The following is a 144179-nucleotide window of genomic DNA, read 5'->3' on the forward strand; positions in this document are numbered from 1 at the left end:
AAGCCCCCTCCTGAGGCCCCTGTGTAGATCTTACCCGCCACGTGCCTTCCGGGGTCAACCAGAGTGCCATGGCCGAGGGTAACCTCATCCCATGGCTGACACTCCCACACTCCCTCCTGTAGGAGTCAGCACTGCGCGCCACGTGTGGTGCTACTGCGCTATTCCAGCGCTCACCTAGCCCCCCTAGGGCTGGTACTACACCCACCTACGGGGTGTTCGCGATGATGATGCATCGCACGCCGTGCCCCCCTAGGGCTGGTACTACACCCACCTACGGGGTGTTCGCGATGACGATGCATCGCACGCCGTGCCCCCCTAGGGCTGGTACTACACCCACCTACGGGGTGTTCGCGATGACGATGCATCGCACGCCGTGCCCCCCCTAGGGCTGGTACTACACCCACCTACGGGGTGTTTGCGATGACGATGCATCGCACGCCGTGCCCCCCTAGGGCTGGTACTACACCCACCTACGGGGTGTTCGCGATGACGATGCATCGCACGCCGTGCCTCGCTAGGGCCGGCACCACACAGTGACATCCGTGATGTTACTACGCCTGTAATAAAATAAATATATGGTGTAGAAATGTTTTGCTCCTTTGCAAAATCTCATGCAAATACATTGTTAAGTCAGTTTAGGTGCATTATATAGTAACGACAATGATAATACATGTACCCTAATACACTCAAAAGTATATTATTCAAGTTATAACAAACAGGTCCTTGCAGGGTGGGCTGGTAGGAACATTGGAATTTTTTTTACACCCAACAGCACGAGATTTCACTTCGTTAAAGTATTGAAAGGGGACGGACGGACACATTAATCTATTGCAGGCTGGTACACTCAGTTTACAACTTCGTTCCTACCAGTATAACACTTCATTTATCTAAACAAGTCTCACCGAGTCTCAAGATCTCAAGAAGACATTTTATGTTTGGCCATTTCCTCATCTTGTAGGTTTGTTTGTGAGAAGAAATCTGAGTACAGGGATAAACTTTGCCTATACCAGCAGGTAACACTTAAATACCCATACATAAAAGTAAACAAAATACTGGGTGTACACTGGGTTTTAAGTTCAGCTGGGTGTCTCACATATGATGATGATGATGATTGAATTATCCACCATGTTGGATTTTGGCATACATTGCTGTATTTCAATAGTGGTAACTTTATATATTTAAAACGTATTATAAGTTAACGTAACTTTTCAATGAAATAGCATCAGAAGTTAGAACGTCCAATTGATATTTATTTTGTCTTGGAGACCCTTACATGTAAGAAAGGCATGAGGATTATCAGGGGCTTTAAATTGGAATTACAATGATTTTAAACTGTAGCAGTTTTAAATTAAAACATGAACAGGTTCAATCCAAGATGAACAACAGTACCAGGCGGCAATCCTTCCTACTTGGCATATCAAAGCCTTGCTGCTATCATCATGTTTATAATTTAGCATTAGAGCTGCAATTGACCTTTTCCAAATAAGAACAGGCATGGGTGTTCAGTAATAACGATACCTAATAATGGAGCATCCAGCCAGGGAGGAGGGTACTGTGTGATAGGTCACTCAATTCAAAATGGAAAGTCGTGACTTAATTTTCCAGTTGACGCTAGACTTAGTTTGTCATCCCCCTGGGATCAATGAAACAATCACACGAGTACCACTTGAGTGAACACTAAGTAGAGAGAGCGGCCTCTCTTAGTTGCATACACTTTCACCATTGAGCAACTTGCTTTGAACCCCCATTCACTTATTGTCAAATATTGCTTTTTGTCCGATAATAAGTTAACTTACCAATAGTAATAGGTTTTTACCCTTTTAGCTGGCACAAAAAATCTGACACCTTTATACAAGGGATCATGTTTGCAATAACCACAACACAAGCAGTCAAAAATGCAAACAAAAAGAAACAACTCTGATAATGATATTGGCACTGTCCTTGAATTTGATTGGTCCACAGCCGAGACGGCTTTTCTTATAGCCTAGTCTCCACTGGTGTTGGACCAGATGACACCATAAGGCGTACAACTCAAAAACAACGCACCATCAGGGAGTATTGAGAACTCGGGGTAAGCCTTTACATCATGAGACCTTTGCCAGTAACAAGATATAGTAATAGGTTTTTACCCTTTTGGCTGGCACAAAAACTGACACCTTTATTCAAGGCATCATGTTTGCAATGACCACAACACAAGCAGTCAAAATGCAAACAAAAAAGAGACAACTCCGATAATAATATTGGCACTGTCCTTGAATTTGATTGGTCCACAGCCGAGACGGCTTTTCTTAGAGCCTAGTCTCCACTGGTGTTGGACCAGATGACACCATAAGGCGTACAACTCAAAAACAGTGCACCATCAGAGTATTGAGAGCTCGGGGTAAGCCTTTACATCATGAGACCTCCTTTGCCAGTAACATGACATAGTAATAAGTTTTTACCCTTTTAGCTGGCACAAAAAACCTGGCATCTTTATACAATGTTTGCTGTTTCCGGTTGCCAAGAATTGAGACAATCATCCAAACGATTTTGTTTGGCCAATTTATTGCTGCAGTGTGACTAATTGTGGATATGCAAAGATTTAATACAAACACACTGCTGAGGGCCTCGCCAAACTATTGCAATCGCTCATGGTCCCGTAACTCGCTCGTGGTCCCGTAACGTACAAATCCACCGAGCACCTGTACGCGAGCTGATTTAATCACTCCATCTCTGAACATCTCTAGGATGCTTTCCAATCCTTGACCATTGGCTGCCATCCCTTCACGTGTCTTGTGCACCTTGGTGATAGCATTACTTTCTAACAAATGGTAAAAAATACCAAATATACGAATAATTTTAGTTCTTGCTTGCAGTGCAGTATACTTTTGCATCACCTTTCCCCGTGTATGTGTGTGTGCGTTGTGTCCGTGTGCATCTGCAGAGCAAGGCGACGGCGGTGGTACAGGTCTTCTTTATAGAGTGAAGGGTTAGAGTTCACAGTTATAATTAGAGGTTGGAGTTTGCCATACGGGCAAGTGTGATACAGTTACGGTTTAGGAGTTAGAGTTACGGTTGTGTATTAGGGTTTGTGTATTAAGGGTTAGTGTTCGGTATGACGGGTTAGGGTTGCCTATCAGGTGTTCGGGTTATGCTTGAGTAATAGTATTTTGATGTTTGGGTGAGGGATATTGCTCAGGTTATTCGATTGCACACAGCGTTGGTGTACGGTGCTATTTCAGGAATATTTTGATATTTTTTCCTGTATTTTCTGTTTGCACAGTCACATAATCACTTTAAGATGTTTTCTTGTTCATGTTTTTTGTTTGTTGCGGTTGCACCCGATTCAAGAGCCGAATGGCTCACAGGGCTATACCAAATAAAAGAACTATAAACTATGAACTATGATTGGTTGACCTATGAATAGAGTACCCGTTATGCTCCTGATTTCATCAGGTCTCAGAAGCTAAGCAGGGTCTAGCTTGGGGAGTGATTGGATGTCCTAGCATTGGGTGGCCACCACGTGCTATAAATGGTGTAATAGCCATTGTGAGCATTGGAGGGCAGTGTAGAAATATATTTTCTTTTGCAGTCTCCCCGACCTTCACCAACCCACACTGACCAGCGTTTTAAAGTATGGTTACATAACCCTCATCATCCATGAGGCATTGAGAGGCCTTTATCAGCCAGTGGATTAATACAAATGGGTTCTACATGAACATGGTTAAGTCTGACGATTATGTTCAATGGAATAGTGGATTGGAATAAACATGTGTGAGTGGGTCAGTGAATGAGTGAGTGAGCGGGTGCACAAGTGAGTGAGTTGGCAGTAAGCAAGTAAATGAAGGGGCTTGTAAATCAACATGCACAAGAGCGAGTGAACTGGTACTGTGAGTGGGAAATGGTAATCATTGAGAGGATGAGTGATTCGTTGAGTTGATAAATTTGATCCTTGTTCCAACCCCTCCAGGCCACCACCATCAAACAGACACAACACCGACACCATGGACAGACAACTTAAGTGGGCTGATATCTTGGAGCACTATGAGAGTAATTTACATATACCTACATAAAATAGTTTGTTAGAATCAGAATATTTATATATTCTGGAGGATTCTGATGAGCTATAAACTTACTTTTCACAAATTACTACGAAATGCAGAGGAGAACTCCCTAATAATGACATTCAGTAGAACTGGCTTGGTGGGTAAGGGATTAGACACTGATCCAGCATGGCAGAGAATGTTGATTAAGCTCTGGGTTTCAGCAACCTATAATTATACTAGGGTCTCAAGTTTATGGAATGAATGATCTCAACATGCTCACAAAAATATGACATGTAAAGTGTTAATACGATGTGATGAATATTTCTCAATAGCAGGGCCTGTAGTGTGATAAGAGGTAACTAGAGGGATCTCAGAATGAGTTCTGTGAAATCTCCATGTGCTTCGTTCTCTAATCCATTACTCATCCTTTGAATGAAATGTCTGTGCTCCGTAGCCCGGAAGTCGCAGCTCCAAACGACTACGTGGGGGGACATTATGGACAGAGTTGACCCTTTCCCGAACCAAGGTGACAACAATGGCGACCAAAAGGTGTGTATGTGATCGGTGAGGGTCAAAGACACCGTCTCTACATGATAGCACACCATGCCACCACACGATCAAACTACAACATGACTACACATCACATCAAGCCATTTCTCCACACCACCTTTCCCATCATACCACCCCAACATCTAGTCAATAACCCATCATAGAACCTCACCATGTGTCTACACCATCACATGACACCATCTCTCCATAACATTCCAACACATCACATCTAAATACCACCACATCATCTCCTGACATCACCCCATCTTGCCACCATGTCATGCCATATTCCACTTGTGCATGCACATAAATTGGCCTTTTTTTCAGGCAGTGACGCGACCTCAGTCTGTGAGCTCATTGGAAGGTGCTATTCCAGTTGCCCACTATGAGCGCTGCTTTTAGATTTTTCTAGCTTATGGGCAGCTAGATCCTTACAATGGAACATTCTCTGGCACCTATTGCCCGTGATGAATGTTGATAACAATCGCCATTAAATTATCGCAGTTGATCAAGGCCTCAATGGGGTTCATGAGGTCTGTGGGGTCGATAGGTGTCTGTGGGAATATATGAGGGTGTAACATGTATCATTAGTTTGTAGGGTTTAGGTGAATTAGGGGTTAGGGCTACATTAATTCTGTGTTCAAAAGTACTGATTGGTAAAGGTTTGTTTTAACATCGGGTGATTGTGTATATGTATGTGTGTGCTCAGCATATTTGCATGAGTCAATATGCATGTTTGCGTCCATGCATAGGTGTGTGAGTATGCATTTGTGTATGGGTGGAAATGCATGTTTGCGTGCGTGTGAGTATGATTTTGTGCATGTGTGTGCATGTCTGAATGTTCCTGTGCTTATCGTTGCGCATATGTACGAATAGAAGCAGCTCAAGTGTAGGCGCCCCAAGAACCAGAGGAGCATTCGGGAGGTGAATAACCTCGGCGAGGTGAAGCGTCTCGAGGAAGAGAAGCACCTTGCAGAGGAGAAGCACCTTGCAGAGGAGAAGCACCTTGCAGAGGAGAAGCACCTTGCAGAGGAGAAGCACCTTGCAGAGGAGAAGCACCTTGCAGAGGAGAAGCACCTTGCAGAGGAGAAGCACCTTGCAGAGGAGAAGCAGCTTGCAGAGGAGAAGCGGCTTGCAGAGGAGCGGCTCGAGGAAGTGAAGCGCTTAGTGGAAAAGTGCCTCAAAGATGTGAACCACCTCATGGAGAAGCGCCTCGATCAGTTAAAGCATTTCATGGAAGTGAAACGTCTCGAGGAGGAGAAGCGCATCACCAAATTGAAGCACCACTGCCTCTGGACCACGGCCACCAGCACCACCACCAGCACCACCACCAGCACCGCCACCAGCACCACCACCAGCACCACCGCCAGCACCACCGCCAGCACCACCGCCAGCACCACCGCCAGCACCACCGCCAGCACCACCACCAGCACCACCACCAGCTGCGTGTGTCCTGTGTGTATTTATTTTTATTATTATTGTTTACGCAGGATAAGCATCACTGAGTCTCAAGACCTTTTTTCAGCAGGGTCCTGCCAAGTTTTGTTAGTAATCGGGAACAAAATGACTGTTTTGATTTAAAGCTTTCGTGACTGCAGTAATTCATATTCTTAGTTCTTTCCGTAAAGTCACGTTGAAGGGAAACAACAAAAAATAATAAAATATATATAAAACAATAAAAAAATCGTCTCCCCCCTCCTCTTTTCAGAACATAGATGGACTAGTCCTAAATAAACTGCCAAATCGCTGCGCGTGGCGCTAACGGTTTTTTTTATAAATAAATAAATGCACCGTTTAAAAATACATTTATGCAAACCAACACACCTGAAGACGACCGTTTGTGTTATGGTCGAAACGTCGTGAGAATTTTTATTGTTTTATATATATTTTATTATTTTGTTGTTGTTTCCCTTCAACGTGACTTTACCGAAAGGACTAAGAATATAAAAATGACTGTTGTTTGCGATCCCAATTGAGTGATTTGCATTGCTTATGTGGGTTCAGTTATGGGGAGAAAGCTGCAGAGCCCACCCAGAACTAGGGGGAGAGAACAAACTCCGCACAGAGAAAGTGGCCCAAGTTGGGAATCGAACCCAGATCCCTCTAGTTATGAGGCAAAGATGTTCCAGCTCTGCCACCCGCACAAACACACAGACAATGCAAACCCCACATGTACATTCGGCGATAGAAATGTTCTCCATAATTGGTTTCTGGGTGAGACCACGTAACAATGCGGTCATACATTCACCATGTAACCCTACATCCACTATATTGTTGCCAGACTAATGCCCGCTTCCTGGCCAACTACCAAGTGTATTTTTACTGCACAAGGATAGCTGCCATTGGGAGGAGGGGGGTGCCCCCTTTCAAATGCATTGAGACGAGAAATGCAAGATGTGAGTGGCTCATCACGTGTAAAGCGCTCTGAGATGACATCAAAGTCAAAGGGGGCAACTTAGTCGACCACGAATCACCATAGATATTTTTTCCACAATCGTGCATGAGTGAAGCGGGCCAGCGATAGCGGGTTCATCACTCACTGCTTACAGTTCAGCTCTGGTGTCCTGCCCTGGGTATTACTGCTGCTGCGTAAACCACAAAGACACGCACACCCTCTCCTTCGTAGCAGACGTTAAAAATCTCCCCTGATGTCATTGGAAATGAGTATGCCATTGTGTGCCAGGGATCAATTATAATACACATATACAAATGTCACTGCAAGTTATTCGATTGGATTTACACAGCAATGCCAGCCACTACTGTGAAACTACAACAGTCTGTGTTAGATTCAGCAGCACCTTTCTTCGTGCTAGCCTTGCATTGAGAGAATGACAGCTGCAATGCCAAGCGTACTCACTGATTGTGATGTTTTGTGTGGTTATTAAATTCGAATTAATCCGCCACACAGTCCACCTACAGATTGTAAGGAGACGACTGCGATGTCTGCCGTAGCAGGAAGGTTGAACGGTGTCATGCGCGTCTCTTCACAAAGCGGAGCCAGCGCAGCAATCCTCGCAGGCCGTTGAAGAGGAGAGAGAGGTTGTGGAGAAGAAGATGAAAGAGGAAGTGAAGGAGGAGGTGAAAGAGGAAATGGAGAAGGTGGAGAGGGAGTTGGAGAAGACATGAGGAGATAGCGGTGGAGGACGAAGAGGACGACAAGGAGATGGAGGAGAAGATGGCTGTGGAGGAGGAAAAGGAGAAGATGGTGGTGGTGTTGGTGGAAGAGATGGTGATGCAGGAGGTCGAAAAGACGGAGAAAGAGAAGACGGAGGAGACAGAGGAGGCGACGGGGAAGGAGACAGAGGATGAGACAGAGGAGGAGACAGAGTGGCAGGAGGCGGTGGTAGTGCAGGAACGAAAGGGCCTGGCTCGTGTGGCGAACGCGATCCGTGCGCTCTTCCGCAGCATGATGCTGTTTGGTTGCGGCCGGTCGACCGCACAGTTGGGGTGATGGAGGTGCCACTGGGACCGCAGCCGGGGAAGGAAACTGAGCAGCAGATGCCAGGACTGCACTGGACACTGACTGCTGCCAACAGACTAACTCTGTTAAGAGTTAGGATCAATCCAATGCATTATGTAATAATTATCATTGTTGTTTTTATTATAAACTTTATGACATGAACCTATGAGGAAACAATGTAACTTTGCATTGCTTGTGAGCGCTGCCTGGTGTTGAGCCTTTTCAAAAATTGATATTAACAATAATATTTGCATATTCTTAGTTGCAAACCAACACACCTGAAGATGACCGTTTGAGTTATGGTCGAAACGTCGTCAGAATTTTTTATTGTTTTATATATATTTTATTATTTTGTTGTTTCTCTTCAACGTGACTTTACCGAAAAAACTAAGAATATGAATTACTGCAGTCACGAAAGCTTTAAATAAAAAAAATATTTGCATTATATATTTTTTTTTTAACAAACAAAAAAAATAATCAATAAAACTCGTAAGCCAGGCACACGAAAAACCAGATGTCGATCATAAACAGACCATTAAAAAATAAAGAAATAATAAAACTCTCGAGGCGAGGATGTTAGCAGCTATCTGCGAAGATCTCCAGATGAACAAGAGTTTGATGTGCCCTAAGGGAGGTCACGCAGAGGGAAGCCCTCCGCAAGCCAGAAACGAGGACACCCACGGGTTAAACCATATATATTTTTTCCTTTGTCATTAAAACAACGGTTCAAATTTAAAATGCAATAACAAGAATAAGCTAAAGTTAGCGGTCCTCGCGCTCACTCCAATCAAGACCAGGCCACCAGATACATCAGTGAATTATTATCCAATAATTCGCTTTCTTTGGTTCTTTCGGTAAAGTCACGTAGAATGAGAATAAAATAATAAATTGATAAAATAAAATAACACAATAATATTCTCACGACGTTTCGGCCACAACACAAGCGGCCTTCATCAGGTGAAGGGATGAGACTGTCTGGTAGGACAGCGCTGGAGTGAAAGAGCCACGTTCAGATCACGGCCTTTAAGCTGTGTGAGAGGAACAAAGCGCCTTGACAAAGGAATTAGCATATAATTTAGCATTGAAATGGCTGAATGATTAGCTTGTGTTATTTTATCAATTTATTATTTTCTCATTCTACGTGACTTTACCGAAAGAACCAAAGAAGATGAATCATTGCAGTCACGAAAGCTTTAAATCGAAATTTAACCGCCTCTACGGGGAGGGATTCCACACATCCTTAAGATCATTCAACAGACTCCGGGATAAGAAGGCTCAACTAATCGAGTCTCTTACCTTTCTGAAGAGATGCCGCGACTCTAAGCTGTCTCTCTCCCTCTCCTCTGTTCCGACCATGGATGAACTCGTCCGTCTGAACGGGGCCCGTAGCTATCCGTGGTGCTAAAGTTGAGGGTAAGAATCCACCCATTTTTTCGCCATATAGCATTGTGATATATAACGACTTATTGTTGGTAGCTTAGCTGATTGGAGAATATAGAGTTTATTGATAACATTAAGGTAATTTATATTTTAGTTTTTTATTGGTTCACTATATAGTACTGTGAATAGCTCAGATGTGTAGGCCTTGACTTCAACATAGTCATTTCTGTGACCAGTCACTAGCTAATCACTCAGTTATTTCAATGCTAAATTTGCCTAGTTATTTCAATGCTAAATTCTCCTGTTTGATTTGTACTAAGTGCCTCGGTGAATGTGTATGCTCTGACTTTAACGTAGCTATTTCTGTGAGCAGTTACAAGCTAATCACTCAGCTATTTCAATGCTAAATTCTATGCTAATTCCATTGTCAAGGGGTGCCTCTGCGGATGTGTATGCTTTAACTTAGCTATTTCAATGCTAAATTCTATGCTAATTCCTTTAACAAGGGGTGCCTCTGCGGATGTGTATGCTTTAACTTTTAACATAGCTATTTCTGTGACCAGTCACAAACTAATCATTCAGCCATTTCAATGCTAAATTATATGCTAATTCCTTTGTCAAGGCGCTTTGTTCCTCTCACACAGTTTAAAGGCCGTGATCTGAACGTGGCTCTTTCACTCCAGCGCTGTCCTACCAGACAGTCTCGTCCCTTCACCTGATGAAGGCCGCTTGTGTTGTGGCCGAAACGTCGTGAGAATATTACTGTGTTATTTTATTTGATCAATTTATTATTTTATTCTCATTCTACGTGACTTTACCGAAAGAACCAAAGAAGATGAATCATTGCAGTCACGAAAGCTTTAAATCGAAATTAATTCGCTATCAAATGATTTTCACCTTTAATACTTTTACTGTTAAAACAAAGCTTGGAGACAAAATACCGAGTCACATCAAAGGTTATCGAGAAGGAATGAGGCGAACAGGCAAACTTACGAAAGAGTTTAAACAATATCCCAAGCAACCCCGACCACCTTTGTCTCTCTCACAGCGCGGAGAAGCAGGAATTACACCTTATCACAAGGGGCCATCTGGAAAAGCCAGCCGGGTTTGATGAGGAGACACACCCCACCCCACACACGGCAACCAGGCAAACAAAGTTTTAAAGAAAATTGCAATATAACATTAATAATAACGTGTTAACCTTAAACGATATTCCATTATAGAACCTTACAGAACCAAGGGATATGGATTCCAACAATCTGGAAACGGACCTCTTAAACTCAGGATGAAAATTATTTTTCTTTCTAATAACTCCATCATATCAATGCGAACCTCGGTAACCCGAGAGGGGTGTCGGGAGGACGTAGTTACAAACACGAGTCTTGGCGAACATGGGACCAAATTGTATTTGAGAAATATAAAGTTGAAAGTATAAAGAGATAGGTACTCCCGACCACCTTTGTCTCTCCCGAAGAGCGCGAGAGAGGAATTTCACGCCAGGGCAAACAGATCGTTATCGCAGGAGCCATCTGTACACACACGAACTCACACACACAGACCCCGCCCCCCCCCCCCCCCCCTTTTCCACTGCGCAGAGAGAATTGTCTTTGAATATAACGGTCAGCCGCATTTTCAAAAGTCAGTGAAGTGAAGCAGCGAGTCAAGACAGATCAGCGAGTCAAGACGTCCACAGGACGAGCAGTCGCATGGAGCGGCTGGCTCCGAGCCTCGCTGAGTAGCGAGGATCGCCGAGTCGCGATGTATCAACAAAAGTGAGTCATACAGCAGTGGAGGAAACCTGCTGTCAGCGAACCAGCACGGGCGCGTTCGCGCATCTTCAAGGAGAAAGAGCGTGGCCAGCAACGCCAAGCAAGAGCGTGCAGCAGCTCAGCCAGCAGTAGAGAGAAACTGCTATCAGCGAACCAGCACGGGCGCGTTCGCGCATCTTCAAGGAGAGGGAGCGCGCGCCACCAGCGTGCCATCAGCACCAGCATCAGCACCAGCGCGTGCCAACAGCGCGCCACCAGCGTGCCACCAGCACCAGCGCGTGCCAACAGCGTGCCACCAGCGTGCTACAGCGCACAACTTCGCGTCACCAGGGCTGAGAGGGAAGCGGCCCCGCACTCAACACCCATCGGCGCGACGACGGCGAGCGTCGTGCTGACTCTTCCAGCCAGCAGTGGACAGAAACTGGCAGTCGTTCGTATGCCCCTCCCCCACACTCCCTCCTCACTCCCCCACCGCTACACAACGAACAAACATTTTTTTTGACAATGAAATCAACCTAGGCTTTTGCTCAACGCAAGAAATCAACAACCCTCCCATTAAACATACAAGACTCATGATAACTGCGTCAACTATTAGCTGATAACGAAAACATCGCCACCCATTGAGTTACGTTGATGAGGCAATCAGAATTATTTCAGTCGAACGCTTTAATTGCATAATCGTTGATGAATCAATGAACGAACATCGCCGTGGTACTGTGCTGACGATTTCAAGCATAATAATTTCGCATATCAGAATGTGTTAAGGATTGGATACGAATCAAAGACCGAGTGCCGTGTTGTGTAATCATTCAAGAATACGAGTTTGCATATTATAAGGTTAAGGTTTTGATAGAATAGTTCGCTTGTTTTTAATCCCTCTCTCAACAACCGATCGATTGCGTTACGCGTCGGGGATTAACCACAGGTGCCGCTATCGGGGTGAAACAACGCAATCGTGATGGTATCATGTTAACGCTGTGTTGAAATTCCAACATCCCGAGATTGAGTTTTCATATTATCCAAAAATTAAAGTTAGCTAGAAAATAAAATTGATCAAAGCAGAAGGTTTGTGTGTGATTCTTCCTGAAATTCTGCGTAATATTGTTCTGCGTATGAGATCTGAATCCTGGGGACCTATCATAAGCACACTATCACCACACATAATCCATAACACACATAATTCATAATGTTCAATCGAGAGTAATCGTATCCTTATCGATAATACGGAATTAAAGAGCAGAGTCGAATCGACTCTCTCTCATTCACGCTCACAACGCCTGCATCACTGCATACGATTAATTGCGTCATTCCAATTCATAACACAATCCTCGTCACCGAGGCTCGACCTGATAATCCATAACGACCTGCATTATCATAACCACGCCCACTCGCATAAATTAATACAATTATTTCTCGAATCAGCATAATTTATGGGCATAATTACACTGATTAACATAATTTCGGATAAATTATGCAAATTTCATTTAAGGACGTGCTCACCCAGCCATGGATAGAACTAAATAATGAAGCAATTCTGCTGGAGCTATTCTTTTGTTGGCGGCAGGCTATCTATCTGTAATACCCAATTCTGACGTGGCATTGTGTATGCCACTCACCCCTTCATGTGCCATGCCGGCCTGTTAAGGCTATATGGGGATCTTTGTGTTTGTGGAGAGAGTGAAGAGTTTTCCATACCTGGGCAGTGTGCTCATGACCAGCTCCGGTTTGACAACAGAGGTCTCATTCCGAATCAGTCAAGCGGCATTAACTTTTCATCAGTTGCGTAAAGCTACCTGGTCTGTCATTCCACATGAAGCTTCGGGTCTTCTCGGCCACAGTCATGCCCTCCCTTCTCTACGCTTGCAAAATGTAAACCCCCCGAATGGTAAATCTTCCCTGGTTAGAAACATTTAGGCTGGCCTGCCTAAGATCCATCCTGGGTTTAACCAGGCTGGATTGTGTGAGGAGCTCACAGATCTTTGAAAGATCTGGACAAAATCCCATCGGTGAGCTCCTCTGGCAGGCAAGGTTGCATTAGTTGGGTCATGTAGCCCACATGCCTAAACAGCTTTTGTTCGGCCAGATAGAGGGGGCTAAACGAGCACGGCACGAGCTAGAGAAGAGATGGAGTGATGTGGTACAAGAGGATGTGGAGCTGAGTGGACTGGTACCAGTGGTGTCTAGATCGGCCTAATTGGAGGAGGCTCGTGAATGCTGCTGCTGGGCAGTTGGGTGGCTGAAGCACAGCAAGTTGGCACAGTACGGGGCACAGGTGGTGCATCGGCCATTCATTTCAGTCAGTGGACCCCTGGCACCTGGGTCTGCCCCATAACCTCCTACCAGCGGGCCTTCGACACTTCACGTGGCCTCAACATGCACATAGCCTGGCACAAGCGACGTGGTGAGGTCACTGCCACTTAGTGGCGAATGGCGGTTGTTGTGTCGACCTGTATGGGTGGTCTGTGTAATGTAAAGGAAGGGTTGTTGGCGGCCGCAAAGTCCTAAACTTTTTAATGAAAAACAAATGGAACAGGTTCCCTCTTGTGAACAGCACTTACTCCAACACAGCATCGAGAAAAAACGCGCACCACGGTAACTCCCGGGTCGGCCGCAGCGAGATTCTAAACGGCAAACCCCTCTGTGCCGTCACGAGCGCCGCCACCACCGGCCTGTCCCCCCTCCCCCGAACGCCAACGACGACACCCGGCAACCTACCCGCCGGAAAAAAATTCACGGTGCTCAAGCGGTAAATGTCGTGGGTTTACTCTCCAGCACGCAAAGCGGCGGGGTCGAAAGCGGTCGCTCATCGGCCACGGTTTATAGCAGCAGCTGTCAGAGTCAGGATCGAACCCACGACCTCCTGTAGACCAGGCGAGGTAGTTAACATCTCATAGCCACTGTGGTGATGATGATGATGAGAGAGTGAGAGAGACGCAAGCTCCAAATATACGGCAGCAGCTGTCAGAATTGGGATCGCACCTACAACCTCCTGTAGGGCTGCACGGATTCCTCCAGTACAGACAAAAGTTTCTGATGGATGTGAAAGTGACGTAACCCTGTGAGCCCCACCCGGCACGGCCAATGGGAGACGTTTGTCACTTGAACGGAGTGCGGTCGTTTAGTTACTGCCGCTGGTGGTGATCACCAAGCGGGACGTCAAACTCCACTGTCAACGTTGTGGGTTTGCTCTCCCAGAACACAATTGGTGTGCGCTAAAGTAGTAACGAATTGAAACTATTAAACTCAACAAATTTATTTTTCATTTTACCAGGCGAGGACCCACCGACCTACGCAGCTATTTTCACAAGCGAACCGGCCGTCACAAACGATGGCTCAATGACGCGGCGTTGTCGTCGTGCGTGAAAATCTCCAGCGAGCGGCTCTCCGAACACAACTGACGGGGGCGATGAGCCACGCGCTCGCACGCGTGGACCCCGTGACGCTTGTGCACGACGCGGTTTTTTTGCATTTGTTTGTCGCTGTAACGTTTTTACCCCGGTGCCCTCGACCACAAGTCTGTGGGAAAAGAGCTTCACAGCTTGTCGGATTCCTACCTCCAGCGTAAATAAATATTTCCGATTCGGATTCCGTTTGCGCTCAGAGGAGGCAATCGACTGGCGGTAACGACGAGAGGCTCCTGCCAAGCGCCACAGGGAGTAGGCAGATGACCTGCGGGCAGCGTTAAGACCACAGGAATCTGATGCGCGGTGAGGCCAGTGGGCGAGGTCCTTTCTGCGTCGTTTTTTTTCCCCACGAGTTTTTTTTTTGGGGAACCCCTTGCGACCGCATTGGAGGGCGGGGAGGCGGGCGCGAAGGGAAGGACTCTCGCGTTGTTACCGGGGGGAGGTCACTTCCTGGCTCCGGTCACCGCGGCTTTGGCGGGGAAGGGGAAGCGGAGGAAGCCGTCGGAGTGCGGCGACCTGCCCGGGGGGCTGCCGTTGAAAAACAACGGCCTCGGCGCAAACTCCGCCTCCTCGGGGCGGCAACGCGGAGGCGTTTTCATCATCCAGCTCCACGCGTTTCCCTCCGCGCCTTGCGACGTTCGCGGGGTCGACGTCGCTGCTACCAGGGGGGGGGGGGGGGTGGGGGAAAAAATTACATTACGTACAAAACGTCACCGTATGAACCTATCCCCATTTTCCCTGCTTGGTCGGTTCCTAACAAAGTTCAAACATATCATTATCAGAGTTGTTTCTTTTCGTTTGCATTTTTGACTGCTTGTGTTGTGGTTATTGCAAACATGATCCCATGTATAAAGGTGTCAGTTTTTGTTGTGCCAGCCAAAAGGGTAAAAACCTATTCCTATATCTTGTTACTGGGCAAAGGAGGTCTCATAATGTAAAGGCTTACCCCGTGCCCTCAATACTCCCTGATGGTGCGCTGTTTTTGAGTTGTACGCCTTTTGGCGTCTTCTGGTCCAACACCAGTGGAGACTAGGCTCTAAGAAAAGCCATCTCGGGTGTGGACCAATCAAATTCAAGGACAGTGCATATTATTATCAGAGTTGTCTCTTTTGTTTGCATTTTGACTGCTTGTGTTGTGGTTATTGCAAACATGATGCCTTGAATAAAGGTGTCAGTTTTTGTGCCAGCTAAAAGGGTAAAAACCTATTACTAAAGTTCAAACGGCCCTACCGAATCTCACTATGAATGGCGAGGACGCCGCGCCGTTCGGAGCCTCCTCATCCTCAGCGCGTCTCCCCTCGTCGATAGCGGAGGATCGCAGGCGGAGGCGATCGTACGAGACCTGCAGTTTCTTCTGCTCCCGGTCCCTCTCCAGCAGTTTCTCGGCAGCCTCGTTGTACCTCTTCTTGAACTTGGCCAGCTCGCTCTTGGCAAGCGAGAACTGCCGCTTCAGAGTGGCAACCTCCGTGACCTTGTTCTGGATCTCCTGCTTGAAGCGGTCCTCAGACTGCACCCTGAGCCTCTTTGATTTCGCGGCCAAGTGTTCCTGATACAGTCTCTCCTGGTGCACCTGCGAGATGGAAAATTTGATTAAACGTATTTTTAATCGGTTAAAGAGCCATACGCGTAAGGGGACTTACATGTAGAAGAATAACTCGGTTAGCGAAGCCTCTGGGAATGACGAAGCTCCAAAAAAAAATCGAAAGAATGAAAAACAAATATTCATAATTTTCAATTTAAAGCTTTCGTGACTGCAGGGATTCATGTTCTGGGTTCTTTCGGTAAAGTCACCACGTAGAATTGAGATAAAAAAATAACAGAATTTATTCTGTAATAAAAATTTAAATAATAATAACATAATAAATTCTGTTATTATTTTTATTATTTTATCTCCATTCTACGTGACTTTACCGAAAGAACCCAGCAGGAGAAAAATATTCATAAATCACGCAAATTAATTCAAGAGTGACATCTTAAACGCTGTACATGTTCTAAGTAGTGCCACCGATAATAGACGGACTAAATATTAACTGCGTCATTCCAATGGTGCTCGCTAAATAAAGAAGTGGCTCCAAGTCTTTTTGTCTCCGAGTTAGTCACTACTTATGTTTGGAGTTTGCACGTTCTCCCAGTGGCCGTGTGGATTTTCTCCAGGTCCTCTGGTTTTTCCCTCCCAATGTTTAGAAACGACATCTAACGCGTTTTAGAGTATTTGACTGCTGTAAATTTCCACGTGATGATAACAGCCGCTTGGGTTTGGCTATCATTCGTGATGGCCAGGTCGCTTCTGCAAAAAAAAGAGGTTATGTAGCTCAGTGGGACTTTATCCGCTAAAATATAAAACATTTCAGTTTGTTACTTTTTAAAAATAATTTTTATTTTTAAAAAGTCACCGATCCGTCGCCGATACCTGAAAGATCCAGAATGAAAGCGCCCGCGAACATATCTCCTGGATGACGTCCGGCCCTAGGCCCGCCAGCACCATGGACTTGTGCTCCTCGGGGGGGTTCAAGCAGACCCGCACCACGTCCAGGATGCCGCGCGGCAAGGCGCCGCACGCCGGGCAGGCGGCCGCCCCCATCTTGAACTCGCGTTCGCCGTCCTCGTCGCAAAAGAGGTGCGAGCAGGAGGTGACCCAGGCGAAGTCGCCAACAATGCGCCGGCACTTCCTCAAGTTGCACAGCAGAATTTCTTCGTGCGCCGACATTTCCTCCCCGCCTGACCACTGGCCCCGGGGGGGCCGCCAGTTCTTCTGTTCCCAGTCGCCGCCGTTCTGGTTGAGGGAAACGAATCGCGGGTGAAACACGTTTTCGCATGGAGCGCGCGAAATGCGTTCGCGTTTTTTTTTTTGCGAGCTCCTGCCGTTTACTGACCGGCTGAGAGCTCCAGAGAGAGCGCCGGGGTGCGTGCTCGTTCGTTAAGGGCGGCGAGAGATCTTGGTCAGCGTAATGACGGAAGCAAGTGAGGTAAAGTACAATGGCGAAGCAAACAGAAATCAGTTGGGAGAGCGACGGTTTTAGAGGCTAAATTGCTGAGCAGGGGGAGTGTTCTGACCTGCGGTTTGGTGAGTGGGTGGATGAGTTTGTGGGTGAGTGAGCGAACTTGTAAGTGGCTGATGGGCTGGGTGTATGCACGTTGAACTTATTTCACACCGTACAGAGCGAACCGTGCTAATCGGAGGTACGGGTAGAGGACAAGAAACTAAACACAAAGACCAGTGCAAAAGAAATTAGTTTTCAATCTAGATGATTTTAAAATGCACAGTTTCAGTGGATTCCTAATAGCGGAAGGAAAATGGTTCCAGACGGACGCAGAAGCGCATCTGAAAGTGCGCAACGCTTGCCCAAAAACCTCTGCGAGGGTGAGTGTGTTGTGACCTGCAGGGTGGTGGGGTGAGTGGATGGGTTTCTGGGTGAGTGAACTTGTCAGTGGCTGACTGGTTCAGTGAGTGTCTTGTTGTGCCTGCAGTTTGGTGAGTGGGTGGGTGAGTTAGTGGGTGAGTGAGCCTGTGAGTGGCCGACCGGCTTTAGAGTGCTGTCGTGACCTGCAATGTGGTGAGTGGGTAAGTGGATGCGTGCGTGGGTGAGTGAGTGAACTTGTCAGTGGCTGGTTGGCTCAGTGAGTGTCTTGTTGTGCTTGCAGTTTGGTGAGTGGGTGCAAGTGAATTAGTGGGTGAGTGAGCCTGTCAGTGGCTGGCTGGCTTAGCGTGCTGTCGTAACCTTCAATGTGATGAGTGGGTGGTTGGATGAGTGAGTTAGTGGGTGAGGGAGCTTGCCAGTGGCTGACTAGCTGCGCGAATGTGCTGCTGTGACCTGCAGTGTGGTGGGTGAGTGAGTTAATGGGTGAGTGAGCTTGTCAGTGGCTGACTGGCTGTGTTGAGTCCTCACCACTTGAGATTGGGACGAATTGGGGAGGCTTTCGTTCCAGAAGTCGATTGACAATGGCAGAGGATAATGACTGCATGCCACACTCAATGTGCCGTCTGTATTCATCCGTATTGTTAATGTATGAATACGCCTGTTGCTCAGGAAAGCCCCACTGAGTCTCAACTCTTCTTCAGGAGGGGTCCTGCCAAGTTTGCACAAGAGGGGGCGATGTTGCTGTGATCCCCCCACTGAGTCATTTCCAGGTAATCTGTTAGCTTTGAGATGTGGTTCTGGCAAGTACCAGTTCCACTGTGTTTGTGGGTTTAGCTATGGGAGGGAAACTCGGAGGAAACCAATGGAGATCACACACATGCCACTCTGTAGTACAGAGAGTGATCACACAAACCATTGCCGGACAGCTGGGATCACTCCGTGTACAGTGCTGTACAGTATCTAAATGTGTAGGGGCCATCCCTTTTGTGCGTACGCAAAAATCTGTCAAAACCTGACCCCGTACGCACGCGGACTTTTTAAACACCCCCCCCACCTGCCTACGTACATTCGCCTGACGCATCACCCCCCCACCCCCTAGAATCCTGTAGAACGGCCGATATGTAATCCATGCAGAAACGATCAATTATTAATATTAACGTGTTTAAGCAAACAGATAGTCCACCGCCGGCTGCATTATTATCGCGGCTTCAACCCCCCCCCCCCCCCATTTCCTATGCGTACATTGTGAGTAGACCCCACCATATGCAAGCGTACGCATTTTGGGTATCCCCCTCCATGACAACGAACTAAATGGATGGCCCCGTATCGGGAAAAATCGGAGGACCCTGAGACAAATCCACGCAATCAACATGGGGAGAGAGACGCAGACTCCAAATATACAGCAGCAGGAGCAAGCGTGGTCAGGGCCTGGGCGCGAACCGACGATCTCCTGTAGGCCAGGCGAGGATGTTAACATCTAGTCACCGTGATGATAACAGGCGAGGTAGGTAACATCTCCTAGTCACCGTGATGATAACAGGTGAGGTAGTTAACATCTCCTAGTCACCTTGATGACAACAGGCGAGGTAGTTAACATCTCCTAGTCACCGTGATGATAACAGGCGAGGTAGTTAACATCTCCTAGTCACCGTGATGACAACAGGCAAGGTAGATAACATCTCCTAGTCACCATGATGATAACAGGCGAGGTAGTTAACATCTCCTAGTCACCGTGATGACAACAGGCGAGGTAGTTAACATCTCCTAGTCACCTTGATGACAACAGGCGAGGTAGTTAACATCTCCTAGTCACCGTGATGATAACAGGCGAGGTAGTTAACATCTCCTAGTCACCGTGATGACAGGCGAGGTAGTTAACATCTCCTAGTCACCTTGATGACAACAGGTGAGGTAGTTAACATCTCCTAGTTACCGTGATGATAACAGGCGAGGTAGTTAACATCTCCTAGTCACCGTGATTATGACAGGTGAGGTAGTTAACATCTCCTAGTCACCGTGATGATGACAGGCGAGGTAGTTAACATCTCTTAGTCACCGTGATTATGACAGGCGAGGTAGTTAACATCTCCTAGTCACCGTGATGACAGGCGAGGTAGTTAACATCTCCTAGTCACCGTGATGATAACAGGTGTGGTAGTTAACATATCTTAGTCACCGTGATGATAACGGGCGAGGTAGTTAACATCTCCAAGTCACCGTGATGACAACAGGCGAGGTAGTTAACATCTCCTAGTCACCGTGATGACAGGCGAGGTAGTTAACATCTCCTAGTCACCTTGATGACAACAGGTGAGGTAGTTAACATCTCCTAGTCACCGTGATTATGACAGGCGAGGTAGTTAACATCTCCTAGTCACCGTGATGACAGGCGAGGTAGTTAACATCTCCTAGTCACCGTGATTATGACAGGTGAGGTAGTTAACATCTCCTAGTCACCGTGATTATGACAGGCGAGGTAGTTAACATCTCCTAGTCACCGTGATGACAGGCGAGGTAGTTAACATCTCCTCGTCACCGTGATGATAACAGGTGTGGTAGTTAACATATCTTAGTCACCGTGATGATAACGGGCGAGGTAGTTAACATCTCCAAGTCACCGTGATGACAACAGGCGAGGTAGTTAACATCTCCTAGTCACCGTGATGATGACAGGCGAGGTAGTTAACATCTCCTAGTCACTGTGATGATGACAGGCGAGGTAATTAACATCTCCTAGTCACCGTGATGATGACAGGCGAGGTAGTTAACATCTCCTAGTCACCGTGATGATGACAGGCGAGGTAGTTAACATCTCCTAGTCACCGTGATGATAACAAGCGAGGTAGTTAACATCTCCTAGCACATTCCAAACCCTGCACAGCAATCGAATCGCTGGGGATGGGAGGGGGGGGTGTAAAACGTCGTATTTCCAAGCAAAGTAAAATGTTGTGGACCCCATGAGGCTGATGAAAGTTTCGCCCTCACGAAAGCGACGCTGGGTCGTGGCTCACAGGGCGATACCAAATAAAAAATAAAATAAATGAATTAAATCCATCGCCTCACAACTTTTTGAGGGTTTCCCGCGCTTTTTTTATTGTTTGTGTTTAGTGAGACACCACGTCTGAGGGTAACCCTCAGACGTGGTGTCTCATCACTACTATGAGGCGACTTTTACTGGTAGGAAGATTGTAAACTGAGTGTACCAGCCTGCAATAGATTAATGTGTCCGTCCGTCCCCTTTCAATACTCTAACGAAGTGAAATCTCGTGTGACTGTCATCCTTTATTTAACCACGTGAGTGACGTCATTGAGAGTCACTCTCTTGTCACTGTCATCCTTTGTTTAACCACATGAGTGACGTCATTGAGAGTCACTCTCTTGTCACTGACATCCTTTATACTGGTAGTAGCGAAGATTGTAAACTGAGTGTACCAGCCTGCAATAGATTAATGTGTCCGTCCGTCCGTCCCCTTTCAATACTTTAACGAAGTGAAATCTCGTGCTGTTGGGGTGTAAAATCAGCAATAGACAGCGCAGAGACTTGACAAAATTCCAATGTTCCTACCAGCCCACCCTGCAGGGACCTGTTAACCCCTCCCCCCCAGCGTGTAATATTGTTTTTGTAGTTTATAAACACTCGGATTCCCGCACTTTTTATCGCTTGTTTCGTGACCTTCAAGGGGTGAGAAAAAAAATTAAGAACAAAAAACCCCCCTCAGACGTAGCAACTCCAAAGTCTTAAAAAAAAAGACGTGTAAAATTGTATTTATAATCAAACTACTCGGCAACGTAAAATAACAGCCCTCTGCTTGATATGAACCCCGAAGTGTTTAATGTGAGATATAGAAAAAAATATATAGTTTTGTGTTGTTTTTACCTCACAGCAATCCACACGCTCGGTGACGTCACCCTGCAGCTGCGCTCGTGACGTCACGGTGGGGGGGGATGAGGCACGCGTGACGTCATGGTGCGGGAGAGTGGTTGAGGGCAACCGTGTGACGTCACGGACCCCCCCCGCACCCCTCCCCTTCCGCGTGACGTCACCCCTCGCGCTCGTGACCTGAACAAGGCAGTTGTTTCGATTTAAAGCTTTCGTGACTGCAAGGATTGATCTTCTTTGGTTCTTTCGGTAAAGTCACCACCACGTAGAATGAGAATAAAATAATACATTTATAAAATAACACAATAAAATACTCACGACGTTTCGGCCACAACACAAGCGGCCTTCATCAGGTGAAGGGACAAGACTGTCTGGAGGACAGCGCTGGAGCGAACACAGCCAAGCTCAGACCGCGACCTTTAAGCTGTGTGAGAAGAAACAGAGCGCCTTGACAAAGGAATTAGCATAGAATTTAGCATTGAAATAGCTGAGTGATTAGCTAAATTCAATGCTAATTCCTTTGTCAAGGGGTGCCTCTGCGGATGTGTATGCTTTAACTTTAACATAGCCATTTCTGTGACCAGTCACAAGCTAATCACTCAGCTATTTAAATGCTAAATTATATGCTAATTTCTTTGTCAAGGCGCTTTGTTTCTTCTCACACAGCTTAAAGGTCGTGATCTGAGCGTGGCTGTGTTTGCTCCAGCGCTGTCCTCCAGACAGTCTCGTCCCTTCACCTGATGAAGGCCGCTTGTGTTGTGGCCGAAACGTCGTGAGAAATTTATTGTGTTATTTTATTTTATCAAGCCTGTGTGTGTGAGAGATTGTCAGTCTGTGTGAGTGTGAGATTGTCAGACTGTGTGTGTGTGAGATTGTCTGCCTGTGTGTGTGAGATTGTCAGTCTGTGTGAGTGTGAGATTGTCAGCCTGTGTGTGTGAGAGATTGTCAGTCTATGTGTGTGAGAGATTGTCAGTCTGTGTGTGTGAGAGATTGTCAGTCTGTGTGAGGGTGAGATTGTCAGTCTGTGTGTGTGTGAGATTGTCAGCCTGTGTGTGTGGGTGAGATTGTCTGCCTGTGTGTGTGTTTGAGATTGTCAGTGTGTGTGTGTGTGAGATTATCTGTCTGTGTGTGTGAGATTGTCAGTCTGTGTGTGTGTGTTAGATTGTCAGCCTGTGTGTGGGTGAGATTGTCTGCCTGTGTGTGTGTGTGTGAGATTGTCAGTGTGTGTGAGATTGTCTGCCTGTGTGTGTGTGAGATTGTCAGTCTGTGTGTGTGTGTGAGATTGTCAGCATGTGTGTGTGTGAGATTGTCAGTGTGTGTGTGAGATTGTCAGTCTGTGTGTGTGAGATTGTCTGCCTGTGTGTGTGAGATTATCAGTCTGTGTGTGTGAGATTGTCTGCCTGTGTGTGTGAGATTGTCAGTCTGTGTGTGTGAGATTATCAGTCTGTGTGTGTGAGATTGTCTGCCTGTGTGTGTGAGATTGTCTGCCTGTGTGTGTGAGATTGTCTGCCTGTGTGTGTGGGTGAGATTGTCTGCCTGTGTGTGTGTTTGAGATTGTCAGTGTGTGTGTGTGTGAGATTGTCAGTCTGTGTGAGTTTGTCAGTCTGTGTGTGTGTGTGAGATTGTCAGCCTGTGTGTGTGGGTGAGATTGTCTGCCTGTGTGTGTGTTTGAGATTGTCAGTGTGTGTGTGTGTGAGATTGTCAGTGTGTGTGTGTGAGATTGTCTGCCTGTGTGTGTGAGATTGTCAGTCTGTGTGTTTGTGTGAGATTGTCTGCCTGTGTGTGTGTGAGGTTGTCAGTGTGTGTGTGTGAGATTGTCTGCCTGTGTGTGTGTGAGGTTGTCTGCCTATGTGTGTGTGAGAGATTGTCAGTGTGTGTGAGATTGTCAGCCTGTGTGAGTGTGAGATTGTCAGCCTGTGTGTGGGTGAGATTGTCTGCCTGTGTGTGTGTGAGATTGTCAGTCTGTGTGTGTGTGTGAGATTGTCAGCATGTGTGTGTGTGTGAGATTGTCAGTGTGTGTGTGAGATTGTCAGTCTGTGTGTGTGAGATTGTCTGCCTGTGTGTGTGAGATTATCAGTCTGTGTGTGTGAGATTGTCTGCCTGTGTGTGTGAGATTGTCAGTCTGTGTGTGTGAGATTATCAGTCTGTGTGTGTGAGATTGTCTGCCTGTGTGTGTGAGATTGTCTGCCTGTGTGTGTGAGATTGTCTGCCTGTGTGTGTGGGTGAGATTGTCTGCCTGTGTGTGTGTTTGAGATTGTCAGTGTGTGTGTGTGTGTGAGATTGTCAGTCTGTGTGAGTTTGTCAGTCTGTGTGTGTGTGTGAGATTGTCAGCCTGTGTGTGTGGGTGAGATTGTCTGCCTGTGTGTGTGTGTGAGATTGTCAGTGTGTGTGTGTGAGATTGTCTGCCTGTGTGTGTGAGATTGTCAGTCTGTGTGTTTGTGTGAGATTGTCTGCCTGTGTGTGTGTGAGGTTGTCAGTGTGTGTGTGTGAGATTGTCTGCCTGTGTGTGTGTGAGGTTGTCTGCCTATGTGTGTGTGAGAGATTGTCAGTGTGTGTGAGATTGTCAGCCTGTGTGAGTGTGAGATTGTCAGCCTGTGTGTGTGTGTGAGAGATTGTCAGTCTGTGTGTGTGTGAGATTGTCAGTGTGTGTGTGTGTGATTGTCTGCCTGTGTGTGTGTGAGATTGTCAGTGTGTGTGAGTGTGAGGTTGTCAGTGTGTGAGTGTGAGGTTGTCAGTATGTGAGTGTGAGGTTGTCAGTGTGTGAGTGTGAGATTGTCAGTGTGTGTGAGTGTGAGGTTGTCAGTGTGTGAGTGTGAGGTTGTCACTGTGTGTGAGGTTGTCACAGTGTGTGTGTGAGGTTGTCACAGTGTGTGTGAGTGTGAGGTTGTCACAGTGTGTGTGAGTGTGAGGTTGTCAGTATGTGAGTGTGTGAGGTTGTCACAGTGTGTGTGTGTGAGGTTGTCACTGACCCTGGTGAATCTTCGTCGTTATCAAGGCCGCAGGCTTCACCTCCCTCACGACTCTCAAAATGGCGGCGAGCGAGGAGGGGGAGGAGCCAGAAAACTTCGCGTCACGTGGGAGGGGAGAAACTGAAACCTGATTGGCTCCAAGGCGGAGAGATTTTTATTTTTTTTACGGGAAAACTTTATTCTTTTTAACCGTACGATGAATTTACAAAACTCACCATCAACAATAAACACTCGCGTTGGCATTGGCGCGGTCTGAATAAATAAACACAAATTTTTATTGGTTATGTAAATATTTACAAAACGCGGTAATATCAGAAATCTTATCTTGAGTTACAAAAAAATGACCCAAATAATATTCTGTAGTTAAGATTCTTTCCCGACTCGATCCATCAGAATCGATCTGCGGCTTAATCCTCAAATCGATTCTCTCCATTCTTTCAATGCATTAACAAACGATTCTTAGATTCTATCGTCGATTCCAGCACACCTTTAGCTGAACAGTGTCTGAATCTGATCTCCCGTTGATGCCCCCACACCTGAAGATGACTGCTTTGTGTTGAGACTGGCACGTCGAGGTTTTTTATTCATTATTTTTAATTTATTAATTTTGAAACCCCCCGTTGACTTTACCGAAAGACTCAAAGAAAATGAATTCCTGCAGTCACGACAGCTTTTAAGTCAAGATTCAAACAAACCTCTATCATGGTTATATTTGGTTGTCAGATGGCTTCTCACATTTAGTTGGCACGCGTCAAACGAGAAATTGACAAGAATGCAGCAGGGACGTGGCCAGACTCCACCGAGAGACTTGCAAGACATCCATTCTGGTCAGCACCCACGGTGGCTAGGAGATGTTGACGACCTCGCCCGGTCTACAAGGAGGTCGTGGGTTCGATCCACGACCCTGACACTGCCTGCTGTTGCTACTGCTGCTGTATATTTGGAGTTTGCGTGTTCCTCTCTCTGAGCGATATCACGGTACGCGAGCACTGGCCACCATCGAAAATCGCCACGTATGCCCGTACACGCCGCACAGTACTGTACACAGTTGCACGGGTGCGCGATCGCAACGCAGTCACACTGGTATGTGAGCGCTACGCGCTATTGTAAACAATCGTGCGGGTACGTAAACACCACACACTTCGTCCCGAGGTGAACAGCCGCGCATACACGTAGACACCCAGCACACTCTGCCCTCCACTTCACGCTCCCAAAAGACCACACAACACAGTTTAATCCCCCCACTAGCGAATTTGATTTACCTGAGCAACTCGTTTAACTACGCGTGTGTGTGTACGTCAGTGGCTGCCAGCCTACCCTCCCGGGGATTCTAGGCTGAACCTACTGTCTATCGCTCCGCTCTCTACTCCCGATTAACTGACTCCGGACTCACTTCTCTTACACACGCTTACTTCCCTTAAGCTGCGCTGAACGTTGTAGAAGGAGATGGTAGGTCGGCCTCGTCGAGAGTGGAGCCTGGCTGCGTTGGAGTTTGTCACACGGACGTCCCGAACGGCTGACTCTGTTGCTCCGTAGACCGCGAAGATTTTGAAGAACTCACCTTGCTACCTGAATCCCCCTTCCTTTATCCCACCTACAACAAAGGAATTCCGCCGTTTCGCTCCCTTGGCCTCCCGTCCAATCAGGGGCTCGGATTTTCCCGCCCTTTCGATACCCGGATCCCAGCTCGGGTGACGTCGCCGCAGTGATCTCTCCGACGTCCGCTCTCTGTTCTCCCGCTACCAGTCCACTGACCCGTGCTTGTGCGTGTGTGGCTCCACTCGCGGTGGCTCGATGGCCCTTGCCGTGACCATGCAACTTTAATATTAGGTCGCGGCGCCGCAGTGCATGTCAGCTACAGGGGGAAGATCGCCCAATTTCCCGGCCGAAGGAAACCATGAAGTTCGATCCCATTAGGGACTTCTGGAAAAAAACCTATCGGCCGGGTGACCTCTCCTCTCGGCTCTACGTGGGGCGTGTGTGCGTTCGTGTGGGGGGGGGGGAAAGGGGGGGGGGTGGCGAGGGTGCGCCGCGTCGGCATCCCCCGGTGGCGGCTTCACGGCGGCGGGCACGGCCTCGGCAGAGCGGCTCTGCTGCGGCGGCCTCACGACTGTGCAGTGGGCAAAACGCGGACGTCTGAGAAGGCACCGGCCCCGGGAGAGTGGCGGGAAATCCGAGGCATCGGTGACGGTGTCGCGCTGGTGGGTACGGCTCCGCTGTGGCGGCACCACAGCTATACCAAATAAATGAAACTATGAAATGAAAACTATGCACTATAGACTCAGCACCAGATCTTATTTATTCACGATGTACTTACAAAAAAAATCCGCAGACTACCTACTGGATCTCCTCTCTTGTTTCAAAGAACAAATTTGACCTCAGGTCTTCGCTCAGCTACCAGCTTCACATTCCCTATTGCCGTACAAAAACCGGAGGAAGGGCCTTTGCTATTGATGCCCCCAGGGTCTGGAATGCTATTGCCAATAAACTGCAACTTGAATCACTACCTATGAGATCTTCACTCAAAACTGCTCTAGAGGAGTTGTACAACCCTAGCTGCCACTGCTATTCAGTGGCCTAAAATATGGCTCTAGATTTTGGTGTTATAATTTATTTACGTAGTTTATTGTAAAAAATTCGGTCACAGTCCCTATGATCACTGTTACATTGCATTGTAAAAAATTCGGTCACAGTCCCTATGATCACTGTTACATTGCATTTATGGCTTTTATTTTGGTGATTTCGAAAACGTTTTTTTGTTTTGGCCATTTTTTTGTTTATTGTAGTACGGAGTTAGACTGATGACCTTAATCTTAGTTGTCTTGTGGTTGTTGTTATTGTTTGACTTGCATCCCACTGGGATTTTTGCACACAGCGTTGGTGTATGGTGCTATTTCAGGAATATTTTGATTGTTTTTTCCTGAATTTTCTGTTTGCACAGTCACATAATCACTTTAAGATGTTTTCTTGTTCATGTTTTTGTTTGTTGAGGTTGCACCCAATTCAAGAGCCGAATGGCTCACAGGGCTATACCAAATAAATAAACTATGAACTACACCATAGACTCAACACTGCACCATAGACTCAGCACTGCACCATAGACTCAGCACTGCACCATAGACTCAACACTGCATCATAGACTCAACACTGCACCATAGACTCAGCACTGCACCATAGACTCAGCACTGCACCATAGACTCAACACTGCATCATAGACTCAACACTGCACCATAGACTCAACACTGCCACCCATAGACTCAACACTGCACCATAGACTCAACACTGCACCATAGACTCAACACTGCCACCCATAGACTCAACACTGCACCTACAAATCATCTGAAAATCACGGACTGGACGTTGGAGGGCATTATTTACCTCACAAGTGGAGAGACCTCGCACTCCGGGCCGATCGTCGTCAACTTATCAACTTATCAACACAACTCCATGGCCACCGCCTTCACCCCCGGCCCCCCTAAAATGGCGGCGGGCGAGGGGGAGGTGCCGAAAAGTTTTGGCGGGAAAAAAAACTTCGCGTCACGTGGGAGGGGAGACACCCAACCAGTGTGAGTCCAAGGCAGAGGCGACTTTGAGGAAATATTTTAAAGTACCGAATTGCAGAAAAAAACTCAACAATAAAACTCCCGTTGGCATTCGCGGAGATGTAAATTTAAAAAAAAATGCTTTATTGTTGAAGTACATTAAATAAACGCGGAAATATCAGAAGTAAATTTCAATACAAAATTTACTCAAACGTGATTCCGTAGTTTCGAATCCTTCCCGACTCCAGAATCGATCAAACGGCTTGATCACCAAATCGATTCTCTCCAGTCTGGGTATCCAATAACAAACGATTTATCGATTCGAGCATCGATTTTCAACACCCCCTTTGATTTACAGCGGTTGAATCGTGTTGAGCTATGATTAAGAATCGAATCGGCTACAACGTGGTCTGCGTGGCTGAGCCAATAGAAGCGCACGCTGCTGGAAGGCGCCGTCTAATCGGAGGAGGCGATGGTGGCTCCAGGTGCACCTAGCATGGCACCAGCTCTGCTGCTTGGACCAATTGGTGAGCTTCAAGATGCTCCCCCTTACTCGGTCTCGTCGCGACTGCGGCTCTAGGTGCACTGAGCCTGGCACCAGCTCCACTGCTACATCACTACAGTAGCTGCACTGCGCCTGGCACCAGCTCCACTGCTACATCACTACAGTAGCTGCACTGCGCCTGGCACCAGCTCCACTGCTACATCGCTACAGTAGCTGCACTGCGCCTGGCACCAGCTCCACTGCTACATTACTACAGTAGCTGCACTGCGCCTGGCACCAGCTCCTCTGGTACATTACTACAGTAGCTGCACTGCGCCTGGCACCAGCTCCACTGCTACATCACTACAGCCAATCAGCAAGGGTTGTCACGTCAACAGAACGTGCCAATTCGTGACTAGTACAGCACACCGATGTGGTGTGGCTTTGCTCTCCAACAAACCGGTGTGCTGTACTAGTACACTACACTATACACTACACCAAGGCTGTAATCTTCCTCTATATACAGTATATAAAAGGGAATTTTTTTTATTGTGTCTGTTCAAAATGTTTAGCGTACTTCCCGACATGCACCAAACTTTAAATTTGCCATGTGGGTACTTTCCAGACTGTACACCATGCAAATAATGCATATATTTTGCACGGTGAGCTGTCATGTGACAGATGTGACCCTATGCGGAAGCATAACACAGTATGTCTGCTGATGTCCCCCCACACCCTCCGCGGGTAAAGTGAAATACAAATGTGTTGCAGGTCTAAGGCGTTCTTCGCGCAGCATTGCTTTATTATTTGAGTCGTTTACTGCCGTACGCACCCTGAAAGTTGCGTGTGTCTGCTGCAAGCGTGTGTGTGTATACCTATGGACGTGTGTGGGGGGAGCGGTAGTGTAGCGGTTAGCACTACGAACCCGGCGACCCGAGTTCGATTCCCGCTCACGGCCAACCCCGTTGACGATTATTTGAACCGGTCCTGGGCCTCTTCTAGGTCGACTCAGCCTCAAACGAGTAACTGTTGTGGTGTGAACATCGCCACTGGGGAGACAAAGACGGCCGGGCGTGGTGAATCCAAGTCCCAGGCGAAGCTGGGTAGTACAGTTAGTTATAATATATTGGGGGGCACACATCCCCCCCCGATATTCAAATGTGCTCAAAATGTCCCCCCCAATATATTGCTATAAAAAATGTTTTAAAAGTAATAATTGCTATGCAATTTGCTAAATCTTGGCCACAACATCTGGACTTGTCTTCATATAAATCAATGCATAGATTTCTGTTTATATGATTGTGGTTATGGTTGTACTTTATTAATCCCTAATCTCAAACATTACATACAATGAAGCAAGAAATGGTAAAAAAGTAAAAACAGAGCAATGTAATAAACTATTAGACATTATTGTAAATAAAAAGTCTATCCCATGGGTTGGTGAATTTTTTATATTTTAGGCAGAAAATGGCAGGAAATAATTTTTCAAATTTAGATATTTTTCTGGGGGGCGGGGGGGAGGGACCCCCAGACCCCCTGGAAGATCTGGTCCCCCCCAATGTTGACTCCATGGCTACGGCCTTGCACTACACTATACACTACACGATACCTTACCTATAAAAGTAATTTTTTGTCTGTGCATCTGCGTGTCTGTCTGCGTGGGTACCTTGTGACGTTTTTCACTTACAAACTGTGGGGTTTACGCATCGAAAAATTACACAGATACCACGCCGTATGCCTTGGGACAAAAAATCGCTCATCGTATTTCACGTCTGTCAAGTTTAAAGTAGTTAAGTGAACAATTTATTTTGTTTTATAAGCACGGCGTGGTGCCAGTGCACGCATCTGCGCATGTGCGAGAAAGTCGGCTCCGCGGTGGTGATTACCCCTAGCAACGCACACACGCCATCGGGTTGGCGGAATTCTCGTTCGTGTTAAAAATGCAACAAAAATACCCAACGCTGAGGTCAATTCTTCAGTGTGATGTCTTCTCCCCAATTGTGCACTTACTACTATAGGGTCGGTAGATACTACTGTTATAGTCCTTGGAAAATATTATTGTTGAGCGGGCAGGGGGATGGTGGGGGGGGGGGGTAGCAGCCCAGCCCCAACCTGCAAAGGTGCCACGTCGGCCGGCTGGGCAATCTAGGAGAAACCGGGGACACTGCACCAGGACTGGGCCTCACCACTACACTCTGTGAAATTAGTACTATTATAGAGTCGATATATACTATTGTAGTGGATATAAAACATGCGGAGACTTCTCTCTTCTGGAGGCAGCACGTAACAATAACACAAAGGGGTACGGCCCCTTCCGATAATTATGGAGAGATTCCTCCGGCTAGCCTACCTAACATTGGCTATGCTCTAGCACTGCCTCACCTACAAACAATAATGAGGGTACCCCCATGGGTTCTCCCTTATCACCAGTGATAGCCAATGTTTTCATGGAGAAATTTGAATCGGACGCCATCCAGACTTCCACTCTCAGACCTTCCCTGTGGAAGAGATATGTGGATGACACTTTCGTCATTTGGCCACATGGCCTCCCAGCTTTGAACCTTTTCCTACACCACATCAATTCCAGACATCCCGCCATCAAATTCACCATGGAAGTGGAGAAAGATGGCAAGCTACCATTCTTGGATGTTCTGTTTGAGAGGAGACCTGATGGCTCACTGGGGCATTCTGTCTACAGGAAACCCACCCACACAGATTCCTACTTGAAACCTGAATCCCACCACCACCCAGCTCAAAAGAATTCTCTCATCAAAACGTTATACCACAGGGCACATTGCATTTCGGACCAACACCACCTGACCAGTGAATTAAAACATGTACACCTGGCCCTCAAGAGAAACGGATACTCTGACCGTACCATCCGCCAAGCTGTTTCTCCCTCCATACAGAAACAACCACTTGATACTCCGGTCAAAACCATCACAAAACCATCACACATCACACTACCATATAAATCCTTGCTGTGGTTGTCACACCTGATGATGATTGCTTGTGTTGCAATCTTAACGTCGTGATTTATTTCTATTTTTTTTCACCTACATGACTTTACAGAAATAACCAAAGAGTATGGCTCTTGAGTCTTTAGGTGAATGACGCCTGCCGGACCCGTTCAGCGGACTGTCTTTTATACCGGATTCTGCCTCACCCGCCCCTGGCTACTCCTCCCTTCTGGAACCGTCTTCCTGGGGGTCTGGGGGTTTGTACTTGTGGTCCCGAGCTGCCTTAGGATTACCTTAGCCCAACGGCCTGACTCATCACCCTTAGACTCCCTTCTGCTCCCTGTTGACTCGAGGCCGTTATTACACGCTACAAGTAGTGGCAATCACGTACAGCGCTCAACGATGCCGCTACATTATAGCAGCCAAGCCCCAGCCTGCCAAGGCGCCAACTACACTATTATAGAGTCGGTATATACGACTATAAAGAGATACTACTGTAGAGTAGGTAGATACTACTGCAGAATTTTTAGTTACTTCTACTATAGAGCGGGCAGTGGGGGGGGGGGGGGGGTATAGCAACCCAGCCGCAGCCTGCTAAGGCACCACCTCGGCCAGCTGGGCAATCTAGGCAAGGCCGGGGGCTCTCCACGGGACTAGGCCTCACAACGACACTTTGTATACTTACTAGATACTATTATAGAGTCGGTAGATACGATTATAGAGTCAGTAGATACTACTGTAGAGTCGGTAGATACTACTGTAAAGTCGGGAGATACTACTGCAGAGTCGGTAGATGCTACTGTAGAGTCAGTAGATACTGCTATCGAGTGTGCAGATACTATACTCTTTGGGTCTTTTGGTAAAGTCACGTAGATAGAAAAATAATAAAAACCACGACGTTTCGATCGCAACACGCGCAAACGTCTTCAGGTGAAAAAAATACAGCAGGCGAGCAGGAGAAATATAGCGGGAGAGCTGCTGCAATAGGTTATATAGGTTTGAGATGGGTGCAACTCAAGGGTAAGTGGGCAGGGCTAGAGATGGAATTTGCATGTAAATGTAAGATCGGAGAGCCTGATATACCTCACGACTACGGTGCTAAAGAGGCGCCCATTGTATTGCAGAAGATTAGCATGTCAATCTGTTAATGTAACCCCACGAATAGGGTACTGAAGAGGCGGCTATTGTATTACTAGAAATTATAGATTAGCATGTCAATGTGAGATGGCTCCCCCAGTAGCGGCTGTGTTAATGAGAAGATTGGCAAGTCAGTGTCAGAGAACCGGGCACAAAAGCCACCTCGTGCCCTGTTCTCTAACATGCCAATCTTCTCATTAGATATTGCTATAGAGTCAGCAGTTACTGCTATAGTCAGTTGATACTACTTTAGAGTCAATAGATACGACTATAGATTCAGTAGATTCTACTATAGTCATTAGAAACTACTGTAGAGTTAGTATATACTATAGAGTTGGTTGATACTACTATAGTCAGCAGATACTATTGAGTCAGTAGAAACTACTGTCGTCAGTAGGTACCACTACGGTCAGTAAAGACTGCTATAGTCAGTATATACTACTATACAGTCAGTAGATACTACTATGGTCAGTGGATACTACTATAGAGTCAGTAGATACTCATTGGTTTTTTCGGTAAAGTCACGTATGTAGAAATACAATAAAATTATATTAAAACAAAAAATCACGACGTTTCGATCACAACGCAAGCGATCTTCATCAGGTGTCAAGAACAAATCACGGCGGTAAATACAACAAAAAGATGAGAGACGAGAATTCAAAAAACCTGAAAAAACATTATGTGAAGCACATCCAGTCAGGCCAACAACACAGTTAGACACTTCCTGGCAGACCACGAATTTCAGAAGAGTGTTAAATTTCGTGTTCAACCTTTGGATTGCACATACCAGCATAGATAGAATGAAAAATACGAGGTACACGGTCAGTATAAATACATATACAAGTCCAGCAAGAGGTAAGGAGGGAGGAAAGACGGACAGGGAGGCAGAGAGAGAGGGGGGATGAACAAAAGCTTAAATAGGAAATACGATTGGAGGGGGGGGAGGGGCCAGAGTGAGAGCGGCAGCTCAAACACGCACATCTTACACATACAAAACGGCAGCTCAAAAAAGGACCACCTCTTGTAAATACAAAACGGCAGCTCAAAAAATGACCACCTCTTGTAAATACAAAACGGCAGCTCAAAAAAGGGCACATCTTACACAATTACAATGGTAACTTCCGCGTAGAAGTGTGATAAAGTATTAAAGCTTTCGTGACTGCATAAAATTACTCATTGTTTTTTTCGGTAAAGTCACGTATGTAGAAATACAATAAAATTATATTAAAACAAAAAACAATCACGACGTTTCGATCACAACGCAAGCGATCTTCATCAGGTGTCAAGAACAAATCACGGAGGTAAATACAACAAAAAGATGAGAGACGAGAATTCAACAAACCTGAAAAAACATGTGAAGCACATCCAGTCAGGCCAACAACACAGACACTTCCTGGCGGACCACGAATTTCAGAAGTGTTCAATTTCGTGTTCAACCTTTGGATTGCACATACCAACATAGATTGAATGAAAAATACGAGGTACACGTTCAGTAGAAATACATATACAAGTCCACCAAGAGGTAAGGAGGGAGGAAAGACGGACAGGGAGGAAGAGAGAGGGGGGGGGGGGCAGAGGGATGAACAGAAGCTTAAATAGGAAATATGGTTGGAGGGGGGGAGGGGCCAGAGCGAGAGCGGCAGCTCAAACACGCACCTCTTACACATACAAAACGGCAGCTCAAAAAAGGACCACCTCTTGTAAATACAAAACGGCAGCTCAAAAAATGACCACCTCTTGTAAATACAAAACGGCAGCTCAAAAAAGGCACATCTTATACATAATTACAACGGTAACTTCCCCGTAGAAGTGTGATAAAGTATTAAAGCTTTCGTGACTGCATAAAATTACTCATTGGTTTTTTCGGTAAAGTCATGTATGAGTAATTTTATGCAGTCACGAAAGCTTTAATACTTCAGTAGATACTACTATAGAGTAGATACTACTGTAGCATTAGTAGTTACTACTATAGTCAGTGAATACTCCTACCGTCAGTAGTTACTACTATTGAGTCAGTAGATATCACTGTTGAGTTAGTAGATCCTCCTACAGTCAGTAAATACCTCTACAGTCAATATATACTATAGATTCAGTAGATACTACTATAATCATTAGATACTACTGTACAGTCACTATTTACTACCATAGAGTTGGTTGATAGTACTATTGAGACAGATACTACTGTAAAGGTAGTAGATACTACTACGGTCAGTAAATACTTCTACAGTCAGTAGATACTATAATACAGTCAGTTGATGCTACTGCAGAGTCAGTAGATACTACTATAGTCTGTGGATACTACTATAGAGTCATTTGATACTCCTGCAGAGTCAGTAGATACTACTATAGTCGGTAGATACTACCGTAGATTCGGTAGATACTACTATAGAGTCAGTAGATAATACTACAGTCAGTAGATGCCACTACAGTCAGTATATACTGCTGCAGAGTCAGTAGATACTGCTTTAGAGTCAGTAGATACTGCCTTAGAGTTAGTAGTTACTACTATAGAGTCATTTACTACTGGAGAGCCAGATACTGCTGTAATGGTTCGACAGAGGCGCGCACACTCGTGTGGAGGCAACACTTATTTATTTAACACAACTGCAACACAACTGCAACACACCCTACACATGAGGTGGTGACCACCGCCTACTCTCGCTAACACTCGGGTTCTACTTGGCGTGGCCAAGGCAGGAGGGCTTCTGCTTGGCCACGATGACTGGAGGATTCTTCCTTCAGATTCTTCATGAGACGTCTTCATCCCAGGCACGAACAGCTCAGCTCTCTGTGCTGAGCCGGCTTATAAGCCCCCCTGGCGTGGCTGGCCACACCCTAGCCACGCCCTCCTCGAACCCACAAGAAGGCTCCACTCCCCGACCACGTGACCCTCAGGGTCCCCCAGGGCCCCTGGCCCCCACCTGGATCTGGTCACGTGTCCAGCCGGGGTCACTCAGAGTGCCACTACTACACACCGCACCAGGTACTCATTTGAGGCTGAATCGACCTAGGGGAGGCCCAGGACTGGTTCAGATCATCCTCACTGGTGTTGGCTATGAGCGGGAATCGTACCGGGGTCGCCGGGTGCATAGCGCAGCGTGCTAACCACAACACTACCACTCCCCCATGCACGACACTATACACTACACTATATGCCACACTATACACTGCTATGCACTACACTATACACTACACTATACATGCCAATATACACTCCGCTACAATACACTACACTACTATAAACTACACTATACACTACACTATAAACTATACACTACACCATACACTCCACACTAGTGCTGTACTTTGTAATGAATTAGCACGTTCTGTTCACGTGGCACTAAACCTTACTAAATGGCTGTGTCGGGTGGTGGCGGGTTTAACGACGGCGCAACATTTATATATTTACGCCATCTAACCCAAACAAACAAACCTCTATTATGGATCTGTTTGGTTGTCTACGTTCATTGTCGTTGTTTTTCTTTGCTTTCCCCCTGCCAGATGGCTTCTGACATTCAATTGGCGTTAGTCAAGCAAGAAATAGATGAGAATGCAGGGCTTGGGACGTGGCTAGATTTCATGGAGAGACTGCAAGACATTGATGCTGGTGAGCACGGTGGCACCACGGTGGATAGCAGACGTTGACTACCTCGCCTGGTATACAGGAGGTCGTGGGTTCGATCCCGACCCTGACACTGCCTGCTGTATATTTGGAGTTTGCGTGTACCTCTCTCATCAGCATCACGGTGGCTAGGAGATGTTGACTACCTCGCCTGGTATACAGGAGGTCGTGGGTTCGATCCCGACACACACACACCTCTCTGTGCCTGTGTGTCTCTCTCTCTGTGTGTCTCTGTGTCATCTCTCTCTGCTTGTCTGTCTATGTGTCTCTGGTTCTGTGTTTTATCTCTCTCTTAAATTTGGCAGTCTTTGGAAGAACGTGATCAACCAGGTAGGGTGTTGACTGTTATGTTGGCCGACTATCTGTGTTGTATTGCATTATATTTCTAAGTTTACTAGGTTTGTTTTCTCTTTCATTTGTACCTGATGATTATTGCTTGTGTTGCAATCGAAACGTCGCATGGTATTATTTAATTAATTATTTCCTCTTTATACGTGACTTTACCGAAAGAACCAAAGAGTACATTTTGATTTAAAGCTTTCGTGACTGCAGGGATTCATCTTCTTGGTTCTTTCGGTGACTTTACCGAAAGAACCAAAGAGTAATTCCTGCAGTCACAAAAGCGCCAAATCAAGTTTGTTCAATATCAATTACTGCAATAAATAAATAATCCATTAAAAATAACTGTGTTCTTTAATTACCTTTGATGATGATGATGACGATTTGAAGACGATGGAGGTGGTGGTGGTGATGGCTGGGCCATGTAGGCCACCTGTCCAGCCACCGCATGCCTAAACAGCTTGTTCGGGGGCTAAACGGGCACGGCATAAGCTAGAGAAGAGATGGAGTGATGTGGTACAGGAGGACGTGGAGCTGAGTGGACTTGCCGTTGGGGGAATTGGCACGCATCTAGTAACTTGCAAATTTGCAAAACTCAACGAATCCAGCGTTGGTGCGTAGTGTGGGTTTACTGTAATCAAACCTTTAGTTTAACACCTAGCCGGCTTTCGCAACCGACATCATCCATAATTTATATAGTTTTGTTAATTGGATTGCGTAAATATAAATGTGTCGTTAAACCTGCCACCACCCGACATAGCAAATCAGGAAGCACCAGTGTATAGTGTACTAATGGGAAGTACCCGGCATTGCCTGGGGGGGAAATATATTTTGAAACTTGTCTTCTCTTAAAAACATAACATACACAAATACTAAGCTGTTGTGGAAGCCCGGTGTTCCATTTGTCTGTCCATTTGTCCGTCAACAAAATTATTAGAGGCTTGCAGAAGTCCTGAATCAAAAAGTAACAAAGTGGGGGGTAAATAGTTGATCTAAAAGGTTTCCAAAAATTGTCGACCCCCCTAAAATAATGTTTTTACCCACCATAGGCAAATATACCTACACACCCTATATACAATAAAGTGAGTAGTATCTATTGACTCTATAGTAGCATCTATTGACTCTATAGTTGTATCTCGAAACTCTTTAGTAGTATCTATTGACTGTACAGTAGTATCTACTGAGTATAGTAGCATCTACTGACTGTATTGTAGTATCTATTGACTGTAGTAGTATCTACTGACTGTAATAGTATCAACTGACCGTAATAGTATTTACTGACTCTAGAGTCGTATATACCAACTCTATAGGAGTAGAAACTTGATTTGGATCTTTCATGACTGCAGGAATTACTCTTTGGTTCTTTCGGTAAATTCACATAGAAAGAAAAATAAATTAAATAATAGCATAGTATCTACTGATTATGGTAACTACTAACTATAGTATTATCTGCTGACTCTACAGTAGTATCTGCTGACTCTATAGCAGTATATGCAAACTCTATAGACGTATCTACTGACTCTGCAGCAGTATATTTTGACTGTAGTGGTATCTACTGACTGTAGTATGTCTACTGACTCTATAGTAGTATCTAATAACTGTACAGTAGTATATACTGACTATAGTAGTATCTACTAACTCTATAGGCGTATCTACCGACTTGATAGCAGTAGAAACTGACTATACTAGTATCTACTGACTGTAGTAGTATCTTCTGACTCTGTAATATAATCCATCGACTCTATAGCAGTATCTGCTATCACTACAGTAGTATATACTGACTATAGTAGTATCTAACTCTATAGTAGTATCTACCGACTCTATAGCAGTATATACCAACTCTATATTAGTATCTACCGACTCTATAGTAGTATCTACCGACTCAATAATCGTATATACCGACTCTATAAAAGTATATATCGACTCTAGCAGTATCTACTAACTATACAAAGTGCCGTGGTGAGGCCTAGTCCCGTGGAGAGCTGCCGGCCTCGCCTAGATTGCCCAGCCGGCCAAGGTGGCACCTTTGCAGGCTGGGGCTGGGCTGCTACCCCTCCCCCACCATCCCCCCCGCCCGCTCTACAGTAGTTGTATCTAAGGACTATAGTAGTAAGTGCACACATTGAGGTGCACTTACTACTGTGTTGGGTGGTGGCGGGTTTAACGACGTGATCTAACCCGAACCTTAAGCCCAAACCTTAAGCCCAACGCTGACGGGAAGCCACGTACGGGCACAATGCGCCCAGACAACGCTCCCACCACACCGCTCACTCTGCCCGTCCGTACCTTTGCAGGAGACAAGAAGACTGCGAGCGCCCCCGGCGACAAGCGGCACGCGTGCGGGCAGTGCGGCAAGTGCTTCACGGGCGAGACGTCGTACGTGTGCCTTGAGTGCGGCAAGGGCTTCGCGCAGGCCTGCAACTTGAACTTGCAAGTGAGGACGCACACGGGCGAGAGGCCGTACGTGTGCATGGAGTGCGGGAAGAGTTTTCCCAGGTGCTCCAACATGAAGCAGCACGCCAGGACGCACACGGGCGAGAAGCCGTACGTGTGTGATGAGTGCGGGCAGGGGTTCACGCAGGCGCACAGCTTGCACACGCACGCAAGTGCGCACATGAGCGAGAGGCCGTACGTGTGCGCCGTGTGCGGCAAGAGGTTTGCTTTTCGTCGCCACCTTCTGCGGCATTCGGTGACTCACAGGGAGGGGCCAGCCGTATGAGGAGTCTAGGGAGGGGGTCTTTTTTCCGAACACCGTTTTGTGGTGCACGCTGGGATGCACGTACGCGGCCGTGAGCGGCCGTGGGCTCGGGGGGCGTCGGGAATTATATCAAGAAAAAACTCTCCGTGTGCACGGAGACTACGATGGGGAGTATCTCGAGGAGTCTTAAGGAAATGAGACGTTTCGAAATACACCGCGAAAGTGCAGTGTATTCTACACTATACACTACACTACTATAGACTACACTACTATACACTACACTATACACTCCTATACACTACACTACTATACACTACTTTACACTACACTATACACGACACTATAGACTACACTATACACTACACCACACACTGCTATACACTATTAGTATATAAATTATACTAGTGACTAATTGGCACGTTGTTTACGTGACAAACCTTACTGGCTGTGTCGGGTGGTGGAGGGTTACAACACATTTATACTTAATGCGATCTAACCCAAAATACTTTATGATTAATAAACACGCTGTCCTGACATTCACTGCAATCAATCTAATTCTAAGGAAACATTTCCCAACACAGCTGTAGGTGTGGGTGATGATGGCACTGCATCGACACTGCTCTTCAAGGTCCCCGTAGTTTGTTCGCGTAAGACTTTACCTTTAACACCGCCAGAGCTAAAACATCGAATGGCATTAAGTCGGGCGAACGGGCGGACTTTCCGCTATATCAGAAACCGGGGATTTTAACCTGAAACAAGTGCCAATTGATATATTCACAAACTAAAACTCGTAAGTCTAATGTATTTAGAGATAAAATGTATGTCAGCATCACGAATAACAATTAAACTATTCAACTATAATACGGGTTTTTTGGGTTAGATTTATACATGATCTAACCCTTAAAAAACCTGTATTGTGGATGATATTGGTCACGAAAGCCTACGTGTTAAACTAAACTATTAAACTTCTTTGTATATTCATGTCGGACACCCTGTATATCTTATACCCCCCCACACACACACGCATGTTCCTATTGAGTTGTTTTGTTCACATTAACATTGAGTCAGGATAATAATTTCTTACTGGTCAAGCTCGTAAGTGAGCAAGCTTTGGTTTCCCGCGCTTTAAAAACGATGCCTGTTATGAATAAAAAGCCTTTATTACCCTCTCCGGCAGTAATACTGGAGGTGTTGAGATATTCACACACCCAACAGACACACACCTCGTGCAGGGCATCATGGAGCGTCCACGTTATAACTACGTGTGTCACGCTTGCGGCAAAAAAACGTGGAAACAAAGATGCTTTGAAAACAATGTGCGGCGTTGTCCTTAGACAGCTGATTATCCGACACCCAGACACGGCAATCCTTCATTGCCCTGTCTCTGCACCGGTGTTAGGAGACCAGAAAACAACACCTTTACAAGGGCGAGCAGTCCAAGGGCAATGCAAATATCAGATCGTTAACATGGCTCGGGCTGAGCAGTCATATAATGTAATAATAGGGTTTTTCCCCTTTTTTTCTGGCAACAAAACTGAAACCTTTTTGCAAGGATTCATGTCTGCATTAACCACAATACCTGCAGTCAAAATGCAAACAAAAAACATACTATGATAATATATGCATTGTCCTTGAAACTGATTGGTCCACACCAAGGGACGGCTTTCTTTTGAGCCTTTTGATGTCATCTGGTCGAGCACCAATTGGGTCGAGGCTCAAAAGAAAGCCGTCCCTTGGTGTGGACCAATCAGTTTCAAGGACAATGCATCATATTATCATAGTATGTGTTTTGTTTGCATTTTGACTGCAAGTATTGTGGTTAATGCAGACATGAATCCTTGCAAAAACGTTTCAGTTTTGTTGCCAGAAAATAAGGGGAAAAACCCTATTATTACATTTTGGTACTGGCAAAGGAGGTCTAATGATACAGTCATATAATGTTGAACACGTAGGCTTTCGCGACCGATACCCATGAGGCTTTTTTGGGTTCGATCGCGTAAATATAAATGGGTCGTTAAACCCACCAATAATAGGTGGTGCATTTTCTGAGATTAACCAAATCTCATTGAAGCGTTAATGCCTACATCAACCCCCCTCTGGTCTTCGCATCGGATAGGCCCACAATAACACCATCACTCACCCAGGTTTAAAACCTCCTCAGTGTGCCGGGAAAGGTCCTAGCAAGGATTATTCAACATCGCCTTGCCAGGCACGCTGAGGAGAGGTTTGCGGAGCCCCAATGTAGTTTCAGGAAAGGGCGGTCCTGCACAGATGCCATATTTTCTATCCGTCTGCTACAGCAGAGGTGTAGGGAATTCAAAGAAGACCTACATCTCTGCTTTATTGACCTGGTCAAGGCCTATGATACCATCAGTAGGCCTGGGCTCTGGGTTGTTCTTTGTGCTTTCGAATTCCCTGGCCCTCTGCTCACGATCATTAAGGACCTTCATGATGGTGAGCGTGCCTGTTCAGTGTTGTATATGGGGGTGTTATGAAAATTGATGAAAATAATGAAAATTTAATGAAATTTGCGTAATTTATCCGAAATTATGTTAATTCGTGTAATTATGTGCATCAATTATGCTGATTCGAGAGATAATCGTATTACTTTATGCGAGTGGGTGTGGTTATAATGCAGGTCGTTATGATAATTAGGTCCAGCCTCCGTGACGAGGATTGTGTTATGAATTGGAATAACGCAATTAATCGCATGCAGTTCCGTAGGTGTTGTGAGCATGAATGAGAGAGTCGGTTCGACTCTGCTATTTAATTCCGTATTATCGATAAGGATACGATTACTCTCGATTGAACATTATGAATTATGTGTTATGGATTATGTGCAGTGATAGGTCCCCTCAAGGTTCATAATCTCATTCGCAGAACAATTTTATGCAGAATTTCAGGAAGAATCACACACAACTTTTATGCTTTAATCAATTATATTTTCTAGCTAAACTTTAATTTTTTAATAATATGAGAACTCTCAAATATCGGGATTTCAACACAGCATTAACATGGTACACATCACGATTGCGTTGTTTCACTTCGATAACGGCACCTGTGGTTAATTCCCGACGCGTAACACAATCAATCGGTTGTTGAGAGAGAGATTAAAACATGCAAACTATTCTATCAAAACCTTAACCGTATAATATGTAAATTCGTGTTTAAACATTGCCCACACAGTACCACATCCATTCATCGACCTTCAAGTCAATTCTTATCACATTGTTAACAGTAGGACGATTGGTTATTAAGCAACTCAATGACAGCAGTATTTTTCGTTATGAATTGATTTTTAATGCACCACCTTGGAGTGGCAATCCTTCTTGATTATCCCGATATGCGTATCGTATGTCTTCTTTATCACTGGTTCAAATCTTTGCGTAAATGCCGAGGTTAGCATCTCTTGTGTCCAAAATGTGTTTCCTGTGTGTTGCGGCGCGGGAGTGAGGGGGAGAGTGTGGGGGAGGGGGGGGCATACGAACGGCTTTGTCACAGTTTCTGTCCACCGCTGGCTGGATGAGTCAGCACGACGCTCGCCGTCGTCGCACGATGATGGGTGTCGAGTGCGGGCCCGCTGCCATCTCAGCGCTGGTGCTGATGGCGCGCGCTCTCTCTCCTTGAAGATGCGCGAACGCGCCCGTGCTGGTTCGCTGACAGCCGTTCTCTCCACTGCTGGATGAGCTGCACCGGCGCGCGCTCTTTCTGTGGAGCTGCTGACACTTTGTTGGCGGCTGGCCAAGCTTTTTCTTCTGTTGAGTGAGTTGAGTCGCACTGCGTGTTTTTCAGCAACGCGCGCGACGTTTCGCCCCCAGGTGCTGAGGTCTTCTTCAGGAAATGTACGTGAAACATTTTCAGCACAAACTCAACGATACAGCGAAAACCTACACAGCGGTGTCAATTCCGAGGTCTTTTAAACAGCCTCCTGCCCTTTGGGAAATATGATCTATCTACTTTGCTGGCTACATCCGACGATTTGACAAATGAAGGGACAACCTTAATTGTCGCTTTTTTGCCTATTTTACAAGCAAAACATCGAATACGGCAAATGACACTGGCGTGCACAATGGCCCGCCCTTGTAAATTTATGTTACAAAGACTTTAATGCCAGTTGCAAATTTCCTAAAGAAATTACTGGGTGGTTTGTAAAATTGATCGGTCAACTCCACGCAAAACTGTTCCGGTGGTGAGCAAACTGACTGTTCAACCTGACCACAGAGCTATGTTAACCTGAGGAGGCTGCCCTTACTCGGTGCTTAATTTAGGCCTAGTTTTACCGAGTTTTTTTTATTCCAGTGGGTGCAGAACATTGATGCGGCTGGCTCCTACTCCGTGGATCCCGCCATACAACTCCTCCATTGCTTGAATGTTTTGGGTTTAGCAGAAATGCCTTTTGCCCAGCCATGCGAAGGCACGGTAATGAGAATTAATGAGGATTGAGACAGGGCCTGCGTTCATGTGTGCTGGGACTGCTAACCTGTGCAATATCCTGGGGGAATCCCAGTGTTATGACAGCCCGTGAATTATGGCGTGTCCTATAATGCGACCTGACGTTTGTATGGCCAGGACATATTAAATGCCTTGAAAACAGCTGATTCACAGATGCATTCTGCAGCGGTGCGCCAGTGATCGTGATTCTTATCTAAAAGTAAAAAAAAACGTAATCAAACCTCAACATATTTGTCATTAACATTGCTTTTGAAATAAAAAGTATATAATTGGTGATGTTTTTGGGCAATGTCCATTCTTTATAATACGTAAACAGAGAGGCCACACAGAGAGAGAGTGAATCAGGGTTGGAGACTACACTTGACACCATCGGGCCGAATGAGAATCAAATTTTAAAAAATCGTAAAACAATGTGGGAAGACTGTCATCCAACAGTCGATTGACAAAGGGGTGTACATTATTTTTTCATTAATAATGTATCGGCTTCACCGTGTCTCTTATTGATGACTGGTTTATTGTTTGTGGCCTCTGATTATATGACACAGTCCATACCAACCATTACGCTTAATTGTAAATCGTGTTTGCGTAGAAAGGAGGTTGCCTTTAGCAGAAAATCAGTCTCTTTCTCGAAGTAGATGTGGCATTTTCTTGTTATAACACTTAGATAAAAACTAAAATCTCCATCTCAATAAGATGAAAATTAAGATTATAGTCATTTACATTCAAAATGTGAACAAGGTGTCCACTATTGATATATAACGATGGAGAACCATTAATGATGTGAAATGCGAAAAAAAATGCTTGAATATTTTTTACAACACTGACCTTTCACCGTGCGATGATAAAGTCAATCCGTGATTAACAGAAAAAGTGGTGGTGGTGGCAGCAGGTTGTTTCATTGGGACATTGCTTTGCATTTGCCCAAGCACCGGATCGGCTACTAACTTGACATCTTGGGTTTGACTCTGACTGGCCAGATGAGATTAAAGTAAGTTGCCAAGGCTCGCGAGTTTGTTATTTCAGTTCTGTTACCAATGACTACAAAATCTAATTATGAAAAAAATATCTTATCCATTTTAGTCTAAATGCAACCCATCGAGCTGCCCATTTCTGCCCATGATTAGAAGATCAAGGACTTAACAAACTGTGAATGTAGTGAGGTGCAAACAATATCACTGATGACTGCCCCAATACAACAATTGTATTCTGGTGGAACAAGCAGACTCCACACAGCTACCACCTCGGATGGAATGCCATGGCTTACAACGCTAAACATACATTTGTTGTCCTGTTGCTTTATTCTAACGCGAAATGAAAGAAGAATCCTGTGTATGTGAACAGAGTCCATGTGAACCACTTGCTCATCTGCAAAGTGTCAAATTGCTGTCAGACAGATCCCTCAAATGTGTCAACGGATGTTTGTGTCACTTATGGACAATATTATGACATGAAATTTGATTTTAATGATGCAAGGCTGCAATAAACAAATACTGATTTGATACTTTTATGAAAATTAGGAAATTTATATTTTTTTACAAATGGCAAAAATTTAAAGGACAATGTACCAATTTACATTAAAAAAAAACTACAATTAATAAAAAGTCTGCCAGGGTAGCATTAACCCCCCCTCCCTCTCGTCATTGCACCTGATTGGCTCACAAGTGATGACATCACATCTATCCCCACCTCTATTTAAGACCGAAACAGGAGGAGGATTCCACCAACAACTCTCTGTTGTCACGTAAACAAAACGTGCCAATTAGTTACTGGTTCAGCACACCCAGTGTGTTGGAGAGTAAATCCGCAACGACGTTTACAAATTTGAGTACCGTGACGTTTCATCGGTAATTATATCAGCATCATAAGGCAACGGTCAGAGTTGTGGAGAAATCCTCCCGCCTCGGTCTTAAATAAAGGGGATAAATCTGATGGAGTCACTTGCGAGCCAATCACGTGCGAAGGTCATAAGGGGGGCGTGGTGGAGGGTTAATGCGTGCATATAAATTACAATGGGTATCCATTACCGATTGAGTTATTCATAGGGTAATCAACACACATTATCTACAATACAGGTTTTTTAACTTAGATAAAATTGGCACGTTCTGTTTACGTGACAAACCTTATAATTGGCCGTATCGGGTGGCGGCCGGTTTAACGACACCACATTTATATTTACGCGAACTAACCCAAACAACAAAAACACCTGTGCTATGGATGATATTGGTCATGAAAGCCTCCAACGCGTTAAACTAACGCACATCATGCCACGCACACCACGCCTGTATGACTAAACGAGCCCCTTCGTGCCGGGAGACGGCGGATGACCACCGCACCGGTACGGACCGTGTGCGCGCAAGATGATGTGTGTGTGCGTGGGTCGATGTGGACCGCGACAGGGGAGGAGGCCACGGAGGAGGGTGAGATTGCCAGGGTGGCGAGGGATTACTATGCTGGGCTTTTTAGCGAGGGCGTGGTAGATAACGAGGCTGTGCGGGATCTACTGGAAGGAGGCCCCGCTCTGGAGGTCTCGGATAGCGAGCGTCTAGACAGCCCCGTCGCTCTGACCGAGCTCACCAACGCAGAGAATGGCCTTGCGACTGGCAGGGCCCCGGGGTTGGATGGTTTGCCGGTAGAGTTTTATAAAGTCTTCTGGAATGAGATTGCCCCCCACCTGCTCGAGATGCTGGAAGAGAGCCTGCGAGAGGGAGAATTCCCGCTGAGCTGTAGGAGGGCCGTGATCACGCTGCTGCCCAAGAAGGGGGACTTGAGGCGCATTGAGAACTGGCGGCCCATCTCCCTTTTGTGCGTAGACTACAAGATCTTCGCCAAGGTCGCGGCGAATTGGCTCAAAGCGGTTGTGGGGAAACTGGTTGGCCCTGAACAGACGTATTGCATCCCTGGCCGGTGCATTTACGACAACATCAGCACGGTCAGGGATGTAATATCTCTCGCTGATTTTCATGGCAAGGAATCAGGCCTCCTCTTTATGGACTTAGAAAAGGCCTTTGATAGAGTTGACCGCACGTACCTGGGGAAGCTGCTCACCTCTCTGGGTTTCGGACAATTTTTTTGCGCATATGTGAAGCTCCTGTATGAGGGCACGTATAGTCTGGTAAAGACAAATCAGTGGCTCGGTCCCCCCTTCCCTGTGACGAGAGGGATCAGGCAGGGGTGCCCGCTCTCAGGGCTCCTCTACGCCCTGAGCGTTGAGCCGCTGGTGCGCAGGCTGAAGGAAGTTTTGCCTGGGCTCGAGGTTCCAGGCCCGGGGAACGTCGCTATAAAGGTGTCGGCCTATGCAGATGACGTGTGCGTGGTGGTCAGCGACGCACGAGACCTCTCAACGCTCTGCAGGGCTGTGGCGACATTCGAACGAGCGTCCGGCGCCAAAGTCAACTGGGAGAAAAGCGAGGCCCTCTGCCTGGGAGCGCGGGGCGTCGTGCGCTCTGTGCTCCTCCCAGGGGGAGTCACGTGGCAGGACGAGGGTGTGCGGTACCTGGGGGTTCACCTGGGCAGACCGCGGGCAGTTGAACGAAACTGGACTGAGTTGAAAGAAGCATTTGAGGCCAAGCTGTCGGCATGGACGAAGCTGACCCCACTACTGTCCTTCAGGGGGCGGGTGCTGGTGGGAAACAACCTGGCGGCGTCTGTTTTATGGCACCGGGCTAAAGTCCTTCAGCCCCCTGACTGGTTGCTCCGGGGGACGGGCCGCTCGCTCGTCCACTTCATCTGGTGCGGTAAGCACTGGATGAAGCCGGGCGTGCTGCCCGAGTACCATCGGAGCTTACTGGACGCGTGCCGGAGTCTTGCGTGGGACAGGGCGAAGCCGCGGGATGGCCTCGCATAGTTCCTGCGGGAGCCTCTGTTCTTTAATCGACTTTTTGCAGGGATTAGGGAGGAGAAGACGCTCGCCCTCTGCTTCACCGGGGCGGGGGTGCGGAGGGTGGGCGACCTCGTGAAGTGCCGCGACCGCCGCCCGGCGTGGAAAACCGCGGCGGAGGTGAGCGGTGCCGCGGGACTCCGCACCGTGCTCGCGGGGGAGAAGTTGCTGCGGGAGGCGCTCAAAGTAATGCGGGGGCTGTGCTTAGCGCTGGATGCGCCGGAAGACCGTGGCACCGAGGGACCCCCCACCCCGACCCCCCCCACCCACCCCCCCCACCCACCTCTACCCCCCCCACCCTCCCCCCCCCGCCCTTCCCGGGGCTCCTCCTCTCCTGCGCGCAGCCCCCCAGGCGCTGCGATGCCGGAAAGCTGCTGCGGCTCGATCAATGCAAGGACGTGGCCCTCGAGAGCACTCGAAGAAGGTGCTCTATGAATGCTGTGTGAAAGCGCTCCACTGCACGGAGCTGGCGGATGCGCCGGACATCAAATGGAGGGCTCATTTCCCCCCCATGACCGAGGCCCACCCCCAGTGGGAGTGTTTTTACAAGTCCCCCGTAACGAAGCGCTGCGGAGACCTCCAATGGAGGCTCGCGCACTGGACGCTGCCCTCTGCCACGTGGCTCAGCAAGGTCACCCCCGGGGCGTCGGACCTGTGTGAGTTCTGCGGCGCGGTCGAGGACCTGGCTCACCAATATCTGAAATGCCCACGGCTCGGCCCGCTGTTTCAGCTCCTGGGAACGTTTTTTGTGAAACTGGGGGTCCCCTTCTACAGGAGCCGTTTTGTCTGCGGGGTGCCTTACCTGACAAGCAGGCGGCACCACTTGGCGAGCTTTGCCATCGCGCAGGCGAAAATGGCTATCTACAAGACACGCAAAAAGAAATTGCAGGGTGTCGCCGACGGCAGCTGCTCCGCGGTGGCGGTGCTGCGTGGACTTCTTAAAGCGCGCATTCGGTTGGAGTATGAATATCACGACGCCTCCGCCGAGGGCGCGCTGGCCGGCTTCCTCGAGCGGTGGGGGGCTGGCCAGGCCCTGTGTACCGTCACGGACGGCACGCTGACTTTTACTTTTTGAACGCTCCTGGTGCCCGCCCGCACGTCGTGCGAGCCGAGGCTCCTTCTAGCGGCGTGGGGCGAGCGTGGACTTGCGAGGCATTTTTTTTGAGGATTTTGTTTTTTTTATTTTCTGTTGCGTACGCGGGGATGAGCGGAGGTTCCGGTGCAACTCTCGCCTCATCCGCGCTATGAAGCCTGTGCTTGTGTGCACCAGTTGTGCCATCGGTCGTGCGCGCGTTGACGCGCTTGACCGGTGTCGTTGTCATTTTTGCTGTTTTTAGCTGGGATTACCCCCCCCCCCCCCCCCCCCATAAGCCTGGCGCGGATGACGCCCGGTCGCGCGCGTCGTTTGAGAAGGGGTTTTTTTCCCGTGTACGGGATGCTGTAGGTGACGGCGTGTGTGCCGCCGCCCAGTGTCGTTTTTTTGTTTTTTTTCCCATCACCGTTGCTGCCTGGACTATGGTCCGATGCACTGTGGCTCCACTGCAATAGCAGGTGGAAGCCTGAATAAAGGCAGTCAAAAGTCAAGTCTCTCTCCACTCTCTCTCTCCACTCTCTCTCTCCACTCTCTCTCTCTCCACTCTCTCTCTCCACTCTCTCTCCACTCTCTCTCTCTCCACTCTCTCTCCACTCTCTCTCCACTCTCTCTCTCCACTCTCTCTCCACTCTCTCTCTCTCCACTCTCTCTCCACTCTCTCCACTCTCTCTCCACTCTCTCTCTCCACACTCTCTCTCCACTCTCTCTCTCCACTCTCTCTCCACTCTCTCTCCACTCTCTCTCTCCACTCTCTCTCCACTCTCTCTCTCCACACTCTCTCTCCACTCTCTCTCCACTCTCTCTCTCTCCACTCTCTCGGCCGAGTCTGTGCCACTTGTGGTTCTGAGTGTCACACGCTTGGGATCCTTCTTGCCCTCCTCTGCGGTTCTGTGTGTGACCGACGACGTGTGTGGAGAGCTGAAGGGTAGCGGTTAGCGCTACGCTGCACCACGATCCTGGCGACCCAAGTTCGATTCCCACTCACGTCCAACACCGGTGACGATTATCTGAACCGGTCCAGGGCCTCCCCTAGGTCCACTCCGCCTCAAATGAGTACCTGGTGCGGTGTGTAAACATCGCCACTAGGGAGACAAAGGCGGCTGGGCGTGGTGTTGGCCACCCACCCCCTTCGTGTACCGTGCCGGCCTTATAGGAGCTCGCTAACAGCACTTGCCCCTACAGTCTGTTAAGGCTACACTGAGGGATCTTTGTCTGTGCGCGGCACGGTGAGTGTGTGCAGCGAGTGTCTCTGCTGGGCGTATCAGAAGGCAACGAAAATAAGGACAACTTGGCAGTCACACAGACACAGTGACACACATGCAGAGACACAGACACACACGCAGAGACACAGACACACACGCAGAGACATAGACACACACGCAGAGACAGACACACAGACACACACGCAGAGACACATAGACACACACAGAGACACATAGACACAGAGACACATAGACACACACGTAGAGACATAGACACACACGCAACCACAGACACACATGCAGAGACAGACACACACAGAGACACATAGACACACACGCAGAGACAGACACACGCAGAGACATACACACACGCAGAGACAGACACACATGCAGAGACACAGACACACCGATACAGACACACACACACACACACGCCGAGACAGACAACAACAACCGCCATTGGCCACTAAGTGGCTTTGACGTCACCACGACGCTTGTGCCAGGCAATGTGCACCCTGAGGCCACGTGAAGTGTCGAACGCCCGCTGGCAGGAGGTCACGGGGCAGACCCAGGTGCCACAGGTCGACTGACTGAGATGACTGAGATGATTGGCTGATGCACCACCTGTGCCCCCTACTGTGGCAACCTGCTGTGCTTTAGCCACCCGGCGCTCCGCTCGTTGTTGTGAGCGTCGCTCCTCCGCCCTCCGTTGTTGAGTAGTGGTCTAGACACACAGACATCACACACAGACATCACACACACACACACAAGACACACACACAGACATCACACACACATTACACACACAGACATCGCACACACACACACAAGACACACACACAGACAACACACACACACAAGACACACACAAGACACACACAGATATCACACACAGACATCACACACAGACATCACACACACACAAGACACACAGACATCACACACAGACATCACACACAAGACACACACAGACATCACACACACACACACAAGACACACGCAGACATCACACACACACACAAGATACACACAGACATCACACACACACACAAGACACACAGACATCACACACAGACATCACACACACACACCACACAAGACACACACAGACATCACACACAGACATCACACACACAGACATCACAAACACACAAGACACACACAGACATCACACAGACATCACACACACACAAGACACACACAGACATCACACACACACACAGACATCACACACACAAGACACCACACACAAGACACACACACAGACATCACACACACACAGACATCACACACACAGACATCACACACACACACAAGACACCACACACAAGACACACAGACATCACACACACACAGACATCACACACACACAAGACACACACACAGACATCACACACACACACAGACATCACACACACACACACAGACATCACACACACACAAGACACCACACACAAGACACACACACAGACATCACACACACACAGACATCACACACACACAAGACACCACACACAAGACACACACACACATCACACACACACAGACATCACACACACACACATCACACACACAAGACACACACACAGACATCACACACACACACACAGACATCACACACACACACAAGACACACACACAGACATCACACACACAAGACACACTTGACACACACACAGACATCACACACAGACATCACACAGACACACAAGACACACACAGACATCACACACACACACATGACACACACACAGACATCACACACATCACACACACAAGACACACACACAGACATCACACACACACACATGACACACACACAGACATCACACACACATGACACACACACAGACATCACACACACACAAGACACACACAGACATCACACACACACAAGACACACACAGACATCACACACACACAACGACCCCCCGTACAGACTGTAGGGGGAGACCGCCTTTGTCTCCCCCAGTGGTGATGTTTACTACACACCACTACACCAGGTACTCATTTGAGGCTGAGTCGACCTAGGGGAGGCCCAGGACCGGTTCAGAGAATCGTCGCCGGCGGTGGCTGTGGGAGGGAATAGAACTCAGACCGCCCGGTTCGTAGCACGGCGTAGCGCTAACCACTACACTACCGCTCCCCACATACACACACAGACACACACACACATCACACACAGAGACACACATCACACACAGACACACACAGAGACACACACACAAAGACACAACACACATCACACACAGAGACACACACATCACACACAGAGAGACACACAGAGACACACACACATCACACATACAGACACAACAACAACCGCCATTCGCCACTAAGTGGCGGTGACGTCACCACGACGCTTGTGCCAGGCTATGTGCACCGTGAGGCCACGTGAAGTGTCGAACGCCCGCTGGCAGGAGGTCACTGGGCAGACCCAGGTGCCACGGGTCGACTGACTGAGATGACTGGCTGATGCACCACCTGTGCCCCCTACTGTGCCAACCTGCTGTGCTTTAGCCACCCGGCGCTCCGCTCGTTGTTGTGAGCGTCACTCCTCCGCCCTCCGTTGTTGTTGGAGGGCGCCTGCCTCCAACTGCCCAGTAGCATCCTTCACGAGCCTCCTCCACAGAGGCCGATCTTGACACCGCTGGTACCAGTCATCGGCAAGTCCACTCAGCTCCACGTCCTCCTGTACCACATCACTCCATCTCTTCTCTAGCCCGTGCCGCGCCCGCTTAGCCCCCTCAATCCGGCCAAACAAAAGCTGTTTCGGCATGCGGTGGCTGGGCATGCGGGCTACATGACCCAGCCATCGCAGCCTTGCCTGCCGGAGGAGCTCACCGATGGGACCCTGCCCAGATCTTTCAAGGATTTGTGAGCTCCTCACACAATCCAGTCTGGTTAAACCCAGGATGGATCGTAGGCAGGCCAGCCTAAATGTTTCTAACCGGCGAAGATGTTCCATTAGGGGGGTCCACGTTTCGCAAGCGTAGAGAAGGGAGGGAATGACCATGGCCGAGAAGACCTGAAGCTTAGTGCGGAGCGACAGACCAGGTAGCTTCCACACAGCGTTACGCAACCGATGAAAAGATATTGCCGCTCGACTGATTCGGAGTGAGACCTCTGCTGTTAAACTGGAGCCAGTCATAAGCACACTGCCCAGGTATGGGAAACTCTCCATCTCTCCACAACTGCCCCATCACCGATCGGGAGTTGTGGGGGTGGAGTGTCCGATGGTACAAAATACCCAGGCAGGTGCTTAGTTTTGGTGGGGCTGATGGTAAGGCCCCACCTCTTAGTGGCACGCTACAGTCTCAGCAGCAGCGTCTCCAACTCCTCCTCTGACTGAGCAGCTATTACCAAATCATCAGCATACATAACGTGGTTGAGCAATAGGGAGCCATCCCTTGACCGCACCCGGGCATCGATCAGCCTCCCATTATATCTGTACCATATGGAGATTCCCCCGGTACAGCTATTGAAGGCTTCACGAACTACGTGGTCAAAATAGATGTTAAATAATGTGGGAGCCAGAGGACATCCCTGTCGCACCCCAAGGTGTACAGGGAATGGTTCTGACTCCCGGCCACGTAGTTTTACCCGGGCCCGCTCACCATCATGAAGGTCCTTAATGATCGTGAGCAGAGGGTAAGGTACTCCAAAAGCACGAAGAACGACCCAGAGCCCAGGCCTACTGATGGTATCATAGGCCTTGACCAGGTCAATAAAGCAGAGATGTAGGTCTTGTTGGAATTCCCTACATCTCTGCTGTAGCAGACGGGCAGAAAATATGGCATCTGTGCAGGACCGCCCTATCCTGAAACCGCATTGGGGCTCCGCAAGCCTCTCCTCAGCGTGCCTGGCAAGGCGATGCTGAATAATCCTTGCCAGGACCTTTCCCGGCACACTGAGGAGTGAGATGCCCCTGTAGTTGTTACAGTCTGTGCAGTCCCCCTTCTTAAAAAGGGGGACCACCAGGGCATCCTTCCAATCCTGCGGAACCCGTCCAGTGGTCCAGACTGTTGTTATGATGTCATATAGGGCAGTCTGTGCACAAACGCCACCCTCCCTCAGCATTTCGCTTGGGAGATAATCTCTGCCCGCTGCCTTTCCTGGTCTCAGACTCCGGATCGCCTTCAGTACTTCCTCAACAGATGGCACCTCAGCCAGCCACTCACAGGGGGTGACTTCTTCCAATATTTGAGGCACTGCAGCCTCAGCAGGGTCATCCTCACTTTGTGCCACGGTGTTTTCCTGGCTGTGGGATTTTCCCTCCCCCAGGACCTCACAGAAATGCTCAGCAAATCTGCAAAGCTGTTCCTGGGGTCGGAGATTGGATCACCGTTTTTTCCCCTAATGATGGTAATAGGTGTGGCGCTGCAGGTTACTTTTTTGATGGAGTTAAATAGAGATTTGTGATCACGGGCCACTGAGGCAGACTCCATCTCCTCAGCAACCCGCGACCACCACCCATCCTTGCAGCGCCTCACGGCTCTCCGAACCTCCGAGCGAAGGCTGCGGTAAGCCTCCTCATTCTCTGACGTGGGATTCTGTAGCCGATGGCAGTGGGCCTGCCGCGTACCCAAAGCAGCCATTGCAGCTGCATGAGTCACAGTCCTAAACCTCGCCCATTTACCCTCGACATCAGGAGGAGTCGGGGATGATGCCAATCCCAGCCGCAAGCGATGATGAAATTCTCGCTTGCAACTTTCATCAGATAACTGAGACCAGGCCACTTTAGGTCGGAATGGGGTCCTGGGCATACACCCACCATCGGAGTGGAAGAATGGCAGGCGCATCTTACAGATGACTAGTCGATGGTCAGAGGGCAGATCAGCTCCACGGTAGGTCCTGGTGTCAAGGACATGGGCTCGCATCCGCTGGTTCGTCACTATGTAGTCCAGCAGATGTTCTTGCTTGGACCCGGCATGCATCCATGATGTTGTGTGGATGCGCCGATGCCGGAACAGCGTGTTGGTAATTACAAGCCCATGGGCTGCACAAAAATCTAGCAGCCTCCTACCGTTGTTATTGAGCTGATCTGGCCCATGCCCTCCAATCACTCCAGACCAGGTGCCAGTATCATGACCAACTCGGGCATTGAAGTCACCCAACATGATGACTCTATCCCGAGGGGCCACTTCAGCCAGCACCTGTGACAGGCGGTCATAGAAGGCATCTGACTCATCGGCTTTGCCTGCATCCCTCCATGGATGTTCATCTTCGGTGGGGGCATAAGTAACCACGACCACCATTCCTCGCCTCCGGTTGATGGGAAGGCGAGCCCAAAGTAGCCTGGGGCTTACAGCTTCCCACACCTCACCGCCACGCTCCCACGCCCCCTTCATTCTTTTGTTCAAAAGAAGAGCCACTCCCTGTTGTTTGGCAGTCTGCTGCCCCGAGTAGAGGACTGTCCACCCCTCATGGTGGCAGGAGCCAGAGCCGGTCCACCGGACCTCCTGAATGCCGCATAGATCCAGGCTGTACCGGTCCAGGTCCCGACAGAGGAGTGGCAGCCTCTCCTCCGCAGTGAGCGTTCGAACATTCCACGTGGCCACTCGTAGTGGCTTTTCGTTGTTTCTGGAGTTGCCCCGAGGGTAGGTATTCAATCTCCTGGCTCCGCCAATTGGGGTTTGGCCAGGAGACGTCATAGACGCCTGGCCCCCCGGGGCCTCCGGTACAAGCTTATTAGTTACATATTTCAGTTTAACTCGTGGTTTCGTGGTAATTAATTGAAGGTGGAGGGGTTACCAGCCCCTCGCACCCGTCCAGAGCCCCGTTTAGCCCCTGTGGTGGACACATATGCCATGAGGGGAGGAGCCAATCAAAATTGGATCTCCCCCCACAGCACTGTCCACGACAGAGTTGCCCGTCCGGCACCGCGAGGAGGTAGGGGGTTGTTTTGCCGGACACTGACACACACACACTCAGACAGACACTGACACACACACACACTGACAAAGCAAAAAACAAAGATCCCCCGTATAGCCTTAGCAGACTGTAGCGGCAAGTGCTGTTAGCGAGCACCTACACACACTGACACACACACTGACACACACCATGATACATACACTTACTGGAGGAGGTGGAGCGTGGTCAACACATCTACGCCTGAAACATTTTAGAAAGAAGCGGAGAATACGGAACAACCCACCTGTTGTCCATTTCGATTTCCGCGTTGCCTCTAATCTTCAGTCTTGCTGTGTATCCACCGTCTGCTGGAGCTCACCTTCTATAGCGAGGATATCAATCATCTCCAGTTTGTGTGTCTTTAATAAATTGTCTCGGATATTTCTTGCTGCCCTCTATGTCCTTCATACATGCTGCTGCATTGACATTAAGGTTTCCGCATGGCCCATGAATCATTTTTGCGGTCACTACTGCAAACAGATTTTGGGTCTTCCTCTGGATTTGGAAACTCGGCAGATATAACATCGATTTGGATTGGATGATATTTTTTTCTTTCAGCCAGATTAAAATATGAGCGTGGGGAAGTCATCTACATCATTAGACCTCCTTTGCCGGTACCAAAATATAATAATAGGGGTTTTTCCCCTTTTTTCTGGCAACAAAACTGAAACCTTTTTACAAGGATTCATGTCGCTGCATTAACCACAATACCTGCAGTCAAAATGCAAACAAAACACACGCACTATGATAATATATGATGCATTGTCCTTGAAACCGATTGGTCCACACCAAGGGACGGCTTTCTTTAGAGCCTCGACTCAATTGGTCCTCGAGCAGAGGACGCCAAAAGGTTTCAGTTTTGTTGCCAGACAAAAAGGGGAAGCCCCTATGATGTGGAAGTCCTCGTTTCTGCCACTCAGTTGAGTACATCCAGCATCTTGATTCTCCAAAAAACACGACTCTCAGTGAATGCTCTCGATGAATTTAACTTGCTTTTGTCTGAACACCCTGGCTGTGAAGTCGTATCGACGGCTGGGTGTCTGGCCGAATGAAAGTTTTTATTATTTTTGTTTTATCTCAGGCCAAGTTGGATTACATGTAAAGGTAATAAATAAGTCGGGGACATCCATACGCTCAAACGTATGACATGACACCTTGAGCATATTCGTGCATGCGTCTAGGGCAGTGGTTCTTAACCTTGTTGGAGGTACCGAACCCCACCAGTTTCATATGCGCATTCACCGAACCCCTCTTTAGTGAAAAATAAAATGTGATTTTTTTCAAATTCAAGACATAGATATGTTTTTTACTGGTACACAAAATGAGCCGTGCATGAACATTACCTTGTTCAAAGAATAAAACCAACACAATGCATAAACTCACAACAAATTACATACCTGGAAATCAATGTGACTTCTGCTGTTGCCTTTGAGAGATCAGTTCAGATATGCGTGGCTTCACCTTGGCAAGTGCCACTCTCATGTCATTTTCACAGCAAAGTCTGTTCCTTTTCTTCGTTTTTATGTCCAGCATCCTCGAAAAGGATTGCTCACAAAGATATGTTGTAACAAATGGTATAACAAAAATCCAGGGCTTTCTTAGCAATAACTGGATACTTGTTCATTTGTCGACACCAAAACGTTGAGAGCGTTGTTGTTCTGAAGAGTTGCTGTTGAACCTGGCTCTGCTGAATTTCAATGATTTCGTCGAGGAATTCATCATTGACATCTGCTGTTTCAACAGCAAACGTGAACGGCTGTCTCACCCATGCTGGATATGACTCTCTTGTAGGGAAATATCTGTCGAGAGACTTTGCAAGCTCATCTAAGTGCGTGGCAATTGTTTGCTTCAGTTCCGTGGATACAGAAATATCTCCGATTCCAGACACATCTTCGATCTTACTTGCACAGTCGTCCAGAAGCGGGAAGTTTGCGAAGTTATTGTTCTCTGTTCGTCGTTTCCATAACGGTAGCTTTTTTTGAAAAGCCTTCAGGTGTTCTTCCGCTTCCATGATATTGACTCCACCACCCTGCATCTGCTGATTGAGATGATTGAGAGCTGCGAATATATCAGCCATGTACGCTAAAATGAGAATGAACTCAGGGTTTTTGAAGCAATCTGTATGGCAGTGTTGGTGCTCTTGCAAAAACAGGGCTAATTCCACACGCATGGCAAAAACACGATTCAGCACCTGTCCCCGGGATAACCACCGAATATTAGAATGGAGCAGAAGTACCTCAAATTCAGAGCCCATTTCTTTACACAGCTCACTGAAGATGCGGTGCCTCAGAGCACTTTTTCGCACATAGTTCACACATTCCACCACAGTTTTTAATACTTCTGCCATTTTTGGAGGTAAGGTTTTTGTTGCCAACGCATGCCTGTGCAGAATACAATGCGTCACAATGATGTGTGGTGCATCGGCCTTTACTAGCGCACCAAAACCAGACTTTCTTCCCAGCATGACTGGAGCTCCGTCCGTACAAACTGCAGAAACCATATCCCATGAAAGATTGTTGTCTCTGAAGAAGTCATCCACAAGCTTCTTCACATCGGCTGCCTTCGTTGTTGTTGTAAGAGACTTACAAAATAAAAACTCTTCTTTTATCATGTCGTCTTTCACATAGCGTACAAAAACAGCAAGCTGGCTTAGATCAGAAACGTCTGTGGTTTCGTCGAGTTGAAGGCTGAATTTTGCCGGGCTTGAAATCAGATCCGCGACTACTTGAGCCAAGATGTCTTTACTCATGTCTTCTATTCTGTCACTGACGGTGTCATTTGAAAGGGGAATTTGGGATAATTTACCTTCGGCCGCTGTTCCGAGTATCAGATTCGCCATCTTTAATGCAGCTGGTTTCACAAGTGTTTCACCAATGGTGTGTGGCTTGCCCTGCTTTGCGATCAGGTAAGCAACTTCGTACGATGCTGTCAGGATCGGTTTGTTAACAGGTACAAATCCAAGAGCAGGCAGAGTGGCCCTTTCATCGAATCTGGCTCTCTTCACCCTGAATTCAGCAAGTGTTGTGTTAGTATGGATAGTTAGTATGGATAAAATCACACGACGTACGACAACAGTCACACGTTGACTACTGAGTACGCACTAAATTCCCCGCAGCGCTGATTGGCCAAGCAGTGTAGCATGATCATCTGCAGCCAGTGATGGCCAAGCGGGCCGTGTGTGTCATCACAAATTTACACAATAATTCAAGTGTGTCCGGACCTCCGTGGCGGGGGCTCTGCCGAACCCCTGAGATCGACTCACCGAACCCCTGGGGTTCGATCGAACCCAGGTTAAGAACCACTGGTCTAGGGCTTCCTGTGAACGTAGCAGACGCCTAGATGTTACAAGGGGGGGGGGATGATGTAGCGCCATTGTTGGGCTGTATGCGTATTACCACGGGAGCTGACCTGTAATAGCGGACATGCGTCAACAGGGGGTGGTGTACAGACCAGGTGGGACGAACAGGGCCCCCAGACCCCAAGAGGGGGGGGGGGGGGGCTGGGGGATGTTCCAGGGCCCCCTAGAGAGTCCCAGAAGGCTTGGCCAGGGGCGGAGAGACCCTGGAACGGGGATAAAAGCCGGACCCCTGAACGGGTTTGGCGGTCCTCGTCCACCTGAAGCTCTGAAGAAGACTCTGAGCGCTACCCTGAAGACCCTGAAGCGAAGAGCCCAGTGACCCTGGCTAGGGTCGGGTTCAGACATAACCAGTGTAGGGTTAGCGCTAGAACCAGAGTAAGGGCACCTTAGTGTGGAGGGACTACCTCCTGAGGTTATCGGCTGTGAGGGGTCGTCACCCCTCTGTGTTGTGGTTCCCTTGTTGAATAAACGTGTTGCCTCCAGCGAACCGTCTCGCCTCATCTTGGACCCACTGCACGTGTAACCTGTGGTAATGAAACCTCTTGTCGCAAAAAATTAGCGGCGTGCGAACGTGAAAGGTGTTAACGAAGTACAAATAAATTTTGATTTTAAGCTTTCGTGACTGCTAGGAATTCATGTTCTTGGTTCTTTCGGTAAAGTCACCACGTAGAAGGGAAACAATAAATAATAAAAATATAAAACAATACAATTCTCACGATGTTTCAACTGCAACACAAGCAATCGTCGTCAGGTGTGAAAACCACAACAAGAAAAATAATAAAAATATAAAATAAAAATTCTCACGTTTCGACTGCAACACAAGCAATCATCATCAGGTGTGAAAACCACAGCAAGAAAATTTGAAAAAAGTGGCGTTTTTTTAACGTTAGCACCACGGAGAGCGATTTGACAGTCATTCAGATGGACGAGCCTATCTATGTTCGGGATAGAGGAGGGGGGAGACGAAAATAATGGATGCGGTCTGAAAGCCACCATAAGTGTGAACAATCATTTAAGACCCGAAATGGTTTATCAAATCCTTCCAATGATTGCTAAGCCAGAATTCCTTCCTCTCGGTTGAAATTGTCTCTGTGTATATGTGGATAGCCTCATGAACGAATCTCTCATGGTAGCCAGATGGATTGCAAAGAACACACACACACAAGACACACACACAAGACACACACAGACATCACACACAGACATCACACACAGACATCACACACACACAAGACACACAGACATCACACACAGACATCACACACAGACATCACACACAAGACACACACAGACATCACACACACACAAGACACACGCAGACATCACACACACACACAAGATACACACAGACATCACACACACACACACAAGACACACAGACATCACACACAGACATCACACACACAGACATCACACACCACACAAGACACACACAGACATCACACACAGACATCACACACACACAGACATCACACACACACAAGACACACACAGACATCACACACACACAAGACACACACAGACATCACACACACACACACAGACATCACACACACAAGACACCACACACAAGACACACACACAGACATCACACACACACAAGACACACACACAGACATCACACACACACACAGACATCACACACACACACAGACATCACACACACACAAGACACCACACACAAGACACACACACAGACATCACACACACACAGACATCACACACACACAAGACACCACACACAAGACACACACAGACATCACACACACACAGACATCACACACACACACATCACACACACACAAGACACACACACAGACATCATACACACACACACAGACATCACACACACACACAAGACACACACACAGACATCACACACACAAGACACACACTTGACACACACACAGACAGCACACACAGACATCACACACAAACACAAGACACACACAGACATCACACACACACACATGACACACACACAGACATCACACACATCACACACACAAGACACACACACAGACATCACACACACACACATGACACACACACAGACATCACACACAGACATCACACACACATGACACACACACAGACATCACACACACACAAGACACACACAGACATCACACACACACAACGACCCCCCGTACAGACTGTAGGGGCGAGTGCTGTTAGCGAGTAGCAGCACCTATAAGGGCCGGCACGGCACACGAGGGGGTGGGTGGCCAACACCACGCCCGACCGCCTTTGTCTCCCCCAGTGGTGATGTTTACTACACACCACTACACCAGGTACTCATTTGAGGCTGAGTCGACCTAGGGGAGGCCCAGGACCGGTTCAGAGAATCGTCGCCGGCGGTGGCTGTGGGAGGGAATAGAACTCAGACCGCCCGGTTCGTAGCACGGCGTAGCGCTAACCACTACACTACCGCTCCCCACATACACACACAGACACACACACATCACACACAGAGACACACATCACACACAGACACACACACAGAGACACACAGAGACACACACACAGAGACACAACACACATCACACACAGAGACACACACATCACACACAGAGAGACACACAGAGACACACACACATCACACATACAGACACAACAACAACCGCCATTCGCCACTAAGTGGCGGTGACGTCACCACGACGCTTGTGCCAGGCTATGTGCACCGTGAGGCCACGTGAAGTGTCGAACGCCCGCTGGCAGGAGGCCACTGGGCAGACCCAGGTGCCACGGGTCGACTGACTGAGATGACTGGCTGATGCACCACCTGTGCCCCCTACTGTGCCAACCTGCTGTGCTTTAGCCACCCGGCGCTCCGCTCGTTGTTGTGAGCGTCACTCCTCCGCCCTCCGTTGTTGTTGGAGGGCGCCTGCCTCCAACTGCCCAGTAGCATCCTTCACGAGCCTCCTCCACAGAGGCCGATCTTGACACCGCTGGTACCAGTCATCGGCAAGTCCACTCAGCTCCACGTCCTCCTGTACCACATCACTCCATCTCTTCTCTAGCCCGTGCCGCGCCCGCTTAGCCCCCTCAATCCGGCCAAACAAAAGCTGTTTCGGCATGCGGTGGCTGGGCATGCGGGCTACATGACCCAGCCATCGCAGCCTTGCCTGCCGGAGGAGCTCACCGATGGGACCCTGCCCAGATCTTTCAAGGATTTGTGAGCTCCTCACACAATCCAGTCTGGTTAAACCCAGGATGGATCGTAGGCAGGCCAGCCTAAATGTTTCTAACCGGCGAAGATGTTCCATTAGGGGGGTCCACGTTTCGCAAGCGTAGAGAAGGGAGGGAATGACCGTGGCCGAGAAGACCTGAAGCTTAGTGCGGAGCGACAGACCAGGTAGCTTCCACACAGCGTTACGCAACCGATGAAAAGATATTGCCGCTCGACTGATTCGGAGTGAGACCTCTGCTGTTAAACTGGAGCCAGTCATAAGCACACTGCCCAGGTATGGGAAACTCTCCATCTCTCCACAACTGCCCCATCACCGATCGGGAGTTGTGGGGGTGGAGTGTCCGATGGTACAAAATACCCAGGCAGGTGCTTAGTTTTGGTGGGGCTGATGATAAGGCCCCACCTCTTAGTGGCACGCTACAGTCTCAGCAGCAGCGTCTCCAACTCCTCCTCTGACTGAGCAGCTATTACCAAATCATCAGCATACATAACGTGGTTGAGCAATAGGGAGCCATCCCTTGACCGCACCCGGGCATCGATCAGCCTCCCATTATATCTGTACCATATGGAGATTCCCCCGGTACAGCTATTGAAGGCTTCACGAACTACGTGGTCAAAATAGATGTTAAATAATGTGGGAGCCAGAGGACATCCCTGTCGCACCCCAAGGTGTACAGGGAATGGTTCTGACTCCCGGCCACGTAGTTTTACCCGGGCCCGCTCACCATCATGAAGGTCCTTAATGATCGTGAGCAGAGGGTAAGGTACTCCAAAAGCACGAAGAACGACCCAGAGCCCAGGCCTACTGATGGTATCATAGGCCTTGACCAGGTCAATAAAGCAGAGATGTAGGTCTTGTTGGAATTCCCTACATCTCTGCTGTAGCAGACGGGCAGAAAATATGGCATCTGTGCAGGACCGCCCTATCCTGAAACCGCATTGGGGCTCCGCAAGCCTCTCCTCAGCGTGCCTGGCAAGGCGATGCTGAATAATCCTTGCCAGGACCTTTCCCGGCACACTGAGGAGTGAGATGCCCCTGTAGTTGTTACAGTCTGTGCAGTCCCCCTTCTTAAAAAGGGGGACCACCAGGGCATCCTTCCAATCCTGTGGAACCCGTCCAGTGGTCCAGACTGTTGTTATGATGTCATATAGGGCAGTCTGTGCACAAACGCCACCCTCCCTCAGCATTTCGCTTGGGAGATAATCTCTGCCCGCTGCCTTTCCTGGTCTCAGACTCCGGATCGCCTTCAGTACTTCCTCAACAGATGGCACCTCAGCCAGCCACTCACAGGGGGTGACTTCTTCCAATATTTGAGGCACTGCAGCCTCAGCAGGGTCATCCTCACTTTGTGCCACGATGTTTTCCTGGCTGTGGGATTTTCCCTCCCCCAGGACCTCACAGAAATGCTCAGCAAATCTGCAAACCTGTTCCTGGGGTCGGAGATTGGATCACCGTTTTTTCCCCTAATGATGGTAATAGGTGTGGCGCTGCAGGTTACTTTTTTGATGGAGTTAAATAGAGATTTGTGATCACGGGCCACTGAGGCAGACTCCATCTCCTCAGCAACCCGCGACCACCACCCATCCTTGCAGCGCCTCACGGCTCTCCGAACCTCCGAGCGAAGGCTGCGGTAAGCCTCCTCATTCTCTGACGTGGGATTCTGTAGCCGATGGCAGTGGGCCTGCCGTGTACCCAAAGCAGCCATTGCAGCTGCATGAGTCACAGTCCTAAACCTCGCCCATTTACCCTCGACATCAGGAGGAGTCGGGGACGATGCCAATCTCAGCCGCAAGCGATGATGAAATTCTCGCTTGCAACTTTCATCAGATAACTGAGACCAGGCCACTTTAGGTCGGAATGGGGTCCTGGGCATACACCCACCACCGGAGTGGAAGAATGGCAGGCGCATCTTACAGATGACTAGTCGATGGTCAGAGGGCAGATCAGCTCCACGGTAGGTCCTGGTGTCAAGGACATGGGCTCGCATCCGCTGGTCTGTCACTATGTAGTCCAGCAGATGTTCTTGCTTGGACCTGGCATGCATCCATGATGTTGTGTGGATGCGCCGATGCCGGAACAGCATGTTGGTAATTACAAGCCCATGGGCTGCACAAAAATCTAGCAGCCTCCTACCGTTGTTATTGAGCTGATCTGGCCCATGCCCTCCAATCACTCCAGACCAGGTGCCAGTATCATGACCAACTCGGGCATTGAAGTCACCCAACATGATGACTCTATCCCGAGGGGCCACTTCAGCCAGCACCTGTGACAGGAGGTCATAGAAGGCATCTGACTCATCGGCTTTGCCTGCATCCCTCCACGGATGTTCATCTTCGGTGGGGGCATAAGTAACCACGACCACCATTCCTCGCCTCCGGTTGATGGGAAGGCGAGCCCAAAGTAGCCTGGGGCTTACAGCTTCCCACACCTCACCGCCACGCTCCCACGCCCCCTTCATTCTTTTGTTCAAAAGAAGAGCCACTCCCTGTTGTTTGGCAGTCTGCTGCCCCGAGTAGAGGACTGTCCACCCCTCATGGTGGCAGGAGCCAGAGCCGGTCCACCGGACCTCCTGAATGCCGCATAGATCCAGGCTGTACCGGTCCAGCTCCCGACAGAGGAGTGGCAGCCTCTCCTCCGCAGTGAGCGTTCGAACATTCCACGTGGCCACTCGTAGTGGCTTTTCGTTGTTTCTGGAGTTGCCCCGAGGGTAGGTATTCAATCTCCTGGCTCCGCCAATTGGGGTTTGGCCAGGAGACGTCATAGACGTCTGGCCCCCCGGGGCCTCCGGCACAAGCTTATTAGTTACATATTTCAGTTTAACTCGTGGTTTCGTGGTAATTAATTGAAGGTGGAGGGGTTACCAGCCCCTCTCACCCGTCCAGAGCCCCCGTTTAGCCCCTGTGATGGACACATATGCCATGAGGGGAGGAGCCAATCAAAATTGGATCTCCCCCCACAGCACTGTCCACGACAGAGTTGCCCGTCCGGCACCGCGAGGAGGTAGGGGGTTGTTTTGCCGGACACTGACACACACACACTCAGACAGACACTGACACACACACACACTGACAAAGCAAAAAACAAAGATCCCCCGTATAGCCTTAGCAGACTGTAGGGGCAAGTGCTGTTAGCGAGCACCTACACACACTGACACACACACTGACACACACCATGATACATACACTAACTGGAGGAGGTGGAGCGTGGTCAACACATCTACGCCTGAAACATTTTAGAAAGAAGCGGAGAATACGGAACAACCCACCTGTTGTCCATTTCGATTTCCGCGTTGCCTCTAATCTTCAGTCTTGCTGTGTATCCACCGTCTGCTGGAGCTCACCTTCTATAGCGAGGATATCAATCATTTCCAGTTTGTGTGTCTTTAATAAATTGTCTCGGATATTTCTTGCTGCCCTCTATGTCCTTCATACATGCTGCTGCATTGACATTAAGGTTTCCGCATGGCCCATGAATCATTTTTGCGGTCACTACTGCAAAACGATTTTGGGTCTTCCTCTGGATTTGGAAACTCGGCAGATATAACATCGATTTGGATTGGATGATTTTTTTTCTTTGAGCCAGATTAAAATATGAGTGTGGGGAAGTCATCTACATCATTAGACCTCCTTTGCCGGTACCAAAATATAATAATAGGGGTTTTTCCCCATTTTTCTGGCAACAAAACTGAAACCTTTTTACAAGGATTCATGTCGCTGCATTAACCACAATACCTGCAGTCAAAATGCAAACAAAACACACGCACTATGATAATATATGATGCATTGTCCTTGAAACCGATTGGTCCACACCAAGGGACGGCTTTCTTTAGAGCCTCGACTCAATTGGTCCTCGAGCAGAGGACGCCAAAAGGTTTCAGTTTTGTTGCCAGACAAAAAGGGGAAGCCCCTATGATGTGGAAGTCCTCGTTTCTGCCACTCAGTTGAGTACATCCAGCATCTTGATTCTCCAAAAAACACGACTCTCAGTGAATGCTCTTGATGAATTTAACTTGCTTTTGTCTGAACACCCTGGCTGTGAAGTCGTATCGACGGCTGGGTGTCTGGCCGAATGAAAGTTTTTATTATTTTTGTTTTATCTCAGGCCAAGTTGGATTACATGTAAAGGTAATAAATAAGTCGGGGACATCCATACGCTCAAACGTATGACATGGCACCTTGAGCATATTCGTGCATGCGTCTAGGGCTTCCTGTGAACGTAGCAGACGCCTAGATGTTACAAGGGGGGGGGGGATGATGTAGCGCCATTGTTGGGCTGTATGCGTATTACCACGGGAGCTGACCTGTAATAGCGGACATGCGTCAACAGGGGGTGGTGTACAGACCAGGTGGGACGAACAGGGCCCCCAGACCCCAAGAGGGGGGGGGGGCTGGGGGATGTTCCAGGGCCCCCTAGAGGGTCCCAGAAGGCTTGGCCAGGGGCGGAGAGACCCTGGAACGGGGATAAAAGCCGGACCCCTGAACGGGTTTGGCGGTCCTCGTCCACCTGAAGCTCTGAAGAAGACTCTGAGCGCTACCCTGAAGACCCTGAAGCGAAGAGCCCAGTGACCCTGGCTAGGGTCGGGTTCAGACATAACCAGTGTAGGGTTAGCGCTAGATCCAGAGTAAGGGCACCTTAGTGTGGAGGGACTACCTCCTGAGGTTATCGGCTGTGAGGGGTCGTCACCCCTCTGTGTTGTGGTTCCCTTGTTGAATAAACGTGTTGCCTCCAGCGAACCGTCTCGCCTCATCTTGGACCCACTGCACGTGTAACCTGTGGTAATGAAACCTCTTGTCGCAAAAAATTAGCGGCGTGCGAACGTGAAAGGTGTTAACGAAGTACAAATAAATTTTGATTTTAAGCTTTCGTGACTGCTAGGAATTCATGTTCTTGGTTCTTTCGGTAAAGTCACCACGTAGAAGGGAAACAATAAAATAATAAAAATATAAAACAATACAATTCTCACGACGTTTCAACTGCAACACAAGCAATCGTCGTCAGGTGTGAAAACCACAAGAAAAATAATAAAAATATAAAATAAAAATTCTCACGTTTCGACTGCAACACAAGCAATCATCATCAGGTGTGAAAACCACAGCAAGAAAATTTGAAAAAAGTGGCGTTTTTTTAACGTTAGCACCACGGAGAGCGATTTGACAGTCATTCAGATGGACGAGCCTATCTATGTTCGGGATAGAGGAGGGGGGAGACGAAAATAATGGATGCGGTCTGAAAGCCACCATAAGTGTGAACAATCATTTAAGACCCGAAATGGTTTATCAAATCCTTCCAATGATTGCTAAGCCAGAATTCCTTCCTCTCGGTTGAAATTGTCTCTGTGTATATGTGGATAGCCTCATGAACGAATCTCTCATGGTAGCCAGATGGATTGCAAAGAACCTCCGTCTTGGAGAAGTCAATGTCATGTGAGCCTACTGAATTATAACAGTGATCTGCCACGGCCGAGGTGTTGGTCCTACCGTTTTTTAGGTCTGCATTCTGTTCACGAATGAGGTCCGAGACATGTCATTTAGTTTCTCCAATGTAACTACTACCACAGAGGCAACTTAGTTTGTAGACGCCAGGGTACTGTATGTCCGGAATCACATCTTTTACAGACGGAACCAGATCACGGATTTTATGTAATGTGTTGAAACGGACCTGGATCTTGTCTTTAGTCAAGATTTTGGAGATCTCTTTTGTGATCCCCGCAATGTAGGGTAAAGTGATGGTTTTGAAAGTCTCCTCAAGAGGGTCCTTCTTCATGGTTGGAGTGATAGCTTTGCGGATTGTGTAGTCGGAGTAACCATTAGCCTTAAGAGCTTGGTGTACGTGCTTGAGTTCACTGGCTATGTGTTCCTGGTCGGATATGCATTGGGCTCTATGGTGCAGAGTCTTGATGAGGGAATTCTTCTGGGATGGATGGTGGTGGGAATCCGGTTTCAGGTAAGCATCCGTATGGGTAGCTTTCCCGTAGACAGAGTGGCTCATTGAACCATCATTTTTTTACCAATTCCACTTTACAGTAAAATTGTAGACACGGCACAATATATACTTCTGAATCTTTATTTTTACCAACATTTAAAAAAAATATTCTTCGTTAAGGCAAAATTCTGAAATATTGGATTTTTTACCAAGCCTTGTGAATTCACCTTGTATCTGAACAAGTTAAATTTGTGCAAATATTTGTTTTCAAACGTAAAAATAACAAAGACATTGCTTACAAATATCAGCTCTATGTTTTCAAGTAAATACATTTTGGGTAGTGAATAAATTATAGTCTAAATAAGCTACACATGACGAATTGTAGGCAATTATAGTTATAATCAAAGACATTTTTAAACAATCACGTGGTCCCTGTAGTCGCCGTTAGAGGCAATCTGCTTGAAACAGTTTATCAACATATATACGAATACATTGATTCGAATAAGCAGAGTTAATTTCCTATTTATGGCATGCCAGTTATGTGTCAGTTTTCGATATCAACATCACCTTATAAAAGAATAACATTTAAAATACGCACAGACAAGTATTCATTCGTAATTATTGACAGGCATATTAACAAAATTGAATTACTGCAGTGAAATATACTGCATCAGGTTACATCGTATTAACAAGAAGCTATTTTAAAAATACGCACCGCCTGCTTAACAGTGTATGTACAACAAACTATTGTAGTGTCATTCAAAACGAGGAGGCCATTGCATGCTTGCATCTGGGTCAAAATGTAGCAAATTCTAAACATTGCCAACAAATAATAGATCACGGAGTTTAGATCGCAACACAAACAATCGTCATCAGGTGGGACAACCACAGCAGCAAGAAGACAAAACTGCTGAAGTAGGCGCCTACTTCAGCGTCTTCTTCTTGCTGTGGTTGTCCCACCTGATGACGATTGCTTGTGTTGTGAAATAAACGCCGTGATCTGTTATGTTTCTACCCACGTGGTGACTTTACCGAAATAACTAGAGAGTGTGGATTCCTGCAGTCACAAAAGCTTCTAATCAAGATTGCCGACAAACTACGCAACTGAGATGATGCATGAATCATCGCCCCCTACTGACAGGCTCTTGTCCACATGCAGGCCGGTGCAGGGCCACCACCTTGTGCCACACAGGGGCAGCTGCTACCTGGGCATGCTCTTCGAGCATCTCAGACGAGATACGAAACTCCGAGTTGCCGAGGCGATTAAGCAAGCACCATGTAAAAGCAATTATCATTAGAACATCGTGAATGCTTGGGAGCGTATTGGCTCTCGCTCCTGGTCAGAGATTGACCCAACCCACAGGTCCACAAAGACTGGCCGCTCGCTCTTACTCTGCAGGTTAAACCTCGGAATTGAGTGTTCAACTTCACATTCTTGTCATTAAAGGCCTGTGACAAAGGTGCATCTATTGTAGCGACATCGTCTCTGGCTTACACATCTACCGGGTCTCCACTTGACTTTGTATTGTCTAGGAAGTCCACCCACACCTCCACTTCCACAAACTGCTGAGAGTTGCCTCGCTCTGCCTCACAGTCAGAATTCTCCTCCTGCTTCACGTTGCCTCCATCGATGTGAAGGTCCCATTTTGGAGTTGAATCTTCATCTTCACATTTCACCTTCACTTTTTCACATTTCACCATCACTTCTTCACATTTCACCTTCACTTCTTCGCTCTTCACCATCACTTCTTCCCTCTTCACCATCACCTCTTCATATTTCACCTCGATACCTTTAAAAGTGTCCAATCTGGGATTTTCTTCCGGTTCTTGTTTAATGAGGGATGGGCTCATGGTGGCACTTTGACTTTCACAAGTGGATTTCAGACTCCACTCCTTGCAGATCTTCTGATGCTTCTGTGTTCTCTGGTGTACTTGAAGATTTGATGAATCTGCAAACGCCTTCCCACACACACTGCACTTGAAGGGTTTCTCTGCCGTGTGTGTTCTCTGGTGTACTACAAGAAGAGATGAACGTGCAAATGCCTTCACGCACACACTGCACTTGAAGGGTTTCTCTCCTGTGTGTGTTCTCTGGTGTTCTACAAGAAGAGATGAACGTGGAAACGCCTTCAAGCACACACTGCACTTGAAGGGTTTCTCTCCTGTGTGTGTCCTCTGGTGTATTACAAGAGCAGATGAATATGCAAACGCCTTTCCACACACACTGCACTTGAAGGGTTTCTCTCCTGTGTGTGTTCTCTGGTGTGCTACAAGAGTACATGAATGTGCAAACGCCTTCATACACACACTGCACTTGAAGGGTTTCTCTCCCGTGTGTGTTCTCTGGTGTGTTACAAGAGCAGATGACCATGAAAATGCCTTCCCACACACACTGCACTTGAAGGGTTTCTCTCCCGTGTGTGTTCTCTGGTGTTCTACAAGAAGAAATGAACGTGGAAACGCCTTCAAGCACACACTGCACTTGAAGGGTTTCTCTCCTGTGTGTGTCCTCTGGTGTATTACAAGAGCAGATGAATATGCAAACGCCTTTCCACACACACTGCACTTGAAGGGTTTCTCTCCTGTGTGTGTTCTCTGGTGTGCTACAAGAGTACATGAATGTGCAAACGCCTTCATACACACACTGCACTTGAAGGGTTTCTCTCCCGTGTGTGTTCTCTGGTGTGTTACAAGAGCAGATGACCGTGAAAATGCCTTCCCACACACACTGCACTTGAAGGGTTTCTCTCCCGTGTGTGTTCTCTGGTGTGCTACAAGAGTAGATGAATCTGCAAACGCCTTCCCACACACACTGCACTTGAAGGGTTTCTCTCCTGTGTGAGTTCTCTCGTGCCGTGTCAAATCTCCAGTCCGATCCGTGCTGTATGCACACCGGTCGCATTGTTGCCTTGTCGTACCGAGCTGCGCTGAGTGCATTTGCTCCATCAGACCAATTCTGCAGAGGAAGCGTCAGAGGAAGCGTCAGCTGCAGACAGAAAAAAATAATATCCACACCATCTACACGTCAGTATCGATGCACAGAGGAAAGCATACATACACAGTAACACGTGTGTCTATACTTATTCATATATTCATGATATAGTGGAAAAGTGTCCCAAATTCATCACACGGGCTGTTATGGCACACAATGAGAGGGCAAATGGTTATAAACATGCCTGGAAGCCCTCGAATCTTCAAAATGAATGTTCACCAAAAACTCCGAGCACACAATTTCAGCTGTCTGGCTACAAAAGGAATATTTATGAGAGCTAAATTCAGCTGACATAGCAAAGGGTGTTGAAAACAATACTATTTGTGCTAGGCAGAAATTCATAAATTAATGTTCAATCACAACTTAGAGGTGTGAATCCAGGCTCAGATGTCCTTGAATGCTGGGATGAACAGTTCCGACTTCAGCTGCATGTGCGTGCTGTGTTCACCTCCTGTTTCCATTCTTACAAAGAGTTCCAGAGGAAAACAAAAGTAAACTATTGTTTTGATATAACCTCCGTGTTCAATAGAGTTGATAGACTTTACTGCAAACACAAACTTGACACTGTCACACACTGGCGGTGGCGTGTCCAGAATCATGCCTGGCCACCTTCATCTGCTCAGCATTAATGCTTCCTCACTACACCAAGTAATTAATCGAGGATCAACGAACATAGCCGAGGCTAACTGGAGTTTGCGTGTCTCTCTCCGTGGTGAGATGTTAACTACCTCACCTGGTGTACAGGAAGTCGTGGGTTTGATCCCTACCGTGACGCCTGCTGTATATTTGGAGTTTGCACGTCTCTCCGTATAGCGTCTTTGACCGATAGACATTGACACACGTATTCTTGTTTCTTTCAGCAAAGTTACGTAGACAGAAAATAACAATAACAGATAATACAATTACATTAAATAAAGACCACTTGTGTTGCGATCAAAACGACGTCAGTTTTTTTAGCTTTATTTACAATTTTTAAATTATTTTTATTATCTGTTATTTTCATTACATTTTCTATCTATGTGACTTTACCGAAAGAACCAAGAATATTAATTCCTGCAGTCACCAAAGTTTTAAGTCAAAACATTCACACACGTTGACAAAGCCTCACCTTGTGTTGTTGTGGGCAGGTCGCTTCTGATAACAAGAGCGGTATAGCAGCTCAAGCGGGCTTGGCCTTGTGAAAAAAATAAAAACTGCGTGAATATTTACAATAAAACAAAGCTACAAAGTGGCGAGCCGGGTGAAGACAAATTAAACTTAAGCGAGATAATTAAAGTGAATGCAATCAGGCGAGGGCAGGAGGCAAGGCCCCGCGTGGCTAGGCCCCACGTTGTAAAGTTCCAACCTGGACATCGATTCCCATGCTCGCTGCTACTCAACTGACATCCCTACGAGAGAGAGGCTCTACTTTGGTAAACAACAACAACAACCACCACCACAACAACCACAATGAGAATTTCTCACCTCGGATTTCAGTGCAGGAAGCGATAGCTTCCTGTTTAGATCGTGACGTCACGCGGTAGCAGGTGACGTGACGTCACGTCCGGAGTACGAGATACGCTCCTCCCACAATGAGCGGCTCCGTAACTAAATTAGAGAATGAATAAATTATGTTAATGTTACTCGTCCCATGTGTCGTGGGCAATGAACTCGTCGCAATAAACTCGCGAGGGCTTTAACGAGTACATTATGTTAATGAGCCGCCAGTGACTGGGCGTAGCTTTGCCCAAATAAGGATTGGCACTGGAACGCAATCGGCAGTGACCCAAGCGCAAGGTGACGTCACGTGGCGTAGCCCAGTCTCTCCATTGGATGACTCCTGTTAACCTCACACAGAGTAGTACTCAATTTATTGAGCTCTGATGCCCAAACTGTATTTTGAAATTGCAACCTTTAAAACTGCGAGACAAACGTTTTAACCACATCACTTTCCAGCCAGATATCTCTGCCCAAGTTGGAGCACTCTACCAATGAATCCAGTCATCTGAAATTAACGTGATTGTAACATGCATTCGGAATTCCTTTGGTCCCCCAAATGAGCCTCCGCACCTTGGCATGGATAGCGAGTCCTGCACTCACGTCAGATGCAATAACGTCCAGCTATTTTATTTCAGCATGGCAGATTTTAAGCCATGTTGACTTGGAATAAACCTCCCCAGGTACTTGGTCCGTTTGAAACTGTAAAAATAAAATTGTACCCTTAGGGGTTAGCCTGAATTGAACCGATGAGATCGGATCCAAGCGTAATGCATCAAAGCAGCACTCCCATCTCACTGGGTTTGTACAAAATATCTGTGCTATACACCATACTACTTTACAGTAATATACTACTATACTTTAGCTGGAATGTAGCATGTTTATGGTAGAGTGGATTATTTGTAAATTTTGATTGAAAATCTGAAGTGTCTTCAGTTATAAGACTCCGTCATTCTTTAAGCTGCATACCAATGTTGAACAAACATTTACATTGCTAAAGGACATTTGCAGATGATACATTATTAATGTTTGAGACAGAGGGACATGCCAATGCACGTGAATGTTTTTTCAACAAAACATATCAAAACTATACAGTTGCAATGATATTAAAATTAAATCCAAGCAACATTACCATTTTCCCTGCTCCTTGAGTTTGTGCTCAATACTTTAACGTGTACAGGGCCATGGCGGTGTGGGGGCCGACGTCCACCCCACCGCCCTCGCTGGGCAGGTGGGGCGCGACGTCCGCCCCTTCCGCCGCCTCCTCCACCGCGTCGGTCGGCTCCCGCCGGGCCCCCGCCGACCGAGCGATCGGGGCCCCCCGCGCTAGCGCCCTCTCCGAGGGACAGACTCGTGCTGCTGGCTCACGACCGCACGGAGTAAACCCACGCACCCCCGCGCGCACCGCGGCTATCGCTAACGCAGCAGACAGCGGCACGCTAGCGCCTGCACCGGCGAGCGATTACCTCCACGAGCATCCGCGCGCACCGCAGCCGTCGTTAACACGGGGCCCGAACGGTCTCGCACCTGCGGGCGATTATCTCAACGCGCGTCCGTGCACGCCGCGCGCCCACTACGGCTGAGGCTGACGCAGCACGCGGCGGCCCACTCGCGTCCACGCCGACGGGCGATGATCTCAACGCGCGAGCTCCGGCCGCGGCTCCGCCCTCGCGCTCGCCGCGCATCCGCCCACGGAGCCGCTCCGCACGGGAATCACACGCGCACCACACCGATGCTCTCTGCTAACTTTTATTCGTGGCGCAAACCCCGCACCGCCCGGAGGGAATATTCTACGAGCCGACCCTAGGCCTACCGCTACCCAAGTCCGCAAATGCTCGCACGCCCCATCACGTACCTCGCGGCCGTGCTCACGGCGTCGCGCGGACGCCGTGAGAGTCGGAGGGACGAAGACGAAAGGGAACTTTGCCTATCGCCGCCTCGTAGCGGCGCTCGCCGGCGTCGCACGGATTCCGCGAGCGGCTCGAGACGGCGGGGAGCGTCGCGTGCGACTCGTCGCCGCCGACCCGGCGAAACTTCGCGCGCCAAAACAATTTGAAGCCAACTCAGGGGCGCCGCAATGTGACTCGCTCCGCGAGGGTCGGCCATTCTCCTGGCGCCGGGAAACCGTGGGACTTTCATCCCAGAGACCCTTCGGATGAAAACCCGTCGTGACGGGCAATCCCCCGCCAGGACGCTACGTGTGCGCGCTGCAGGTGCGTGCTCGGTGTGGGGGGCCACGGGGGGAGTCGAGGCGATGGCAGAGTTGGTCCGAGACCGTGGCACCACAACGGATCGGGAATTGCGTTGAAATCCGGCTCACGCAAAAGCACAAAAGGGGCGACGCATCGGGACCCGAAATAACGTCGATTCGCCGAGTCGACGAATGTGCATATTGCCCCGGGGATGGCAACTTACAGTCGAGTACGGAAAATCGTGATGTGCACCGATTCTGTTTATGTGCGACACAACTTCACGCCACATGGTCCCACGGGGAAAGACGGTGGCGTAAGTAAATACAAAAACGAACCAGTATACCATTGGTGATTGATCAATGTAATGAAGGCGATGATCCAGGAAAATTATATTATGATGCTGTGGTAAAAGGTAATAAGTTACTTTAAAGTGCCTGGCCATGGGAACGTTGGTAATGATCAGGAAAAAGTCTGAAATATGTTGACGTGTAAATCAGCAAATCAAATTTAATCCACAGAGGAGGGAAAGAAGGATCCCAAGCATGCGACACTCAGAACCAAAAGTGGCAGAGACTCGGCCGAGAAAGTGGAGAGAGAGAGGAAGAGACTTTTCAGGACTTTATTTCCACTAAAAAATTTACAAAAAAACATTCCAGGAAAAAAACACCTAAATTGAAAATCAATAAAACATCAAACTCTTAACAGCGGTATGTGCATGAAATACAAATGGCACCAGGAAAGTTATTCAAGGGTTTTTAAATTTTATAAAGAATCAAATGTTTTGACATCAGAATGCGATGTGAACAAAATATATTTTTCTCGTGAGAATAGGTTTTACCCTTTTAACTGGCACAAAACTGACACCTTTATTCAAGGCATCATGTTTGCAATAACCACAACACAAGCAGTCAAAATGTAAACAAAAAAGACAACTCTGATAATAATATGCACTGTCCTTGAATTTGATTGGTCCACACCCGAGACAGCTTTTCTTAGAGCCTAGTCTCCATTGGTGTTGGACCAGAAGACGCCAAAAGGCGTACAACTCAAAAACAGCGCACTATCAGAGTATTGAGGGCTCGGGGTGAGCATTAACATTATGAGACCTCCTTTGCCAGAAACAAGATATGAGAATAGGTTTTACCCTTTTAACTGGCACAAAACTGACACCTTTATTCAAGGCATCATGTTTGCAATAACCACAACACAAGCAGTCAAAATGCAAACAAAAAAGACAACTCTGATAATAATATGCACTGTCCTTGAATTTGATTGGTCCACACCCGAGACAGCTTTTCTTAGAGCCTAGTCTCCATTGGTGTTGGACCAGAAGACGCCAAAAGGCGTACAACTCAAAAACAGCGCACTATCAGAGTATTGAGGGCTCGGGGTGAGCATTAACATTATGAGACCTCCTTTGCCAGAAACAAGATATGAGAATAGGTTTTACCCTTTTAACTGGCACAAAACTGACACCTTTATTCAAGGCATCATGTTTGCAATAACCACAACACAAGCAGTCAAAATGCAAACAAAAAAGACAACTCTGATAATAATATGCACTGTCCTTGAATTTGATTGGTCCACACCCGAGACAGCTTTTCTTAGAGCCTAGTCTCCATTGGTGTTGGACCAGAAGACGCCAAAAGGCGTACAACTCAAAAACAGCGCACTATCAGAGTATTGAGGGCTCGGGGTGAGCATTAACATTATGAGACCTCCTTTGCCAGAAACAAGATATGAGAATAGGTTTTACCCTTTTAACTGGCACAAAATATATTTTTCTCCCCTACATTTTCAAAACGAAATGGCGTTGACATGTCAAACACCTGAATTCGTTTTTTCTTCAAGGATTCTGTTGTCGTAGCTACGTATGCAGTCTGCAAGTTTTTTTTACGTGGGGACGTGCAAATATTGTCTGGGTACGTGAAAATATTTCTTTGAAAATGTGTCCTAGACACTATATTTGTAAGTTAATCAAAGTAGCATTGAAACGTTAGCACAATGTAGATTTGTATATTGTAGGGTAGAAATATATTTATCATAGCGATGATCTAATATTGGTTTAATACAATTTATATTTTTACTTAGAATACTTTAGCCATGCAATAGACTAAATATAATGCTCGTGTTTTCAAAGAAAATAATATATTTACCAGGATTAAAGTTGTGCGAAATATGTTATAAAATCTGAGGCTTGGAGAATTGCATGCTGGGAATAAAATTGAGACAGAAAGGGGTTAATGCATGGCTTGCGGAGCAGGCGCACGTTACAGAGATTATTGACAAAACAGAATGCGATGTGAACAAAATATATTTTTCTCTGCTACATTTTCAAAACGAAATGGCGTTGACATGTCAAACACCTGAATTCGTTTTTTCTTCAAGGATTCTGTTGTCGGTTTTCATTAAAGTGCAATGACAGGGTGACACCTGCTGACATCACAGGGTGACACCTGCTGACAGGGTGACACCTGCTGACATCACAGGGTGACACCTGCTGACATCACAGGGTGACAACTGCTGACATCACAGGGTGACACCTGCTGACATGACAGGGTGACACCTGCTGACATGACAGGGTGACACCTGCTGCATGACAGGGTGACACCTGGTGACATCACAGGGTGACACCTGCTGACATCACAGGGTGACACCTGCTGACATGACAGGGTGACACCCGCTGGCCTGGGAAGGGCTTCACGGGTACGGCCACAGAGGTAACAACCAATCAGGGAAGGAGGCGCATCTGGGGCAAAGGAAACAGGTGGGGCTAGCCGAGCTACTCCGGTCACCTGCTCGAAAGGTTCCACGAGAGGGCGTGGCCGGAGGCGGGGCCTAGCCACGCCTCCGGCCACGCCCTCTCGTGTAACCTGCTGGAAGGTTCCACGAGAGGGCATGGCCGGAGGCGGGGCCTAGCCACGCCTCTGGCTACGCCCTCTCGTGTAATCTGCTCCAAGGTTCCACGAGAGGGCGTGGCCGGAGGCGAGGCCTAGCCACGCCTGGGGGGATATAAGGGGGAGCAGACCCGGAGCTCGGGGCTCGTGTGTGGGGTCCCGGGTCCTGGCGTGTCGCCGTTCGCCGACATCTCTCTCCGTCGTCGTCACACCGCCAGCCGGAATCGTGGCCAAGAAGGGCCGGCACAGTCACGAGACGTAACGTGGAGAGTCATTTGGTGAGACGTGCGTAGCGAGCGAGGTAGCGGCGCGTGGTCCAGTGAGAAGGAGCGAACAAGGACGCGTGCGGGGCGACGAGTCAAATGAGAGAGGCGCACCTCCTCCTCCACCACCACCACCTCCTACTCTCTCTCTCCCCGCACCCCCTCCTCCACCACCACCACCAACTCCTCCGCTCTCTCTCCCCGCACCTCCTGAGACCTTTCCCTGGCCCCTGCTCTCAACTCGCCCCTCCCACGCCTCCTTTCCTCACCCACCAACCCCTGCCGCCCACGGATACGACGGCTCCTCTATCTCACGCCGTTGTTGCCGAGGGTCGCTTTATAACGACGACGAGGACGTTATAAAGGGAATGGGCGATGTCTAATTAACATGCTAAGAGATGTCAGCATGGGCATTCAAAACACAAACACGTTTCAACTCTGGATTATACGAGCCCAGATATCCTCCCTGAATGCCCCCCCAAAACAAGAACCGTTTAAGCCAGGAAAACAACGTGGCACAAAGTGGGGATGACCCTGCTGAGGCTGCGGTGCCTCAAATATTGGAAGAAGTCACCCCCTGTGGTGGCTGGCTGAGGTGCCATCTGTTGAGGAAGTACTGAAGGCGATCCGGAGTCTGAGACCAGGAAAGGCAGCGGGCAGAGATGATCTCCCAAGCAAAATGCTGAGGGAGGGCGGCGTTTGTGCACAGACTGCCCTATATGACATCATAACAACAGTCTGGACCACTGGACGGGTTCCGCAGAATTGGAAGGATGCCCTGGCACACACTGTAACAACTACAGGGGCATCTCACTCCCCAGTGTGCCGGGAAAGGTCCTGGCAAGGATTATTCAGCATCGCCTTGCCAGGCACGCTGAGGAGAGGCTTGCGGAGCCCCAATGCGGTTTCAGGAAAGGGCGGTCCTGCACAGATGCCATGTTTTCTGTCCGTCTGCTACAGCAGAGGTGTAGGGAATTCCAACAAGACCTACATCTCTGCTTTATTGACCAGGTCAAGGCCTATGATACCATCAGTAGGCATGGGCTCTAGGTTGTTCTTCGTGCTTTTGGACTACCTGACCCTCTGCTCACGATCATTAAGGACCTTCATGATGGTGAGTGGGCCCGGGTAAAACTATGTGGCCGGGAGTCAGAGACATTCCCTGTACACCTTGGGGTGCGACAGGGATGTCCTCTAGCTCCCACATTATTTAACATCTATTTTGACGACGTAGTTTGTGAAGCCTTCAATAGCTGTACCGGGGGAATCTCCATATGGTACAGATATAATGGGAGGCTGATCGATGCCCGGGTGCAGTCAAGGGATGGCTCCCTATTGCTCAACCACGTTATATATGCTAATGATTTGGTAATAGCTGCTCATTCAGAGGAGGAGTTGGAGACGCTGCTGCTGAGACTGGAGCGTGCCACTAAGAGGTGGGGCCTTACCATCAGCCCCACCAAAACTAAGCACCTGCCTGGGTATTTTGTACCATCGGACACTCCACCTCCACAACTCCCAATCGGTGATGGGGCAGTTGTGGAGAGAGTGGAGAGTTTCCCATACCTGGGCAGTGTGCTTATCACCGGCTCCAGTTTAACTGCAGAGGTCTCACTCCGAATCAGTCGAGCGGCAATATCTTTTCATCGGTTGCGTAACGCTATCTGGAAGCTACCTGGTCTGTCGCTCCGCACTAAGCTTCAGGTCTTCTCGGCCACGGTCATTCCCTCCCTTTTCTACGCTTGCGAAACGTGGACCCCCCTAATGGAACATCTTCGCCGGTTAGAAACATTTAGGCTGGCCTGCCTACGATCCATCCTGGGTTTAACCAGACTCGATTGTGTGAGGAGCTCACAAATCCTTGAAAGATCTGGGCAAGGTCCCATCGGTGAGCTCCTCCGGCGGGGAAGGCTGCGATGGCTGGGTCATGTAGCCCGCATGCCCAGCCACCGCATGCCGAAACAGCTTTTGTTCGGCCGGATTGAGGGGGCTAAGCGGGCGCGGCACGGGCTAGAGAAGAGATGGAGTGATGTGGTACAGGAGGACGTGGAGCTGAGTGGACTTGCCGATGACTGGTACCAGCGGTGTCAAGATCGGCCTCTGTGGAGGAGGCTCGTGAAGGACGCTACTGGCCAGTTGGAGGTAGTCGCCCTCCAACAACAACGGAGGGCAGAGGAGCGACGCTCAGAACAACGAGCGGAGCGCCGGGTGGCTGAAGCACAGCGGGTTGGCACAGTAGGGGGCACAGGTGGTGCATCAGCCAGTCGACCCGTGGCACCTGGGTCTGCCCCGTGACCTCCTGCCAGCGGGCGTTCGACACTTCACGTGGCCTCAGGGTGTACATAGCCTGGCACAAGCGTCGTGGTGACGTCACCGCCACTTAGTGGCGAATGGCGGTTGTTGTTGTTGTACAGTGTATATATTCTGTATGTACACTGTGTGTACAATGTGTGTGTGTACACTGTGTATACCCTGTGTGTACACTGTTTGTGTACACTATGTGTATACAATGTGTGTGTACACTGTGTGTGTACACTGTGTGTGTACATTGTGTGTGTACACTGTATATACACTGTGTGTACACTGTGTGTGTGTATACTGTGTGTGTACACTGTGTGTACACTGTTTGTGTGTATACACTATGTGTATACTGTGTATACACTGTATGTCACTGTGTGTGTGTCACTGTGTGTGTATACACTGTATGTCACTGTGTGTCGCTGTGTGGGTCACTGTGTGTTTCACTGTGTGTGTCACTGTGTGTACACTGTGTACACTGTATGTACACTGTAAGTGTGTACACTGTGTGTGTACACTGTGTGTATACCCTGTGTGTGTACACTGTGTATTCACTGTGTTTGTACACTGTGTGTGTACACTGTGTGTGTGTACACCGTGTGTGTACACTGTGTATTCACTGTGTATACAGTATGTGTGTACAGTGTGTGTACAGTGTGTGTACACTGTATCACTGTGTGTGTACACTGTGTGTGTACACTATGTGTGTCACTGTGTGTGTGTGTCACTGTGTGTGTGTCACTGTGTTACTGTGCGTACACTGCGCGTGCACACTATGTGTGTAAACTGTGTGTGTACACTGTGTGTGTACACTGTGTGTGTCACTGTGTGTGTGTGTTACTGTGTTACTGTGCGTACACTGCGCGTGCACACTATGTGTGTAAACTGTGTGTGTACACTGTGTGTGTACACTGTGTGTGTACATTGTGTGTGTACACTGTGTGTACACTGTATGTGTGTACACTGTGTGTGTACACTATGTGTGTACACTGTGTGTGTGTGTACACTACGTGTATAGTGTGTGTGTACACTGTGTACACTGTGTGTGTACACTGTGTGTGTGTACACTGTGTGTGTGTGTGTACACTGTGTGTACACACACTGTGTGTGTACACTGCGTGTGTGTACACTATGTGTATAGTGTGTGTGTACACTGTGTGTGTACACTGTGTGTGTACAGTGTGTGTACACACACTGTGTGTGTACACTGCGTGTGTGTACACTATGTGTATAGTGTGTGTGTACACTGTGTGTGTACACTGTGTGTGTACACTGTGTGTGTACAGTGTGTGTACACTGTGTGTGTACATTGTGTGTACACTGTGTATAAACGGTGTGTGTACACTGTGCGTGTGTACACTGTGTGTATACACTGTGTGTATACACACAATGTGTGTGTACACTGTGTGTACACTGTGTATAAACTGTGTGTGTACACTGTGTGTGTACACTGTGTGTGTGTGTACAATGTGTGTACATTGTGTGTACATTGTGTGTACACGGTGTATGTGTACACTGTGGATACACTGTGTATCTGTACACTGTGTGTGTACACTGTGTGTGTACTGTGTGTGTGTACACTGTGTATGTACACTGTGTGTGTACACTGTGTGCGTACACTGTTTGTGTCCGCATTGAACCGAACCCCCGGCAAGGCCATCTACTTAATGACGAGAGAAAATTCACACGAAATGTACAGGTTACTTCCAAAACACACACACACACTTTGTCCTAACATCACATATTCAATGTGTGACCCTCAGACAAAATGTTACATGTACGCGCACAGTCAGACAAGTATTCATTCTAAGTTATTGACGGGCATATTAACAAAATTGAATTACTGCAGCGAAATTGACGGCATCACGTTACATCGTATTAACAAGAAGTTATTTTACAAATACGCACCGTCTGCTTAACAGTGTATGTACAACGTACAATTGTTGCGTCATTCAAAACGAGTAGGCCGTTGCATGCTGGCGTCTGGGTCAAAATGAAGCAAATTCCAAACATTACGCTACAAATAATAGATCACGGCGTTTCGATGGCAACACAAGCAATCGTCATCAGGTGGGACAAGCACAGCAGCAAGAAGAAGAAACTGCTGGAGTAGGCGCCTACTACTTCAGCAGTTTCTCTTGCTGTGGTTGTCCCACCTGATGACGATTGCTTGTGTTGTGATCTAAATGCCGTGATCTGTTATGTTTCTACCCACTTGGTGACTTTACCGAAAGAACTCAAGAGTGTGGATTCCTGCAGTCACGAAAGCTTCGAATCAAGATTGCCTACAAACTACACAACTGAGATGACGGATCAATCTTCGCCCCCTACTGACAGGCTCTTGTCCACATGCAGGCCGGTGCAGGGCCACCACCTTGTGCCACACAGGGGCAGCTGCTACTTGGGGATGCTCTTCGAGTGTTTCAGACGAGGTACGACACAAAACTCCGAGTTGCCGAGGCGATAGAGCAAGCACCATGTAAAAGCAATTATTATAACATAGTGAATGCTTGGGGGCTTGTCTCTCGCTCCTGGTTAGAGATCTACCCAACCCACAGGTCCACAAAGACTGGCCACCCTTACTCTGCAGGTTGAACCTAGGAGCTGAGTGTTCAACTTCACGTTCTTGTCATTAAAGGCCTGTGACAAAGGTGTATCTATTGTAGCGACATCGTCTCTGGCTTACACATCTACCGGGTCTCCACTTGACTTTGTATTGTCTCGGAGGAAGTCCACCCACACCTCCACTTCCACAAACTGCTGGGAGTTGCCTCGCTCTGCCTCACAGTCAGAATTCTCCTCCTGCTTTACGTTGCCTCCATCGATGTGAAGGTCCCATTTTGGAGTTGAATCTTCATCTTCACATTTTACCTTCACTTCTTCGCTCTTCACCATCACTTCTTCGCTCTTCACCATCACTTCTTCCCTCTTCACCATCACTTCTTCACATTTCACCATCACCTCTTCACATTTCACCTCGATACCTTTAAAAGTGTCCAAGCTGGGATTTTCTTCCGGTTCGTGTTTCATGAGGGATGGGCTCATTGCGGCACTTTGACTTTCACAAGCTGATTTCAGACTCTGACTCCGCTCCTTGTGGATCTTCTGATGCTTTTGTGTTCTCTGGTGTACTTGAAGATTTGATGACTGTGAAAATGCCTTCCCACACACACTGCACCTGAAGGGTTTCTCTCCCGTGTGTGTTCTCTGGTGTTTTTTAAGAGTAGATGAATCTGAAAATGTCTTCCCACACACACTGCACCCGAAGGGTTTCTCTCCCGTGTGTGTTCTCTGGTGTGGTTTAAGAGCAGATGAATCAGAAAATGTCTTCCCACACACACTGCACAAGAAGGGTTTCTCTCCCGTGTGTGTTCTCTGGTGTGTTTTAAGAGCAGATGACCGTGAAAATGCCTTCCTACACACAGTGCACTTGAAGGGTTTCTCTCCTGTGTGTGTTCTCTGGTGTATTGTAAGAGCAGATGACCGTGAAAATGCCTTCCCACACACACTGCACTTGAAGGGTTTCTCTCCTGTGCGAGTTCTCTGGTGCTGTGTCAAATTTCCAGTCCGATCCGTGCTGTATGCACGCTGGTCGCATTGTTGACTTGTCGTACCGAGCTGCTGTGCTGACTGCCTTTGCTCCATCAGACCAGCGTCAGCTGCAGACAGAAAATAAGAATATCCACACCATCTACACGTCAGTATCGAGCCATGGAGGAATGAATATATACAGTCACACGTGACTTACACGTCTATATTCATTCATATATTCACGACTAGCTGTACTACCCGGCTTCGGCCGGGACTTGGATCCACCACGTCGGGTCGCCTTTGTCTCCCCAGTGGCGATGTTCACACCACAGCAGTTAATCGTTTGAGGCTGAGTCGACCTAGGGGAGGCCCAGAAGCGGTTCAAATAATCGTCGCCGGTGGTGGCCATGAGTGGGAATCGAACTCGGGTCGCCAGGTTTGTAGCGTAGCGTAGCGCTAACCGCTACACTACAATGCGTTACGCTTCCACACACACAGACACACAGACACACACACAGACACACACAGACACACACACAGAGACACACACACACAGACACACATACAGACACACACACACAGACACACACACAAATACACAGACACACACAGACACACACACACAGACACACACAGACACACACACACAGACACACACAGACACAGACAGACAACGCTAACCGCTACACTACAATGCGTGATCCTTCCACATGCGAGGGTCACGTGACAGATTTGACGTCACAGCTCACTTGCCGTGCAAAAAATCTATACATTTATTGAGCTCCTCTCCCCCCTTAAAAAAACACAAAAGTGTATTTGTATAATGTTTGCACGGTGTACAGTCTGCAAAGTACCCACATGGCAAATTTCCAGTTTGTTGCATGTCGGGAAGTACGCTAAACATTTTGAAGAGACACAATCACAACTTTGCCTTTTATATATATTTGGAGATGCAGTGAAAAAGCTTTCCCAAATTCATCACGCGGTTTCAGTTGTTAGATTTTCAGTTTTATTTATTTTGGAATAGTCCCGTGAGCCATTCGGCTCTTGAATCGGGTGCAACCACAACAAGCAAAAAAACAAAAACACGACCAAGAAAAACATCTTACAGTGACTATGTGTGACTGTGCAAACAGCACTGTCATGGCACGCAATGAGAGGGCAAATGTCATAAATATTCCTGTAAGCCCTCGCATCTTCAACATTAATGTTGCCATAGAAACGTTGTGGGGTGTTTTGCTTCATTTAAAGAAAGAAAAATTATTATCTGTTATTTTAATTTTATTTTCCATCTACGTGACTTTACCGAAAGAACCAAGAATATTAATTCCTGCAGTCACCAAAGTTTTAAGTCAAAACATTCACACACGTTGACAAAGCCTCACCTTGTGTTGTTGTGGGCAGGTCGCTTCTGATAACAAGAGCGGTATAGCAGCTCAAGCGGGCTTGGCCTGCTAACAAAAGAAAATAAAAACTGCGTGAATATTTACAATAAAACAAAGTTACAAAGTGGCGAGCCGGGTGAAGACAAATTAAACTTAAGCGAGATAATTAAAGTAAACGCAATCAGGCGAGGGCAGGAGGCAAGGCCCCGCGTGGCTAGGCCCCGCGTTGTAAAGTTCCAACCTGGACATCGATTCCCATGCTCGCTGCTACTCAACTGACATCCCTACGAGAGGGAGAGAGAGGCTCTACCTTGGTAAACAACCACAACCACCACCACAACGACCACCACCACCACCACAACGACCACCACCACAACGATGAGAATTTCTCACCTCGGATTTCAGTGCAAGCGCGCACACGGCAGCTTCCTGTTGCCTCGCGACAGCAGGAAGTAGTATGACGTCACTTCTCTCCCAAGAGCGGCTCTCCAACTGAAGACATTATGTTAATGAGGCCGGCCCATATGTGGAGGGATGGGGGCGTGGGCGCTGAACCCGTCGCAATAAATTCGCGACGGCTTTAACGGATACATTATGTTAATGAGCCGCCAGTCACTGGGCGTGATGAATACTAGGTGCCTCGGTGAATATATATGCTCTGACTTTAACATAGCTATTTCTGTGACCAGTTACAAGCTAATCACTCAGCTATTTCAATGCTAAATTCTATGCTAATTCCTTTGTCAAGGGGTACCTCTGCGGATGTGTATACTTTAACTTAGCTATTTCAATGAGCCATTTCAATGCTAAATTATATGCTAATTCCTTTGTCAAGGCGCTTGGTCTTTTTCTTCTCACACAGCTTAAAGGTCGTGATCTAAGCGTGGCTTCTTCCACTCCAGCACTGTAATCCAGACAGTCTCGTCCCTTCACCTGATGAAGGCCGCTTGTGTTGTGGCCGAAACGTCGTGATTTTTTGTTAATTTTGTTATTTTATTTTCACCTACGTGACTTTACCCAATAGAACCAAAAAGTATGGATCCTAGCAGTCACGAAAGCTTTAAATCTAGAATTTACCCAATAGAACCAAAGAGTACTGGGCGTAGCTTTGCCCAAATAAGGATTGCCACTGGAATGATATCGGCAGTGACCCAAGTGGAGGTGACATGCTCAAGAGCGCGGTGGACGGGGTTGGGGTGAATACCTTGGTGACATGACGTCACTAGCGAGGTACACCTCCCCCTGGCATTTCACGCCGATGAGGTAATGCAGAGTGGTGATGTCACAGAGTTGGAGTTTAAGTTGATTTAGATTCATTTTCCATTGCTCCCTCCCTTGGGTGCGTGAGCTCAGCAACAACGTGGACATTATTGTCTATACACTGTGTGTGTGTACACTGTGTGTGTGTACACTGTGTGTATGTGTACACTGTGTGTGTGTGTACACTGTGTGTGTGTACACTGTGTGTGTACACTGTGTCACTGTGTGTCACTGTGTGTGTACACTGTGTGTATGTACACTGTGTGTACGTATATACATTGTGTGTGTACACTGTGTGTGTACACTGTGTGTGTGTACACTGTGTGTCACTGTGTATACACTGCGTGTGTATACACTGTGTGTGTGTACACTGTGTGTATACACTGTGTGTGTCACTGTGTGTCGCTGTGTGTGTCACTGTGTCACTGTGTGTGTGTCACTGTGCCTGGCACAAGCGTCGTGGTGACGTCACCGCCACTTAGTGGCGAATGGCGGTTGTTATGTCACAGTGTCACTGTGTGTATGTCACTGTGTCACTGTGTTTACACTGTGTGTGTACACTGTCACTGTGTCACTGTGTCAGTCACTGTGTGTGCACACTATGTGTGTCACTGTGTGTGTACACTGTGTGTGTGTACACTGTGTGTGTGTGTACACTGTGTATACACTGTGTGTCACTGTGTGTGTACACTATGTGTATACACTGTGTGTCACTGTGTGTCGCTGTGTGTGTCACTGTGTCACTGTGTGTGTGTGTCACTGTGCCTGGCACAAGCGTCGTGGTGACGTCACCGCCACTTAGTGCGAATGGCGGTTGTTGTGTCACTGTGTCACTGTGTGTCACTGAGTGTGTACATTGTGTGTGTGTACACACAGTGTACACACACACAGTTTACACTGTGTGTCACTGTGTGTACACTGTGACACAGTGTGTACACTGCGTGTGCACAGTGTCACTGTGTCACTGTGTGCCACTGTACACTGTGTACACTGTGTGTGTATACACTGTGTATGTACCCTGTTTGTGTCCACATTGAACCAAACCCCCGGCAAGGCCATCTACTTAATGATGAGAGAAAATTCACACGAAATGTCCTTTTCAATGAAGTCTTCCAGATGTAAATTGATACAAGCTTTTAATGAGGAAATAAAATCATCTAATTCAAAACACAACACAATTCAAAGATGTTTCATTTTAAAACTTCAAAACGGAGCATGGGGTACTTGCGTGAATGCGTCCTTCGTGTGCAAATGTTGTGACTTTCCTGGCCTGAAGGCAGTCAATGTGTTGGACCCTTATTGGTGTACAGCGTCTCAACAACAGCAGTGGGGTTTGCTTCAACCGATGGTTACGAACATCCAGACGTGAATCAGCAAGGCGCATTTCTAGTCCCAGTTAGACAAAATCTACGTCAACACGTAAGACTAAACTACAATTCGTGTTGTAGAGAATGTACCTCCTCCTATACGTGTAACTTTCAAGTGGTATGCCTTGTAACTGATGAATGATCCGAGCATGCTCCCTATTTCAAAGACGATGAGTTGCTCCCGAGGCAGACGCTTCGTGAAACACAAAAGTACCCTTTGACCTGTATCACAAGAACAACGGGTCTCACCTGAGTTCTCTGTACAGGTTACTTCCAAAACACACACACACACTTTGTCCTAACATCACTTATTCAATGTTTGTTCCTCATACAAAATGTTACATGTACGCGCACAATCAGACACGGTATTCATTCTAAATCATTGACGGGCATATTAACATTGATTACTGCAGCGAAATTGACTGCATCCCGTTACATCGTATTAACAAGAAGTTATTTTACAAATACGCACCGTCTGCTTAACAGTGTATGTTCAAAACGAGTAGGCCGTTGCATGCTGGCGTCTGAGTCAAAATGTAGCAAATTTAAAACATTACGCTACAAACAATAAATCACGGCGTTTCGATGGCAACACAGGCAATCGTCATCAGGTGGGACAAGCACAGCAGCAATAAGACGAAACTGCTGGAGTAGGCGCCTACTACTTCAGCAGTTTATCTTGCTGTGGTTGTCCCACCTGATGACGATTGCTTGTGTTGTGATGTAAACGCCGTGATCTGTTATGTTTCTACCCACGTGGTGACTTTACCGAAATAACTCAAGAGTGTGGATTCCTGCAGTCACGCCAGCTTCGAATCAAGATTACCTACAAAGGACACAACTGAGATGACGCATCAATCATCGCCCCCTACTGACAGGCTCTTGTCCACATGCAGGCTGGTGCAGGGCCACCACCTTGTGCCACACAGGGGCAGCTGCTACTTGGGGATGCTCTTCGAGTGCTTCAGATAAGATACAAAACTCCGAGTTGCTGAGGCGGTTAAGCAAGCACCGTGTAAATACAATTATGATAACATAGTGAATGCTTGGGGGCTTATTGTCTCTCGCTCCTGGTTAAAGATCTACCCAACCCACGGGCCCACAAAGGCTGGCCGCCCTTACTCTGCAGGTTGAACCTAGCTAGGAACTGAGTGTCCAACTTCACGTTCTTGTCATTAAAGGCCTGTGACAAAGGTGCATCTATTGTAGCGACATCATCTCAAGCTTACACATCTACCGGGTCTCCACTTGACTTTGTATTGTCTCGGAGGAAGTCCACCCACACCTCCACTTCCACAAACTGCTGGGAGTTGTCTCGCTCTGCCTCACAGTCAGAATTCTCCTCCTGCTTCACGTTGCCTCCATTTATGTGAAGGTCCCATTTTCGAGTTGAATCTTCATCCTCACATTTTACCTTCACTTCTTCGCTCTTCACCATCACTTCTTCACATTTCACCATCACCTCTTCATATTTCACCTCGATACCTTTAAAAGTGTCCAAGCTGGGATTTTCTTCCGGTTCTTGTTTCATGAGGGATGGGCTCATTGCGGCACTTTGACTTTCACAAGCTGATTTTAGACTCCACTCCTTGTGGATCTTCTGATGCTTCTGTGTTCTCTGGTGTACTTGAAGATTTGATGAATGTGCAAATGCATTCCCGCACAGACTGCACTTGAAGGGTTTCTCTCCTGTGTGTGTACTCTGGTGTGTTTTAAGAGCAGATGACTGTGAAAATGCCTTCCCACACACACTGCACCTGAAGGGTTTCTCTCCCGTGTGTGCTCTATGGTGTTTTTTAAGAGTAGATGAATCTGAAAATGTCTTCCCACACACACTGCACCTGAAGGGTTTCTCTCCCGTGTGTTCTCTGGTGTGTTTTAAGAGCAGATGAATCTGAAAATGCCTTCACACACACAGTGCACTTGAAGGGTTTCTCTCCCGTGTGTGTTCTCTGGTGTGTTTTAAGAGCAGATGACTGTGAAAATGCCTTCCCACACACACTGCACCTGAAGGGTTTCTCTCCCGTGTGTGTTCTCTGGTGTTTTTTAAGAGTAGATGAATCTGAAAATGTCTTCCCACACACACTGCACCTGAAGGGTTTCTCTCCCGTGTGTGTTCTCTGGTGTGTTTTAAGAGCAAATGAATCTGAAAATGCCTTCACAAACACAGTGCACTTGAAGGGTTTCTCTCCCGTGTGTGTTCTCTGGTGTTTTTTAAGCGTAGATGACTGTGCAAATGCCTTCCCACACACAGTGCACTTGAAGGGTTTCTCTCCCGTGTGTGTTCTCTGGTGTGTTTTAAGAGCAAATGAATCCGAAAATGTCTTCCCACACACAGTGCACTTGAAGGGTTTCTCTCCCGTGTGTGTTCTCTGGTGTATTTTAAGAGCAGATGACCGTGAAAATGCCTTCCCACACACAGTGCACTTGAAGGGTTTCTCTCCCGTGTGTGTTCTCTGGTGTGCTTGAAGATTTGGTGACTGTGCAAACGCCTTCCCACACAGAGTGCACCTGAAGGGTTTCTCTCCGGTGTGTGTTCTCTGGTGTGTTACAAGATCAGATGAGCATGAAAATGCCTTCACACACACACTGCACCTGAAGGGTTTCTCTCCTGTGTGTGTTCTCTGGTGTTTTACAAGATCAGATGAATGTGCAAATGCCTTCACGCACACACTGCACTTGAAGGGTTTCTCTCCTGTGTGTGTTCTCTGGTGTTTTTTAAGAGTAGATAAATCTGAAAATGCCTTCCCACACACACTGCACTTGAAGGGTTTCTCTCCTGTGTGTGTTCTCTGGTGGTTCTGAAAAACTGATGGCCATGCAAATGCCTTGTTACACACAGTGCACTTAAAGGGTTTCTCTCCTGTGTGACTTCTCTGGTGCCGTGTCAAATTTCCAGTCCGGTCCGTGCTGTATGCACGCTGGTCGCATTGTTGACTTGTCGTACCGAGCTGCGCTGAGTGCCTTTGGTCCATCAGACCAATTCTGCAGAGGAATCGTCAGCTGCAGACATAAAAAAATAATATCCACACCATCTACACGTCAGGCACAGAGGAATGCACACGTGACTTACACGTCTATACTTATTAATATATTCATGATGTAGTGAAAAAGTTTCTCAAATTCATCAGATTTGATGAACGTGCAAATGCTTTCACGCACAGAGTGCACCTGAAGGGTTTCTCTCCACGGGCTGTGATGGCACACAGTGAGAGGGCAAATGTCATTAATATGCCTGGAAGCCTTCATATCTTCAAGATGAATGTTAACCCAAAACTCTAAGCACACAATTTCGGCTGTCTGACTACAAAAGGAATATTTATGAGAGCTAAATTCAGCTGACATAGCAATACTATTTGTGTTATGCAGAAATTAATGTTCAATCGCAACTTAGAGGTGTGAATCCAGGCTCAGATGTCCTTGAATGCTGGGATGAACAGTTCTGACTTCAGCTGAATGTGTGTGCTGTGTTCACCTCCTGTTTCCATTCTTACAAAGCGTTCCAGAGGAAAACAAAAATAAACTATTGTTTTGATATAACCTCCGTGTTCAACAGAGTTAATAGACTTTACTGCAAACACAAACTTGACACTGTCACACACTGCCATGGGTAAACAGGTGGCGGTGTGACCAGAACCATGCCTGGCCATCTTCATCTGCTCAGCATTAATTCTTTCTCACTCCACCAAGTAATGAATCGAGGATCAATCAACATAGCCGAGGCTATCCGTGTCTCTGTCTCTCTCTCCTCGTGGTGAAGGTGTTCCCCTCCACACATTCAGAGTCAACAGCGGCATGCGCTTAGCGTCTTTGACCGATAGATACATTGACGCACGTATTGTTGGTTCTTTCAGTAAAGTCACGTAGATAGAAAATAAAAATAACAGATTAAATTCAATAAGATAAAGACCACTTGTGCTGCGATCGAAACGTCGTGGGTTTATTGCTTTATTTTTTAAAAAATAATAATTTATTTTTATTATTTTATTTTCTATCTACGTGACTTTACCGAAAGAACCAAGAATATTAATTCCTGCAGTCACCAAAGTTTTAAGTCAAAACATTCACACACGTTGACAAAGCCTCACCTTGTGTTGTTGTGGGCAGGTCGCTTCTGATAACAAGAGCGGTATAGCAGCTCAAGCGGGCTTGGCCTGGTGAAAAAAATAAAAACTGCGTGAATATTTACAATAAAACAAAGTTACAAAGTGGCGAGCCGGGTGAAGACAAATTAAACTTAAGCGAGATAATTAAAGTGAATGCAATCAGGCGAGGGCAGGACGCAAGGCCCCGCGTGGCTAGGCCCCGCGTTGTAAAGTTCCAACCTGGACATCGATTCCCATGCTCGCTGCTACTCAACTGACATCCCTACGAGAGAGAGGCTCTACCTTGGTAAACAACAACAACAACCACCACCACCATGAGAATTTCTCACCTCGGATTTCAGTGCAAGCGTGGATCGGCAGCCTCCTGTTACCTCGCGACGTCACGTGGGTAAGCAGGTAACATGACGTCACTTCCAGGGTAAGAGACACGCCCCTCCCATAATGAGCGGCTCTGTAACTGAATAAATTATGTTAATGTGACTAGCCATATGTCGAGGGATGGGGCGTTGCTGCTGAACCCGACGGCTTCAACGGACACATTATGTTAATGAACCGCAGTCACTGGGCGTAGCTTTGCCCAAATAAGGATTGCCACTGAATTGATATCGGCAGTGACCCAAGCGGAGGTGACGTCACGGTCACGAGCGCTGTGGACGGGGTTGGGGGGAGTGTGAATTCCTTGGTGACATGACGTCACTAGCGAGGTACACCTCCCGCTGGCACTTCATGCCGATGAGGTCATGCTGAGTGGTGACGTCACAGAGCGGGGATAGAGTTTAAGTTGATTTAGATTCATTTTCCATTGCCCGCTCCCTTGGGTGCATGAACTCAGCAACAACAACGTGGACATTATTGTGTGTACAGTGTGTGTGTACACTGTTTATGTGTGTACACACTGTGTGTGTACACACATACACCGCCTTTGCTCCCCACTACACGCACACGCACTGTGTGTGTGTGTACGTACACACTGTGTGTGCGTGTAGTGGGGAGCAAAGGCGGTGTATTGGCCAGTCATCTCAGTCAGTCGACCCATGGCATCTTCTCATCAATTTATTTTTTAAAATGTATTATTTTTATTTGTTTTACATTTTTTATTTTTAAAATATTTTATTTTGTTTATTTTTTATTTTATATCTACGTGACTTTACCGAAAGAACCAGGAATATGGTAGCGCATTCACTATTTGTTGCAGAGGTTCAAAGTTCAAATCCGACAGGCACACCTGGCTACCCCAGTAACATTCACCACAATATGCGCTGTTCTGCTTCACGGCGGATGTCAAACAGAGTATTGTGTCACTCACAACGCACAGGTCATTGCATGTTGGTGTCACGGTCAAAATTGTGGTTAATTCCAAAACATCCGGAAACTCTACCACGGAAATGACGCGTCAATGATCGCCCCCTACCGACAGACTCATGCCACGTGCAGGCCGGTGGAGGGCCACCTTGTGCCACACAGGGGCAGCTGCCACTTAGGGGCACCCTTAGATTGTTTGAGGTTCGATACGAAACACCGAGTTGCTGAGGCAATTAGGCAAGCGACTTATGAGTGCAAATGTTGTTTATAACGTAGTGAATGCTTGGGAGCTTAATTGTACCTCGCTCCTGCTCGCAGATTTACCCAGCTCACAGATCTTACATATGAAAAGCTAATGGTCAGTGAGGTCAGCAGCACTGTAGGTTCTGGTGTCAAGGACATGGGCCTGCATTAGCTGGTCCACTGCTATATAGTCCAGCGGATGTTCTTGCTTGGACTCGGCGTGAATCCACGATGTTGTCTGGATGCACAGATGCCAGAACAGCGTGTTGGCAATGACAAGCCCAAAGGCTGCACAGAAGTCTAACAGCCTCCTACCGTTGTTATTGAGTTGATCTGGCCCATGCCTTCCAATCGCTCCAGACCAGGTGCCAGCATCATCACCAACTCGGGCATTGAAGTCACCCAACAGGATGACTCTATCAGGAGGGGTCACTTTTAGCTAACACCTGTGACAGGAGGTCATAGAAGGAATCTGAATCCACGGGCTTGCCTGCATCCCTCCACTGATGTTCGTCTTCGGTGGGGGCGTCAGCAGCCACCACCACCACCACCATTCTCTGCCTCCTGTTGATGGCGAGGCGAGCCCAAAGTAGCCTGGGGCTTACAGCTTCCCACACCTCACCGCCACTTTCCCACGCCGCCTTCATTCTTTTTTTCAGAATAAGAGCCACTCCTTGTTGTTTGGCATTCTCCTGCCCGAGTGGAGGACTCGGCACCCCTCATGATGATTGGAGTCAGAGCCAGCCCACTGGATCTCCTGAATGCCACAGAGATCCAGGCGGTAACGGTCCAGCTCTGTACAGAGTAGCAGCCTCTCCTCCACGTGGCCACTCTCAGTGGCTTTTTGCCATTTCTAGAGGAACCCCAAGGGTAAGGATTCAGGCATTGCTCATTCTGTGTAACTTCCTGGATAATTAAATAATCATCATTTACACTCCGCACCCAGTTGTTATTTTTGCTGTCATCTGACGTACCGATTTGGGGAGGCATCATGCGCGTGCAGGGGCAGAGCCACAGGGGGGGGGGCTGGGGGGGGCTTGGCCCCCCTGACATTTTGGGAAAGTCGGTAATCGGGATAACCCGATATCTGGCTGCTGCAAAATTCTGCAGGCTGCCACCTTGTGCTGCCATCTTGTGCTGCCCTGCAGGCTGCCACCTTGTGCTGCCCTGCAGGCTGCCACCTCGTGCTGCCCTCCAGGCTGCCACCTTGTGCTGCCACCTTGTGTGCTGCCCTGCAGGCTGCTTGAGCGGCAGCCTTTCGAACTTATCGGCCACGTCAGCGGATCCAACCTATTAATAAACTCCGCGTTCAAATCCAATAAAATTTGTTTCATACATTTGTGGCGCCCATTGGAAAACATAAACTGGATATCGCAGAATGTTGAAGTCAGCAACCCCCCAAAGTCAAAATCCTGGCTCCGCCCCTGCGCGTGTGGACAGACGGAGGGGAAACTCGCGAATGTTGCGCGATTCTAGTTTATCGATAATGAAACTGTTCCAGTGGGATAAGGCGTTGCTGGAGAACGTTACGGGATCCATGAGTACGCCCACTCCCTCCCCCCCCTTGGTTATCATTTGCAATCGATGCAGAACTAGTGCACCACTATACGCCATCATGAACACTACAGCCGACTTAATCGAGACCCAAAACGCACAGAAATTACAGTGATACTCTGATTTAACGTCGCTTCGCAAATTAGGTGGTCACTTTATTAACATCGCCACCCGATTTGCGTCGCCTCAACCCCCACACTCACGTCGCTGACAGCATCACCGTTCGTCCTCTCTCATTATCCATCGCCTCTCAGCCCCTTCGCCTCCACCACCACCACCTACTACCACCATCACCACTTACTACTACCACCACTACCACCACCACCACCACCTACTACTACCACCACTACCACCATCACCACCTACTACTACCACTACCACCACCACACTATCAATCGCTTCGGTATAACGCCATTTCGATACTCAGGAACGCATCCCCGACGTCCACACACACACACAGATAGACACACAGAAAATTACTTTTATAGGCAAGGTTGTCTACAAGTGTAGCGTGAAGTGTATACAGTGCAACGCGGCTCAGTGAAGGGTATGACGGATGCTGCAGGGGCGGCTCCCTAAACAACTTTGTAGGGGTCACCGAACCGCACTGTGAATCCTCAGTGTGCCGAGTGAATGTTTCTAACACTTGGCAAAACGCGGCGTTAACAAGAACGGAGTTAAAAGGAACAACAAGGCCACTTAGTCACTAACCGCATTCAAGTGGTGACGGTCAAAAACAACGGTGCTTCTGCATTGTGGAAATTCACCATGTGCGGATGTTGACAAGTGTATAGTAGGACAGCGAAGTGTAGCGTATCAAAGTGTAGCGTTTGTAGTAGTGTAACGTATAGTGTAACGCGGCTCGTAGCGATGGGCATGCTGGATGCCGTGGTGCCCCAAACAAACTTCGTGGGGGTCACCAAACACCCGCAGGACCCGGGGCTGAAACTAGATGGAGTCCGATTTCAGCCGAGGCCACCCCTGGGCTGCGGCTTAAGGCTACTTGCATAAGAATTGATCGGTCTATGGGCACAGCTCGCAATCGACGTTCCAGTGGAGTTGTTCCTTGCATCCGCATTGCTTCTCCACCGTGACTGGGGGGGGGGGGGGGAACAGCGCGGGGCGAGAGTGCGAAACGAACGCGAGAACCGTCGTCGTTTTGACCTTCGAGATTTTTTTGTTTTGACCGCGAGATTTTTTTCATCGCAATCTTGCGATCGCCGTTGACGCCGCCGTCTCTGTGCCGGCATTGCTTGGGTGGCTGTCCTAGCCCAAGTTTTTGTTTCTATCCTAGCCCAAGTATTTGTTTCTATCCTAGCCCAAGTTTTTGTTTCTATCCTAGCCCAAGCGCTGTATATGCTGGTCATAGCGAAGTACCGTAGGATATGAAAGTATGTTATCTGCACAATGTGCCCTAATAAAAAAAGAACGAAGGCAAGTTTTCCGAGGGACATTACAGTAGTGTAGAATAGTGTAGAGTGGTGTATAGTTGTATAGTGTAGCATGCAGCATAGTGTATAGTGTGTGATGTATAGTGTAGTCGTGCATTGCAGTGTATAGTGTGCGTGCTGAACTTCTTCACACGGTACATAGCTAACCATGCTCAGGAGGTGCAGGGGAAGGACAAACACTAAAAGTGCTTCTAAAGAAGAGCTTTAAATCTAAGCGCCTCCTAATATCGGAAGAGCATTCCAGACGGCCGCAGAAGCACATCCGAGAGCGCTGCGCAATGATGCGGTGACCACCGTCTTTGTTCGATGGCCGAGCCAAAAAGCTGCTGCTACCAAGATGACCGGAGTTTGTTCCAACGGTTCACGCTCCTGGACGAGATCATTTTTTTTACCGTGGTTTATTTGTGGAAAGCCGAGTGGCTGAGCGGAATCAAAATGGCTGACTCCGTTTCAGATCACGGGCTCCCAATTCCGTGTTTTGGCCGTCCGTAATTTCAACAATAAAGCTGCTACGTTTGAGTTGTACATTTTTGCTCGATACCAGATTAGAAAAATTCTGAAAATGTCCTTTCACTGAAATGTGACACACATGTAGAGAGAGAGACAGCAGAGGTTGTGGGTTCGATGCCGGCCCCTGCTGCTGCATATTTGGAGTCTGCGTCTCATCATCATCACGGTGGCTAGTAGATGTTAACTATCTCGCCTGATATGCAGGGGTCGTGGGTTCAATCCCAACTCTGACAATGACCGCTGCTGTATGTTTGGAGCGTTTCAGATCGGCCTTGTGCTCGCAGATCTGGTCAGAGACGTGACGTTTCGTTTACCCAACGTAACAATCACCACATGTGCAACTTCGTTTGTAGACTCCAGGGTATTGCAGGTCAGGAATGACATCCTTCACAGATGGGATTAGATCACGGATTTTGTGTAATATGAAATAGTTGCCGCTTATTAATGAATAGTTTTAGTTTATTTTCGGGGAGGGGGGAGGTGGGTGGGGTGAGGTGCGCACCTTGAGAGGTGTCGTATCCTCTGTCACAGCACGTGACACAGCGTCCCTCGGTGGCCCCCTCCGAGGTGACGCTGCACTGCGGCCCCACCGTGCCGGGGACGCCGTGAGTCTCGTCGCGCTCGCAATACTCCGGGCTGGCGTTCACGTGAACCAGGTCGCTCGCCGTGGGCGCCGTCAATCGCTCGTTCACCGCCTCCAGACGCCGGCGGGGCCAGCGGGCGGCGCCGGCCCTGCCGCCGTTGGCGCCTCCGGCACCGCCCCCACCGTTGTGGCTCACCAGCTGCACGGCGGAACTTCTGTCGTACTTTTCCTGCGGCAACCATCATCGTCGTCATCAGGGGATGTGGTGGTTGTTGAGTGAATGCGGGGAGCTACCCTAGCTGTGAGGGACCCCCCCTCCCCAACCCCCCCCCCCCCGTCTGTAACCCTCCTATGGATTTATCCTCACTCTTGGTTCTTTCGGTAAAGTCACGTAGGTAAAGAAAATAAAAGATAAAAAAAATGTAATCACGACGTTTCGATTGCAACACAAGCAATCATCATCAGGTGTGACAACCACAGCAAGAACATTTTACTGAAGTGGGAGAGAAACCGGAGTCAAGGGGTTTATACTGGCCATGCTAGGGGGGGGGGGGAGTGGGCGGGGCTGTAGGTGCGGGAAGAGGGGCCAGTGGGGAGAGAGCCACGCATCTACAACGATTGCCGCCAACACGGATGGTGGCACTCGCAACAAAATAGCCGCACTGCCAAGCGCTGACGATGTAATTAACTCTGTAAAATAAACTAGTATCCGGTAAATAAGAGGGAACAACTATGAACTGTTCAATTTTACTTGGTTAATAACACATTTTAATGATTGCTCAGTTTGTATCTGTCCTCTGGGTTGAAGTTATGTCTGTGTTTGTATATCTGGATGGCTTCATGAACAAATTTTTGATGGTAGCCAGACGGCTTGCAGAGCACTTTGGTCTCGGAGAAAACAATATCATGGGAGCCCACGGCGTTGTAGCAGTGATCAGCCACGGCGGAAAATTTAGTCCTGCCGTATTTCAAATCTCGCGGATACGGTCTGAGACGTGACATTTCGTTTCCCCAATGTAACAATCGAAACAAATGCAACTCAGTTTGTAAACTCCAGGGTATTGCATGTCAGGAATGACATCCTTCACAGATGGGATTAGATCAGGGATTGTGTACTGTACTGAATCGGACCTGGATCTTGTGCTTGTTTTTAAGATTTTGGAAATCTTTTTGGTAACGCCTGCTATGTATGGTGACGTGATGGTTCCTCCACCCCCACCATGCCCAGTATAAACCCCTTGACTCCGGCTTCTTTCCCACTTCAGCAACATTTCTTGCTGTGGTTGTCACACCTGATGACGATTGCTTGTGTTGCAATCGAAACGTCGTGATTTTTTAAATATTTTTATTTTTTATTTTCTTTACCTCCGTGACTTTACCGAAAGATCCTTGCGGTCATGAAACTTCAAATCTAGAAGGCTTCATCCTCGTCACTCCCACCCCACACTCACCTCCTCTGGGTGCAGTCTCATCACCTGCAGCCGTGAGCTCACCTTCAGAAAGTTCCCAACGCTGCGAAAGTCGGCGAGCTGCTGCCAGCAGATTTTCAGCATGCAGGTGCCAAATAACACGTGGCACTTGCAGCCCATGTACGCCAGATTGTACACCGCCTGCAGCACCACCACCACCACCGTCATCATCGTCACCACCACCACCACACTCACCGCCACCATCATAATCGCCACTACCAACCGCCGTTCGCTAACAAGTGGCGGTGACGTCACGACGGCACCTGTGCCTGCGTCCGGGGATGGAATTCCTTTCCAGCTCAGACCCAGCGTGCCCTTCGCCACAAACATCACCTCTTGCTGTGTGTAACGGCTCTCTCGCTGCTCCAGCAGTTCAACTGCTGGGGTATGCTTTTTCGCCCTAAAGACGACCGCTTTGTGGTGTTGCGATCAAAACAGCGTGGACGTTTTATTTTTTCTACCTCCGTGATGACTTTACCGAAAGAACCCAAAGGGGTGTGGATTCCTGCAGTCGCGAAAGCTTCAAATCAAGATTCATGCATAACAATAATCTTAAATGTAAGAACTGTATCCTGCGACCAGACGTTATTGTACTTGAAACATAAACCGGTAAAATTTTGATTTAAAGCTTTCGTGATTGCAGGGATTCATATTCTTGGTTCTTTCGGTAAAGTCACGTAGAAGGGAAAAATGAAATAATAAATATATAAGCCAATTAAATTCTCACGATGTTTCGACTGCAACACAAGCAATCATCAGGTGTGAAAACCACAGCAAGAAAATTTGAAAAAAGTTGTGTTTTTTTCTTCAAATTTTGATGATGATTTTTTGTGTTGCAGTCGAAACGTCGTGAGAATTTTAATGTTCATATTTTTTATTTTTTTATTATTTTATTGTTTCCCTTCTACATGACTTCACCGAAAGAACCAAGAATATAACCGGTGAAAGTTAAAGCGAGAATCATTGCATCAATCACGATTGGTAATACAACCCGAGCCGACAAAGCCGAACCTAATTTGCATTGATCGCATAAAATAACTTTTTTCCATTACATTTGTTTTTTTAATGACAATACACACACATGCACAACCCACCCGTTCACCCACTCACCAGCCGGCCGGCCTCGTTGTTGTGCAAATTCATCGCCAAAGACTCCCCTCCTTGCCCGCTGCCACGATTGTGATCGCCCGCATCCACGAACCACTTGGCGAATTGGTATCCGTATTCGACGTCGTCTCCGGAGCCGCCCCGCCGAGCATCCGGCGGTAGCTTCATGGCGTGGGGAACGACCCAGGAGCAAGCACCCTGCAGGGCCCCCTGGCGGCAGGCGCGCGCCACCGCGTGGGCCACTCCGGCAGCGGTGACGGCGGAGACGAACGCGGCCTCGCGCGAGCCTGGGGAGACTCCCAGGGGGGCGTCGTGCGTGAAGCCCGCCCCGTCAGCTGGAGACGGTGCGGCCAGACCGGTGTGGGAAGGGGTTTTGGGGGAGAACACGCCAAGCAGGTGGTAGGGAAAACGCCGCCTATTTAGAGACAGACCCCTCTCACGGGATTTGCCCGGGGACCGAACAATGGGCTCCGCGGCCCTGCGAAAGGAGAGCCCCCGAATCGGCGGCGTGGGGGCGCGCAGCTCAGAAGCGGCAGCAGCACGAGCGGCTGGGGAGAGCTCCCACCCTCAAGGACCGACACGAGTGGGGACCAGGGGGATCGTCGCCGCGGGTAGGAGCCGAGCGCCGTCTCCAACTCCGCGGAATAGATCTCGGGACAGGCAAACGATCAGGTGACGGGTATTACGATCGCTGCTTTTACAGCGGCCGACCTGGGGAGCGAACTAGGGCCGGTGGGACGTCCGGGACCCCCAAGAGGCGTGCCAGGAGCGTCAGCAGCAGTGAAGCGAGCGAGCCGCAGCCTGGCACTGGCCCAGAGCGAAGGCGGTTGCCATCGGGATAACGGGGCGGCCGCTTGGGCCGCCCGCGGACATCTCCCGCTGCCCGAGGACGGGAACTCTGCGAAGCAGAGTCGCGTAGGGGAGGGGAAACCCCTGGAGGAGGAACGCGGGAACTCCGAAGCAGAGTCGCGTAGGGGTGGGAGGTGGGCGACCGGGCGACCCCCCCCCCTTTCCCCCCCAAAAAAAGCTTCTGTGTGCGTGTCTCGGGGAAGCGGTCGGGCACCTTAGGTGCGAGTGGATGTGGCGGGCTCGCTCTGACCCCTTACCCGACTCGGCCACGAGGTCCAGTGCGTCCTCCGCGCCAGGCACGGTGCAGTTCCACCGTTTGCCCTGGAACTGGTGCCGGCACTCGGACAGCGCCAGGTGGACGCCCTCGGCCACGTGCGCCACGTGGTCCCGGTGCCGCAGGCATATTCTGCGCTGTGCGGGAGACAGCCCCGGCACCCAAATGCACAGCAGCCGATACTCGGAGGGGTCAAAGTTGGGGGCCCACAGTGCGAGCGACCTGCAGAGGGATGGGGGCGGAAGTCACGGTGGCCGGGGGATGTTGACTACCTCGCCTGGTACGCAGGCAGTTGTGGGTTCGATCCCAACCCCTTAAAAAATGCCTGCTGCTGCATGTACGTTTTGAGTTTGCATGTCTCTCCCCGTGGTTGCGTGGATTCATCTCCAGGTCCCTCTGGTTTAGAATCAATGTCTCTACGCGTTTGGAGTGATTTGGCTGCTGCTATAAATCACCACGTGATGATGATATCGGCCACTTGCTTGAGCTATAAAGTGTGATAGCCAGGCCTCTCCTGAAAAAGTGCTAAATGATAAAAAGTTAAATAGAGCAAATATCTGTGGAATTTCTACAGGTTTGTAAATTTGAATATTACACGATGTACACACACACACACGAGTTATTCTTCTCTGAAGTTGTGTAGTGACACAGCGCCGACCGCTGTCCAGCGGCGGCAACTGCTGTGGACAGCGAGTGCACTCACGCCGTCGAGAGTCTACACACGGCCGCTGCGTGCCGGCAGGGCGGAGGAACCGGGGAAAGGGTCACGGAAGACCTCACAGGGAGGGAGGCCCCTGGAACCCTCTGGTTGGTTTGAGAAGGGAGGTGGGGCCAGGGGCGGGGCCAGGGCAGGGCCAGGGGCGGGGCCAGGCCAGGCCAGGGGCCAGGGGCAATATAAAAGCAGCGGTGAGAGCACTCCGGGCTGCCGGTACTGGGAATGGACTCTTCTTCTCATTGTCGCCTTCACCGGTAATTGTGCGGCCGGACAGCGGTTGGTCGTCTCGGTCGACGCAACGCGGTTCAGGGTCGTGTCTGGGCCGCGGCTGTACGGCAGCGTGGTCGAGAGAGGCCGGAGTTGGTGTAACGGAAATAAGAGACGGTGCCTCCTGCGACTGCATCGTCTCCGACTGTGCGTGTGCGTGCCGCACGCCGGAGGAGGACGCTACATGGGCGCAGGATGGGAAACAAGCGATTGTCTTTTAGCGCGCAAGACCCCGGCCGAGCCAAGTGACTCTTTCCTCAGCGGCGACCTGGCGATCATCACGCTGACACTTACAGCAGTAGGCAAACACTCTCAACGCGTGCTTCTAAATGTGGAGGGAATAATCGGAGGACCCCGGAATAAAAATTCTTAAGACGACCACGGGGAAAATATAGCAACTCCAAATATACGGCATGTGTCAAGGTCGCGACTGAACCCACGACCTCCTGCATAACAGCCGAGGTCGTCAACATCTCCTAGCCACCATGGTGCCCCAATATACCGCGCTAGATACTGTATATGTGATGTATATACACGCACACGATAAAAAAAATCCCGTACAACAACCGTATTGAGTGTGCAAAATAGAGGCAAGGTAAGAAGGTTGCTCAAATCGACGTCGAAACTTGTGAGCTCTCATCGCAGCAGTGAGGACGAAGACAGCGGCAGTGGCGGCGGCTTGCGGTCACCACAAGGAGGCGCTGGCGACTGCCCACAGCTGTGCCAAGGCGCAGAGCCCCAGCGGGAACCAGTCCACACGTCGCAGGGGATCCATCGAAATCCTCGTGGTCAGCGGCGCTGCGCAGAAGAGAAGCGGCCCGGTGGTGACGATGTTAACTCCCTCGCCTGGTACACAAGAGGTCGTGGGTTCGACCCTGACGATGCCCGCTGCCGTATGTTTTGAGTTTTCACGTCTCGCTCATCATCATCATCACCACCACGGTGGCTGGGAGATGTTCATTACCTCGCGTGGTACGCGGGATCGAACCCACGACCGCTTGCGTACCAGGCGAGGGAGTTAACATCTCCTAGCCACAGTGATCGTGACCAACTCGACTGCCGTCACTCTGGTGGGTACGATGGAATTAAGCTGCGGTAACGACGTTAAATCTATGAATGCATGCGGGGTATATGGAGGTGCGGGCTATCTGAATTTCTGCGGGTTACATGCTTGAAACTACGGTAGTCTCAATGGAGCGTGGCTGCTGGTGGAGGGGGGTGAGGGCATGTGAGGATGATGAGTCTCCCCGGTATCGTCTGAAGAGCGCGATGGGCCGGGGAGTTTCATGCTCCCCACCGTGAAACACTTGCACACGCACACACAAAGACAAAGGTCCCCCGTGCAAGCCTTAGACCGTCGAGGCAAGTACCGTTAGCGAGTAGCGGCGCCACGCTCGGCCGCCTTTGTCTCCCCTCTGGCGAGGTCTACCCATCGCACCAGGTGTGCTCATTTGAGGCCGAGTATACTTAGGGGAGGCCCAGGACCGGTTCAGATAATCGTCACTGGCGTTGGCCGTGAGCGAGGGAACTGAAATCGGGTCAAGAATTGACTCCACCTACGTTCATCAGATTTATATTTTTAAGGCCGGAAGTTTGACCACTCGCTCGCTCCCTTCGGGGCGAAGCGGCTAAGGAGCGAAATCCTTTCGCGTGAAGACGAAAAAAAACTCACCCGCAATGTGGCGCCATTCCGATTGCAAATGGTGCGACACTTCGGGACGTGCTCCACGGGCCGTGGACGAGTTTCCCCGTCGTCGGCAGTCTCACCTGGCAGGTGCACAGGCAGGTACACAGCCTGGCAGGCAGGTAGGTAGGCTGGCAGGCAGGAAGGCAGGGCAGGCAGGTGGGGCAGGCAGGCAGGCGGGTAGGCAGGCAGGCAGGCGGGCAGGTAGGCGGGCAGGCAGGCAGTGGAATCCACACCCCCGCAGTGTCAGCGGAGGGCCCTTTTATAGATCTTGTTGTTTGTCAAATTAGTCATCACGGCGTGCTCATCACGAGTCCACGTGCTCCCGAGATGATCTCATCCCACACACACCTGCAGCCACTTTCCACAAAGCCCTGCCCCCCTCCCCACGTGCGTCCCTCGCTCCTCATCAATCAAGAGACACCCTGCCCCCAACGCCATCACTCTGACTGCCACAGTGATAGACTTGGGGGGTGGGTTATGTCCGCAACGTTGTGTCCACGTTCACGCAGATGCGTAAACGTGGTTTTCTCGACATATTATTTATGTTGAGTTTAACACGTAGGCTTTCGCGACCAATATTATTCACAATCAAGGTTTTTGGGTTAGATCGTGTTATTTAATGTGTTTTAACTCTCCACCACCCGACACGGCCAAACAGTAAAAAAAGTGTCACGTTTAAAAAAGACAAATAGTTCACTGCTTTAGCCAATCGGTGTGTTGAAGAGTGAATAAACATCATTTACATTTTTTGAGTAGTACGACGTTTCGCTGGTAATTACATTCAGCATCAACGGGCGATTTGCCAGAATGGTGAAGCCCTCTCCACTTGCTCCCGGTCTTAAATAGAGCAGCAGCAGGGTGACGTCATCATTTAACCCAGTCTGGTGCGGTGATTTGAGGCGGAGCGGGTATTGTAATTATATAATAGATTGGTAATCATTCAATCGTTATTCATTGTTTTTTTTTCCCATGTAAGGAATTGTTTGGATTGCCACGTATGGCGCGAAAGAAGTCCAACGTCTATGTTGAGTGATCGCTGCACTCTCACGGGTCACTACGCTCTACCGTACAACACCGCGCGGTCTGTCAAAGGCCCTCCTCGCTCGTGGGTGAGTTATTCAAGGCAGAGCCATACGGTGAAGAACAGAAGTCAACGGAAGCCCGCGAATGTGTTAACAAATTCATCAATAACGGAGGTTTTTTGGGGTCAGATCGCGTAAATGTGTAAATGTTGTGTTGTTGAACCCGCCGCCACCCGAGACAGCCAACCAGTGAGGGTTGTTACGTAAACAGAACGTGGCCAATTCGTCACTGGTACAGCACGCCGGTTGTGTGTTGGAGAGATGGCTAGCTGTCACCTGAAGCTCGTTGTGATTAATGGCGAAACGTCATGGTACTCAGTTTGTTAATGTCGTGGCTTGGCTGTCCAACACACAACCGGTGTTCTGTACTAGTATACTACACTATACACTACACTATACACTACACTATACACTACACTACTATACACTAATATACACTACACTATACACTACACTATACACTACACTATACACTAATATACACTACACTATACACTACTATACACTACACTATACACTACTATACACTACTATACACCAATATACACTACACTATACACTACACTATACACTACACTATACACTACACTATGCACTAATATACACTACACTATACACTACACTATACACTACTATACACTACACTATACACTGCATTATACACTGACATACACGACACTATACACTAATATACACTACACAATACACTACACTATACACTACTATACACTACACTATACACTACACTATACACTAATACACACTACACTATACACTAATATACACTACTATACACTACACTATACACTGCACTATTATACACTACACTATACACTACACTATACACTACACTATACACTACACTATACACTACTATACACTACACTATACACTGCACTATACACTAGTACACACTACACTATACACTACTATACACTACACTATACACTAATATACACTACACTATACACTACACTATACACTACTATACACTACACTATGCACTAATATACACTACACTATACACTACTATACACTACACTATACACTACACTATACACTAATATACACTACACTATAAACTAATATACACTACCCTATACACTATACTATACACTAATATACACTACACTATACACTACACTACACACTCGTGCTGTGCTAGTGACGAATCGGCCACGTTCTGTTCATGTGACAACCCTTACTGGTTGGCTGTGTCGGGTGGTGGCGGGTTTTAACGACACAACATTTATATTTGTACGCGATCTGACCCCACAAAAACCTCTCGTGGATGATAATGTTCGTTACAGCCTGCTACGTGTTAAACCGTTCAGAAATGCTTCGTATAATTCACAGCAGCCATTATAAACCATGATGTTGTCTTAAACAGAGACATCCTCCGACGAAAGTAAAATCATTGATCAGCCTACGCTTTAAAAGCGCTGGCATTGCAGCGGCACTGCGGTGTTACCACACAACAAATCTGCACCGCTGATTGTAGAGGCTTGGGGGGATTTGCCAAGGCCACTCCGTCATCAAGAAGGGCCCCTGGTGACTGTCGCGGTCCCCAAGTGACGAGATTCATTCCCCGGGCCGGACGAACGAACGGCCGGGGGCGGCGCAGCACGTGACGCAACAGTCACGTCGGCTGGGGGTCTCGGTCGGTGATGCCCAGAGGGGCGGCAAGTGAAATCCGGCCAGGCCCCTCTGACGGCCGATAGCCGAGAAGCACCGAACGTCGGTGAAGCTGCTTGTTGTGATTACTGACGAAACGTGTTCACGTTGTTCATGTTTGGGCTTTGCTCTCCAGCGCACCGCTGTTGCCGTGCTAGTGACGAATTGGGCCACGTTCTGTTCACGGGACAAACTAACTGGCTGCGTCGGGTGGTGGCGGGTTTAACGACACATTTATATATTTACGCGATCTAACACAAAAAACACCTCTATCACGGAGGTAATTCATGATTTGCAGCGGAATGTAGTTTGTGTGTTACAAGTCCTGCCACGCGCGACAATGGTCAGACAACATTTGTCTTCATCCTGGGACCTCCTTTTGCCAGCGCCAAAAAGTGATGGTAGGTTTGTCCACCTTTTTGTCTGGCAACGAAACAGCGGCGTCAAGATGTTAAAACGCCAAACTGAAACCTTTTACAAGGAATCACGTTGCTGCATTCACCACAATGCTTGTGGTCAAAATGCAAAAAAAAACGTACTCTGATCATATATGATGATGCATTGTCTTTGAAACTGCTTGGGTCTACACCAGAGACGCATTTTTGGCCTTTTGGCGTCCTCTGGTCTAACACCGTCTGAGACGAGGCTCCTAAGAAAGCTGTCTCTGGTGTGGGCCAATCAGTTTTCAAAGACAATGCATCATCAAATATTATCAGAGTGTGTTGTTTTTGTTTGCATTCTGACCACAAGCATTGTGGTTAATGCAGCAACGTGATTCCTTGTTAAAAGGTTTCAGTTTTGGTGTTTTAACATCTTAACGCCGCTGTTTCGTTGCCAGAAGAAAAGGGGAAAACCCCTATGATCATGTATTCGTCTGTTGGTTTTTATTTTATCCGCAAATTTCAGGACTAACTGAGCAGCACCTCAATTACTGTTTTCAAGCCGATGCGGTTGAGTTTCTAAGAGACTGACGTTGTACAATGGACTGATATCCTTTAGGCTCCTCACTGAAATCTATTTGAAACCCAATTTCATCTCAAAATGCCTTTTTTTGCTGATGGATTTCTGAGCAGCTCCAGTTGTTTATCTTGAGTGTCGTTGGGACGGATGGATGGACGGATCTGCAGCGAGGGCATTGAGCCAGAATCGCCGAGACCCTGGGTTTGAATCCAAGCAACAACCGCCTAATGTTTAAACCGTACCCTTAAATGTGTACATTTGATGTCGGCCAAATCACCAACGACTACGCTAACCATCGTGCTAAAAATAGTTCTCACTTAATTTGGGCCAAGTTCCAGCTCTACACAAATAAATATTTTTTTTCTCACCATAATTCGACTCGTCCAATCAACATGCTGTTTGCTCGCCTCGTCGCAGGGCATCGACGTGAAGTGTTGTGCCCCCTCCTCCTGGTGGGTGTGTGTGTCAATCGAAGGTCATTTGAAGGGAATCTCAGAAACGCTTGCGAAATCCGCCTCGCGAGCGGGGGGAGGGGGGAGGGGTGGTGGAGGCCGCCGCTCCGCTTCGCGAGAGTTCCAGACGGACACTTCGTCACGTGACGTCATACGGAACGCACGTTTCTGGAATAACGTTTGGGGGGAAAAAAAGACGCCAAAAACACATCTGAGCATGAATTTTGATTTGAAGCTTTCGTGACTGCAGTGATTCATATTCTTGGTTCTTTCGGTAAAGTCACCACGTAGAAGGGAAACAATCAAATAATCAAATATATAAAACAATAAATTCTCACGACGTTTCGACCGCAACACGAGCAGTCATCATCAGGTTTTCACACCTGATGATGATTGCTTGTGTTGCGGTCGAAACGTCGTGAGAATTTTATTGTTTTATATATATTCTATTATTTTATTGTTTCCCTTCAACGTGACTTTACCGAAAGAACCAATAATATATCTGAGCATAGTTAAGAGGCGTGCGTGCAACTGTCCCAATTAAGCAAATGGCGTGGTAAAGTGGGCTTGGCCTGCCTTTGTTTATCATCATGGCTCTGGAAGAAATCCCCAACCCCTCACCCGGGGTCGGTGGGGGGAGAACCCGGCCCCTCAACGTCCCGGCTCCCTGTCTCTCCCCAGCGCAGGGTGGCACCCCCAATTTGACTGTGCCCCCAACCACAGGTAAGTAGACACCGGGCAGCACGTGCTGTGTATGTCCGACGCTACACAGGGTCCTCGCAACGTGGTGATACTACGCCGTATCAACGACAATCGTACGATCCGTGATGATCGTACGATCCATCTGCTAGATACCGTCATATCCCCGTGATTGTTGTAGCTGGTTTAAATTTGTTTTATTTCCTGACCGGGAAAAACTAAAACATCAATAACAAATAGGTTCGTTAACGTCGTTAATAAATGGGCATCGTCCATTACATTAATGCTCTGCAATATTTTTCAAAATAATTGACGCCACGGTGATTGACCTGCATGATTTTCATAATGAAGATAATTACGTAATTTGTTTCAGTGGAGCTGACAGCATGTACCGAGTACGTTATAAGTGTGACAGATGGCCTTGATTATAAAATACTAGCTGTACTACCCGGCTTCGCCCAGGACTTGGATCCACAACGCCCGGCCGCCTTTGTCTCCCCAGTGGGGATGTTCACACACCACAGCAGTTACTCGTTTGAGGCTGAGACGACCTAGGGGAGGCCCAGGACCGGTTAAAATAATCGTCACCGGTGGTGGCCGTGAGCGGAAATCGAACTCGGGTCGCCGGGTTCGTAGCGCAGCGTAGCGCTAACCACTACACTACAATGTGTTACGCTTCCACACACACACAGACACACACACAGACACAGACACACACACAGACACACACACATGGACACACACAGACACACACACGGACACACACACAGACACACACACAGACACACACAGACACGCACACATAGACACACACACAGTCACACACAGACACACATACAGACACACACACACAGACACGCACACACGGATACACACACACAGACACACACGGACACACGGACACACAGACACACACAGAGACACACACACAGACACAGACACACACACAGACACACACACACACACACAGACATACACACACAGACAGTCACACACAGACACACACACAGACACACACACAGTCACACACAGTCACACACACAGACACACACACAGACACACACACACAGACAGTCACACACAGACACACACACAGACACACACACACACAGACACACACACAAACACACACAGACACACACACAGACACACACACAGACACACACACAGACACACACACACGGACACAATGTATAAACCTCCACCCACTCGTGCAAGTGATGAATATAATAGTTAAGTGCCAATATGGCCTTGTAAACACGCGTCCACGTCACGTGCTCTCGCAATTAACTCATTAACCCGATTGGCAATCATTGACATCCACGCGCGTGGCTTCCCAGCGTCACGTGGCCGTCAAGGCATCGGCCAATCAATTATGCAAATTAGTGTCGCAATCCCACTGATTGATGAATCAAGGCGGGCAGGCTGAAGGAGGAGTGAGCCTAGTGAATAGTGAATTGGTGCGTGTGTGGAGCGGTGGCTACCGCCGGCGCTGTGGAGGGCTTGTTAATGATCGTTCACTGGACTCGACATTGGTGGTGGTGGTGGTGATGTTGTAAGGAGTTGGGGCACAAAGTGAAGCTTCACCTGGCCAGGAGCACGGTTTGTTGTCTCGAGTTTAGACGTTTGTTATTCGAGCTACAAATAGCCGAGTGGGGGGTGGGGTGTGGACGCGTGGCAGACCCCCAACTCTGTGCGTTCTCTACCGTAGTCTCCAGATTCATAGACGCACTTTCTGGAGAATGTGATCATTCTTAATTTCAACAACAACAAACACCGCGTTAAGCAGTAGTGGTAGTAGTAATAATACTGTAGCTCTTGGGTTACGTTATGCATTTCGTACAATGCCGAGCCGTTAGGATGTTTTGCGATGACCATAATATTAATGACTTAAAGCTTTCGTGACTGCAAGAATCACTTTTATGTTTCCTGCCTCAGCAGCTCGCCCGCTATATGATATTGTTATTATTTTATTTATTTATTTTCTATCTACGTGGCTTTACAGAAAGATCCAAAGAATATAATAATCATGTTTGTCAATCATCATCATCATCACCAGCTGTGATAGCATTAAGTGGCATCATCAGTTGAATCATCATCATCAGCAGCATCATCATCGGCCCTCGACAGCAGCAGCAGCAGCATCATCACAGCCCTTGTCGCTATCTGACAGCATCATCATCACTGCCCTTGTCGCTATCTGACAGCATCATCATCACTGCCCTTGTCGCTATCTGACAGCATCATCATCACTGCCCTTGTCGCTATCTGACAGCATCATCATCACTGCCCTTGTCGCTATCTGACAGCAGCATCATCACTGCCCTTGTCGCTATCTGACATCATCATCATCACTGCCCTTGTCGCTATCTGACAGCATCATCATCACTGCCCTTGTTGCTATCTGACAGCATCATCATCACTGCCCTTGTCGCTATCTGACATCATCATCATCATCACTGCCCTTGTCGCTATCTGACAGCATCATCATCATCGGCAACAGAGGCAGCAGCAGCAGCGTCACGACCGCCATGCAGTGCAGCGCTGCCAGCGAGACTCTTCCCAACTCCTTAGCAGGAGGAGGAGGAGAGGCCGCAGCCGCGAGCACCACGTGGCCACTCGCAGGCGCTGCGTCACATGGTGTCGGCACCGGGCTAGTCTCACTATCGCAGGGTTACCTGCACGTACCTCCAGGTGTGTATCAGACAGGTGTGTCTGTGTATCAGCCAGGTGTGTCTGTGTATCAGCCAGGTGTGCCTGTGTATCAGCCAGGTGTGGGTGAGTACCAGCCAGGTGTGTCTGTGTATCAGCCAGGTGTGGGTGAGTGCCAGCCAGGTGTGTCTGTGTATCGGCCAGGCGTGGGTGAGTGCCAGCCAGGCTCTCAGAAGGGCCACGCTCGTTGGGGGTTCGCGACGGGCGTGCGGCCGGTGTCGACGCCGGCGTGGGCAGCGGGCGAGCGGCAGGTAGGGCGGCTTATTCCACGTGCTAGCGGCGGTGATGGCAGTGGTGGTATTTATTACGGTGGCAGTGGTGGTTATGACATTGGTGGTGATGGTAGTGGTGGTATTGATGATGGTGGTGGTGGTAGTGGTGGTGTTGGTAGTGCTGGTTGTAATATTGATGGTGGCAATGGTGGTGATGGTAGAAGTGGTATTGATGATGGTGGTGGTAGTGTTGGTAGTGGTGGTTGTAATATTGATGGTGGCAATGGTGGTGATATTGACGGTGGTGTTGGTAGTGATAGTGCTGGTTGTAATATTGATGGTGGCAATGGTGGTGATGGTAGTAGTGGTAGTGACGGTGGTGTTGGTCGTGGTAGTGCTGGTTGTAATATTGATGGTGGCAATGGTGGTGATGGTAGTGGTGGTATTGACGGTGGTGTTGGTAGTGGTAGTGCTGGTTGTAATATTGATGGTGGCAATGGTGGTGATGGCAGTGGTGGTAGTGACGGTGGTGCTGGTAGTGGTAGTGCTGGTTGTAATATTGACAGTGGCGATGGTGGCGATGGTAGTAGTTGTAGTGATGGTGGCGGTGGTGGTGGTGGTAGCAGTGAGGTGTTATTGTGGCACGGCGTGAAAGCCCTTGGCGCTGCTGCTGCTGCTGCCGCTGTGAGCCAGGCAGGCACCAGGCGCGCCTCGCCAGCACCCCCGGCCGGGGTGATCTGCCGCGTGCCGGCGCGTGACGCCTCGCACGGCCGTGCCATCCCACAACGCTCACAGGTAACGGAGCTCCCTCGCCACCCCCCCTCCCTCCCCCCCCCGCGATGTCGTGAACGTCAACACACATTGCACAGTAGGTCCTCATTAAGACCGCACATTTATTTCACCGATCTGTAGTGCAAACGAATGAATGCACGTGTGTGTGTGTATGCATCTTCATTCGCGTGCGCCTATCTCCGACATTTCAGGAGATTAATGCCCGCCGCCTTTCCAGTCCTGCCAGGGTCGATAAAATAACGACCACTTTGTTGGGGGGGGGGGAGGGGAGTTGAAAGGGATCGGCCCCGCCAGAGGAATATGGAATTTCCACCATCGGCTCAGGGCTGTGAAACCGGACACGAGCACCGCCGCTCACCTGAGCGGCAAATCACTTTGACCTCGACTTGACCTTCAGCAGAAACAAAATCACGTGCCTTGTGAACGCCTCTGATGCACCACAGTGCCTTGTGAACGCCTCTGATGCACCACAGAGCCTTGTGAACGCCTCTGATGCACCACAGTGCCTTGTGAACGCCTCTGATGTGCCACAGTGCCTTGTGAACGCCTCTGATGCACCACAGTGCCTTGTGAACGCCTCTGATGCACCACAGTGCCTTGTGAACGCCTCTGATGCACCACAGAGCCTTGTGAACGCCTCTGATGCACCACAGAGCCTTGTGAACGCCTCTGATGCACCACAGTGCCTTGTGAACGCCTCTGATGCACGTGACGTGCCCTGTGAACGCCTCTGATGCACGTGACGTGCCTTGTGAACGCCTCTGATGCACCACAGTGCCTTGTGAACGCCTCTGATGCACCACAGTGCCTTGTGAACGCCTCTGATGCACCACAGAGCCTTGTGAACGCCTCTGATGCACCACAGTGCCTTGTGAACGCCTCTGATGCACGTGACGTGCCTTGTGAACGCCTCTGATGCGCCACAGTGCCTTGTGAACGCCTCTGATGCACCACAGAGCCTTGTGAACGCCTCTGATGCACGTGACGTGCCTTGTGAACGCCTCTGATGCACCACGGTGCCTTGTGAACGTCTCTGATGCACCACAGTGCCTTGTGAACGCCTCTGATGCACCACAGTGCCTTGTGAACGCCTCTGATGCACCACGGTGCCTTGTGAACGCGGCTTATGCACCACAGTGCCTTGTGAATGCGTCTGATGCACCACAGTGCCTTGTGAACGCCTCTGATGTACGTGACGTGCCTTGTGAACGCCGGCTCCCGGGGGTCACGTGACCCGTGGGGCCCCGTGACCCCTCTGGGACCCGTGGCCTCCGCGGACCCGGCGAGATTCCGGCAGTGGCCTCCGGGACCCGCGGGGCCTTCGGAGCCGGGCCGACCCCCGGGGCACCCCTGGCCTGGCCAGCCGGTGAGGGGCGGTGTTGGCTGTGTTGTGTTCGCTGTGTTGTGTTGGCTGTGTTGTGTTCGCTGTGTTGTGTTCGCTGTGCTGTGTTCGCTGTGTTGTGTTCGCTGTGTTGTGTTGGCTGTGTTGTGTTCGCTGTGCTGTGTTGGCTGTGTTGTGTTCGCTGTGTTGTGTTGGCTGTGCTGTGTTCACTGTGTTGTGTTCGCTGTGTTGTGTTGGCTGTGCTGTGTTCGCTGTGCTGTGTTGGCTGTGTTGTGTTCGCTGTGTTGTGTTGGCTGTGCTGTGTTCACTGTGTTGTGTTCGCTGTGCTGTGTTGGCTGTGTTGTGTTGGCTGTGTTGTGTTCGCTGTGTTGTGTTGGCTGTGCTGTGTTCGCTGTGCTGTGTTGGCTGTGTTGTGTTCGCTGTGTTGTGTTGGCTGTGCTGTGTTCACTGTGTTGTGTTCGCTGTGCTGTGTTGGCTGTGTTGTGTTGGCTGTGTTGTGTTCGCTGTGTTGTGTTGGCTGTGCTGTGTTCGCTGTGCTGTGTTGGCTGTGTTGTGTTCGCTGTGTTGTGTTGGCTGTGTTGTGTTCGCTGTGTTGTGTTTGTTGTGTTCGATGTGTTATGTTGGCTGTGTTCGCTGTGTTGTGTTGGCTGTGTTGTGTTCGCTGTGTTCGCTGTGTTTGCTGTGTTGTGTTGGCTGTGTTGTGTTCGATGTGTTATGTTGGCTGTGTTCGCTGTGTTGTGTTCGCTGTGTTGTGTTCGCTGTGTTCGCTGTGCTGTGTTGGCTGTGTTGTATTGGCTGTGTTGTGTTCGCTGTGTTGTGTTCTCTGTGTTGTGTTGTGTTGGCTGTGTTGTATTGGCTGTGTTGTGTTGGCTGTGTTGTGTTCGCTGTGTTCACTGTGCTGTGTTGGCTGTGTTGTGTTGGCTATGCTGTGTTTGCTATGTTGTGTTCGCTGTGCTGTGTTCGCTGTGCTGTGTTGGCTGTGTTGTGTTCGCTGTGTTGTGTTGTGTTGGCTGTGCTGTGTGTCAGTGACGTGTGGCCGTCTCTGTGGCGGTCTCTGTGGCGGTCTCTGTGGCGCGGCAGTCGAAGCCCAACGGGGCAGGTCGTGTGCGGCGGGCCGAGTCGTGGGAGGGGCCGCCGCCTCTCCCCGAGTCGTCTTGGCCAGCGTGGAAGAGCAGGCCGACAGATTTACCCCCCCCCCCCCCCATCGAGATGGGGTCGCTCGCTCTCGCCCTGCGCTTCTCCTTCCGCAGCGCCGAGCGTCAGGCCCACGGGCCGGCCCGGTGGCCCGGTGCCCCCCGGTGCCGCCCCCCCGGTTGTTCCGCACCCCGGCACCGGAGCTCTTCTCTGCCGTGCAGCGCGGCGAGCTGCGAGACGACTCCCAGCCAAGTCTCGTCGATATCGTCCTCCTGCAGCACCACCAGCACCACCAGCAGCAGCAGGTCCTCCTCCAGCAGCAGGTCCACCACCACCACCAGCAGGTCTACCACCTCCACCAGCAGCAGCAGCCACAGCAGCAGCAGCAGGTCCACTACCACCACCACCAGCAGCAGGTCCACCACCTCCACCACCACCAGCAGCAGCAGCAACAGCAGCGGGTGCTGCAAGCGGGGTCGTCCTGCGTGGTTCTCAAGGGGTCTCAGATTCCAGCTGGGCTCTGCAGGACTCTCACGGGTCCCTCCGTCAACTCCAGCACCTCCAGCACCTCCACCATCGTCTGCTCCACCACCTCCACCGCCGTCTGCTCCACCACCTCCACCGCCGTCTGCTCCAGCACCTCCACCGCCGTCTGCTCCAGCACCTCCACCGCCGTCTGCTCCACCACCTCCACCGCCGTCTGCTCCAGCACCTCCACCGCAGTCTGCTCCAGCACCTCCACCGCCATCTGCTCCACCACCTCCACCGCCGTCTGCTCCACCTCCTCCACCGCCGTCTGCTCCACCTCCTCGCGCTCCTCCCGCTGGTGCTCCTCCGCCTCCCCGAGGACAGCGGCTGCTGCCGCGTTAGCTCGGAAGAGCAAAGCGAACGCGCGCGAAAGGCTCCGGGTGAGAGGCCACGATCCCCTTAGGTTGACTCAGACTAAAATAAAACTTGGGGGGGGAGGGGGGGGAGGGGAGGGGGGGGTGATATGGCCCGGCGGTGGCATGTTCGAGATTCGGTTCGGATCTCGCAGGCCACCCCAGCGATTACGTGAAAAGAGTAGCCCATCGTGGTCCATGTGAGTGATGTTTTAAACATTGACACTGCGCCTACATCAGTTGGGACCGCACGTAGCAGCGACAGTCTCCTCCCGACTGGCCCCCACTTGCAGGCCGGGCGTCACGTGGTGCAGCACGAGGACAGCTGCCACTGGGAGAGCTGGCGGGTGCCCTTTCAAACGTCTGAGGTGTAAAACGTAAAGTCGCTCATCGTCGCGCGAAGAGATGGCCCGCGACGAGGACGCCGCGTAAAACAAATAATTTTGATTTAAAGCTTTCGCGACTGCAGTAATTCATATTCTTAGCTCTTTCGGTAAAGTCACGTTGAAGGGAAACAATAAAATAATAAAATATATAAAACAATAAAAATTCTGATGACGACTGTTTGTGTTATGGTCGAAACGTCGTGATCATTTTTATTGTTTTATATATATTTTATTATTTTATTGTTTCCCTTCAACGTGACTTTACCGAAAGAGCTAAGAATAGAAACAAATAATTATTTAACTTAAAACTCGGAACCATCCGTCCGTCCGTGTGTCCATCCTCCCGCGTGCCCGTTTCTCTCCCCGTGCTTTTGAGTGACTTCGCGTTATCGTGCAACACGGCACGGGGTGACGCGAGACGGTTTAAGTCTGGTCGAACCGAGTCCTCGCCCACGGGTGGCGGAACGAGTTAAATTCATGGGAACAAAAATCCCGTGCTGGTGGCGAGAGAAGAGCGATAGGGAGGGCGACTGACCGCCAGCGAGCGACCGGAAGCCGATCGGCGATTCACCGGATCGTCGATCGCCTTCGACGCCGCTTGGCCCTCGAGCGCTGTCGCTCAAGGGCCAAGCGGCGTCCATCCCCGGCGCTGACGGCGTGTCCGCGCGCGTCCGTCCGTCTGCGTGTCCGTGCCCTCAGGTGCGATACCTGAACCGCGCGTTCCTGCTGCTGCGTCGCCTGCTGCCGCTGGACCGCCTCCGGCCGTCGCGGGTGGCGACGCTGCGTGCGACGGTTCGCTACGTCGGCCTGCTGCAGGCCGTGCTGGCGGAGACCGCCGCGGCATGCGGCTCCTCCCCGCGTGGCGCGTGACAGCGCGGGGTGTGTGTGTTTGGTGAAGGGTGTCCCGCCGACTCGGCCAGGTGCGTACACGTAGGTGCGTGTGAGTCGGAGATGCGGGAGCGGCGGGGGGGGGGGGAAGGACAAAAACAGTTCTAAGTAATCTTCTTTGGTTCTTTCGGTAAAGTCACGTAGAATGAGAATAAAATAATAAAATAACACAATAAAATTCTCACGACGTTTTGGTCACAACGCAATGCATTGTTGTGAAATGTTAAACTTTAAAAATCTTAACTATTTCTTTGTGCTTCGGAAACGTGTACGAAAAAGGGGGGGAACCCGCCCCTCTCTCTGGACGAACAGCGTCGACAGACAGACGCCTTCGAGATGAATCGAAGCGTCTGTTTCCTTGATGGTTTATGGCTTGAGGAAGACCCGAACAGAACCAGGACACAAACACACACACGAACGCACACACACACACAGACCACGCCCCCCCCCCCCCTTTTCCACTGCGCGAAGAGAATTGTCTTTGAATATAACGGTCAGCCGCATTTTCAAAAGTCAGTCAAGAGTGAAGCAGCGAGTCAAGACAGATCAGCGAGTCAAGACGTCCACAGGACGAGCAGTCGCATGGAGCGGCTGGCTCCGAGCCTCGCTGAGTAGTGAGGATCGCATGAGTCGCCATGTATCAACGAAAGTGAGTCATACAGCAGTGGAGAGAAACTGCTATCAGCGAATCAGCGCTGAGAGCGCTCGAGCATCTCCACAGAGAAAGCACGTGCAACGTAGCTGAACCAGCAGCGGAAAAGCTTGGACAGCCGCCAACAAATTCAGCAAACCAGCGACCAAGCGCGTGCGACTTGAGTCATACAGCAGTGGAGGAAACCTGCTGCCAGAGAGCCGCCAACAACCTCAACAAAGAGAGCACGTGCGACTCGGCTCACTCAGCAGAAGAAAACTTGACCTGTCGCCCGCGAGCGCAGCGTCAGATACTACAGCAGCGGAAAGAGCGCGGCCAGCAACGCCAAGCAAGAGCGTGCAGCAGCTCAACCAGCAGTGGAGAGAAACTGCTGTCAGCGAACCAGCACGGGCGCGTTCGCGCATCTTCAAGGAGAGGGAGCGCGCGCCACCAGCGTGCCATCAGCACCAGTATCAGCACCAGCGCGTGCCAACATTAACCACCAGCGTGCCACAGCGCGCAACTTCGCATCACCAGGGCTGAGAGGGCAGCGGCCCCGCACTCAACACCCATCGGCGCGACGACGGCGAGCGTCGTGCTGACTCATCCAGCCAGCAGTGGACAGAAACTGGCAGCCGTTCGTATGCAACCCCTCCTCCACACTCCCTCCTCACTCCCCCACCGCGCCGCAACACACAGGAAACACATTTTGGACACAAGAGATGCTAACCTCGGCGTCTGCTTTACGCAAGGAATTGAACCATTGATAAAGAAGACACACGATACGCATATCGGGATAATCAAGAAGGGTGCCACTCCAAGGTGGTGCATTAAAAATCAATTCATAAAGGAAAATACTGCTGTCATTGATGAGTTGCATAATAACCAATCGTCCTACTGTTAACAACGTGATAATTGACTTGAAGGTCTATGAATGGATGTGGTACTGTGTGGGCAATGTTTAAACACGAATTTACAAATTATAAGGTTAAGGTTTTGATAGAATAGTTGCATGTTTTAATCTCTCTCTGAACAACCGATTGATTGTGTTACGCGTCGGGAATTAACCACAGGTGCCGCTATCGAGGTGAAACAACGCAATCGTGATGGTATCATGTTAACGCTGTGTTGAAATTCCAAAATCCCGAGATTGAGTTTTCATATTATCCAAAAATTAAAGTTAGCTAGAAAATAAAATTGATTAAAGCAGGTTTGTGTGTGATTCTTCCTGAAATTCTGCATATTGTTCTGCGTATGAGATCTGAATCCTGGGGACCTATCATAAGCACACTATCACCACACATAATCCATAACACACATAATTCATAATGTTCAATCGAGAGTAATCATATCCTTATCGATAATACGGAATTAAAGAGCAGAGTCGAATCGACTCTCTCTCATTCACGCTCACAAAGCCTGCGTCACTGCATACGATTAATCACGTTGTTCCAATTCATAACACAATCCTCGTCACCGAGGCTCGACTTATTATCATAACGACCTGCATTATCATAACCACGCCCACTCGCATAAATTAATACGATTATCTCTCGAATCAGCATAATTTATGCGCATAATTACACAAATTAACATAATTTCGGATAAATTATGCAAATTTTAAATTTCATTTAATTTTCATTATTTTCATCAATTTTCATAACACCTATATATACAACAGTGTGTACACTGTGTGTGTGTACACTATGTGTGTGTGTGTACACTGTGTGTACACTATGTGTGTGTGTACACTGTGTTTGTACACTATGTGTACACTGTGTGTGGAAGCCAACTGTGGACCGGTTTTGGTGGACAATGTCTCAACAGCAGTGGGGCTTGCTTCAAGCCATGGTTGTGAACATCCAGACGTTAATCAGCAAGGAGCATTTCTAGTCCAAGTTCGACAAAATCTACGTCAACACGTAAGACAAAATTATAATTCGTGTTGTAGAGAATGTATCTCCGCTACGTGTAACTTTAAGGTGGTATGCCTTGTAACTGATGAATGGTCCGAGTGTGCTTCCTATTTCAAAGACAATGAGTTGCTCCAGATGCTTCGTGGAACACAAAAACACCGTTTGACCTGTATCACAAGAACAACGGGTCTCACCTGAGTTCTCTGTACAGGTTACTTACAAAACACACACACACGCACTTTGTCCTAACATCACTTATTCAATGTTTGACCTTTATAAATAGAATGTTGCATGTACACACAGGCATTTTAACAAAATTTAATTACTGCAGAGAAATATACTGCATCAGATAGCATCTGATTAAGAAGCTACTTGAAAAAAAATATGCACCGTCTGCTTAACAGTGGATGTAAAACATACTATTGTGTCATTCAAAACGAGTAGGCCATTGCATGCTGGCGAATTCTAAACATTAGTGACAAATTACACAACTGAGATGAAACATCAATCATCGCCCCCTACTGACAGCCTCTTGTTCACATACTCTTTGGTTCTTTCAGTGAAGTCACGTAGGCAGAAAAAATAATAATAGATCACGACGTTTCGATCGTAACACAAGCGGTCGTCCTGAGGCGGAAAAAATAATAAATGCAGGCCGGTGCAGGGCCACCACCCTGTGCCACACAGGGGCAGCTGCTACTTGGGGATGCTCTTCGAGTGTTTCAGACGAGGTACAATACAAAACTCGGAGATGCCGAGGCGGTTAAGCAAGCGCCGAGTAAATGCAATTATTATAACATAGTGAATGCTTGGGAGCTTATTGTCTCTCGCTCCTGGTTAGAGATCTACCCAACCCACAGGTCCACAAAGACTGGCCGCCCTTACTCTGCAGGTTGAACTAGGAACTGAGTGTCCAACTTCACATTCTTGTCATTAAAGGCCTGTGACAAAGGTGCATCCATTGTAGCGACATCATCTCAAGCTTACACATCTACCGGGTCTCCACTTGACTTTGTATTGTCTAGGAGCAAGTCCACCCACACCTCCACTTCCACAAACTGCTGGGGGTTGCCTCGCTCTGCCTCAGTCAGAATTCTCCTCCTGCTTCACGATGTGAAGGTCCCATTTTGGAGTTGAATCTTCATCTTCACATTTTACCTTCACTTCTTCGCTCATCACTTCTTCACATTTCACCATCACCTCTTCATATTTCACCTTGATACCTTTAAAAGTGTCCAAGCTGGGATTTTCATCCGGTTCTTGTTTCATGAGGGATGGGCTCATTGCGGCACTTTGACTTTCACAAGCTGACTTCAGACTCCACTCCTTGTGGATCTTCTGATGCTTCTGTGTTCTCAGGTGTACTTGAAGATTTGATGAATGTGCAAATGCCTTCCCGCAAACACTGCACTTGAAGGGTTTCTCTCCCGTGTGTGTTCTCTGGTGTACTTCAAGATTTGATGAACGTGCAAACGCCTTCCCGCACAGAGTGCACCTGAAAGGTTTCTCTCCCGTGTGTGTTCTCTGGTGTTTTTTAAGAGCAGATGACCGTGAAAATGCCTTCCCACAAACACTGCACTTGAAGGGTTTCTCTCCCGTGTGTGTTCTCTGGTGTAATACGAGATTATATGACTGTGTAAACGCCATCCCGCACATCGTGCACCTGAAGGGTTTCTCTCCCGTGTGTGTTCTCTGGTGTTTTACAAGAGCAGATGAATGTGCAAATGCCTTCGCGCACACAGTGCACTTGAAGGGTTTCTCTCCCGTGTGTGTTCTCTGGTGTGTTACAAGATGACATGAATCTGAAAACGCCTTGCTGCACAAAGTACACTTTAAGGGTTTCTCTCCTGTGTGTGTTCTCTGGTGTTTTTTAAGAGAAGATGACCGTAAAAATGCCTTCCCACACACACTGCACTTGAAGGGTTTCTCTCCTGTGTGTGTTCTCTGGTGTGTTACAAGATTAGATGACTGTGCAAACGCCATCCCGCACATCGTGCACCTGAAGGGTTTCTCTCCCGTGTGTGTTCTCTGGTGGGTCTGAAAAACTGATGGCCATGCAAATGCCTTGTTACACACAGTACATTTGAAGGGTTTCTCTCCTGTGTGACTTCTCTGGTGCCGTGTCAAATTTCCAGTCCGATCCGTGCTGTATGCACGCTGGTCGCATTGTTGACTTGTCGTACCGAGCTGCTGTGCTGAGGGCCTTTGCTCCATCAGACCAGCGTCAGCTGCAGACAGAAAATAAGAATATCCACACCATCTACACGTCAGTATCGAGGCATGGAGGAATGAATATATACAGTCACACGTGACTTGCACGTCTATATTCATTCATGTATTCATGACTAGCTGTACTACCCGGCTTCGCCCGGGACTTGGATCCACCACGTCCGGCCGCCTTTGTGTCCCCAGTGGCGATGTTCACACCACAACAGTTACTCGTTTAAGGCTGAGTCTACCTAGCGGAGGCCCAGAAGCGGTTCAAATAATCGTCGCCGGTGGTGGCCGTGAGCGGGAATCGAACTCGGGTCACCGGGTTCGTAGCGCCGCGTAGCGCTAACCACTACACTACAATGAGTTACGCTTACACACACACAGACACACACACAGACACACACACGCAGACACACACACACAGACACACACAGACCCACACAGACACACAGACACACACAGACACACACAGACACACACACCCACAGACAACGCTAACTGCTACACTACAATGCGTTACTCTTCCACATGCGAGGGTCACGTAACAGATTTGACGTCACAGCTCACTTGCCGTGCAAAAAATCTATACATTATTGAGCTCCCCTCCCCCCCTAAAAACACAAAAGTGTATTTGTATAATGTTTGCACGGTGTACAGTCTGGAAAGTACCCACATGGCAAATTTCCAGTTTGTTGCATGTCGGGAAGTACGCTAAACATTTTGAACAGACAACACACACAATCACAACTTTGTCTTTTATATATATTTGGAGATGCAGTGAAAAACTTTCCCAAAATTCATCACGCGGTTTCAGTTTTTTGATTTTCAGTTTATTTATTTTGGTTATAGTCCCGTGAGCCATTCGGCTCTTGAATCGGGTGCAACCACAACAAGCAACAAAACAAAAACACGACCAAGAAAATCATCTTACAGTGACTATGTGTGACTGTGCAAACAGCACTGTCATGGTACGCAATGAGAGGGCAAATGTCATAAATATTCCTGTAAGCCCTCGCATCTTCAACATTAATGTTGCCATAGAAACGTTGTGGGGTTTTTTGCTTCATTTAAAAAAGAAAAATTATTATCTGTTATTTTAATTTCATTTTCTATCTACGTGACTTTACCGAAAGAACCAAGAATATTAATTCCTGCAGTCACCAAAGTTTTAAGTCAAAACATTCACACACGTTGACAAAGCCTCACCTTGTGTTGTTGTGGGCAGGTCGCTCCTGATAACAAGAGCGGTATAGCAGCTCAAGCGGGCTTGGCCTGGTAACAAAAGAACATAAAAACTGCGTGAATATTTACAATAAAACAAAGTTACAAAGTGGCGAGCCGGGTGAAGACAAATTAAACTTAAGCGAGATAATTCAAGTGAATGCAATCAGGCGAGGGCAGGAGGCAAGGCCACACGTGGCTAGGCCCCGCGTTGTAAAGTTCCAACCTGGACATCGATTCCCGTGCTCGCTGCTACTCAACTGACATCCCTACGAGAGAGGCTCTACCTTGGTAAACAACAACAACAACCACCACCATGAGAATTTCTCACCTCGGATTTCAGTGCAAGCGCGGATCGGCAGCCTCCTGTTACCTCGCGACGTCACGCGTGTAAGCAGGTAATATGACGTCACTTCCGTGGTAAGAGACACGCCCCTCCCACAATGAGCTGCTCTGTAACTGAATAAATTATGTTAATGAGTCCGGGCCAAATGTCGAGAGATGGGGCGTGGCTGCTGAACCCGTCGAAATAAACTCGCGACGGATTCAACGGACACATTATCTTAATGAACCGCCAGTCACTGGGCGTAGCTTTGCCCAAATAAGGATTGCCACTGGATTGATATCGGCAGTGACCCAAGCGGAGGTGACGTCACGCTCAAGAGCGCTGTGGACGGGGTTGGGGGAGTGTGAATACCTTGGTGACATGACGTCACTAGCGAGGTACACCTCTTGCTGGCACTTCATGCCGATGAGGTCATGCTGAGTGGTGACGTCACAGAGCGGGGATGCAATTTAAGTTGATTTAGATTCATTTTCCATTGCCCCCTCCCTTGGGTGACGTCCTGCTATGTTGGGTCTGTTACGCGTGACGTCACTATGTTGGGTCTGTTACGCGTGACGTCACTGCCTGTTCTGTGTGGAGGCTGTTGACAGTTAGGGGCCGTCCGTAAATGACGTCACGCACCTAGGGGGGGGGGGGTCAGACATTTGTGACGATGTGTGACAAGGGGGGGGGGGTGGGGGGTTTGAGAAATGTGACGTCACATCAAATTGCGCAATTTTAAATAGACAACACGTTCTACTTAATTAAATAGACTTTTTAATGTTTTCTACCTACAACATCAGAGTGCAGCGCCACATTAACTACGCACGTGATCTCCTCACGCCCACGTGTGCACTGCCCCCTGCCGTCAGCGGCCCTGACACCGTCACAAACCCGCGTTATTACACTACACTATACACTGCAGTACACACTATAGTACACACTACACTATAGTATACACTACACTATAGTATACACTATAGTATACAGTACACACTACACTATAGTATACACTACACTATAGTATACACTATAGTATACACTATAGTATACAGTACACACTACACTATACACTGCAGTACACACTATAGTACACACTACACTACAGTACACACTACACTATAGTATACACTACACTATAGTATACACTATAGTACACACTACACTACAGTACACACTATACTATAGTATACAGTATACACTACACTATAGTATACAGTACACACTATAGTATACACTACACTATAGTACACACTATACTATAGTATACAGTATACACTACACTATAGTATACAGTACACACTATAGTATACACTAAACTATAGTATACACTACACTATAGTATACAGTACACACTACACTATAGTACACACTACAGTATAGTATATAGTACACACTGCACTGTAATATACAGTACACTATAGTATACACTACACTATAGTATACACTATAGTATACAGTACACACTACACTATAGTATACAGTACACACTACAGTACACTATAGTATACAGTACACACTACACTATAGTACACACTACACTATAGTATATAGTACACACTACACTGTAGTATACAGTACACTATAGTATACACTACACTATAGTATACACTATAGTATACAGCACACACTACACTATAGTATACAGTACACACTACACTATCGTACACACTACACTATAGTATATAGTACACAATACACTGTAGTATACAGTACACACTACACTACAGTACACACTACACTATAGTACACACTACACTATAGTATACAGTACACTACACTATAGTACACACTACAGTACACACTACACTATAGAACACACCACACTACAGTACACACGACACTATAGAACACACTACACTATAGTATACACTATAGTATACAGTACACACTACACTATAGTACACACTATAGTACACAGTACACACTACACTATAGTATACAGTACACACTACACTATAGTACACACTACACTACAGCATATAGTACACTCTTCACTGTAGTATACAGTACACTACACTATAGTACACACTACAGTACACACTACACTACAGTACACACTTGACTATAGTATATAGTACACACTACACTGTAGTATACAGTACACTACACTATAGTACACACTATACTGTAGTATACAGTACACTACACTACAGTACACACTACACTATAGTACACACTACACTATAGTACACACTACACTATAGTACACACTACACTGTAGTACACACTACACTATAGTGCACACCACACTACAGTACACACTACATTACAGTACACACCACACTACAGTACACTATAGTACACACGACACTATAGTACACACTACACTATAGTATACAGTACACACTACACTATAGTACACACTACAGTATAGTATATAGTACACACTACACTGTAGTATACAATACACTACACTATAGTATACACTATAGTATACAGTACACACTACACTATAGTACACACTACACTATAGTATATAGTACACACTACACTATAGTACACACTACACTATAGTATATAGTGCACACTACACTGAAGTATACAGTACACTATAGTATACACTACACTATAGTACACACTACACTATACACTACACTATAGTATACACTACACTATAGTACACACTACACTATAGTATATAGTACACACTACACTATAGTATACACTACACTATAGTACACACTATAGTATACACTACTCTATAGTACACACTACACTATACACTACACTATAGTATACATTACACTACAGTACACACTACACTATAGTATACACTACACTATAGTACACACTACACTACAGTAAACACTACACTATAGTACACTGTTGTATATATAGATCATAATACCTTGGTTAATACAACAGTGATTTGTTCCTTAGTTCAAGCATAAACTGTCTGCGAGAGATCCCGGACGACGCCCCCAATATGTTGTATATATAGGTGTTATGAAAATTGATGAAAATAATGAAAATTAAATGAAATTTGAGATTTACATAATTTATCGGGAATTATGTTAATTAGTCTAATTATGCGCATAAATTATGCTGATTCGAGAGATAATCGTATTAATTTATGCGAGTGGGCGTGGTTAGGACAATGCAGGTCGTTATGGATTATCAGGTCGGGCCTCGGTGACGAGGATTGTGTTATGAATTGGAATAACGCAATTAATCGTATGCAGTGACGCAGGCGTTGTGAGCGTGAATGAGAGAGTCGATTCGACTCTGCTCTTTAATTCCGTATTATCGATAAGGATACGATTACTCTCGATTGAACATTATGAATTATGTGTTATGGATTATGTGTGGTGATAGCGTGCTTATGATAGATCCCCAGGATTCAGATCTCATACGCAGAACAATATTATGCAGAATTTCAGGAAGAATCACACACAAACCTTCTGCTTTAGTCAATTTTATTTCTAGCTAACTTTAATTTTTGGATAATATAAAAACTCAATCTCGGGATTTTGGAATTTCAACACAGCATTAACATGATACCATCACGATTGCGTTGTTTCACCTCGATAGCGGCACCTGTGGTTAATTCCCGACGCGTAACGCAATCGATCGGTTGTTGAGAGAGAGATTAAAAACATGCGAACTATTCTATCAAACCTTAACTTTATAATATGCAAACTCGTATGCTTGAATTGTTACACAACACGGCACTTGGTCTTTGATTCGTATCCAATCCTTAATACATTCTGATATGCGAAGTTATTATGCTTGAAATCGTCAGCACAGTACCACGTTGATGTTCGTTCATTGATTCATAACGATTATGAATTTAAAGCGTTCGACTGAAATACTTCTAATTGCCTTATCAACACCACTCGATGGCCGCAATGCTTCGTTACTTGAATTGTCACACAACACAGTATTCGGTCATTGATCATGCGCGGCCCTTAATGCAATTATTGTCACGTTGTTAACAATAGGATGACTGATTATTATGCAACGCTACTCGTTGAAAGGGCACTCCAACCAGTATTATTCTTGGAGGCACAAATATGCGTTTGAATTCGTTATTTCATTCGTGGATACCAGCAAGATTATGTAGAAAGAAAAATATTAACGAACGACTCAAGTATTTCTAATCGACTTTTCAACGCAACTCAATGGGTGGCGATGTTTCCTTTTGAGATCCTTATCTCGGGCAAATCTTTTAATTAATTGTGGCCAGACCCTTGACAGGGAACCGGTTGAACCCGCTCTTCACCCCCGCGAGGGCGCTCCGTGGTGAGGTGCCAAGAATTAATCCTTGTTAATGGGTCAGTTGGTAATTTATGCGGTTAGAAGTACAGCCCCAGCACAATATTACAGAGGAAAATTATGAACACTCTTAAAAACGATGGATTATTCACTCGGTCGTTGCGATGTTTCCACAATCACGGATAATTCAATGGCTTGAGGTTTTAGGCTTTGTTAATGACCCGTGTGTGTGTTGAATGGTATGAGTGGTGAAAGAGTAGGCCAATGTTCAGAATCGATTCTTTGCGTCAAGCAGACGTCTGGTTTGTCGTGTAGTGGGGGGCAGTGTATCATACGTATCAGTTGATTCTTCTTTCAGTAGTTGGTTCGGACTCGACGGATGTTGGTGAACGAGTAGATACGTTGTTGTAGCTGCGATGACCGTCTGGTAGATGGCGATAGAAGCATGCCCGCAGCGGCGCGGTTGTACGCGGACGGTAGGTAATGCGCGCAGTGCGTCTGCGAGCAGCTGGCACGCTGGTGTTCCGTCGTCGGCGGATGTAGATTGCAGGCTCACGATTCGCTCGTGGTGGCGCTGGCCGCTAACAGCGGCAGCGGGTCGCCAATCGGCGACACTCGCCAATTCGGCGAGTTGTAGAGGCGTCTCCGGCGTCGGTGATGGCTGGTCTTCTGCTGAGATGAGTTGAGCGGGTCTTCTGCTGAGATGAGTAGAGATGAGTCTTCTTCTGTTGAGCTGAGTTGAGATGAGTCTTCTTCTGTTGAGCTGCCCCCGAGGGCTGATGAGTTGATTTCAATGCTGAAACGGCTCCTTTTTATGCCAAAAATCTCTCTCCTTCTCGGCTCCCCCTCACGAGGCGGAGCTATCTTTGATCTGATCGTATGTCGGTGGGGGGGTTCGTGTGTCGGTGGTGGGGGGGGGGGGGGGTTCGTGTGTCAGTGTGTATGTTTGTGTGTGTGTCATTTATGACACGGTTCTGTTCGGGTCTTTCCTCAAGCCATAAACATCAAGACAACAGACACTTCGATTCATCTTGAAGGCGTCTGGTTGTCTACTCCATCCACCCAGAGAGAGGGGCGGGTTCCCTCCCCCCTTTTCGTACACGTTTTCGACGCACAAAGAAATGGTTGCGATTTTTTTTAGTTTAACATTTCACATCACAGTTGGTTCTTATCATACACAGTTATGATCATGCTTGTGATTCATAGTATTTGATTTGTTTCCAAGTGAAGATGCTCTTCCGAGCGTATGCATTTTATCACGTGCTGCAGGGAAAGACAAAGGTGGCCGGGATCTTCCCATCTCTCTATACTTTGCAAATATCATTTCGACTCCACATTCTAACAGCCTAATCCACCCCGTTACCTTGGCTCTTACTTAGTTTTTTTAATTTTCGTCACTTTGTGTTTATAAATGTGTGACAGTTTATTTAACTTAAAGCACGCTCGCTCTTTTGCTGCCCGTGTGCAGGGTGGGGTGGGGCCACTACTAAGTCCCGTGTGTGGCAGATGGTTCCTGCGATAACGATCTGTTTGCCCTGGCGTGAAATTCCTCTCTCGCGCTCTTCGGGAGAGACAAAGGTGGTCGGGAGCACCTATCTCTTTATACTTTCGACTTATATTTCTCAAATACCATTTGCTCCCATGTTTGCCAAGACTCGTGTTTGTAACTACGTCCTCCCGACACCTCTCGGTTTTACCGAGGTTCGAATTGTTATGATGGAATTATTAAAAAGAAAAATAATTATCATCCTGAGTTTAAGAGGTCCGTTTCTTGATTGTTGGAATCCATATCCCTTGGTTCTGTAAGGTTCTATAATGGAATGTCGTGTAAGGTGAACACGTTATTATTAATGTTATATTGCAATTTCTTTAAAACTTTGTTTGCCTGATTGCCGTGTGTGGGGTGGGGTGTGCCTCCTCATCAAACCCGGCCGGCTTTTCCAGATGGCCCCTCGTGATAAGGTGTAATTCCTGCTTCTCCGCGTTGCAAGAGACAAAGGTGGTCGGGGTTGCTTGGGATATTGTTTAAACTCTTTCGCAAGTTTGCCCGTTGTCTCATTCCTTCTCGAAAACCTTTGATGTGACTCGGTATTTGTCTCCAAGCTTTGTTTTAACAGTAAGTATTAAAGGTGAAAATCATTTGATAGCGAATTAATTATCGGATAATAATTCACTGATGTATCTGGTGGCCTGGTCTTAATTGGAGTGAGCGTTAGGACCGTTAATTTGATCTTATTCTTGTTGTTGCCTTTTAATTATATATTTTTGTTTTACTGACAAATAAGAAACAAAAAAATTGTATACGATTTACCCTGTTGGCGTCTCCGTGTCTACTCTCTTGGTGTTCTGACCTCGGAGGGACCTTTCCTAAGGGGCCCATCAAACTCTTGTTCATCTGGCGATTTTCGGCGATAGCTGTTACATCCTCGCCTTGAGAGTTTTATTATTTCTTTATATATATGGCCTGTTTATGACCGACATCTGGTTTTTCGTTTTTCTGGCTTGCGGGTTTTATTCATTATTAAAAAATATATATTGTTTGTCACGAAAGAAGGGAAAAATAAATCTATGTGTATGCATCCGTAAATATTCTTATGGATATTAATTGTGGAAAAAGGGGCCGTATACAACAGTGGTGAGGGTGATGGTGGTGGTGATGGTGAGGGTGGTGGTGATGGTGGTGGTGAGGGTGGTGATGGTGGTGGTGATGGTGGTGATGGTGGTGGTGAGGGTGGTGGTGGTGGTGGTGAGGGTGGTGATGGTGGTGGCGATGGTGATGGTGATGGAGGTGATGGTGAGGGTGGTGGTAATGGTGATGGTGGTGATGGTGGTGATGATGGTGGTGATGGTGGTGGTGATGGTGGTGATGGTGGTGATGGTGGTGATGATGGTGGTGATGGTGGTGGTGGTGATGGTGAGGGTGGTGGTGGTGGTGGTGGTGAGGGTGGTGATGGTGGTGATGGAGGTGATGGTGATGGTGAGGGTGGTGGTAATGGTGATGGTGGTGATGGTGGTGATGATGGTGGTGATGGTGGTGGTGATGGTGGTGATGATGGTGGTGAGGGTGGTGATGATGGTGGTGATGGTGAGGGTGGTGATGGTGGTGGTGGTGATGATGGTGATGATGGTGGTGGTGATGGTGGTGGTGGTGCTGGCAGGGGGGTTGACAGGCCTCATCAACATCTGGGTCTATGCAGGAGGACCATAAAATCCTCACGCAGACTCTGGGTCATCCTCGCCGCGGCTACAGTCAAAACCACCCAACACAAAGGTGATCACTGCATCATCATAATAATAACAATAATAATAACAATAATAGGGGGAGGGGGGTTTCCCCTTTTTTTCTGGCAACAAAACTGAAACCTTTTAACAAGGATTCATGTTACTGCATTAACCACAACACCTGCAGTCAAAATGTAAACAAAACACAAATACTATGATAATATTTGATGCATTGTCCTTCAAACTGATTGGTCCACACCAAGGGACGGCTTTCTTTTTATTGCCAGAAAAAAAAGAGGAATAACCCCTATTATTGTTATATTATATTATTCTTGGTTCTTTCGGTAAAGTCACCACGTAGAAGGGAACAATAAAAAATATGTAAAACAATAAAATTATCACGACGTTTCGACTGCAACACAAGCAATCATCATCAGGTGTGAAAACCACAGCAAGAAAAACCACAGCAAGAACAATTTTATTGTTTTATATTTTCATTATTTTATTGTTTCCCTTCTACGTGCAGGTGACTCTACTGAAAGAACCAAGAATATGAATCCCTGCAGTCACGAAAGCTTTAAATCAAAATGTATTATTATATTATTATATTACTATTATAATATTTAATTAAAATATGTAATTATTATATATGATATATTTTATATTATATATTAAATGTTATTATAATATTGTATTATTATATTACTATTGTTTTATTATATTCTTGGTTCTTTCGGTAAAGTCACCACGTAGAAGGGAAACAATAAAATAATAAAAATATAAAACAATTATGATTTGCAACTTTTTGCCAAGCCACTGCTGTATAAAGGGATCTCCACGTGTTGTAGGTGGAGGAGGGTCAGTGGGCTAGGAGCCAGGATTTTGACTTTGGGGGGGGTTGCTGACTTCAATATTCTGAGACATCTCAGTGTGTTGAGGTTTTACAATGGGCCGCCACAAATGTATAAAACTAATTTTAATTGGATTTGAACGCGGAGTTCATTAACAGGTGACAGCACACGTGGTGACATCACACGTGGTGGTGACAGCACACGTGGTGGTGACATCACACGTGGTGGTGACATCACACGTGGTGGTGACATCACACGTGGTGGTGACATCACACGTGGTGGTGACAACACACGAGGTGGTGACAACACACGAGGTGGTGACAACACACGTGGTGGTGACATCACACGTGGTGACAGCCTGCAGGGCAGCACACGAGGTCCCTGACTTACGACGGTCCCCGACTTATGACGATCCCCGACTTACGACGATCCCCGACTTACGCTATTTCGATCTTACGATCTTACGATAAGACAAAATTGTTAAAATATTTTAAATTTCGCGCGGCAGGCAAACGCAGCGACGTGCGAGGTACGAATCTTGGCGAGTACAGTACAACATACGATACGCTACGTTCAATGCATGTTTAAAGTTGTTATAGCTTAGATAGGATTGTTTCCTGGAAAAAACTTTATATTAAATTGCAGCTCATAGTCTAAGAATTAACCTTGTTTGTTTAACTTTACATTTCACTGTGCAATACAGTATTTTAATAAATACATGCGGTATATAGTTTATACAGTACTACTGTAAATTTTCTCTGTTTTTGCTAAATTATCACCATTCTGTAAGACTCCCGGATAGGCTAAGGACGATATTTTCGAGTTACGGTGTTGGTGGCTGTAACGCAACTCCGTCGTAAGTCGAGGACTACCCTGGAAACGCCTTACACACAATAACAACAACAACGTTTTATTCTTAAACAACGCCTTCTTATTTTAAAGTGCGCTAAAAGGTAAAGAAGAGGAAGACGAAGTCGAGTGGGCAACGGGAAGTGGACGATGTTTTGATCACAAGCTTTAAAGATTAATAATAATAACAATCATTAAATAGTTTATAACTCACCGCCGTGAGAGAAGGACGTGGCGCCTACTTCCCCGGCGAGGCGATTCCACAATTTAGGGACCGCGGCGTTTCATTGACCTAGCCAAAAAAAACATTAAATTAAATAATCCGTCCATAAAAAATTGTAATTGCTTTAAAAAAGCCGTTTAATTGATTGTTTACTTTATAAATTAATCTTCAACGTGCTACTTTTTTTTGTGTGTGTGATGCTGTCCGTAACTCGTTAACACCACGCACACGGAGCAGGCGCGCCTCAGACACGCGGCGCCTGCTCGTCGCGCGAGACGATTCCGCAGTTTAGGGACCGCGGCGTTTTTCCCACCTGCACAAACATTTTTAAAGATGCCGTCCATAAATCTTATTTTTAATTGCTGGAAAGGAGGCAATGAATTGATTAATTGATGCCGATTTTAATACAGGATATGAATTGTCATAGCCTGTATTAAATGTAGTAGACTACATTTTTATTACAAGAATTTGACCACGACAGACAGAGGAATCAAGTTCGGTAAAAGCGTTGAAAAATTTAGAAGGGCAGAAATTACTCCATCGAGAACACAACATTTTAATTCAAACCCAGTAAACATGCAACGCTGAGCCAACGTTGGCATTTGGTTAACATAAATGTACACACACAGTGTGATTAACATGGTGTACACACACACAGTGTGATGAACATAGGTGTACACACACACAGTGTGATTAACATGGTGTACACACACAGTGTGATTAACATAGGTGTACACACACACAGTGTGATTACCATAGGTGTACACACACACAGTGTGACTAACATAGGTGTACACACACAGTGTGGTTAACATAGGTGTACACACACACAGTGTGATTAACATGGTCTACACACACAGTGTGATTAACATGGTGTACACACACAGTGTGGTTAACATAGGTGTACACACACACAGTGTGATTAACATAGGTGTACACACACAGTGTGATTAGCATAGGTGGACACAGTGTGGTTAACATGGTGTACACACACAGCGTGGTTAACATAGTGTACACACACAGCGTGGTTAACATGGTGTACACACACAGTGTGATTAACATAGGTGTACACACAGTGTGATTAACATAGGTGTACACACACACAGTGTGATTAACATAGGTGTACACACACACACAGTGTGATTAACATAGGTGTACACACACAGTGTGATTAACATAGGTGTACACACACAGTGTGATTGACATGGTGTACACACACAGTGTGATTAACATGGTGTACACACACAGTGTGATTAACATGGTGTACACACACAGTGTGATTAACATGGTGTACACACACAGTGTGATTAACATAGGTGTACACACACAGCGTGGTTAACATGGTGTACACACACAGTGTGATTAACATGGTGTACACACACAGTGTGATTAACATAGGTGTACACACACACAGTGTGATTAACATAGGTGTACACACACACACAGTGTGATTAACATGGTGTACACACACAGTGTAATTAACATGGTGTACACAGACACACAGTGTTACTATTATGATGGGCTCATCTTGCCTTAGCAGTATCGTGGCATCAGACGCTGAGTTTGTATTGTGTTTTTCTCGAGCTGTTTTGAATTAGCCCAGCTAATTGACCCCGCGGTGTGAAAGTGGCAACTCTACATGTGTGGCTTGCCAGAGGCAGTCTTCACTGCAGTGAGCATTGGTGATGATGATACCACACTGATGAGTCTGATCAATGACTACATGGGCCTAGAGTTACCCATCTCTGTATTGGTGGTGATACCACACTGATAAGTCTGATCAATGACTACATGGGCCTAGAGTTACCCATCTCTGTATTGGTGATGATACCACACTGATGAGTCTGATCAATGACTACATGGGCCTAGAGTTACCCATCTCTGTATTGGTGATGATACCACACTGATGAGTCTGATCAATGACTACATGGGCCTAGAGTTACCCATCTCTGTATTGGTGCTACCTGACAGTCGGTCAGATTTGCTCAGATTTATTTTGACAGTGACCAAAGGTAAGAGAACCACAATGCACTGCTTAAGAAGAAACGGTTCGTGTTTATTTGCAAGTAAAACATGATTTTACAACCTGCGCTGTTATGATCGGATTTTTTAGTCAATTACAGGTTTAAATACTATTTGTTGGTGATATTAAAGGAATTACCAACACTGGATCAGGACCATAAATACGAATATCATGCCATGATCGTTTGAGCAGGAAGACAGTTTTATCAGTAACATAATTTTTTTCTAAATTAATAGTCTAAAACAATGAATGATTCCCTTGTCTCACATGCAAGAGATAATTCTGAATCTAAATGCTGTCACCCAGTCACACACAGGATTAAATGTGCCCATTTAAAGTGTACATACTTATCCACAATGAAATTACAGCATTACACCTGTCCGTAGCAGCATCTTTCACATGTCGATGCAGAAAACTGCGAACTTGACTTTGCCATCCCTACAATTACACGTAATTTCATTAATACACATTCTTTCTGAGAGATGCATAAGTGACAAGGTCGCAATATATAAAAACAAGTAGCAGACACAGTTCACACTGTTTAATGCAGGGGTCGGGAACCTATGGCTCGCGAGCCAGATGTGGCTCTTTTGATGATTGCATATGGCTCGCAGATAAAACAAAATATTCTCACTTGTTTTAATCCATCCATCGATTTTTCACTGCGCATGTCCTGTTCAGGGCTGCAGGAGCAATTGTCCATTATTTTAATTGGATGATACTGGCCTACGTTTGCCGTTGCTGGGTAAAACAGGTAAACGCCCCCTTTTGAATCAGTCTGAGACTGCGTCTGCTCGGTCATTAGCTCAAAGCTAACCCTTCGACGAAGAAGATGGCGAAAAGAAAAAAAGACGACGAGTATCGTACATTTCAGGACGAATGGACCGAAGAATTCGCCTTTGTGGAGAGAGCGGGTTCTGCGGTGTGTCTAATTTGCAATGACAAAATTACATCGTTGAAACGGTCGAATGTAAAGCGGCACTTCGACACGCGCCACGCTACCTTTGCATCAAAATACCCTGCGGGAGACAGCAGAAAGAAAGCGTGCCAAGAGCTTCTGAGCAGGGTGCAAGCTAGCCAGCAGCAACTCCGCGTATGGACCCGGCAAGGTGACTATAATTCGGCTAGCTTTGCTGGTTCTTTAGCAATAGTGAGGAACGGAAAACCATTCACAGATGGCGAGTATGCTAAAACGTTCATGCTGGATGTAGCCAATGAACTTTTTGATGATCTTCCGAACAAAGACAAGATAATCAAACGGATACAAGACATGCCTCTGTCGGCAAGAACTGTTCATGATCGTACCATCGTGATGGCAAACAAAGTGGAGGAAACGCAAGTGAAGGACATAAATGCAGCGCCGTTCTTTTCTCTGGCTTTGGATGAGTCAACAGACGTGAGCCATCTGTCGCAGTTCAGCGTGATTGCAAGATATGCTGTTGGTGACACACTGCGCGAAGAAAGTCTTGCTGTTCTGCCATTAAAAGGGTCCACAAGAGGGGAGGATTTATTCAAGTCTTTCATGGCGTTTGCTCAAGAAAAAAGTCTACCTATGGATAAACTTCTCTCAGTGTGTACTGATGGTGCTCCGTGTATGGTGGGGAAAAACAAAGGATTTGTGGCGCTTCTCTGTGAACATGAAAATAGACCCATCCTAAGTTTCCATTGCATTATACACCAGGAGGCACTTTGTGCTCAGATGTGTGACAGGCAGTTTGGCGAAGTGATGTCGCTGGTCATTCGTGTGATCAACTTTATTGTTGCCCGAGCCTTAAATGATCGCCAGTTTAAAACACTGCTGGATGAAGTTGTAAATAACTATCCTGGTCTGCTTTTGCACAGCAATGTGCGTTGGTTGTCAAGAGGGAAGGTGCTTAGCCGTTTTGCGGCTTGCCTGAACGAAATCCGGACTTTCCTTGAAATGAAAGGCGTCGGGCATCCTGAGCTAGCCGACACCGAGTGGCTCCTCAAGTTTTACTATCTCGTAGATCTGACTGAACATCTGAACCAGCTCAACGTGAAAATGCAAGGCATTGGAAATACAGTGTTATCCCTTCAACAAGCTGTATTTTCTTTTGAAAACAAGCTGGAGCTTTTCATCACGGATCTTGAAACAGGTCGTTTACTACATTTTGAAAAACTGAGCCAATTTAAAGATGCATGCACAGCAAGTGAGCCCATTCAAAACCTTGATCTCCACCAGCTAGCTGGCTGCACATCCAGTCTCCTACAGTCCTTCAAAGCACGCTTTGGAGAATTTCGTGAGCACACTCGTCTTTTTAAGTTCATCACCCATCCAAACGAGTGTTCACTGAACACAGCCGACCTGAATTACATCCCTGGTGTCTCCGTCAGAGATTTTGAAGCAGAAGTGGCTGACCTGAAGGCCTCAGACATGTGGGTGAATAAGTTCAAGTCACTGAATGAAGATTTGGAAAGAATCACACGACAGAAAGCGGAGTTGGCGAGCAAGCACATGTGGACAGAAATGAAAAAACTCCAACCCGAAGACCAGCTGATTCTCAAAACTTGGAACGCGCTTCCTGTCACATACCACACACTGCAGCGTGTGAGTATTGCTGTATTGACCATGTTTGGATCTACGTATGCATGTGAGCAGTCATTCTCACATCTTAAAAACATCAAGTCCAACCTACGATCACGTTTAACGGATGAAAGCCTCAACGCTTGCATGAAGCTTAACCTCACCAAGTACCAACCCGACTACAAAGACATCAGCAAATCCATGCAGCACCAGAAGTCGCATTAATGGTGAGTGTTATAACAACATTATTTAAAAGAATAAATTCAGAGGCTTATTATACTGACATTTAGTTGAATTCACTTTTAAAATATATTATATGGCTCTCACTGAAATAAATTTCCAAATTTTTTGCTTTCATGGCTCTCTTAGTCAAAAAGGTTCCCGACCCCTGGTTTAATGGAAGTGTCTGGGTGGCTTTGGGCTAACACTATGCCCCGCAACAGAGACATGAGATTGGTACAAATTCCACGCATGGTTATTTTTTTCTCCTCAATTCTTTTAACGGCTAAACAGATGGCACATTATGTTCCGTGTATTTGGTAATGTTGTTCAGTGTAGCGCAGTGATAAAAGTGTCCAACCTATAACCAGATAGTCGCCAGTTCAATTCGCACACAGAGGTGGATTCTACAATTATTCCAGTTTAACACGTAGGCTTTCGCGACCAATTATTCCTCCGGGATTGACGCAGTAAGTACCGCTTTGTGGAACGGCAACGATCGCTTCACAGACATGTCCTTAAAAAATACCTTCATTAGCTGAGAAACTCCCGTGAAAATAAGCATCAACCAATGCTCACTTAGGCTTGAAGACAATTCTTACTATGTCTCTTTGGCCATTTGAATTCATGGCCAAACATAAAATGGCCAGAGCGGAGCCGGGCCCCAACAGCGTGGCTTTTAACTGCAGGCCGACCCACTATTTGTCGGCGTTCGGCTGGCCTCTTGACCAGCGGAAGTCGGTTTGCGATATTCACAGGATTGCGTGCGGCACGACGCCTCATTAATAGAAATTTGCAACCGTCGCAAAGATTCTGCGACGCTTTCGTTGCCGGTAATCTACAGCCTCCTTGAACACCCCCCACCCCCACAGCTTGCCGACCAAAGCTCTGACGAGCTCAGCTTTGACCGACAACTCGCTCCGTGTTCTGCATTCCTGAAATCGGTGCCCTGCCGAAAACGCAACAGCAATCGCCGCACAGCCTGCCGATCTATCTGTTGTGCGGCTCAATGGCCAGGTTCCTGCTGACACGCGGCTTGCGCGGCCAAAACGTGGTCATCCCAAATGTTGCCAAGGGTCTCTTTGCTGAACGGCGGCGGCAGCGGCGGCGACGACGACTCCATCTCCTGACCCACCTCCACAGGTGGCGTCTGCACCGACTTGGGCACCAGATGCTGCTCCTCCTGCTACTGTTGTTGCTGCTGCTGCTGTGGCTGCTGCTGTGGCTGCTGCTGTTGCTGCTGCTGTTGTTGTTGTTGCTGTGGCTGCTGCTGCAGCTACTGTGGCTGTTGCTGTGGCTGCTGCTGTGGCTGCTGCTGCTCCTCCTGCTGCTGTTGCTCCTGCTGCTGTTGTTGTTGTCGCTGCTGCTGTTGCTGTGGTTTCTGCTGCTGCTGCTGTTGCTGCTGCTGCATCATTTGTTGCTGTTGTTGCTGCTGCTGTGGCTGCTGCTGTGGCTGCTGCTGTTGCTGCTGCTGTTGTTGCTGCTGTTGCTGCTGCTGTTGCTGTTGCTGCTGTTGCTGCTGCTGTTGCTGCTGTGGCTGCTGCTGTTGTTGTGGCTGCTGCTGCTGTTGCTGCTGCTGTGGCTGTTGCTGCTGCTGCTGTAGTGGCTGTGGCTGCTGCTGCTGCTGCTGTAGAGTTGACTGGTGAAGAGGCACACGTGGTATGGCTGAGGCTGAGTGGGAGGGCTGCTCAGAGTGGACAGCAGGATTTTCCTGAAGCTCCATGACCTGCTTCCTGTTGAAGTTGTATTTACTGAAGAGTTCGAACACAGGGGGAGGACGTAGAGTTAGAACAGACACACAGGTCCATGCCTGTGTGTGTCTAATCATGTTAGGTTCAAGCCCATCTTGACACACACAGGTCCATGCCTATGTGTCTCATCATGTTAGGTTCAAGCCCATCTTGACACACACAGGTCCATGCCTGTGGGTCTAATCATGTTAGCTTCAAGCCCATCTTGACACACACAGGTCCATGCCTGTGGGTCTAATCATGTTAGGTTCAAGCCCATCTTGACACACACAGGTCCATGCCTGTGGGTCTCATCATGTTAGGTTCAAGCCCATCTTGACACACACAGGTCCATGCCTGTGGGTCTAATCATGTTAGGTTCAAGCCCATCTTGACACACACAGGTCCATGCCTGTGTGTCTAATCATGTTAGGTTCAAGCCCATCTTGACACACACAGGTCCATGCATGTGGGTCTAATCATGTTAGGTTCAAGCCCATCTTGACACACACAGGTCCATACCTGTGGGTCTAATCATGTTAGGTTCAAGCCCATCTTGACACACACAGGTCCATGCCTGTGGGTCTAATCATGTTAGGTTCACGCCCATCTTGTGATCCTTGAACCCAATATCACACCGTGCCCTTGACAGCAATATAATAATTTAACATCAATAAAAACACATGGGATGTACTGCAGTAATTAACACCGCCGCATAGTACTGTCGTTTGTAGTAGTTTGTTCTCAATATAGCATAAGTGGAAACAACCCTGGGGCAAAATCTGAAAACCGTACTCCCCAATCTCTAAAAATTAAGAGCGTGCAACTTAATGTTGTTATGTTTAAATAACGGTCGCTAAGCACAGGCCCAAAATACTAAGAAGCCAGCAACAGCACCGTGAGAATGTCTAATCGTTTAGCGTTCATCTGCTTATTTAATTCAGCAAGGTGATGAGAAACCTCAACCATAAGGGCCCATCTACCAATGAGTCACAAGGCACCATGGGTAATGCTGGAGCGCCTCACCGAGTCTCAGGGCATCCGTGATGGACTAGGACGTGAAATTCGCACGCACAGGAATCCACATATCAGCTTCATTTAGTCGTCATGGATATTGTTTAAAATATTTGCCATCTGTTGCACAATGGCATACTCTTTTCGATTTGAAGCTTTCGTGACTGCAAGGATTAATCTTCTTTGGTTCTTTCGGTAAAGTCACCACCACGTAGAATGAGAATAAAATAATAAAATAACAAAATAAAATTATCACCACGTTTCAGCCACAACGCAAACAGGTCTGTACCATTCACCTGAAGACGGCCGCTTGCGTTGTGGCCGAAACGTCGTGAGAATTTTATTATTTTATTTTATTATTTTATTCTCACTCTACGTGGTGGTGGTGACTTTACCGAAAGAACCAAAGAAAATGGCATACTCGTTGTTTTTAGTAGCCTCTCGTCATGCCAACTTGACAACAGTATTTGTCCTCTGGAGATACTGGCCTCCACCGTGTGAATGTTGAATTGACACGACTACCTCGGTCCCACCGACATCCCTCATTTGATCTGGGAGACAACTTTCACTTTGACTAACAGTTAATCTTAAAGCAGTGATGGTTTGGGCAGCAGTGATGGTTTGGGCAGCGACGCATAACCTGTATTCAATTTCCCTTGGGTAAATTCGGCTTTAACGAGTAACCGGTATTGGTTTGTAAACATAAATTGTGGAGAGAAAAGAGCACGTTGCTACCTCGTGAGCCACAACTCAGCCTTAATAGGTCTCTTAAACGGTCACTTAGGAGAGCTTTGTGTTGTTTTGTCGTGCAAATCACCAAATCAGCTGCTCCACGCATGGCAGGATCACCTCCCAGGCAAGGCCAGTGAAGTGTTGCATGTACAGAGTCCACGCAGAGGGCAGCTTCACTTCTATACGGGCCAATGCTATGCTTGCAGCCGCCACCACGGATGGACGGAAACTCAGGAATACGTGGTCTGCATACACACAAACAAAGACAAAAACCCTCCGTTTAGCCTTAACAGACTGTTGGGGCAAGTGCTGCTAGCGAGTAGCAGCACCTATGAAGGTCGGCACTGTGGCACACGAGGGGGTGGGTGGCCAGCACCACGCCCGGCCGCCTTTGTCTCCACAGTGCTGGCGATGTTTACACACCGCATTGAGTTACTCATTTGAGGCCGAGTCGACCTAGGGGAGGCCCAGGACCGGTTCAGATAATCGTCACCGGTGATAGCCGTGAGCAGGCGTTGGACCAGGGTGTCCAGGGTCGTAGCTGCAGCGTAGCGCTAACCGCTACGCCACCTCTACCCTGCACACAGGAATGACAGGCAGGCACACACACAGACGCTTAAACGCACAAGCACCCAGTGAACGAGGAACGTTGGGCCAACGGCACCCTGAACATTTGAACAACATTCCGACTAAAATTTTTATTTAAAGCTTTCGTGACTGCAGTAATTCATATTCTTACCTCTTTCGGTAAAGTCACGTTGAAGGGAAACAATAAAATAATAAAACATATAAAACTATAAAAATTCTCACGACGTTTCGACCATAACACAAACGGTCATCATCAGGTGTGAAAACCAACGGCAAGAAACATTTGAAAGAAGTGGCGGTTCGCATCAATTTATTTATTTTATTAACGGTGTTTGTTTTATTTATTTATAAAACGTCAGCGCCACGCGCAGCGATTTGGCAGTTTATTTAGAAGGACTAGTCCATCTATGTTCTGAAAAGAGAGGCGAGACGAAAAATTAATGTATGCTGTCTGAAAGTCACAGTAAGCGCCACGCTTACGGTGGCTTTCAGACAAGATACATTAATTTTTCGTCTCCCCCCTCCTCTTTTCAGAACATAGATGAACTGCCAAATCGCTGCGCGTGGCGCTGACGTTTTTTAATAAATAAAAACACTGTTTAAAAATAAATTAATTAATGCAAACCGACACACCTGATGATGACCGTTTGTGTTATGGTCGAAACGTCGTGAGAATTTTTATAGTTTTATATCATTTTATTATTTTATTGTTTCCCTTCAACGTGACTTTACCGAAAGAGCTAAGAATATCAACATTCTGACGTTGGACAAAAAAAAAAAATATTCGGTGACGTTTCAGGCACTGCCCCTTCTGTCGCCGGTCACCTTAGCACTGCAAGGCCGGTGCCTACGAAACGCTCCTCTACAGCTCTGCGAGCACCTTGCAGAGCGAGCTGAAGGAAGTGGGCCGTGTACTTGGTCGTGTACGCGTGCCGGTAGGACAAGCCTCCAGCCGGGGCGTCCTCACGCCGCGACAGCCACAGGAAGTAGTCCACGAAGTGCGCCGCTGTGGGCGTGCACAGGTTCCAGTCGAGTGTACGCAGCAGCAGGAACTGTGCAGGGGGGAGGCAGACGGGAGAGTGGGCTGGCACGGCACAGCTGCCACCACTCCGTGAAGCATTCAGTCCGCCACGCTGCTGTGTGTTGCCTGGAGGGTTTATTTAACTAGTCGGGTTTGGTGCATGGCTCGCAAAACAGTTCAAATGTCTGGTCAAGGAGTCAACTCGGCCCCTTCGTCTGCACGGGTAATTGCAATGACCATCATATTAAATTTCGATTTGAAGCTTTCATGACTTGCAAGGATTAATCTTCTTTGGTTCTTTCGGTAAAGTCACGTAGAATGAGAATAAAATAATAAATTGATAAAATAACACAATAATATTCTCATTATTGTGTTATTTTATTTTATCAATTTATTATTTTATTCTCATTCTACGTGACTTTACCGAAAGAACCAAAGAAGACCATCATATTCTTTTGAGTCTTTCGGTAAAGCCACGTAGATCTGAAAAATTAATAAAAAATATCACGACGTTTCCATCGCAACGCAAGCAAATCGTCACGGGGTGATTGTTTTATGGAGAGACTGAGCCCCACCATAGGAAGGGAGAATTTCCTGCACTTGTTCCAGCATCGTGCAAATAAATGAGCACCACTCCACGTTAATTTGTCAGGTCTGCTGTGGTAATGTTATTCCGCAGCTTTTGCCTTCCTGTTATCTAGTAAGAAGACACGCTTCTATATTCAAATTCGGGCTGTACATTCAAATTGTCTACATAATAATTAGTTGGCATGAAACAGAGATGATGTGTTCATACTCTTTGGGTCTTTGATGTTTCGATCGCAACACAATCAATCACCTGAAGACGACTGCTTGTGTTGCCATCGAAACGTCGTGATTTTTTGCATTATTTTTCCATCTATGTGACTTTACCGACAGACCGACAGAGTAAGATTGTAAAGTAGCAAGACAAAACAATTGGTTCCTTGAATCAAATCGCGACCTTGAATCATGACAATGCACGGAACGGTTCTGGGATGAAACATTGCATGCCGAATTAATAGGGGCATGCAGCTAC

At 47.9% G+C, this 144179-nt stretch overlaps 5 protein-coding genes and 1 long non-coding RNA gene across 6 annotated transcripts in view; 2 read left to right on the forward strand and 4 right to left on the reverse strand.

The window, feature by feature from the left end:
• The first annotated feature begins 3608 nt into the window (after positions 1-3608).
• On the forward strand, positions 3609-5551 carry LOC142912159 (uncharacterized). Its single transcript, XR_012933940.1, has 3 exons — positions 3609-4029; positions 4480-4574; positions 5451-5551. It is a non-coding gene; the product is annotated as an uncharacterized LOC142912159 (long non-coding RNA).
• An 8126-nt stretch (positions 5552-13677) lies between these two features.
• LOC142912117 (E3 ubiquitin-protein ligase CCNB1IP1-like) lies at positions 13678-22084 on the reverse strand. Its single transcript, XM_076060434.1, has 4 exons — positions 21824-22084; positions 16998-17360; positions 15818-16157; positions 13678-15245 (listed from the first exon to the last, which is right to left on the reverse strand). Exons 2-4 carry the CDS (start codon positions 17292-17294, stop codon positions 15031-15033), a joined length of 852 nt encoding a protein of 283 aa, XP_075916549.1. The 5' UTR covers positions 17295-17360; positions 21824-22084; the 3' UTR covers positions 13678-15030.
• A 27335-nt stretch (positions 22085-49419) lies between these two features.
• LOC142912139 (uncharacterized) lies at positions 49420-91224 on the reverse strand. Its single transcript, XM_076060457.1, has 4 exons — positions 90058-91224; positions 83617-84258; positions 70181-71540; positions 49420-49445 (listed from the first exon to the last, which is right to left on the reverse strand). Exons 1-4 carry the CDS (start codon positions 91222-91224, stop codon positions 49420-49422), a joined length of 3195 nt encoding a protein of 1064 aa, XP_075916572.1.
• A 4691-nt stretch (positions 91225-95915) lies between these two features.
• LOC142912118 (protein Wnt-5b-like) lies at positions 95916-104616 on the reverse strand. The gene is made up of 7 exons (XM_076060435.1): positions 104447-104616; positions 103369-103477; positions 101681-101919; positions 100578-100909; positions 99492-99608; positions 97918-98227; positions 95916-96548 (listed from the first exon to the last, which is right to left on the reverse strand). The coding sequence occupies exons 2-7, from the start codon at positions 103452-103454 to the stop codon at positions 96478-96480; spliced, it is 1155 nt and encodes a 384-aa protein (XP_075916550.1). The 5' UTR covers positions 103455-103477; positions 104447-104616; the 3' UTR covers positions 95916-96477.
• A 10884-nt stretch (positions 104617-115500) lies between these two features.
• Positions 115501-117652, forward strand: LOC142912140 (uncharacterized). The gene is made up of 3 exons (XM_076060458.1): positions 115501-115566; positions 115770-116333; positions 117392-117652. Exons 1-3 carry the CDS (start codon positions 115501-115503, stop codon positions 117560-117562), a joined length of 801 nt encoding a protein of 266 aa, XP_075916573.1. The 3' UTR covers positions 117563-117652.
• A 23942-nt stretch (positions 117653-141594) lies between these two features.
• The window catches only part of LOC142912142 (cyclin-J-like), a 3708-nt gene continuing 1123 nt past the window's right edge, over positions 141595-144179 (reverse strand). The window contains exons 4-5 of the mRNA XM_076060459.1: positions 142982-143153; positions 141595-141758 (exon numbers count right to left, since the gene is read on the reverse strand). Of these exons, the coding sequence (XP_075916574.1) occupies positions 141595-141758; positions 142982-143153 (336 nt within the window). The remainder of the gene's footprint in view (positions 141759-142981; positions 143154-144179) is intronic.

This window comes from Petromyzon marinus, unplaced genomic scaffold (assembly GCF_048934315.1).
Source record: "Petromyzon marinus isolate PM22_M1 ecotype Great Lakes invasive population unplaced genomic scaffold, UKy_Petmar_22M1.pri1.0 PM_G_Scaffold_19, whole genome shotgun sequence".
Classification (NCBI taxonomy): domain Eukaryota; kingdom Metazoa; phylum Chordata; class Hyperoartia; order Petromyzontiformes; family Petromyzontidae; genus Petromyzon; species Petromyzon marinus.

Bases quoted from the DNA above. Each gene is read 5' to 3' on its own strand.
- LOC142912140 (XM_076060458.1), top strand. From the start codon at position 115,501: ATGGGGTCGCTCGCTCTCGCCCTGCGCTTCTCCTTCCGCAGCGCCGAG. The intron at 115,567-115,769 runs GCCCGGTGGCCC...CACCACCAGCAG, and splicing joins AGCGTCAGGCCCACGGGCCG to GTCTACCACCTCCACCAGCA. The intron at 116,334-117,391 runs GTGAGAGGCCAC...CCGTGCCCTCAG, and splicing joins ACGCGCGCGAAAGGCTCCGG to GTGCGATACCTGAACCGCGC.
- LOC142912117 (XM_076060434.1), bottom strand. From the start codon at position 17,294: ATGTCGGCGCACGAAGAAATTCTGCTGTGCAACTTGAGGAAGTGCCGG. The intron at 16,158-16,997 runs GTATCGGCGACG...TCCATCTCGCAG, and splicing joins TTTCATTCTGGATCTTTCAG to GTGCACCAGGAGAGACTGTA. The intron at 15,246-15,817 runs GTAGGGCCGTTT...CCCCCCTGGTAG, and splicing joins GCCATTCATAGTGAGATTCG to CAGCGACGTCGACCCCGCGA.
- LOC142912118 (XM_076060435.1), bottom strand. From the start codon at position 103,454: ATGGATCCCCTGCGACGTGTGGACTGGTTCCCGCTGGGGCTCTGCGCC. The intron at 100,910-101,680 runs GTAAGGGGTCAG...CACCGTCTCCAG, and splicing joins GGACCTCGTGGCCGAGTCGG to CTGACGGGGCGGGCTTCACG. The intron at 96,549-97,917 runs GTGCGCACCTCA...CCCCCCCCCCAG, and splicing joins AGGATACGACACCTCTCAAG to TCACGGTGGAGAAGCAATGC.
- LOC142912139 (XM_076060457.1), bottom strand. From the start codon at position 91,224: ATGGACCAAAGGCACTCAGCGCAGCTCGGTACGACAAGTCAACAATGC. The intron at 71,541-83,616 runs AAGAGCGAAGAA...CTCTGCAGAATT, and splicing joins AGAGGGAAGAAGTGATGGTG to GGTCTGATGGAGCAAATGCA. The intron at 49,446-70,180 runs GTGAGGCAGAGC...CTGCTATTGCAG, and splicing joins GCAGGAGGAGAATTCTGACT to TGGAGCCACAGTGCATCGGA.